This window comes from Rhinoderma darwinii, chromosome 7 (genome assembly GCF_050947455.1).
Source record: "Rhinoderma darwinii isolate aRhiDar2 chromosome 7, aRhiDar2.hap1, whole genome shotgun sequence".
NCBI lineage: Eukaryota > Metazoa > Chordata > Amphibia > Anura > Rhinodermatidae > Rhinoderma > Rhinoderma darwinii.
The window spans coordinates 93,486,655-93,630,833 of NC_134693.1; the positions used below are offsets into that span (position 1 = coordinate 93,486,655).

A 144,179-nucleotide genomic window follows, 5' to 3' on the forward strand; every position below is an offset into this window, starting at 1 on the left:
CAGTAGCTAGTAAAAAAACAAACACCTATTATGATGACTAACACTGATCGACATTACAAACCTAGTTTCAACTAAAAACAAATCCAACAATTCTTTCAGAAAAATAACTAAAGTGAAGAATATTTACACAAGCAAAATTAGTGAAAGGCAGAAGGGGGGAAGTAACGCTGCATAATACAGATTTATATGCCAATCAGGATCTGTATAAAAAAAGAATGGCTTGCCACCTAAACGTCAGTCCCTAGTTTTTAAGCTCTTTTTACATGGATTGGTGGAGACTGTGTTTTATAATTGGACGGCCTCCAACACTGAGCTAGAGTTGCAGATATGGATGAGAGATACAGCTGGCATTTTAGTGACAGAAGGAGTCTAAAAATAGCTATCTATGCCTTTGTGCTTAGCTGCACATGCATAAAGCCATGCCCTCACCATGTGCATGTGACAAGAGCTTAGACCGCTTCTGTTGGTTTTGCTCAGCATATGACCATTGGTGATTACATATCATTTACCAGGACAGTAGTTTACACCTAGAGCACTGAACATTAACCCCCTAACGCACACTGACGTAAGTACAAGTCATGGTGCAGGGGTAGAAATATGGAGCGCGCTGACGCTCCATACGCTGCTAGTGTCAGCTATGTATTACTGCTGACACCCAGCACGAACAGCGATCGCGCTGGTCCTGCCCGTTTAACCCCACAAATGCTGTGGTCCATCGTGACCGCAGCATCGGTGGAGTTATAGAGAGGGACAGCACTCTCTGACAGCTCATCCTCGCCCCCACAACGCGATTGTGGGGTGCCAATTGTTGTCATCGCAGCCCAGGGGCCTAATGAAGGCCACCAGGACTGCCTTCACACTGCCTCTGCCAGGGCTTAACAGAAGCCGGTAAAAAGGACTATACACTGCAATACATTAGTATTGCAGTTTATAGTAATTTTAATACATTTGTATTGCAGTGTGTATAGTCATTTTTAGATTAGTATTGCAGTGTATATTACCGGCGATCGCTGGCTCAAGACCCCAGGGGGACAAATAGATTGTGTAAAAAAAGTTAAATAAATTTCAGTAGTGACTTTTTTTTGAATTTTTTTTTTTATAAATTTCCAAATTTTCCCATTTTTCTCTCTGAAGTAACCTAGAAAAAAAAAATGGTATCGCTGCATCCATAAAATTCCGAACTATTACAATATAGATTTAATTCTCATGGTGAACGCCATGAAAATAACTAAATAAAAACGCCAGGATCGCTGCATTTTGGTCAAGTTAGCGATGAAAAAAAATGTAATAAAAAGTGATCAAAAAGTCGTATATACTAAAAAATGGTACCAACAAAAACCATAGCTCGTGGCACAAAAAATAAGCCCTCACACCGCTCGACGAATAAATGTTAAAAGTTATTCAGAATATGGAAAAATAAAAATTGTCAACCTAACATTTATCAGACAAGAGACCGAGAACTAAAAATGGTTCACAATGAGGGTATGTTCACACACACTAATTACGGACGTAATTCGGGCGTTTTTGCCCCGAATTACGTCCGAAAAATGCGCCTCGATAGCGTTGACAAACATCTGCCCATTGAAAGCAATGGGCTGACGTTTGTCTGTTCACACGAGGCGTATATTTACGTGCCGCTGTCAAAAGACGGCGCGTAAATATACGCCCACGTCAAAGAAGTGACCTGTCACTTCTTGGGGCGTAATTGGAGCAGTTATTCATTGACTCCAATGAAAAGCAGCGGCAATTATGTCCGTAATGGACGTAGCGTTCAGGCGCCTGCACATGCCGTTACGGCTGAAATTACGGGGATGTTTTCAAGAGAAAACATCCCCGTAATTTCAGCCGTTACGGACGCTGCCGTGTGAACATACCCTTACACAAAGATATCGAGCAAGATGACAACTTCAGATTTAGGTAATGTGAATAGTTTCATGGCTTAGGTTTCAAACAGCTTAAATTTAAAGGGGTATTCCCATCATTGACATTTATGTCAGATTCACATGATATGCCATACATAGCGATGATGTGAATACCCCTTTAATACGTACTCTATATCAAGTACATATAAAATAATTATATCTCCGATGAGGCCCAGCAAACAAAGCCCTAACCCCTTATTCAGTTCTTAGCCAAAGATGAACAGAAGATGTCACTGTAATTCTATCGATTTTAGCCAGACTTGTTTCAGGAGCTTAACCCCTTCCCGACATTTGACGTATGGGTACGCCATGGAAAGCTAGTGCTTCCCGCAATTTGCCGTATCCATATGCCAAATGCTTGGCACCAGCTCAGAAGCTGAGCCGGTGCCATCATCGCCGGATGTCAGCGGTATCTTACAGCTGACATCCGGCTGTAATGGCGGGGACCGAAATTCTCTTCGATCCCCGCCATTAACCCCTTCAATGCAGTGTTCAAACGCGATGGCTACATTTAAGGTGTTTGCAGCTCATCGGAACCCCAGCAATGAAATTGCCGGGGTTCTGGTGGCTGCAATGGCAACCGGAGGCCTAATACTGGCCTCCCAGTCTGCCTAGCACGGAAGCTGATCAAGATCCAACCAGCGGCGGAGCATAATAGGCTTCCATAGCCGCCGGCAAGATGGCGCCGGCTCAGGAGCTGATCCGGAGTCATCAGCGGTGGAAGTCAGCTGTATGTTACAGCTGACATCCACATGTAACGACAGGAAACGGAGCTAGCTCCGATCCCTGCCATTAACCCCTTCGATGCAGCAATCAAAAGCTGATCGCCAGCCCTGACAGGCAATCAGGACGTAGGTAGTGCAATGTATTCGAAAAAAATTAATCTGACAGTTGGACCTTCAAGTCCCCTAGTGGGACTTAAGAAAAAGTGAAAAAAATAAAAGTTTCAAAACAATAAAAGTTTCAAGTAATAAAATAAAACACAATCGCCCTTTTTCTCTTATCAAGTCTATTATTGAAAAAAATAAAAATAAACCATATGTATTTGGTATCGCCGCAACCGTAACGACCTGAGGTATAAAAATATTATATTATTTATTGCACGCGGTGAACAGCGTAAAAAAAAAAACTATACCAGAGTTAGTTTTTTGGTCACTTTGCCCTACAAATATTGGAATAAAAAGTGATCAAAAAGTCGCACGTATCCAAAAATGGTACCTATAAAACTATAGCTCGTCTCGCAAAAAACAAGCCCTAATACAGCTTCGGCGACAAAAAAGTTAAAAAGTTACTGTTCTCACAACTTGGCGACAGAAAAAATACATTCTTTTTACAAAAGTAATTTTATTATGCAAAAAGTTGTAAAACATGAAAAAATGCTATAAAATATGTATCGCCGGAATCGTACTGACCCGCAGAATAAAGTTAACATGTAATTTATAACGCGTGGTGAACACTGTATAAAAGAATTAAAAAAAACTGTCAGAATTGAGTTTTTTGTTTACTTGGCCTCCCAAAAAATAGGATAAAAGGTGATCAAAAAGTCGCATCTACCCCAAAATGGTACCAATAACTACAGCTCGTCCCGCAAAAAAAAGCCCTCATACCACTACGTCTATGAAAATATAAAATTAGTTATGGCTCCAATAAGTAAGGAAATAAAAAATATGCAGTTGTGCAGGTCCGAGGGGAACATTTCTTCTGTTTCAAGAGGCGATTTATCAAGGCCTAAAATTAGGGAACCAGGAAGGGGAGGGCCCAAATATATCTGCTGGAAGCGAGGGTGTCCGTATTATACCAGGATAACACTTCCCAGCAAAATTCCCCAAACTGCAAAGGTGCGGAGTGTGGACCAAAAGGCGGATAAAGGACTCATATCAGTGCGACATCGGCCTGTGCAGGAATGATTGCTTCACAGCGTAACACACATCTATGGATAATTATTTTTTTTTTACCCATTATTCTTCCACCTGACCATGCCCCTGATGTACTCTGCCCAGCTTACATGTACCCCCACATTATAAATGGAAACACCAGCAATAATCAAACAAATCTACTACCGAGGAAAATCCGCTTTCCAAAAGCCAAATGGCGCTCCCTCTGCTCTGAACCCTACAGTATGCCCAAACAGCAGTTTCCTTCCACATATATGGCATAGTCATACCCGGAAGAACCCTTTTAACAATTTTTGGGGTGTGCGTCTCCAGTGGCATAAGCTTGGCATGACATTTTTGCCACTGAAATGGCATATCTAGGGAAAAAAAATACACATTTTTAATTTGCACCATCCGAGCGCATTCATTTATGGAAAAGACCTCACTACACCCCATAATAAATGCTTTGAGGGGTGTAGTTTCCAAATGGGGTCACTTCTCAGGGGTTTATTTTTATTATTTCACACCTGAACCTCTGCAATTGTGAACCAATACTTTGGAAATCGCCAAATTAGGCCTCAATTTCGCAAGGTACGCTTTCACTCCTGAGCCTGGTCGAATGTCGAGGCAAAAGATTAGGGCCACATGTAGGGTGTTTCTAAAACCGGGAAACACCGCATAATAATTAGAGAGCTGTCTCGTTATGGTGGCACAAGCTGGGCACCACATACTGGCATATCTATGGAAAAAAAATCCCATTTTCACTCTGCAACATCAAGTGCACGCTAATTTCTACAAAACACCTGCAGGGTTAACATGCTTACTACATACACCCGTAGGTAAATACATTGAGGGGTGTAGTTTCCAAAATGGGGTAACTTCTGGGGGGGTTTCCACTGTTTTGGTCCCACAGGTGGCCAGAAACCAATCCAGCAAAATCTGCACTCCAAATGGCGCTCCTTCCCTTCTGAGCCCTGCCGTGTGTCCAAACAGCAGTTTATGACCACATATGGGGTATTGCCGTACTCGGGAGAAATTGCTTTACAAATGTTGGGATCTTTTTTTTTCCTTTGTTTGTTGAGAAAATTTTGCACTAAAGCTACGTATTATTGAAGAAAAAGGATTTTTATTTTCACTGCCCAATTCTAATAAATTCTATGAAACATCTGTGGGGTCAAAATGCTTACTACACCACTAGATTAATTCCTCAAGGGGTGTAGTTTCCTAAATGGTGTCACTTTTTGGGCGTTTTCATTGTTTTGTCCCCTCAGGGGCTTTGCAAATGCGACATGGCCTCCGCAAACCATTCCTGCTGAATTTGATCTCCAAAAGCCAAATAGCGCTCTTTCCCTTCTAAGCCCTGCCGTGTGTCCAAACAGCCATTTATTACCACATGTGGGGTATTGTTTTACTCGGGAGAAATTGCTTAACAAGTTTTGCGGTGCTTTTCTCCTTCACTCCTTGTGGAAATGAGAAAAAAATTTGCTAAACCTCCATTTTCTTTGAAAAAAATGTCGATTTTAATTTTCAGGGCCTAATTCCAATAATTTCTGCAAAAAACATGTGGGGTCAAAACGCTCACTATACACCTAGATAATTTCCTCAATGGGTGTAGTTTCCAAAATTGGGTCATTTGTGGGGGGTTTCCACTGTTTTATCCCCTCAGGGGCTTTGTAAATGTGACATGGCCTCCGCAAATTCCTGCTAAATGTGAACTCCAAAAGCCAAATAGCGCTCCATCCCTTCTAAGCCCTGCCGTGTGTCCAAACAGCCGTTTATTACCACATGTGGGGTATTGTTTTACTCGGGAGAAATTGCTTTACAAATTTTGCTGTGCTTTTTCTCCTTTAGTCCTTGTGGAAATGAGAAAAAAAATCGCCTACTTCCAATAATTTCTGTAAAAGACCTGTGCGGTCAAAATGCTCACCATACCCCTAAATAATTTCCTTGAGGTGTGTAGTTTCCCAAATGGGGTCACTTTTGTGGGATTTCCACTGTTTTGGCACCACAATAGCCCTTCAAACCTGACATGGTGCCTAAAATATATTCTAATAAAAATAAGGCTTCAAAATCCACTAGGTGCTCCTTTGCTTCTGAGGCCGGTGCTTCAGTCCAGTAGCACGCTACGGCCACATGGGATATTTCCTAAAACTGCAGAACCTGGGCAATAAATATGGAGTTGCAATTCTCGGGTAAAACATTGTGTTATAAAAAAAATTGGATTCAAAATTTATTTCTGCAAAAAAAATATGACATTTGTAAATTTCACCTCTACTTTGCTTTAATTCCTGTGAAACATCTAAAAGGGTTAAGAATTTTCTAAATGCTGTTTTTAATACTTTGAGGGGTGACGTTTTTAAAATGGGGTGACTTTTTGGGGGTTTCTAATATATAAGGCCCTCAAAGCCACTTGACAACTGAACTGGCCCCTGTAAAAATAGCGTTTTGAAATTTTCTTGAAAATGTGAAAAATTGCTGCTAAAATTCAAAGCCTTGTACTGTCCTAAGAAAATAAAAGGATGTTCAAAAAACTATGCCAATCTAAAGTAGACATATGGGGGATGTTAGCAACAATTTTGTGGGTTATAACTGCCTGTCTTACAAGCGGATACATTTAAATTGAGAAAAATGCACATTTTTGCAATTTTTCGCTAAATTTTGGTGTTTTTCACAATTAAATACTGAACATATTGAGCAAATTTTGCGAGTGACATAATGTTCGATGTGTCCAGAGAAAATCAGAATCGCTTGGATAGGTAAAAGCATACCGAAGTGATTACCACATAAAGTGAAACAGGTCAGATTTGAAAAATGAGGCTGTCAGGAAGGTCAAAAGTGGCCAAAGAGGGAAGGATTTGAAAGGCTACATACACCTTTGAATGCTTTCGTTTATTAAAATGTATGTATGTGTTTTGTGATTTTAGGCACATTAATGGACTTAATTTTTTTGTATATTTTATTACAATACAGCTTCTATGTATACACAGAAGCTGTATTATTCTCGCTTAGCCGATTCAGTCAGTTCAGCTGAACGGACAGCTCGGCTGAGAGCAGATGATACAGCTTCTGTGTATACAGGAAAGCGGGTTCTGACAAACGGGACCTGCTTTCAGCCGAGGAGTCAGTTCAGCTGAACTTACGGAATTGACTGGGAGAGAATGATACAACTTCTATGTATATAGGATACATAGATGCTGTATTGTAAAAAGTCTACATTTTTAATAAAGTCATTCAAACAAGCGCTTAAGCTTCGTTCACATCTGCGTTGTGGCATCCTTTTAGTGGATCCGTTGAAATAAAAAACAAAAAAAAGGACAGTGACGGATCCCAGACTGAGGCTGCGTTTATATCTGTGTCAGGGCTCCGTTCGACGGAACGTAGCCCTAACTGACAAACGGAAACCATAGGTTTCCGTTTCCATCACCATTGATTCTTTTCTTTACGTTTGTCATCAGTAATACTCCGTTTGTAACAAATCAGTTTTTTATCTTTGCATCTTTCTTCCTTTCATTTTTACTCTGCGTATGTGCAGAAAAAAGATGGATCCATTAAACGTAATGCATAACTGATACAAAAGGGGTGTCATATCAGTTTGTATCCACCATCTATTGACTTACGTTACAAAAAAACGGAATGTCCTAACTGAAAACTGATGCAAAAACAAAACCCATTGAAATCAATGGGTTTTTTGACTGAAACATTTGCTTCCGTTCTTGTGGTCCTGACGGATCCGCTTGAACTGAAGAACGCAGATGTGAACGAAGCCTAAAAAGATCAAAAACACATTGATTAAATAAAATATATCATTAAAAATGGCTGCCATAGCCTTTAAAAAAACTAAAAACAAAACCTTTCCTATTTATCTAAAGGTTTCAAGTAATTTAATTGGCTTCCTATGTAATTGGCTCGGGGCTGCAGAATATGTTGCTGCTATATAAGCAAAAAAAGATAAAAGTCAGTATACCCATGCACATGTCCCATAAAGAGTTGTATTGAAGGTATCAGATTACGAGTACAGAGAGGTAACACCCATTCATGAAATGTCTATACACACGTATTATACATAAATTTTTCCCCACCACTTGAATATATTTACAAGAAAAATAAACATGCCACAATTTATTGCACATATTATTAAATAGTTTAAAAAAAAAGTATTTTTAAAATAAGTCAAGACATCTTGTAATCACTTCATTTTCTACTTTATTACCTCAAATTAACAAACACATTAAAGCTGAAAAAAGTCTATATTTACACAGGAAGTACAAAAAACCCCCAAAAAAGTTGCGTATCCCCACCCCCCAAAATTAGATTTTTTCTTTGCATTTTTAAAATGATAAAGTAAATCAAAATTACCACAAATAAAAAAGAAAATGCAAATATATAGTAAATAAATTAGGAAACCAAACATTGTTAAATATTGAAAGAGTTTAGAGGGCGTGTAGGAGTACTAGTTACATGGCACCATCTGGTGGCACAGGTTGATTATCCAGGACACAGTGAGAAATAGGAGCTTTAACATTCGGTATTTCACCATCCGGGACCATCCTCAACCCTTACTAAATATTGGGTGTACCTTCACAGTCTTCATCAGGAAACTCAAAAAGCAGCTATCTTAGTCTTTCATCACTGCAGAAGGGCAGGGGGGAGGTGCGGAATTATGTGCATTTTTTTCTCAGAAGAATTAGACCACAAGCCACTAGCAGCCACAGTGGGAGATACCCAATAAACCTACTACTAAAATACAATTAACCTATAAATAAAACTGCAATGAACAGCTGGGCTCACCCAACATTTAGGCAAACTCAACCTTTTCCAGAATCTGCATGGTTCTTTGGAGCAGGTGCATACTAAAAGCAAGCTAGGCCTCCACTGCGGATCAGTATGGGAAATTAGGCAGCGATCTTGCCCCTCACCAGTCCTGAATATTCAGAGACCTTTAACGACCGTAAGGCCCATGATCTCTTCCACTGGTAAATCAGAGGAAACTAGAAGGGGGAAAAAGAGCCCAACCCAGGCTCCCATACCTAGGAAAGGATTCAGCTCCGTAACGGTGTAAAGTTTTTACTCAGCTCGCCAACTCTTCATCTTTAAAGGTCACAAGAAATCAAATGTACAGCTAAAATTTTACATTTAGAAAAATGAAAAGTTTTTTTTTTGGGGGGGTCTGGTGGTTTGGGGAGGTAAGCTAAAAAATAAAAAGAATATATACAGTATATATCTATGTGTAGTGTTCAGTTTAGAAGAAGCCAGAAGAACTTCTGCTGTTCTGGACTGCCAGTATTTCTGGAAGGAACAGGGAGAGCCAAATCCCTCCCTGACATCAGTTTTTATGTCTGCACTGGAACCAGCATCTTCAGCATGGCGCTCTTCATTGGCAGAAAATAAAAGTTTAAAAAAAATTTAATTTTGTCGTCTTTAAAACAAAATGAAATACAGTGAAGACACTGAAAAGAAGAAAGAAAAACAGTGTTAATATTACATTACACCATCCCTTATGTTCTCATCCCTATGATGCTGATAGTTTAGTTCATTAGACCCACGGTCAGGCCTGGACTTGTGGCTGGTAATGCGGACGTCTGATTGAGGCCTGAGGTCCTTTCCACATGAATAAGACTGTGCCATATATTAAGAGCCAAGGACAGGATGGGATCCTGTCCTTTGTGCTTGGGAAGGCCTTTTCCAAAGACAGCTCTGGGAAGGGCTTTCAAGATCCGATCCAATCCCATCCTTGGCTTTAAATACTGTACATACGGCTCATGCACAGAGCTGTATTACGGCCATGTAAACATAGCCTAAAATTCTGAGAAGCATAACAGTAAGAGGCCAGTTACATATCTCTAGTTGTGAAGAATACACAGCAAAATCCACTTAAAAGCACATGCATACTATGTATGTGATGCAATCAAAATAATAAATACTGCATTAGGACTTCTACATCCTCTGTTGTATAGAGGCGTAATACTGCACCCATAGACTTCTATGGGACCCTACTGTATCTCCGTTTGCCTTTAGATTTCATACATGTTATGCACCATCAAATACCGTATCACAGAGCAATTCTACCCTCAATTTTGTGTAGAAGGAAAGGGATTACCACTATTCAGAACCACTAAACAGCACCCAGAGCATTTGTCCCTCTTTTTATTTATTTTTTAAAGGTCCCCAACCATGCTACAATTAAGAAGCTGCAGGGCTGATAATTCTGGACCTAATTGTAGGTTGAATGTTATTTGGATAGTGACACATGCTTTGGCATTTAAGCTGTTTACCAAAACATATTGAATTTACATTTATATCTTCAATATGGGCTTAAAGTGCAGACTCTCCGCTTTAATTTGAGGGTATTCACATCCTAATTTGAGGAAGGGTTTAGGAATTATAGCTCTTTAATATGTAGCGGCCTCTGTTTCAAGGGACCAAAGGTAATTGGACAATTATTTCAAAAGCTATTTAATGGGCTGCGTGGGCTATTCCCTCGTTAATCCATCATCAATTAGGCAGATAAAAGGTCTGGAGTTGATTCCAGGTGTCGCATTTGCATTCGGAAGCCGTTGCTGTGAACCCACAATATGAGGTTAAAGGACGAGTGTTGGGAAAAAAAATTTTTTAGATCAATTTGCTTTTAGTGTTTTATTTTAAAAATGTTTTATTTATTTGTGTGTTTGTGTTTTACTATTTTTATTTTTTCACTTTTTCTTGTCCATGGGGGCTGCCATTTTTTTTCCATCTCTGTATGTGTCGATTAACGACACATACAGACATGGAATATGGCACATACAGTCCGATAGTGAATGCGAACGGGGCCCGTTCCATCCACTATGCTGTACGCCGTCTGTGTGGGAACGGCGCACGCGCCGCTCCCACACAGTCCAAATTGAAGGTCTTCGGCCGAGCGACGTCCGGCGCCATTTTCTTGTGGACCGGAAGCCGCGGCCGGACAGTAAGAGTACTACTTCCGGACTTGTGCACTTGGAGCGGAGGGAGCAGAAGGACCGGAGGGAGCGGCGGCGGCAGGAGCAGGTAAGTTAGGTCTGTGTATGTACGTGTTTTACTGTGTATTTACTACTGTATGTTAACCTACTACACTGTGTGTTAGCTCAAAAAATGGCGACACACAGTGTAGGAGGTTTGACCGTTCAATCCCCTCCTTTCTCCTGCCACTAGCCAGGATAAAGGAGGGGGGATTCTGAGAGCTCACTAGAGCGAGTGAGTATTCTCAAACTTTGCAGCATAAAGCAATGTGGTTGCTTTACCACATGCCAGTGCTGCAATTTTGGGAATTGCTCCATCTAGTGACCAGCACTGGGAAATGTTATAAATTATAATCTAATTTATATTTCCTGACTCGTGAAAAAATTAAAAAAAAATTAGAACAATGTTTAATCACTTATACACTAACTGTTTTAACTAAAAAAAAAAAAAAAAAAAAAAATAAATTTTTTTTTTCTAGCGACACATTCCCTTTAAAGGAGCTCTCAATGCAAGTGAAACAGACCAACGTTAGGCTGAAAAAAAAGAAGAAATCCATCATAGAGATCGCACAAATGTTAGGAGTGGCCAAGTAAACAGTTTGGTACATTCTGGAAAAAAAAAAAAACAGTGCACTGGTGATCTCGTGAACTCCAAAAGGCCTAGATGTCCACGGAAGACAACAGTGGTGGATGATAGCAAAATTCTTTCCATGGTGAAGAAAAATTCCTTTACAACATCTTACTAAGTGACGAACACCCTCCTGGAAGTAGGTTTATCAGTATCTAAGTCTATCATAAAGAGAAGACTTCATGAGAGCAAATACAGAGAGTTCACCACAAGGTGCAAACCATGAATCAGCCTCAAAAATAGAAAGGCCAGAATAGACTTTGCAAACAACATCTAATGAAGCCAGCCCAGTTCTGGAACAGCATTCTTTGGACAGATTAAACGAATATCAACCTGTACCAGAATGATGGAAGGAAGTAAGTATGGAGAAGGATTGGAACGACTCATGATCCAAATCACACCACATCCTCTGTAAAACATGGTGGTGGCAGTGTGATGGCATGGGCATGCATGGCTGCCAAAGGCACTGAGTAAATAATGTTTATTGATGATGTGACTGAAGACAGAAGCAGCCGGATGAATTCTGAAGTGTTCTGTGATATGCTTTCTGCTCAGATTCAACGAAATGCCGCACGGTTGATTGGACGTCGCTTCACAGTACAGATGGAAAATGACCCAAAACATACTGCAAAAGGAACCCAGGATTTTTTTTAAGGCAAAGAAGTGGAATATTCTGCAATGGCCAAGTCAATCACCAGATCTCAACCCGATCGAGCATTTCACTTGCTTAACCCCTTCCCGCTCCTTGACGTACTATTACGTCATGGCAGCTGTATCGTTCGCGCTCCATGCCGTAATAGTATGTCTCGGGAGTAACGGCCGTTTCGGCCGTCCTCCCGACACATACAGGAGCTGTGACGCTGCTGTCTTGTTCAGCAGCTGTCACAGCTCCTACAGCGGGGACCGATCGCTGTGTCCCCGCTGATTAACCCCTTAAAAGCCGCGTTCTATAGAGATCGCGGCTTTTTAGGGGTTAAGCTGCCATCGCCGGCCTGCTACACGATAGCGGCCGGCGATGGTGACTATGGCAACCGGACACCAAACAATGGCGTCCGGCTATGCCATAGACGGAAGCCTAGTGGGTCCTGACAACGTCAGGACCCACTATGCTTGCTGTCAGTGAGTAGCTGACAGTTCTAATACACTGCACTACGCATGTAGTGCAGTGTATTAGAATAGCGATCAGAGCCTCCTGCCCTCATGTCCCCTAGTGGGACAAAGTAATAAAGTGAAAAAAAAGTTAAAAAAAGATGTGTAAAAATTAGAAAATAAAAGATTTAAAAGTAATAAAAGTAAAAATCCCACCTTTTCCCTTATCAGTCCTTTATTATTAATAAAAATATATAAACAAACAAATAAACTATACATAATTGGTATCGCCGCGTCCGTAACGGCCTGAACTACAAAACTATTTCATTATTTATCCCGCACGGTGAACGCCGTAAAATAAAATAATAATAAACCGAACCACAATCACAATTCTTTGGTCACTTCACCTCCCAAAAAATGGAATAAAAAGAGATCAAAAAGTCGCATGTACCTAAAAATGGTACTGATCGAAACTACAGTTCGTTACGCAAAAAATAAGTCCTCGCACGGCTTTATTGATTGAAAAATAAAAACGTTATGGCTCTTAGAATAAGGTAACACAAAAAGTGAATGATTGTTTACAAAACGTATTTTATTGTGCAAACGCCAGAAGACATAAAAAAAACTATAAACATCTGGTATCGCCGTAATCGTATCGCCCCGCAGAATAAAGTGAATATGTCATTTATAGCGCACGGTGAACGCTGTGAAAAAAAAAACGAAAAAAAAAACAATAGTAGAATTGCTGTTTTTTAGTCACCACGCCACCTAAAAATAGAATAAAAACTGATCAAAAAACCGCATGCATCCCAAGAAAACTACAATGGATTCCTCAAGGGGTCTAGTTTCCAAATTGGGGTCACTTTTGGGGGGTTCCCAATGTTTTGGCACCACAAGACCTCTTCAAACCGGACATGGTGCCTAATAAAAAAAGAGGCCTCAAAATCCACTGGGTGCTCCTTTGCTTCGGAGGCCGGTGCTTCAGTCCATTACCGCCCAAGGGCCACATGTGGGATATTTCTCTAAACTGCAGAATCTGGGCAATACGTATTAAGTTGCGTTTCTGTGATAAATCCTTTTGTGTTATAAAAAAAATGGTATAAAGAGGATTTTCTGACAAAAAAAAAATGTAAATTTCACCTCTACTTTGCTCTAAATTTTTGTGAAACACCTAAAGGGTTCATAAACTTTCTACATGCTGTTGTGAATACTTTGAGGGGTCTAGTTTCTAAAATGGGGTATTTGATAGGGGTTTCTAATATATGGGCCCCTCAAAGCAACTTCAGAACTGAACTGGAACCTAAAAAAATAAATAAATGAGGCAATACTTCGCTTCTTACATTATACTGATAATGAGCCGTGCCCACCCCGAGATTACCCCAGTTTTGACCGTTTGTATAAACGGAGACCCCTATTAGACCGTTCCAGTGCCCGGTTTTCCCAAGCATACACCCCCGAGAAGTGTATTTCTATTGATGAGTCCCTGGTACATTTTAAAGGGAGGGTTCAATTCCGCGAGTACCTGCCGGGTAAGAGGGCAAGGTCTGGCGTGAAGATGTATAAGCTGTGAGAGTGCATCAGGGTATACCTACAGGTTTAGGATATATGAAGGAAAGGCCACCCCCAAACCAGACTGCATCCTGGACTACAATAGGTACATGGGAGTGATGGACTTGTAAGATCAAGCCCTGAAGCCCTACAGCGCCATGCGGTGTGGTATAAGAAGCTGGCCGGGAACATCATATAGATGGCTTTGTACAATGCGTACGTGCTACGTCGATGTGCAGGCCAGACGGGAACTTTCCTGGAATTTCAAGAGGTGATTATCAAGAACCTAATCTTTAGGGACCAAGAAGGGGGGGCACCCAGTACTTCTGGAAGCGAGCCCACACGCATCGTACCAGGGCAACACTTTCCAGGGGAAGTTCCCCAAACTGGCAAGAAGGGAAAAAGTCAAAAGAGGTGCAAAGTCTGCTATAAGAGGGGGATAAGGGAGGACACAATATATCAATGTGACACGTGTCCCGAATAACCAGAGCTCTGTATGAAAGTGTTTTAAAATTTATCATACATCCCTTGGTTTATAATTTACCCCAATTTTACTTACCCTGATGCACTCCGCACAGCTTATCCCCCCTCGTCTTTCCCCTCTGGGCCCTGCTGTGTGTCCAGGCAGCTGATAACAGCCACATGTAGGGTATTGCCATACCCGGGAGAACCCACATTACAGTTTATGGGGTGTAGGTCTCCGGTCAAAATGGTCACTACACCTCTAGATGAATGCCTTAAGGGTGTAGTTTTTAAAACGGGGTCACTTCTTGCGGGTTTCAACTGTACTGGTACCTCAGGGGCTTCTGCATACATGACTTCGCACTAGAAAATCCCGAGTAGGCCAAATGGTGGTCCTTTCCTTCTGAGCCCTCCCATGGGCCCAAACGGCAGCTTATCACAACAAATGGGGTATTGCGGCACTCAGAACAAATTGCGCAACAGAATGGGGTATTTTGTTTCTTGTGAAAATAAGAAATTTTCAGCCAAAACTACATATTATTTGACAAAAATAATTTTGTTTTCATTCCCAGCCCAATTCAAATAAGTTCTGTGAAGAAACTATGGGGTCTAAATGGTCACATTACCCATAAATGAATTCCTTGAGGGGTGTAGTTTCCAAAATGGGGTCACTTCTGGTGGGTTTCCATTGCTTTGATACCTCTGGGGCTCTGCAAATGCGACATGGCACACGAAAACCAAACCAGCAAAATCTGTACTCCAAAGAACACACAGCGCTCCTTCCCTTCTGAGGCCTCCCATGGGCCCAAACGGCAGTTTATTGCCACAAATGGGGTATTGATGCACTCAGGAGAAATTGGGCAACAAAATTGAGTATTTTGTTCCCTGTGAAAATAAGAAATTTTGGTAAAAAATTACATCTTATTGGAAAAAATGTCATTTTTTTTAATGTCACAGCCCAATTGAAATAGGTGCTGTGAAAAAACTGTGCGGTCAAAATGCTAACAACCACCATAAATGAATTCCTTGAGGGGTGTAGTTTCCAAAATGGGGTAACTTTTGGTGGGTTTCCATTGCTTTGATACCTCTGAGGCTCTGCAAATGCGACATGGCACCCGAAAACCAATCCAACAAAATCTGGACTCCAACAAACATATAGCGCTCCTTTCCTTCTGAGCCCTCCCATGGGCCCAAACGGCAGTTTATCACCACAAATGGGGTACTGCCACACTAAGGACAAATTGGGCAACAAAATGGGGTATTTTGTTCCCTGTGAAAATAAGAAATTTTGATCACAAATGACATTTTATTGGAAAAAATGACATTTTTTTCATTTCAGAGCCCAATTCAAATACGTGCTGTGAAAAAAATGTGCGGTCAAAATGGTAACAACAACCATAAATGAATTCCTTGAGGGGTGTAGTTTACAAAATGGGGTCACTATTGGGGGATTCCTACTGTTTTGACACCTCAACACCTCTTCAAACCTGGCATGCTGCCTAAAATATATTCTAATAAAAAACTCAAAATGCACTAGGTGCTTCTTTGCTTCTAGGGCTTGTCTTTTAGTCCACGAGCGCAGTAGGGCCACATGTGGGACATTTCTAAAAACGGCAGAATCTGGAAAATACATATTTAGTAGTGTTTCTCTGGTAAAACCTTCTGTGTTACAGAAAAAAAAATGAATAAAATTGAAATTCAGCAAGAAAAATGAAATTTGCAAATGTCACCTCCACTTTGCTTTAAAGGAACAGTGTCATCACAAATAATTTTTTTATATGTTAAAGATGTTAGTGCTTTAATAAAAACGTTTATTTTCATTTGTGTGTTTGTGTTTTACTGTTTCTTATTTTTACACTTTTTCTTCCCTATGGGGGCTGCCATTTTTTGTTCCATTTCTGTGTGTGTCGATTAACGACACACACAGACATGGAATACGGCAGCCACAGTCCCATAGGGACTGTGAACGGCTCCCGTCCCATTGACTGCCGTGTACGGTGTCTGTGTGGGAACTGCGCATGCGCCGCTCCCACACAGTCCTATTCGAAATTGGCGCCGTCCGGCGCCATTTTCCTGTGGACCGGAAGTCGCGGCCGGACAGTAATATTACTACTTCCGGTCGCGGCTTCCGGACTTGTGCACACGGAACAGCGGCAGCAAAGGGAGCGGACGGGCCGGAGGGAGCCGCGGCGGCAGGAGCAGGTAAGAGATTTCAATGTATGTTAGTGTTTGTGTGTGTTTACTACTGTATGTAAACCTACTACACTGTGGGTTACCTCAAAAAATGGCGACACACAGTGTAGGAGGTTAAACCTTTCAAACCCCTCGTTTATCCCGGCACTAGCCAGGATAAAGGAGGGGGGGATGCTGAGAGCTCACTAGAGCGAGGGCTTTTAACCCAATGTTGCAATGCTGCAATTTTGGGAACAGCTCCATCTAGTGACCAAAAATGGGTAGTATTATAAATTAGAAATAATTTATAATATTACATGGACTCGTGCAAAAAAATAAAAAAAATTTGAACAATGTTTAATCACCCACACACTAAATGTTTAATTTTTAAAAAAAAAAACATGTTTTTCTGGCAACACATTCCCTTTAATTCCTGTGAAATGCCTGAAGGGTTAAAAAACTTTCTAACTGCTGTTTTGAATACTTTGAGGGGTCTAGTTTTTAAAATGGGGTGTTTTATCAGGGTTTCTAATACATAGGCCCCACAAAGCCACTTCAGAACTCAAGAGGTACCTTAAAAAAAAAGGCTTTTGAAATTTTCTTAAAAATATGAGAAATTGCTGTTTATGTTCTAAGCCTTGTAACGTCCAAGAAAAATAAAAGAATGTTCAAAAAACGATGCCAATCTAAAGTAGACATATGGGAAATGTGAACTAGTAACTATTTTGGGTGGTATAACCGTCTGTTTTACAAGCAGATGCATTTAAATTCTGAAAAATTCAATTTTTTCAACATTTTCTCTAAATTTTGCAATTTTTCACCAATAAACACTGAATATATCGACCAAATTTTACCACGAACATGAAGCCCAATGTGTCACGAGAAAACAATCTCAGAATCGCTTGGGTAGGTTTAAGCATTCCGACGTTATTACCACATAAAGTGAAATATGTCAGATTTGAAAAATGGGCTCTGAGCCTTAAGGCCAAAACTAGGCTGCGTCCTTAAGGGGTTAAGAAAAAACTTAAAGAGGCTCTGTCACCAGATTCTCAAATCCCTATCTCCTATTGCATGTGCGGCGCTGCAATGTAGAGAACAGTAACGTTTTTTAAAAAAAAACAACTTTCATTTTTGGCCAAGTTATGAGTTATTTTATATATATATATATATATATATATATATATATATATATATATGCAAATGGGCTTTGAAATGGACAACTGGGTGTGTTTTTATTCGTATGTCCAACTGGGCGTGTATTGTGTTTTTATCTGGGCGTGTTTACTTGTGGGCGTTGTGAATAGAAGTGTATGATGCTGACGAATCAGTGACCAAATCAGCATCATGCACTCCTCTCCATTCATTTACACAGCACATAGTGTTCTTACTAGAACGATGTGCAGCCACATACACAAGTGTCCTGATAATGAATACACATGACCTCCAGCCTGGACGTCATGTGTATTCAGAATTTTGACACTTCTGAATCTTTTCTGTGAGATTCCAGCAAGCCGCGCGTAATCTCGCGAGATTACGAGGTAAACGAGATTTCGTTTACCAGGCTGTCACTGTGCAAATAATTCTGGACCTAACTGTATATTACATTAGTAAATATCCTAAGTGTAACCCTTATATATTTCCTTTGTCAGGGAAGCTACGGCGAAACACGCGGCGGTGTTGTGTGGGTCTGGTACTTTCTTGGTTGCGTCACCTGTTCCAGCCTTGCATTTTGTATGTACTTCATCAGGGGCAACTATATGTGTTTACTTGCTATGCTGTTATTTGTAATTATGAAGCATGTCATTTATCTATCATCTAGATTGTGTGTGTTTACCCTGATGTACTCCTGTTGGGACGTATTATAATATAATATATGGATTTACTGCATTATAACAAGCCTTCTTGTAGGACCTCGACACAGTCTGTACTCATATCCCACTTACAGCATCTCTTTATCTTGTTGAAAAGGTTGTACTTTTTATTGCATTTCTATACATGCTTGTTTATTTGTAATGATATTTTTCAATAAAATTCTTCTTTAATTTTCATGCAAAAAAAATAATAAAATAGTTTGTCCTTAATAGGCTTTTTATTACATTAGTAAGCCTTTCCCAAATAAAGAGTGAACACATGGCGCAGTAGCCGCACGCTGCCAAAACCACGCTCACATGGGTGACAAATGGGCGAGCGAATTTTCCAGTAAAACCGTGTTGTTAGCGGCAAAATCATGCAGCCATGTGCCACCGCATGTGGGAGGTGGTTTCGGCCACCACACCGTGTGTTCTCACCCTAAATGTTTTCCTGCAAGGAACTTGAAGATAAATAGGAAACATAATTTATGGCCGTGTAAATGCACAAAGCGTGAGACGGACGTTAAATCTTCTAGACCAAAGTTGGATAGGTTTTCGTTACACCTGTAGGTATCACTCCTGAATTTATCTTTTTTTTTTATCATTTCCCTCAGTAATTTTGTAAAAGATTAAAAATTAAAAGGATCTCACCTAAGCAAACATTGGTCCAGTGACAACTTTCATTTTCCAAGATGATCAAACGGTACGCTGGCCTAAAAAAAAAATTACACCAATCACCAAGAAGCTTCACACGATGCGCAAGAATTCATTAATACGTTTTCAACCGAACTTACAAAAATCTAATTAAGACCGGTTTCAAAAGGGGCGTAATTCAGGGGCTTTTATGCGGCCCTATTACGGACGCAACACCCTGCGGTTTATAATAACCTGAGTTAGAACACCATAGAAGACTATAATGCTCTAACACTGACTCTTATAAACCATGGGAGGTCCGGGTGTTACGTCTAGAATACGGGGGGCAGAAAAGCATCCGTATAACGCCTGGCTTAAAACTGCCTAATTCTGCAAACGAAGATGGACAATGACATTGCTTGACTGCTGCCAGGTTTGAGCTCAACAGCCAAGGTATGTCTGACAGGCAGTGCATCCTGAGCAACTGGACTAACAACCACAGACCATTTCGGTTACAAGGCAGCACATCAATAGTAATCACTCAGTTTGATTATTTAGCCCTTCAGCTCAAGGCAGACTAAAATGAAAGAGCAGCTTGGAGGTCTAGAATAATTTCAACTACACCTTGCTCTTCTCAGATACAATGCTTATTACTGCTGTATGTATGTATGTATGTATGTATGTATGTTTCACAGGAGAGACCTCTCCTGATACAGCACTGAAGATGAAGCAGCACTTCCAGTTGAAAAATGTAATAATTTATTCACCAAAGGTTCACAGCAACATTTCATTGAGAGGGTGAAACTTTGGTGAATAAATGTATTACTTTGTTTTCAACTGGAAGTGCTGCTTCATCATTTTCAGTGCTGTATCTATCAGGAGAGTTTGCTCCTGTGAAGCTTACACAATCCTGCTCTCCTATCTGTGTGTGCAGTGTATGGAAGACATGAAAGCCATTATGCTCCGCCCACTAGCTCAGAGACAATTAGAGAAAGAGCCTGCAGAGGGGAAAACTGCTAAATAATGCAGAACACAAGTCATATAATGGCCAGAAATAGTGTTATTCCTCATGCACACACACATGGCAGCTTATTCTGAAAAAACACCTGATAAGTTAGTTACGCTTTGAAGTAAAATCCACTCTGTTAAAAGGGTCTACACTATAATGATATGGGCACCCAGAGGCTGGAATCGGAACGTAATGAAACCTCCCTATATATGCCATGTTTGGATTCTGCCCCTATGAAGCATTTATGGGGTTTGCAGGAGGAAAAAGTGTAAAGCTGGGGAGCAGTCCAAGAACACTTACTATGCTTGTCAGGATGGGTTATCCTGTGTAGAGGAGTGCACATTACAGAATTGGCACCTTCGTTGTTTATCCAGGCATAGCAACCCCATTTACATGACATGCCCCTACCGATTACACATGGATAGCCTTATCCTAAGGCAGTGTGTCACGCATATCATTTTAGTTTCATTAATTCGATTTAAGTATCTCGATGATATGTGTTTGGTCTTTCTTTTGAAAAAAAAAATTTGGCCTATTTTATATTTGTAAAACCTTTCCTGGGGCGGCCATATTGTAGAGACACAGTTCTTTCATGTATAGGTCAGTACAGCATGTTGTGTTCGCTTTATGGCAACTAGGAGTCTCAAATGACTGTAAAAATATGAGAGTTTCTCTGCCAATTTCTCAACCTCCAGGAAGGGATGTAGTACAGCCCCTCCCCCAGAGACCAGGGGAGCTGCGTACAGAGCCTTCTCGGTGTATAGTGCTACTATCCTGTCTTATCTAGACCTCCAGCAGTACGATAGCTGTCATTATTGCCCTCCCTCTAATGATAATGGGACGATTCTCCTCATTCTGTGCCTGTATATACAGCAAAGATGACAAGTGAGCTCCAGAGAAAAGGAAATATCCGCTAATTATGATCGTTCTAGTGGCCAGTGTGAATACTGCAATACTTCAAGATTATTATTTTTTATGTGGATAGCCAGAAACCCCCCCCCCCCCACAAAAAAAAATAGAAAAATATATAAATCAATTATGTTATTTTCTGACAATACATTTTCTTTAAATATTGAGGTTCGCCATTTCTTGACATCGGCGTTACATGAGAATAGCTTCACCTGTGATGCTGAAATCCGTGACACTTCTTGTCGACCGGTGAGATCCGAGGAAGAGACATTTGCTGGGGCTCCCCGATGTAACCTCATGCTGACCTTGCGTTCTCTGTCTACCCGTGAAATTGCCCGAGGAGAGGTATTACCTGGAACATGAAGAGGCAAACTAAAGTGTATTTATGTTAGGTCAGAACACGGCTTTAGAATTCAATAGTCAAACGTACCCCCTTCATATCAAGAGAAGTCTCTTTGTCACAATTAACAAATACACCTGGTACACAGTAGTAATGAGGCCAGGTGTATGTGTTTAACTCTGCATCAACAGCTTGCAATGTTGCCAAATCATTAAAGGGGTAATTTCGGTTGCAAGTTACCCCCGATCCGTAGGGAACTTGCTGATCGGTGGGTGTCCAACAGCTGGGACCCCCACCATTTTACGAGACAGTGTTCAGCTATTTCCGGCGCTGCCATAAAGAAGGAATGGAGTGGCAGTGCTCATGACCGAACTACCACTCTGTTCAAACGAGTAGGGGTCCCCGCTGTCGGACACCCACCGATCAGCAAGTTAACCTCTACCCTATGGATAGGGGGTAACTTGTTGTAACCAGAATACACCCTTTGAGTTTGCTATGGAGAATCAGGGTTGCATTGTGGTACTGCTCCAACACCATCACTAGAACATTGCTCTAGAGTGCTAGAAGAAATCTAAGTCTGACATTGGTTCTGTCTTGAAGACCCAAGCGTATTTCTAAGATTTTTATTTTGTTTAGTTCAAAATACAAGTCTGTCTTTAGGTAGCACATTGGAACCGCTATAGTTTTTCTCTCAGTCTGCATTGTATAACCTCAGAAGTTTTGCGCCAAGACCCCCATACTTACTAGAACAAAGGGGTAGAAATACTCGGCTGAGCACTATGGCCCTTCTGCTTAAATTGTCTTTTTTCCAGCTCCCCTTGGAGAGAGGTGTACGGGCTCGCAGAAAGTCTGTAGCCCATACATGGTTAATCCCGCCTCTCCAATAAGTGCCAAAAAAAAATAGACCATCAGCGCTGAAGTATCACAGCTTCTGCCCTTCATTGTAGCAATTTATGGGGCTCCTGGCACGCGACTCCCACTGACCCTTTTGTTTTTAGAATAGTGACCCTTTATGCATGTGCTCTCCCAAAAAAACTCCTCTTCACAGCTTTCCATAGATAATAGAATATAACTAGACCCATAACAAAATACTTCTTTTGTTGGCAATCTCGAACAGAGTATTTCTTCATAGAGGTGACAAAGGGTTCACCCAGTAATAGGGACATGAACTGCTTTCACCAAGCACAGTCACATCTGGATCCCTCAGCTATTCAGATTCCAAGGTAAAACAATATTGTGGGGATTAGTCAGTCTCCGGGAAAAAGTGGCGTTTTATAAGGATTAATATATAACGCAGAGTAGTGTAAGTAGCAAGTACTTACCACTCTGCTGAATCCTTGAGGCTGGTGTGGAGGCTACAGGTTCTGCACCATTCCTTAACCGATTAGGAGCTGCACCTGCAGGAGGGCCAGGGGGCAGTGCTCGAGTAGTAGAACCTCTAAGTTGTCCCATTCTCTCTTCTCGATCATGTTCTCTTCTTTCTCTGTCCATATCTTCTGGATTCCGAGCTGCACCCTACAATTAAACACACCTAAATCAGTTTTTTTAAACAGCAAACCAAATATTTATTTTTTGTGTGCCAGTTTCTTGGTGTGGTTCTCCTCTTTATCAGGATCAAATCTGTGAACCCGGCTATAGTGCTTTAATAAGCAAATGTGGAAGATTGGTCTGGGGGCCAGAAAAACTCTAACATTACATTCCACATGTGAATTATTGAATGTTCTAATAAAATAGTTTGAAACATTATTAATAGTCCTGGTAAGCGTTAAAGGGGTTATCTTCTTTTTTCTTGGGGGCTGCAAATGAAGTACTTAAAGAGGCTCTGTCACCAGATTTTGCAACCCCTATCTGCTATTGCAGCAGATAGGCGCTGCAATGTAGATTACAGTAACGTTTTTATTTTTAAAAAACGAGCATTTTTGGCCAAGTTATGACCATTTTTGTAATTATGCAAATGAGGCTTGCAAAAGTCCAAGTGGGTGTGTTTAAAAGTAAAAGTCCAAGTGGGCGTGTATTAGGTGCGTACATCGGGGCGTTTTTAATACTTTTACTAGCTGGGCGCTGTGAAGAGAAGTAACATCCTCTTCTCTTCAGAACGCCCAGCTTCTGACAGTGCAGATCTGTGACGTCACTCACAGGTCCTGCATCGTGACGGCCACATCGGCAGCAGAGGCTACAGTTGATTCTGCAGCAGCATCAGCGTTTGCAGGTAAGATCGACTTACCTGCAAACGCTGATGCTGCTGCAGAATCAGCTGTAGCCTCTGGTGCCGATGTGGCCGTCACGATGCAGGACCTGTGAGTGACGTCACAGATCTGCACTGTCACAAGCTGGGCGTTCTGAAGAGAAGAGGATGTTACTTCTCATCAGAGCGCCCAGCTAGTAAAAGTATTAAAAACGCCCCGATGTACGCACCTAATACACACCCACTTGGACTTTTACTTTTAAACACACCCACTTGGACTTTTGCAAGCCTCATTTGCAGAACTACAAAAATGGTCATAACTTGGCCAAAAATGCTCGTTTTTTTAAAATAAAAACGTTACTGTAATCTACATTGCAGCGCCTATCTGCTGCAATAGCAGATAGGGGTTGCAAAATCTGGTGACAGAGCCTCTTTAAGTTTCCTTGCCCCCGGCAATCCAGCGCTGTCGCGGCAGTCCCGATGCTTGTTTACATATATGTAGAATGTGATTGCTGAGGGCTCAGCGCAGCTCAGGGGCCATATGCTGTATTTATGATTCGTCACCACAGAACCCCATTGAGCTCTGATAGGCTGCAGTGGTTACACGCTGCGTACATGTAAATAGGAGTGACCATGCTGGATCGCCGCTGGCAAGGATAGGTAAGTATTGCTTTTTTGTTTATTTCAATTGCAGCCCTTAAAAAAATAAAAATTAATTTTCACTTCCCGAATAACCCCTTTTACAAAAAAAAATTATGGAGAACAAACTCTAAGAACTGACTATACATTACAGAAAAAAAAATAGGGATTCGTTAATCTAATCAGCATTAAGAAAACTGACAAAAACATGGATCCGATGGTATTAAACCAACAGCTCTATTAAAAACTCACAAATTTGAGCATGTTCCAGTCGAACACGTAGTCGTATGAAAATCCTTGTCGATGGAAGAGGTTACGGAAAAGTTGCCTCAGGTATGAATAGTCAGGTTTGTCATCAAATCGTAGGGAACGGCAGAAATTCAGATAAGTCGAGAATTCCGCTGTAAGAGAATAGAATACACACATGGTCTCAATAACCCTTTAATAATTCACATGTCCCTGCCTTCTATTATGTACAAACAACCCACTGAAAGATTTTTGTTCCTGTGTTTACGAAGTCGATGCATACAAATACATAGGACCTATACTGAATTGCATAGATATTTTCTGTTCAGGCATATAGCTTCATTCAGAATCTGATGAATGTATAGGACCCTATAGAAGTCGAGTGCTGTACCCCTTCTTCTGACTCAGGTCGTCAGAAATATCCCATTTCACTGTATGGGAATCTCGTGGCATGGGGTCCGTGCCATGTTAAAAGATATTTTAAAATGAAACTTCCCTTTAATGTGCTTTATCATTTGTTAGTGGTGCCACTAAACACCTCAATACATTAGATAACAGCTGGTAAGCAAACAAAAAAAACAAACGTTTATATAGAGGGGGGTCTCCCTTTAAGAAGGCTCATTTTAGCCAGAGTGGAAAGTGGCTACAACTCAAATGTGCAATCTTCATCTGTAGGAATGTGATCACCCATCCATTATAGTAATGGGAATGTAATCACAAAAGGAGCCAGAAGGGGGCATTTAAAACTACAGAGTCTTATTGCTCTGTACACAGTTAACTCAACGTATGCAGTCCGAGAACTGCTAACCAAGGAAACCGCTCAATGTAAGCAACACTTTTACTACCCTTTGTCTAAAACTAGTTTATGTTATAAATCAATACGGATAAACTGCCTTCTTCATCAATTTCTCAATAGAACTGCATTAGCGAATATCAATTTAAAAGGGGTTGTCCTCTTAAGCAAATGAATGTTATTTTTTTTTGTATAATTTAAGAGTTCTGCAGTTATCTATTTCCTGTAATACTTCCTCATGGTTTTCAAGATCTCTGCTTGTTTTTATTTAGTACACTTCTGGTTTACTTCCAGTGGATACAATTTTGTCCATTGACCTAGGATGGGATCGTTAAGAGAAAACACTCTGATACATATAACGTAACGAGCCGTGCACCTGTGTGTCCATCACATGACCACATACATAATTTTATCTATTGGAAGAAAACAATGAATGTTCCTAGTGAACAACAAGCGGAGATCTTGAAACCATGAGGAATAAAGAATATATTGTATATTCTTTTATAGATTGTATAACTATAACTAATATACATTGTATAACTTTTCAGTACACAAAAAAATTATATTAATTTGCGGAAACTGGACAACCCCTTTAAAGGAAGGGTGTCGCGAAAACATTTTTTTTTAGATCAATTGGCTTTTAGGCCCCATGCACACGAACGTGTTTTTGCGGCCGCAATTCCACGGGAGAATTGCGGCCCCATTCTTTTCTATGGGGCCATGCACACGACCGTAGTTTTTGCAGTCCTTGCACGGCCCGGGAACCCGGACCGCAGAAAGAACCGGCATGCCTTATTACGGCCCTGTTCTGCGGTCCGGGCTCATTGAAAACAATGGCGGCGGCCATGTGCATGTCCCGCGATTTGCGGGCGGCCTGCGGCTGACAGTCCGCAGCCGGCCGACCCGAAAATCACGGCCGTGCACACTGCTACGGTCGTGTGCATGAGGCCTTAGTGTTTTATTTTAAAAAAAAATATTTATTTGTGTTTCACTTCTTTTTTTTTTTTAAACTTTTTCTTCTCTATGGGGGCTGCCATTTTTTTTTCATCTCTGTATGTGTCGATTAATGACACATACAGACATGGAATACGGCACATACATCCCCATAGAGAATGCGAACGGGAGCCGCTCCCACACAGTCCAAATGGAAGGTCTCCGACCGAGCGACATCCGGCGCCATTTTCTTGTGGACCGGAAGCCGTGGCTGGACAGTAAGAGGACTACTTCCGGTCGCGGCTTCCGGACATGTATTCTGAAGCAAGCACTAGGAGCGGAGGGAGCAGACGGAGCGTACGGACCGGAGGGAGCGGCGGCGGCAGGTAAGTTATGTTTGTGTTTTAGTGTGTAAGCCTTTAGTAAGCCTACTACACTGTGTATTCGCTCAAAAAATGGCGGCACACAGTGTAGGAGGCTTGAACATTCAATCCCCTCCTTTCTCCTGGCACTAGCCAGGATAAGGGAGGGGGGATTCTGTGAGCTCACTAGAGCGTGTGTTTACACCAAATTTGCAGCATAAAGCAATGTGGTTGCTTTACCACATGCCAATGCTGCAATTTTGGGAATTGCTCCCTCTAGTGACCAGCACAGGGAAATGTTATAAATTAGAATCTAATTTATAATATTTCCTGACACATTCCCTTTAACCCCTTTAGGACGCAGCCTGTTTTGGCCTTGTGGCACAGCTGATTATTTCAAATCTGATGTGTTACTTTATGTGGTAATAACTCTGGAATGCTTTTACCTATCCAAGCGGTTCTGAGATTGTTTTCTCGTGACATATTGTAGTTTATGATAGTGGAAAAATTTGGTCGATAAATTCAATATTTATTCGTGAAAAACACCAAAATTGAGAGAAAATTTGCAAAAATGTGCATTTTTCTAAATTTAAATGTATCTGCTTGTAAAACAGAATAATAGTAATAGTAACAAAATAGTAACACCACACAAAATATTAACTAGTTACCATTTCCCATATGTGTACTTTATATTTGCATCGTTTTTTGAACATACTTTTATTTTTCTAGGACGTTACAAGGCTTCGAACTTTAGCTGCAATTTCTCCCATTTTCAAGAAAAATTGAAAAGTTTTACAGGGACCAGTTTAGTTCTGAAGTGGTTTTGAGGGCCATATATTAGAATCCCCCAATAAATCACCCCATTTTAAAAACTGCACCCCTCAAAGTATTTAAAACAGCAGTCAGAAAGCTTCTTAACCCTTTAGGTGTTTCACAGGAAATAAAGCAAAGTAGAGGGGAAATTTACAAATTTCTCTTTTTTTTGCCGAAACTCATATGTAATAAAAAAAATTATGTAACACAGAAGGTTTTACCAGAGAAATACAACTCAATATTTATTGCCCAGGTCCTGCAGTTTTTAGGAATATCCCACATGTGGCCCTAGTGCCCTAATGGACCGAAACACCGGCCTTAGAAGCAAAGGAGCACCTAGTGGATTTTGGAGCCTGCTTATTTTTAGATTATATTTTAGGCACCATGTCAGGTTTGAAGAGGCCTTGCGGTGCCAAAACAGTGGAAACTCCCCTAAAGTGACCCCATTTTGGAAACTAGACCCCCTCAAGGAATTTATCTAGTGGTATAGTTAGCACTTTGACCCCACAGGTATTTTGCTATATTTATTGGAGTTAGTCTGTGAAAATGAAAATCAACTTTTTTTCTGAGAAAAACAGAAATTTTTAATATTTACAGAGAAGAAAATGCATCGCAACATTTGTAAAGCATCTTCTCCCGATTACGGAAATACCCCATATGTGGTAATAAACTGTTTGGACCCACGGCAGCGCTCAGAAGGGAGGGAGCGCCATTTGGATTTTGGAGCGCAGATTTTGCTGGATTGGTTTTTAGTGCCATGTCGCGATTGCAACGCCCTGGAGGGAACAAAACCGTGGAAACACCCCAAAAGTGACCCCATTTGGAAAATTATACCCCTCAAGGAATTTTTCTAGTGTTATAGTATGCATTTATACCACACAGGTTTTTTGCAGAATTTAGTAGAATTAGGCCATGAAAATGAATATAAACATTTTTGTCCACTAAAATGTTGAATTTTTTCATTTTCACAAGGGATAAAGGAGAAAAAGTCGCCCTAAATTTGTAACGCAATCTCTCCCGAGTATGACAATACCCCACATGTGGTAATAATGTATTTTTTGAATAGAAATTTATTAACCTTTGCAGGACTGATCCTTTTTTGCTTTTCCATTTTAGTTTTTCACTCTCCGCCTTCCAAACGCCATAACTTTTTTATTTTTCCATGAATTGAGCGGTGTGAGGGCTTATTTTTGGCAGGACGAGCTGTAGTTTTTATTGGTATCATTTTTTGGTACATGCAACTTTTTGATCACTTTTTATTACATTTTTATTACATTTTATTTAGAGCTTTGGTGACAAAAAACAGTGATTTTGGCGGTTTAAATTCTTTATTTCTTACGGCGTTCATAATGCTCTATAAATGACAATTTTACTTTATTCTGTGGGTCGGTACAATTATCGCGATACCATATGGATATAGTTTTTTATGTTTTGCAGCGTTTGCTCAATAAAATCACTTCTTTATAAAATAATTTATATTCTGTGTCACCATATTCTGAGAGCCGTAACTTTTATTTTTCAGTCAAAAAAATCGGTGTAAGGGCTTGTTTTTTGCAGGACGGGTTGTAGTTTTTATTGGTACTATTTTCAGGTACATGCGACTTTTTGATCACTTTTTATTCTATATTTTGGGAGGGGTGGTTACCAAAAAATAGTGATTCTGGCATTGTTTTATAAAATAAATAAAATATATATATATATATATATATATTACACTTTTGTAAAAAAAAATTATTAACTTTTTTTTAAACTTTATTCTTTACTTTTTACACTTTTTTTTTACCTGCAGCTCTGATCGCTGCTAGAATACATTACACTACCTAAGCAGTGTAACGTATTCCAACTGTCAGTGTGACGTCCTCATAGGCTTCCGTACATGCCAGACCCGGAGGCCGTTGTCTGGCCCCGGGGTGCCATCACAAGCATCAGCAGCCACCACAATTGCATGGGGGCTGCTGATGTGCTACAAACCCCCTACATGCGGAGATCGCAATCGAGCCCTGCCTGTAACGTGTTAATTGCCAAAATCAGAGGCAATGAGCCACTGATTGGCAACAGTGGAGTGTCAGCTGTCAGGGACAGCTGACCTCCCGGTTCCCAATGCACACTGTCACCGACACGGTCATCGACAGTGTGCATCGCGAACGGCAGTGACGTCCTGTCACTCTGACAGGAAGTCTATCAGGAGGCTGGTCCTGATAGGCTTCCGTACATGGCAGACACGGAGTCCATTACTTGGCCTCCAATCGCCATGCTAGCCATCTGCAAACCTCACGATTTCATTGTGAGGTCTGCCGATGTGCTAGAAACCCCTGAATGCGCCGATTGCAATCGATCACCGCAATTAAGGGGTTAATTGCCAAAATCAGCGGAAATAAGCCGCTGATCGGCATACAGTGGAGTGTCAGCTGTCAGGGACAGCTGGCCTCTTGGTTCCTGGTGCACACTGTCGCCACGGAGTAACTGTACGTCCCTGTGCGCTAAGACACTGGCCACATGGACGTACAGTTGCGTCGTAGTGCGCCTAAGGGTTAAGGAATAAACTGGACACCCAGATAAACATAACCTTTAGGAAATAAAATGTTTATATTTCATTTTTTCCAGTTAATATATAAGAAACATTAATATGAAACACTTACAGGGATAGCCTTTGCAGAGGACCTCAATAGGAGTTGACATTTTCTTCTCACTAATCCGTTCATATTTCTGCCGTTTGGTTGCAGCTTTCAATCCCTGCCAGGGCAGCGACCCCAGGTTAAAGTACATAAGAACATATCCCAAACTCTCCAAGTCATCCCGACGACTTTGTTCTACATGGGGAAAAAAACAAACTTTTATAAATAGCTTATTTACAGACATACTAGCTGGTTGTTCTGAAGAGAACAGCTCACAATCTGCAGCTTTTATTTCCCTTCATAGGGGTCTCACACCAGGTTATCTGTATTATTATTGGTTTCCGAGATTAGAGAAAAATAAAAAAATAAAATAGGTATTTTGGTTTTTCCAGAAACAGCACCAATCTGGTATCCAGTCACCACTCATGGACAAGAGTGGCACGGACTCTGGGTAAAAAAAAGCAAACACTTTGTTCTCGACCTGGACAACCCCTTTAAGTGGTTCTAATTCACAGTTAGCATTATGGAACATTATGCTTAACCCCTTAATGACCAGTCTATTTTAGACCTTAATGACCAAGCTATTTTTTACGTTTTTCCATCGTCGCATTCAGAGAGCTATAACGTTTTTATTTTGCGTCGACATAGCTGTATAAGGTCTTGTTTTTTGCGGGACAAGTTGTATTTTTTAATAGCACCATTTTGAGGTACATATTTATTGATTAACTTTTATTAACTTTTATAGAAAAAAAATCTGACATTTCGCCACACTTTTTTTGCGTCCTAAATCTACGCCGTTTACCGTGTGGTATAAATAACACAATAACTTTATACAGCGGGTTGTTACGATTGCAACGATACCAAATTTGTATAGATTTTGTATGTTTTACTACTTTTACACAGTAAAACAGCTTTTTTTCATAATTATTTGTTTATGTGTCTCCATATTTGAAGAGCCGTAACGTTTTTATTTTTTCGCCGATACGGTTGTATGAGGGTTTTTTTTTGCAAAAAGACTTGAAGTTTTTATTGGTACCATTTTGGAGTAGATGCGAATTTTTGATCACTTTTTAATCACGTTTTTTTAAAGTCAGGATTCACAGAAAACAGCACTTTTTCCGTCGTTTTTTAATTTAATTTTTTACGGTGTTCACCATGCGGGTTAAGTAATGTAATAGCTTTATAGTCTAGGTCGTTATGGACGCGACGATATCAAATATGTGTAACTTTTTTACTTTATTTTGGTTTAATACTAAAGTGGGTTTTTCATTTTTTTAAATTAACTTTATTAAACTTTTTTTTTACTAGTCCCACTAGGGGACTTTAATATGCGATTCTCCGATCGCTATTATAATACGCTGCAATACTTTTGTATTGCAGTGAATTACTGCCTGTCCGTTTAACACGGACAAGCATCTGCTAGGTCATGCCTGCGGCATGATCTAGCAGGCATTCGCTACAAGCAGACCTGGGCGCCTTTATTAGACCCCCGGGTGCCATCGCAGACACAGACACTCGGCGATCTTATTGCCGGGTGTCAGTGGGATGAGAGGGAGCTCCTTCCCTCTCTCCAAAATCACTCAGATATGGTGCACGCTATTGAGCACCGCATCTGAAGGGTTAAACGGGTGAGATCGATACTAATATCGATCTCACCCGGTCGAGTAGGGACGCTGAGAGCAGGGAGATTGGACAGCTCCCTGCTCGGTTTACTTTATTCTGATGCAGTGCCGTGAAAAGGCATATGCATCAGAATAAAGCCCATTAGTGGCCGCCGTGAAAAGGCGTATTGGCGGTCACTAACGGGTTAACACATAGCCCATTGTATCCAATGAGAGGTTCTCATTTAATGCCACTTCCTGCTTCACAGCTGAAGTCAATTTCCTATCCTCACATATCAGAGTATTCAAACTTCACCACTACTTCAATTGCCGGTAGGATTAATTTAATATATATTTTCTATATTCAATGGAAGCCTAATAAAAATTCTCCAGCCACATGTCCAGGAGTGGAATTTCAAGTCAGAAACTGCAGCAAATTTATCATAGTGGACACGCAGTATCACAAATTTGGCGCATTTTGCGAGACACTTTTCTCTTCCTTACACGACTTCTTGACTGGCGTACTTTACATCAGTATTTTGTGCAAAAAACAGGTGCATGCGATTAATAAATCTGCCACAATTTACAACTCCTCTGAGACATTTCCTTTTCTATACTTTATTTTTTATTTAAACAGTCTATAAACAGTGCAAAAAAATGTCTAACACATATCTGGCACACAGCATAAATGCAACTTTTTGCAACTCAGGCTCATGTGTAGTAAATATACCCCATTGTGACAGGCTTTTATTTCTAGTCAAACTATACAATCACCTACCTATGCCCAGATGAGTATTTATGGATGCATATCTAGCAGTCCCAGTAAGGTTCTTGTTTTCTCTGTAAGGTATATGTTGATGCGTCCGAGCATCACGATATTTCTTGGCTAGGCCGAAATCAATGATATACACCAAATTTCCCTTCTTCCCAAGCCCCATCAGAAAGTTGTCTGGCTTGACATCCCGATGAATAAAGTTCTTGGAATGAATATACTCAATGCGACTTATCTGTAATATAGAAGTTGATACTTAATTATGTAAGCACTAAACCATATAAACGTGCTGCATGTGCACCCACATATGCAAATTTGTTCTTGGGGCTGTGGGAGAGGGACCTTTTCCTGTCGGATCTTGAGTCATCAATGGACCGGGTCATATTTTGGGCCCGGTACATTGATGACATTTTCATGATCTGGCAGGGTACACAGGGAAAATTCGATCAGTTTATGTCCCAACTGAATGCTAATGATTACAACATCAAATTGACATATAAGGCCTCATGCACACGACCGTAGCCGTGTGCACGGTCGTGATTTTCGGGTCGGCCGGCTGCGGACTGTCAGCCGCAGGCCGCCCGCAAATCGCGGGACATGCACATGGCCGCCACCATTGTTTTCAATGAGCCCGGACCGCAGAACAGGGCCGTAATGAGACATGCCCGTTCTTTCTGCGGTCCGGGCTCCCGGGCCGTGCAAGGACCGCAAAAACTACGGTCGTGTGCATGGCCCCATAGAAAAGAACGGGGTCGCAATTCTCCAGTGGATTTTCGGGGGAATTGCGGCCAAAAAAACACGATCGTGTGCATGGGGCCTAAGATGGATAAGTATCACGTTGAGTTTCTTGATATTAATGGTCAAATGTGAAACCAATGGTAATGTTAAAACTGGTCTAATTAGAAAGGAAACCGCGGTAAACCCGTTCTTATATGCGACTTCAGCACACCCGAGAAACTATATCTGCGATACCAACAGGACAATTCCTGCGGATAAAATGGATTTGCTCAACTGAGGAAGATTATTGTAAACAAGCCAATGATTTGGAGGCTCGTTTTCTACAGCATGGATATAGTAGACGATGTATAAAAAAAGGCTAGGAAAAGAGCTCAAGAAACAGAGAGAAGAAGACTTCTACAACCTGTGGGTAGAAAGGCACAAACTAACCAGCTAAGATTCAACACACCATATAATTCTAGATGGGAGCAGATGTAGGATTGTACGGAAAGAAGTTGGCCAATACTTAAAGCTGACTCAATATTCAACAAAATCTTAGCATATAAACCCCCCCCCTCCCCCCCAATAGCACATAGAATGGCTAGGCATTTAAAAGATAATTTGGTTCAGACTCTATATACTAGTACCCAACCGAGAATAATTTTTGGGTCTAAAAGGACCGATAATGGGATGCTCTCCTTGTGGATGGTGTATCTCATGCCCAAATATTGAGCAATCTGATGAGTTCTCGAACTCCGAGGGAACAAGATAACTCAAGATCGTGTGGCCCATTACGTGTACAACACGATGCGTGATTTATTTTCCAAAATTGTTATTGTTTTACGAAGATAAAAATAGCAAATACAACGTGTGTTGTCATAAGGCCCGAATAACACAGTTCAAGACAACAATGCCCATGTGGGCAGCAAACATTATGCATGTTAAACAGTGTAGAAGGACCACGAAGGGTCATCGAGTTCAATCAGTAAGCATATGGAAAGTGTACATTGCATAACAAAAAGTTACAATTACAGGACACTGTTGCAATGTAACCAAAAATCAAAGAATTAAGGAGAGAGAAAAACAGAAGAGCGAGACAGTAGGTAAAGTCTGCACCCTAGTAATAGGGGAAGTTGAGAGAAGAGGGGAGGGTAAGAGTGGAAGGTACAACCCAAAAGTCATCCTACTGTAACAAACAGTAGGAACCCCATATTAGAGGTGAATCATGGAAGATAGGGTCATTGTTGGATGAGTGTAGGAAATCCAGGGAAGCCATGTTTTTTCAAAGCGAGTTGCCGTGTCATTCAGAACACCAGAAAGGTATTAGTTGACCATATAGCTGTCCAGTATTGACTTGACAGAAGAAAATGTCAGAGTGGGGGATTTCCACGCTTGAGCTATGGTCTGCTTCACCGCAAGGAGGATGAAGGTGAAAAGTTTGAAATGTAGGCCCGCAAGACCTGGTGGTCGAAAATGCAATAGTGCTGTCCAAGGGTCCCGACCCATCGGAGTATATAAGAGGAAGCATGCTAGGTTAAAGATTCTTACCCAAAAGCGAACGGCCCTGGGGCAGGTCCACCAGGTATGCAACATGTCACCTATGTCAGAATAACCACGGAAATAAGAAACAGGGTACCCCGGGACAGCATGTGCAATCCGACCAGGGACAAGGTACCAGCGAGAGAGGACTTTATAGTCCGATTCCATAGTCGTGATATTGGTAAAAACAATGAGAACCTCATCTCAGGAAAAGCGCCAATCAGCTAAGTCACGTTTTTTGTTGGAGATCTGTTTCCCACTGAGGAATGTATGGACGTTTAGAAGGGGTTAAGCAGTTTTCAAATTTTTCATGTAAAAGTGAGATTAGACCTGAACAGTGTGGGGAGTTAACACAGATTTGTTCAAATTGTGTACATTTTGTAAATGAGGAGTCCCGCTGATTTAACGAGGAGACCCAATGTGAGAGTTGTAAGTAACAAAACTTTTGAGAGAGGGGGGGTGTCATACTTACCTACTAGGGTCGCGAAAGTGTACACCCCCGAAAGTGAGTGTAAGTTATGAACTTGGAGAAAGCCCTCCTCTCTCCTCCAATTGAAAGCAGACGAGGAAATAGGGGGTTATACCAAAGATACATTAACGGGAGATGCAAAGAAGGAAGGCCACTGGAGAACTTAATTGAATCCCATATTGCTAAGGAATGTTCCATCGACAATCTGGGTGATGGGGGTCGGAGGCGCGGGGGGATCCAGAGGTACGTAGTGGCAGGTATGGGGTGATAGTGTGGCAGTTCTAGAAAAAGCCACTTTGGCGGATCTATAACATTGTGCAGTGGGGCCAGTTGAGCAATGGTGGCCGACTGGTAATATTTAAATAAATTGGGAGCTGCTAGACCACCATCACACTTCAGGCCATGAAGTGTGAAGCGGGAAACTCTGTTTTTTTTTTATCCAGCTAAATAAACTAATGTAGTTTTCGTTGAAAATTGTGTAGTATGTAAGGTGGAATGGCTACAGGTAGTGTTCTAAATACAAAATTTCAGGTAGGATGGTCATCTTTATAGTATTTATCCGACCGAACCAGGAGACTGGTTAGGTGCGCTACTTTTCCAGGAGTGCAGTTTGGGATCGAATAAGCGGGGGTGGGGGGTGGGTAATTAGCGGCAAAGAGTGACTTGTGGGTAGGAGTGACCAGAGAAAGGGTGGACGCTATTGGGACACAGTTTCTTCTAGTAGTGAGATGTTGTGGGCGAGGGATTTAGATTTATTGATGGTCAACCCCGAGATAGCATCAAATTCGTCCAAGGTCTTGAATAAGTTGGGAAGGGTGGGGAGAGGCTGGGTCAAGGTAAGTGGAACGTTATCTGCAAATAGGCAAAGCTTATGGATCAAGCCTGCCACCTCGATTACTTTAATGCGGACATTGGACCGAATAAGCTTTGCTAAGGGTTCTATATAGGGAAAGACGGCAACCCTGTCGAGTTCCACATCTAATGGGGAACAGATTGGATTCATAGCCCGCATAAGGGGCTGTGGCCGAGGGGGTGGGGGGGGGGGGAGTAGTAGAGGGCCGAAACCCAGGAAATAAAGTTAGGCCTGAAACTCTATTAGTTCAAGATGTAGGACATGTATTCCGAGGAGAGTCAAATGCTTTTTGTATGTCTAGCGAGAGGAACATGCGGTTAAGATTTCTGGATCAAGCAAGATGGGCTAAGTGCACTATTCTGCGGATATTAGCACCAGTGTTTCTGCCATGAACAAAGCCTGTTTGGTCTCTATGGATTAGTTAATTCAGGAATCGATTGATGCGGGAGGCCAATACATTCGCTAGGAGTTTAGTGTCGATGTTCAAGAGTGAGATGGGGTGATAGTTTATGACTAGCAGAGAGTCCTTATTGGGTTTCGGGATCATGACAATCTTAGCTTGAAGGGAGAAGGGGTGGAAACCCCTTGGTCAGGCCTCATGCACACGACCGTAAAAACTCCCGTTATTACGGGTCGTAATTACGACCCGTAATAACGGGCTCATAGACTTTTATTGGCGACGGGTGCCTTCCAGTTTTCTCACGGGAAGGTGCCCGTGCCGTTGAAAAAGATAGAACATGTCCTATTTCAGGCCGTAATAACGGCACGGACGGTCCATAGAAGTCTATGGAGCTCTCGTAATGACGGGTGGCTACATGTGTGCACCCGTCATTACGGCAGCGTTGCTAAGCGACGTCAGTAAATAGTCACTGTCCAGGGAGCTGAAAGAGTTAACTGATCGGCAGTAACTCTTTCAGCACCCTGGACAGTGACTACCGATCAGTATAAACCTGTAAAAAATAAAAATAAAAGACGTTCATACTTACCGAGAACTTCCTGCTTCCTCGAGTCCGGTCTCCCGCCCGTTGCCTTGGTGACGCGTCCCTCTCGACATCCGGCCCGACGTCCTGGATGACGTTTCAGGCCATGTGACCGCTGCAGCCAATCACAGGTCAATCACAGGCTGCAGCGGTCACATGGACTGCCGCGTCATCCAGGGATGTCGGGCTGGATGTGAAGAGAGGGACGCGTCACCAAGACAACGGCCGGGTAAGTATGAATTTCTTTAACTTTTATTACAGAAAGGGCTGTCCCTTCTCTCTATCCTGCACTGATAGAGAGAAGGGGCTGCCGATTAGTGCAGTGCTATTTTGCCGCCAAAAACGTGCCCGTAAATACGGGTGGAATACGGGTGACACCGGACCCATATTTACGGGCACGGGTTCGTAAATACTGGTGCAAAACGGGTGGAATACGTGTGACACCGGACCCGTATTTACGCCAGTATTTACGGGTGGGAAAAAATACGGTCGTGTGCATGAGGCCTCAGGGAGTTAAAAAGAGTCGCTAGGTGAGGGCTAAGGATATATGACTGTTTCTTGTAATATAGGGGGGTAAATCCATCTGGGCCTGGTGCTTTTGAGGACTTCAATTTTTTTTATTGCTAAACTGACTTCTAGCGAGGACAGGTCTTCCACTAGGTTCGACAGGTGTGTATCAGTCACTGAGGAAAACTATAATCCGTCAAAGTTGGTTCGCGTTTGCAAAATTAAAGTGGCTAGGTTGAGAATATAGAGCAGAAAACACGGAGCCAAACATACATGTTATTTTCCTAGGATCTGCTGTAATAGTGCCTGAGGGGGTGCGTAGTTTGATAGAGGAAAACTGCTGACAAGGAGATTTAAGTTGGTTAGCTAGGAGAGAGCCGGGTTTGTTGCACCGAGAGTAAAATCTCTGTTTAGTCCATCTGAGCAGTTTCTCCGCCTGGTTAGTTAGTAATAGGTTAAGTTCTAATTTAACATCTTGTACTTTAGCAGCAGAAGAGTGGTTAGTTCGCTAATCTTTTTAGTAGTTTCCCCCTTTATGAAGGAAGGAAGTGAGATGAGACTGCCTCTCGGAGTAGGCTTATGTGCCTCCCAAAGGGAAACAGGAGATGTGACTGATTCCACATTTGGATGGAAGTATTCCTCCACCGCCATTCTGATCTTTGCAAACGAGTCTTTGATAGTGAGTAGGGAGTCATTTAGGCACCATGAATAGGAGGCCCCACGAGGGACCAGCGAGATGGAAAGTGGGCAGTGGTCAGACCAGGATACACTAAGTATGGAGGCAGAGGAGACCATAGGGAGCGTGGATTGATTGCCAAAAAGATGGTCAAGGCGACAGAAGGGAGAATGGGGGTTTGAGTAAGATGTATAATCCTTAACTGTAGAGTTATATTCTCTCCATATATCTATTAAGCCATAAAGGTGTAGCAAGTTTAAAAAAAGGTTTGGAGAGGGGGGATTGAGGCATGGTTTCAGGTGGAGAGCGATCCATGGTCGGGTGTGTAACAAGTTTAGTCTCCCACGATCAGGAGGAGGCCCGGTTTATGTGTAGCAATTACCTTGAATAGATGCAAGAAGCAATTTTGATATAGATTAGGAGCAGAATATGAGACAATGGTCACCTCCACATCAAAAAGAGTGCCACAAAGTAATAGATAGCTGGCAGTAGGGTCTGCAATTTCCTTGGAGCGTATAAATGGAAGGTTTTTCCTGAACGCCACAATCACCCCCTTGCGTTTGTCAGGTGCAGGGCCGGCCTTAGGCTACAGGGTGCCCCATGCAGAATTAACCCTTGGTGCCCCCCACGCCATTTATCATTGTTATGTATTGTCGGAATTTGGTGGTTTTGTTTGTGCATTTGTCATGCCGAAAAACGTCATCAATGGTATAGAGCACCGTTAGTTCATACGATGCGTTTTGTTTAAAAATGTGTCGCGTAAAAAAAGCAGCGTCAAGTCAATTCTTTGGCACGTAAAACGCGCCGAAAATGCGGCAAACGCGCACTTAATTTCTATAGTCAATGGGAGTTCTGATTGAGCGGCAAGAAAACACGTAGAAGGCGTGCAAAAAACACGATGAATACGCGTCAAAAGCGGCAGTAGTTTAAAAAGAACTTTACAAAAACACTAGTGTATACATTCTCAGTTTGTGCACAGAGCGGCTGCACTGGTGACATCACGTCGACAGTACATCACCGCTGCAGCTGCTGTATACAAAGAGTGAACAGGAGGTGACGGGAGCCCCCCAACGCAGGAATGTTTGGGAGGAGAAAGGTAAGTAGAAGTTATTTTTTATTTTAACTTCTCCTCTACTGCTTCAGCAGAATTTACTTTTTAACCCCTTTAACGTAATGTGCACAGGGTCTAAAAAGGCAACAAATGGTAAATGTGCACTATGGAGCAACTGAACAATGTGCCCATCTGCCATTTATTAAGACTGTCGTACAGTGCCCCCTTAGTGCCCATTTTCCACTTATTTCCACTTTAGTGTCCTTATGTTCAGTGCCCCCTTGATGCATATTTGCCATGTACTTCCCCTTTAGCACCCTTTGTCACAGAAGAACAATAAATGGGCAATAAATGGCAATCAAAGGGGCACTGAACAGGACACTAAAGGGGCAATAAGTGGCAAATGGGCACCAAGGTGGCACTGAATCCTCTGCCAATTTGCCATTTTTAGACCCTCATCAGTGCCCCCATACAACCAAAGCCCACAGTCTGACTGACCTGCACTGTGCCCACTGATGCTGCTGGAGCGGAGCCCTGGGGAAATAGTCAGACGAGGAATGCATGGTAAGATAATCTCCTCCCTGTCTTGCATCCTGAGTGATGTCACCAAGGACGTAAGACGAGGAGGGGGGAGCAGTAGTCGCGGCGCGGGGAAGCCAGTAGTGAGTGACACCTGACCCGCTGGAGCTCCGAGCAGTAGCCGCAGAACGGGAGAAATTCACCCACTGGCGTCCCCCTTACAGCATGTTGCCCGGCGCGACTGCACGTCGCGCGTAGCTTAGGCCGGCCATGGTCAGGTGCACAGGCTTTATGAAAAACTGGGAAGTGGGGACTAAAATGTAGGGCTGGAGGAGGTAGAGAACATACTTTCCTGTAGAGAGACAATGTCCGCTTTGCAGGATTTGTAATAATGAAATGCTTTGGGTCTCATTAGGAGAATTAAAACCCTGTACATTATGTGATATTACCTTAAGTTGTGGAACAGCTATTTACGATGGGCGTAAATTAGAATGCTAAAGACAGTTGACTGTTGGACATGGGAGACAGGTTTAGGGAAGAGAGAGCGATAAAGAGAATAAGAGATACGAAAGACAGAATAGAAGAAAGAAGGTGATTGCAGGAATGCAATCAAGAATGTCATAGACCATTCCATACGGAATACAATTGAGAGTCACTATCACCCAGACAAATAGATGCTGGAGTAAGACATTCTAGTGTGCGAAGATAAATGAAATTGAAAATGTGGAACGAGGGGAGGGGAGTAGTAAAGGCCGGTGAAGGAGAAAAAGAGGAGAACAACAGGGATGACAAGTGGAGTATTATCGGGTACCATACCAATTTATATGGACCGATTATTTAAGAGTGTGTAGTAGCAACAGCGTATATGATGAAAGAAAGGAGATAGAGGGAATATATTATTCTGAGTGCGCGGAATAAGGTGGAACGTAGACAAAAAAACAGAGCATGTAACCAGGTAAAAATACCAACTTGATTAAGCGAGATAGGATAGAACCTGCAAAAAGAGCGATACTAGAAGGCAAAGCGACATGATACAAGAGTCTCACAGTCAGCCATAGAGCCTTCAACTCTCTTCAATCTAGAAAAAAAGGGATCAAAGGATACTTAAATCAGTCCTGGAAGTCAGGTTGGATCCTTGCTAGCAATGACAGCAGTTTGCCTTGGATGTGTGGAATCCCGTGTAGCCACTTTGGTCCATTCCGGCTGCATAGCGATCATGTTCCTACGTGATTGCGATGTCGGCAAGTCATGCTGAGAGGCAGGCTGTAGTAGGCCAACTGAGAACAGGGTGAACTTGAAGTCATCAGGTGTCGAAATGGCATGAGCTTTGCCATCATGGGAGAAATGTAGCTTAAAAGGATATCCCCAGCGATGTTTTATGTTGTCGGACTGTAAGGTTTCCAGTTAGAGTTTCATGGCTCTCCTCTTTTGTATAGTGGTAGGAGAAAGATCAGCAAAAACTTGGTATGAATGTCCCTGGAAGGACTAGGAGGATTTCATCCCGGCCTTCTGCATAATCACTTCCTTGGTCGCAAAATTGATCAGCTTGAGAACAATGTCTCTGGGTCTGCCATCGAGGAGTTCAGGTCCTAGCGATTGGTGGATTCTATCCATTTCTAAGCGGTCAATAGGAATGGCTGGGACAAGCTGCTGGAACGGTGCCGTGATGGAGGATTTCAGATCCTCAACGGATTTGGGGATTCGACTGATATGGAGATTACCCCATCTGGCTGTTCTCCAAATCCTCAATGTGCAGAAGAGCTGCATCTAGGTCCAATCGGAGGTAGTCAATCTTATCGCCATGAGAAGTCAGGACTTCCACTGCATTGTCCAAGGTCGCTCGTACGATTACCAAGTTCTCCGGTTTCCCATGTTAGGTCTGCGGTGAGGCATGAAGCAGTGGCGTTCAACTCCGGTCTAATTTTTTAAGTAGAGCAGCGTCCCTTGTGTCTGTCGCCTGTTCTGGAGTATGTGAGGGCTCACTACCGTGTAAGTCCTCAGATTGTTCAGCAGAGTTGAAGAGGTGGTCGCTGTCAGCAGGGGACATAGCAGGCTGCACGGCTTCTAGCTCGTCTTGGCTTGACGGGGTTATGAGCTGGGAGTTCCGTTTTGTTTTTGGTTTAGCTTCCTCACCATCACGCTCCCTGTGCCTGTACCTGGTGCCCTCTATTAGCGCTGGCTCTGCGCTTCCCAGATCAAGGCATGGATTTCCGGTCCGGCAGGAGTGTGGCCCGCGCAATTCCGGTCGAAATCTAGGCCGGGGATCCGGCGTTTCAGGTAGGCCCGGATAGTGAATGTCCTCAGAACCGGACAAAACCGGTATCAAAGTTTACCCCTACGTAGCGGGGATCTTGTGGAGAGAGATAGAGGCAGAGTGAAGGCAGTCCAGGGGGCCTTCATTAGGCCCCAGGGCTGCGATGACAACCATAGCCACCCCCCGATCTCATTGAGGGGGGGTTAAGATGTCTGAGGGGGCCGCCCCCTCTTTTCAATGCCCCAGATTCTGTGGTCGCGATTGACTGCAGCATTTGAGGGGTTAAACAGCCAGGAACAGCGCGATTGATGTACCTGGCAGTTAGTCCTGGGTGTCGGCTGTAAAACAGAGCAGACACCCACAGCATATGGAGTGTGCTCAGCGTGTAAGCAAGCTCCATATAACCCCCCCCCCCCCGCCCCCACTCGCACTCGACGTGCCAGACACGTCGGTTTGTGGGAAGGGGTTAATACTTTTTGATTGACGTTCTGTCTATAGTAATTTGTTTGAAATGTATTACTTCTTGTTATATGTATATATGTGTGAACATAAATACGCATGTATATATTTTATCTCTTATTTTTATACACTTTATATATTTATTATTTTTTCACTCTTTGGGTGTAATTGTGGTGTATTTTTGGATTGTGATACACTATATATTTTCTTAATTTTTGTTGTAACTGGAGTTGCAAAACTTGCACATAGTTTTAACAGTACATACACTATTACACTTATCACATATTGCATTTTATTCACATATACACCATGATACATGATAAAAAAAAAACTAATGTTTGAATAAAATTCCTCTGTATATTTATTTTTATTAATATTATTTGTCATTTAGTAATACGCACAGTAATATGCACATATTTGTTATTTAGGACTACGCCCAGTAGTATTTTTACTACGATGATCACTTTTTGTGCACATGTAATTTTACCAATATACACTTTGCAATATCAAATATATTAATATAACAAATGTGTGACAAATACATTGAAGAGTCTTACTGCTTCTAAATGCTACAGGGAGATACGACTATATGTATTCATATTAGACTTCTATTAGAAAGGGAGTGTAATACTATGTCTTGAGAGGTAATCTCTATGCGATTTCAACTATACCAGTATAATATGGCATTTATGTGTAGCTATGATTAAGAACCCAAAATGTTTGAAACGCGTAAGCGTGGTCCTGGGAATATCATTTTAATTGTCCTGTTTTTTTAATATGACCTAAATAAAACCACATTTTTTTTACAAGAGTGCTAGACATACCGCTGTTCACTGCCTTATATACCTGCTGTCGACTCAGGACTTCTTCCAGGATATCTTCGAGCACCAACATTATTTACAACGTGGTCTGAACAAACTTATGGAGTAACCTAGTGGAAACGTGGTCAGCGAACCTTTGTATATTTTTTCTATTTATGTGGTTAACAGATCTGGTTGGACACGTTTTGTCTCACTCATGTGTCTATGTTCCGGGTCCTGTGCGCATGCTCAGGCGTCCATGGTAACCCTGAATGCCTCAGTATATCTATGTGAACGTGATGAGTCATGATGCAAGTATGCATCTGAATGTTATCACGTGGTGCTTGATGCTTTTCATAGGGACGAACACCATGCGGAAATGAAGCATGATGCCGCTATTGGATTGACGTAATTAAACTGAGACACATGGAGTGAAACTTACATAATTCATCAATGGCCCCATAAACAGCGAGTAGTTTCTGTAGGACGCCACCCACAGACGAAGGCACTTGCCGAAATGCGCGTCGGGGTAGGATGCCATTCCAGGGAATCAGATATGACTGGTTAGTAGTGGTGAAGTTATTATGAGGGGATTGTGAGGAGTTCTTCATCAAGTTCTGCATTTAGCACTTCATATGAGGTAATATATTGCCCATTTGAATGGGAGTTGAGTAAGTTCCAATTATACTGGTATTTTTTATATGCCCACAGGCTACCCACTAATATACTAGCCTTTCTTTCTCTACGGATACTACCTATACATATACCTGAGCAGTTATCGTATCAACAGCAAAGGGGAGACATTTCCTCAACCTGTTGCAGGAAAATTTTATGGGCCAGTTTGTGGAAGACCCGACTAGAGGTGAAGCTCTGTTGGATCTGGTCATTTCTAATAATGCAGATCTTGTTGGGAATGTCAATGTTCGTGAAAACCTTGGTAACCGTGATCACAATATAGTTACATTTTACCTATACTGTAAAAAACAAACGCAGGCTGGGAGGGCAAAAACATTTAATTTTAAGAAAGCCAATTTCCCCAGGATGAGGGCTGCAATTCAGGATGTAGACTGGGAAGAACTAATGTCAAATAATGGGACAAATGATAAATGGGAGATTTTCAAATCTACTTTTGGTAATTATAGTGCAAAATGTATTCCTATAGGTAACCAGTATAAACGACTAAAATTAAATCCCACATGGCTTACACCTTCTGTGAAAGGGGAAATACATGACAAAAAAAGGGCATTTAAAAAATACAAATCTGAGGGTACATCTGTAGCCTTTGTAAAATATAAAGAGCTTAATAAAATCTGTAAAAATGTAATAAAATTAGCAAAAATACAAAATGAAAGGCAGGTGGCCAAGGATAGTAAAACAAATCCCAAAAAATTCTTCAAGTAAATAAATGCTAAAAAGCCAAGGTCTGAACATGTAGGACCCCTAGATAGTGGTAATGGGGAGTTGGTCACAGGGGATCAAGAGAAGGCAGAGTTACTAAATGGGTTCTTTAGCTCTGTATATACAACAGAAGAAAGAGCAGCTAATGTAGCCGGTGCCAGTGCTGTTAATATATCAGTTGATATACTGAATTGGATGAATGTAGATATGGTACAAGCTAAATTAAATAAAATAAATGTGCACAAGGCCCCGGGACCAGATGGGTTACACCCTAGAATTCTTAAAGAGGCTCTGTCACCAGATTTTCAAACCCCTATCTCGTATTGCAGCAGATCGGCGCTGCAATGTAGATTACAGTAAAGTTTTTTTTTTTCAAACACGAGAATTTTTGGCCAAGTTATGAGTATTTTTATATTTATGCAAATGAGCCTTTATTAAAGAGGCTCTGTCACCAGATTTTGCAACCCCTATCTGTTATTGTAGATTACAGTAACGTTTTTATTTTTAAAAAACGAGCATTTTTGGCCAAGTTATGACCATTTTTGTATTTATGCAAATGAGGATTGCAAAAGTACAACTGGGCGTGTTTAAAAGTAAAAGTACAACTGGGCATGTATTATGTGCGTACATCGGGGCGTTTTTACTACTTTTACTAGCTGGGCGTTCTGACGAGAAGTATCATCCACTTCTCTTCAGAACGCCCAGCTTCTGGCAGTGCAGACACACAGCGTGTTCTCGAGAGATCACGCTGTGACGTCACTCACAGGTCCTGCATCGTGTCAGACGAGCGAGGACACATCGGCACCAGAGGCTACAGTTGATTCTGCAGCAGCATCAGCGTTTGCAGGTAAGTAGCTACATCGACTTACCTGCAAATGCCAATGCTGCAGCAGGATCAAATGTAGCCCCTGGTGCCGATGTGTCCTCGCTCGTCTGACACGATGCAGGACCTGTGAGTGACGACACAGCGTGATCTCTCGAGAACACGCTGTCTGCACTGCCAGAAGCTGGGCGTTCTGAAGAGAAGTGGATGATACTTCTCGTCAGAACGCCCAGCTAGTAAAAGTAGTAAAAACGCCCCGATGTACGCACATAATACACGCCCAGTTGTACTTTTAAACACGCCCAGTTGTACTTTTGCAAACCTCATTTGCATAAATACAAAAATGGTCATAACTTGGCCAAAAATGCTCGTTTTTTAAAAATAAAAACGTTACTGTAATCTACATTGCAGCGCCTATCTGCTGCAATAGCAGATAGGGGTTGCAAAATCTGGTGACAGAGCCTCTTTAAGTGCAACTGGGCGTGTTTAAAGTGTTTAAAAGTAAAAGTCCAAGTGGGCGTGTATTGTGTGTGTACATCTGGGCGTTTTTACTTGTTTTACTAGCTGGGCGTTGTGAATAGAAGTGTATGATGCTGACGAATCAGCATCATCCACTTCTCTTCGTTAACACCCAGCTTCTGGCAGTGCACAGACACACAGCGTGTTCTCGAGAGATCACGCTGTGACGTCACTTCCTGCATCGTGTCGGACGAGCGAGGACACATCGGCACCAGGCGATAGAGGCTACATCGACTTACCTGCAAACGCCGATGCTGCTGCAGAATCAACTGTAGCCTCTGTCGCCTGGTACTTAAGGCTCATTTGCATAAATATAAAAATGGTCATAACTTGGCCAAAAATGCTCGTTTTTAAAAAAAAACGAAACGTTACTGTAATCTACATTGCAGCGCCGATCTGCTGCAATACGAGATAGGGGTTTGAAAATCTGGTGACAGAGCCTCTTTAAAGAGCTTAGTTCAGTTATTTCTGTCCCCCTTTTCATAATATTCAGAGAATCTCTAGTGACTGGAATAGTGGCAAGGGACTGGCGCAGGGCAAATGTGGTGCCTATTTTCAAAAAGGGCTCTAGGTCTTCCCGGTGTAATTATAGACCAGTAAGCTTAACATCCATCGTGGGGAAAATGTTTCAAGGGCTATTGAGGGACTATATACAAGATTATGTGACAAAAAATAGTATTATAAGTGACAGCCAGCACGGTTTCACTAAGGACAGAAGTTGTCAAACTAACCTGATCTGTTTTTATGAAGAGGTGAGCAGAAGCCTAAACAGAGGGGCCGCTGTGGATATAGTGTTTTTGGACTTTGCAAAAGCATTTGACACTGTCCCCCATAGACGCCTAATGGGTAAATTAAGGACTATAGGTTTAGAAAATAGTTTGTAATTGGATTGAGAATTGGCTCAAGGACCGTATCCAGAGAGTTGTGGTCAATGATTCCTACTCTGAATGGTCCCCGGTAATAAGTGGTGTACCCCAGGGTTCAGTGCTGGGACCACTATTATTCAACTTATTTATTAATAATATAGAGGATGGGATTAATAGCACTATTTCTATTTTTGCAGATGACACCAAGCTATGTAATATAGTTCAGTCTATGGAAGATGTTCGTGAATTGCAAGCCGATTTAAACAAACTAAGTGTTTGGGCATCCAGTTGGCAGATTAAGTTTAATGTAATGTAGATAAATGTAAAGTTATGCATCTGGGTACCAACAACCTGCATGCATCATATGTCCTAGGGGGAGCTACACTGGCGGATTCACTTGTTGAGAAGGATCTGGGTGTACTTGTAAATCAAACTAAATAACTGCATGCAGTGTCAATCAGCTGCTTCAAAGGCCAGCAGGATATTGTCGTGTATTAAAAGAGGCATGGACTCGCGGGGCAGGGATGTAATATTGCCACTTTACAAAGCATTAGTGAGGCCTCATCTAGAATATGCAGTCCAGTTCTGGGCTCCAGTTCATAGAAAGGATGCCCTGAAGTTGGAAAAAATACAAAGAAGAGCAACGAAGCTAATTAGGGGCATGGAGAATCTAAGTTATGAGGAAAGATTAAAAGAATTAAACCTATTTAGCCTTGAAAAAAGACGACTAAGGGGGGACATGATTAATTTATATAAATATATTAATGGCACATACAAAAAATATGGTGAAATCCTGTTCCATGTAAAACCCCCTCAAAAAACAAGGGGGCACTCCCTACATCTGGAGAAAAAAAGGTTCAACCTGCAGAGGAGACAAGCCTTCTTTACTTTAAGAACTGTGAATCTATGGAATAGCCTACCGCAGGAGCTGGTCACAGCAGTGACAGTAGATGGCTTTAAAAAAGGGTTAGATAATTCCCTAGAACAAAAAAGTATTAGCTCCTATGTGTAGAAATTTTTCCCTTCCCTTTTCCCGTCCCTTGGTTGAACTTGATGGACATGTGTCTTTTTTCAGCCGTACTAACTATGTAACTATGATATATGCATTGACAATAGATAGCTCTGTATAGTGTTGATACATGATATACCTGGCGTGGTGATCTTATCTGTTCATCAGTGTGGATTCATATATATATATATATATATATATATATATATATATATATATATTTATTTTTTTCTTTTTATTGAGCTTATAGACTGTCCTGTACCGGTTTCCATATATTATGTTTGATTACAGCTCTGATATATTGGGATTATTTATAGTGTCTAAATAATGGAATCAAAGGCAGTGATTATAAGTTAGCATATAAATGTGGCATGTAAACAAAAATTTTGTATTAACGTGCAAGATGTCATTAAGAATGGTCTATCATAGGGTTACTTCTATTTGGGTTGTAAAGACTTTGTGCTTCATGTTTATTTGCGGTTACTGCATATTTTCTACCTTATAATATTAAGTAGCTATTATTTTTATGACTCAAATTTTTCCAGGCAAATGATAGTGGCAGTCGTATGTGAATTACCTTTCCCTGCAGAGATGTCACTTGGCGGCACATATTACTAAGCTCCTCTCATTGTTTTTAATTGTAATTTTTACAATATTTATCACAGAGTATGCTTAAAAAAGAACAATAATAATTTGAGAAACTTATACATGGTAACCCACTATTTTATCATCTTCTAGTTCCCTGCAGGGAGGTGGTCAATGTAAAATTATTTAAGGGTACATCAGAAAGAAACAAGTGTTATAACAATATAGGGACCGACTATTAATATGCTATAGAAGGACTATTTCAGACTGTATTCAAGCTGTTTTCTAGGGAGATACCGACATAAGACATATCCCGTGAAAAGAAGATGCAATACTGATGACATACTAAATAATGTAATATTAATCAAATACGGATGCACCTCTTAATAAATTTGACCAATTTCACTCCAGCGAAGTCTGGATTTAAACTGGCATATGGTCCCACTGTTCATATGGCATATCAAGTCTGATGAGGGCCAAGCAGTTAACGGCTTTTCGGATTACGTGCTCTGGACAAGAAAAGCTAGGCACATAAAGCCCAATATTTAAGCATAAAAAGGTTTCAATATGCCCCTCTGACAATCAGAAACAACAGTCTTCACTCAGATTTATGACATATTGTAAATTTCCTCTAAGATGTAAACGATGCTTCCCTTTTCTCAATGGGGAGGCAAGGAATGACACCTTCGGTGTTGCAGGCACAGCAGGGGTGTGAGGTGGATACTGGAATCAAAATAGTCTCCTTTGTGACTTTTGGAAGTGCTCAATGTTCTTGGGGAAAGGGTTACCTCAATGGCCAAAATTAGTAATATTACCCGGAATACAGTTAAAACCTTGCTAGAGGTAGCAATATGAATTACATAAGGAATATTAACTGCCCATATAGTGTGGCAGGTCAAACATAAAAACCTTTTATTAAACAAAATGGAAAGTCTAAAATTTAAAAGCATAAAGTTGTTCTAAAGCATGGAGCATTGAAACTCATCCATCACGAAGGCTCATATTTACCATCTGATCTGCCAGGAGTAGCACGGTCTTCAGGCTGAACTTGCGGGAACAAAAATTAAAAAGGTCTTCTAGACTAGGGCCAAGTAATTCCATCACCATCACATTGTAATCTCCCTCTGCTCCACACCACTTGATTGAAGGAATTCCCACTGTCAGACAAGACGTTAATGTAAGCAGATTGGCAGCTCAGCAGCTGATGGCAAAGTCATGACGTAGATTTCAGCAGTAGTTTTATATAGCTACGGTCAGTCGACGGGAAGTTGTACACTGGGATAATGAGTTACCAAATTATTCAGAATTGCAACTTGCAGCTAACAAAATAAGAGCAAAGCAGGATGCCACGGCAACTAGTTTTGGGATGCAGGCTACAGTTTTGTAACCTCATCCCATAGTAACATAGCTAGTTTAAAAAATGGTTGCCTTCATTGTTTTAGGTCACACAGTACTCTGATAGTCCTTACCTCCCCCTTGCATCATCTTGTAAAATTTACTCTCAATATGCAACTGAGGGTGCTTTGTCTTCACACATTCCAGCTTAATGGCGACCTCCTCGCCAGTGGCAATATTTGCACCTGTGGAAACATGATACAAAACAAACGTCTCACAAAACGAGTTTGCACAAATATCAGACAATAATACAAATGACCAAGTTTAACTTTCTCTCATACAAATCAAAAATTTACCTTCATGGAGAATTCCTTTAATTGTACACACAAGTGGCATCAGAATTATAAAAAATTATTTTTCATAGTTCAAAGATTTGAGCACATGCTCCAACTCCCTTTAGGCCAGGTAAATGGCACAAAGAAAAAATTAGAAGTGGACGGGCCGCATTACTTTAAAACTTTATACAGTACAAAATGATCGGTAATCAATTAGTTATTTGAACTACTATAAATACTACATTACAATAATAATACTACTACATTACTATAATACCGCTAGGTTTAAACTTACTGTAAATTTGCGAGCTTACTCCACGTGCTTAGTTGAACAATCCAATTTTCCAGTTTAAAGGAGTTTTCCCATGAGGGACATTTATGACCTATCCACAGGATAGGTCATAAATGTCAGATAAATGCGGATCCCAACTCTGGGACCCGCAACTCTCTAGAATGGAGTCCCCTAAACCCCGCCTTAGCTTTTTGTGCTCATGCCGACTCCCAGCCACTTCCTGATTACATGGTCGGGAGTTACAGAAACATAAAAACTCGCTGAGCTACGCTGTTTTCCGTAACTCCCATAGTAGTGAATGGAATTTACGGAAGCAACGTAGCAAGAGAGCTACGCTGTTTCCGCAACTATTTAGTTCTATACGAGTTATGGAAACAACGTAGCTCAAAAAGTTACGGTGTTTCCGTAACTGACCATGTAATCAGTAAGTGGCTGGGAGGCAGCATTTTCCAACCATGTAATCAGTGAGTGGCCAGGAAGCAGAGTGAGCACAAAAAGCTAGAACGGGGTTTAAGGGACCTCGTTCTAGAGATAGGTGCGAGTCCCATAGGTGCGAGTCCCATAGGTGGGATCAGCATCTATCTGACATTTAAGACATATCCTTTGGATATGTCCTAAATGTCTCTGATGGTAAAACCCCCTTTAAGAGTACATAAATGCAGTCTGGCTGCTCAGTTGCCAGCATTTGGCAGACAAAAGAATGTCAAGATTGGGCTGCCCCCTGAAGATAGCGCCACACTGCCCCCTGAAGACAGCACCACCCCAGCCAGAGTATAGACTGGGTATTCCGCTCCTAGAGAGAGAACCCCTGACGTCACGGTCCATATATGGACAGTGACATCAGAGGCTACTCCTGGAGTGGAATCCCCTGCCAGAGGGTCGACAACAGGGATTTTGCTCCAGGAGTAGCCCCCAACGTCACTGCCCATATATTGACAGTGACGTCAAGGGCTTCCCCGGGCACAGCGCTTAAAGTAGCGCTGTGCCAAGGGAGTCCTCGGTGAGCGGAGGAGCTCCATCAGCTTCTCCTTTCTGAACGAATGCTGAAGCAGGGAGCTAAAAGTTCCTTGCTTCAGCATTGGGTTCAACTGTATCTGCATCCTAACGACACAGATACAGTTGACAGCGGGACATAACCCCGGCCGCCCGGGACACCGCACGGAATCCAGGACAGTTGGGTGGTATGCCTCAGGGGGGAATGTAGCGCTATCTAAGAGGTGTGTGTGTGTTGATATCTACAGGGGGCGGAGGTTGCACTACCTACAGGGGGCTGTGTGGCCATTGCTCACCTATCACCAATGGACTGGGCTCCTTCATGAAGTCATGATGGAGCGTCGGCGCATTCCTTCATCGGCCTGCTCTCTCCTCTCACGAGGGAGGTATGGTGCCCCGCTGGCCGCAGACGCGACCCCTGCTTTCGGCCTTGTTCACACAATGCAGATTTTGCAGTTTTTTTAAGCCAAAACCAGAATTGGATTCAGTAGGAGTAGACCTAGAAGACCTTCATTTATATATTTATTTTTAGGTAAATAATGTAATGCAAAATCTACAGCAAGCCTGCACTGTGTGAACAAGGCCTTAACGTGTGTGGACAGATATAGAATTTGGGTAATAATGCAGTATCCAAATGGCCTGCCCATATTCACCTATACACTGCTGACCTCACCATTGCACTATTAACCAAAGAAATTACAAATAATTTAACAAATACCAAATCTAAATGCTCTCAGCTTGTCTTGCTGTACAGATTGAAAGCAAATGGTGGAAAGCAAAGCCTTTAACCCCTTAATGCATTATCACGTACATGTACGTGATAAGCGTTAATGGGAAGTATGGAGCGCACTCCAAACTGAACGGGTGTCAGCTTTGTGTTACAGCTGACATCCGGGACTAACGGCCAGGAACAGCAATCGAACTGTTGCTGGTCGTTTAACCACTCAAATGCTGCGGTCAATCGCGACCCCAGAATCTGAGGTGTTGAAAAGAGGGGGGTAGCGCCATACGAAAGCTCATCGGGCCGCCCGCGACAAGATCGCAGGGTGCCGATGATTGTCATGGCAGCCCAGGAGCCTAATGAAGGCCCCCAGGACTGCCTTCACTCTGCCTCTGTTAAACCCTGCAAAAATGACAATATACTGCAATGCATTAGTATTGCAGTGTATTGTACCAGCAATCTAACAATCGCTGGTTCAAGTTCCCTAGGGGGGCTAATAAAAGGTGTTTAAAAAAAAAACTAAAAAAAATCCCTTTACCCATCTTGCCTTTAAAGTAATGTGAAAAATACAAATAATAAAACAAAATTAGTTCTGTTGCGTCAGTAAAAGTCTGAACCAATACAATATACCATTATTTAACTTGTGCGATGTGCGCCGTAAAAAAAACACGTAGCGTAAATACTGTACTGCGTTTTTTTAAAATCTGCAGCATGTCAATTGTATTTGCATAATCGCTGCTTTTCTCCATTGAATTCAATTGGGAGGTAAAACTCAACAAATAACAGATGTTGTCATTTTTGCAGCGTAAAAGCTGCGATTCCGCTGCAAAAATCACAACTCAGAAAAAAAATAAAAAAATATTATACATAGCCAGAATTATGTGCGTCTTCATCCAGGCCAGCTCCCCTGGGATGACGTTTCATCCCATGTGACAGGACAGCGGCACAGGGCAATGATCGGAAACGCTCGCTCACCAAAGCATTGACACTTGTAAAAGGGCCTTAACAATACAACTATTTATTACGTAGTTTAGGTTTTGAGGTCTATGAACTACAATGCTACTAAAACCAGAGGGCCAAGTAGTCATTTGGCAAAGAGAATAATACTTAAAAAACACTGCCCTGACATCACAAAATGGAAAAGGGGTTGGTGGATGTATTGTACCCCCCACCCCTTTCTATTAAGCCAGACCATTTTTGCTTAAAACCAATATCTTGATGGGAAAATATTGTGTAGATTGTTTTTTTGTTTGTTTTTTATTCATATGAAGATATTAGGCAAAGTATATTAAATGTACACATACAATAATATACATCTAGAGATAGAGATATACACAAAGTAATTTTAGATAAACCCATAACATTTGTAATCTGGTCGGGCTTTCTGTACAGGTGACATTTGGTGACTTCATACAATTTTTATTCTTCAAATAAACAAGCAGTCAAACAGCTAGTTGCTGAGTCACTTGGCTATAACTGCATAAACTACTAGCTAAGCAAGTAGCTGTGGATGAATCAGAAAAAGTCCTTGGAAAATTACTAACTACTAATCTATTACCAAACTCCTAAAACTAAATGTCAAGAGTAATCTGGTAACTTCCATCATCACAATGCAAGAAACAAAAATATGTTATCATTCCAATGGAAATCTATAACAAAACTCAAATAGGACAAATCTATAAGCAAATAAGCAGAAGTTCCTATGCCTAGATTTCGTACAAGCCTTTGGCGATACTGCTTTGCATGTCTAATCAGAGATAAACCAGAAGCCTCTTGGCATAGCCAAGCAGATGGGAGTAGACACAGCAGGAGTTTACTACAGCAGAGGATGGGGCGGGGACAGTCCTAGTCAGGTCTCCATCCTTCTCTGCTCTTTCCATGGGCAGCACGGTTACTTAAAGAGACTCTGTCACCAGATTATAAGTGCCCTATCTCCTACATAATCGGATTGGCGCTGTAAATGTAGAGAACAGCAGTGGTTTTTATTTTGAAAAACGATAATTTTTGAGCAAGTTATGAGCTAGTTTAGATTTATGCTAATGACTCTCAATGGACAACTGGGTGTGTTTTTACTTTTTACCAACTGGGTGTTGTACAGAGGAGTGTATGACGCTGACCAATCAGCGTCATACACTTCTCATTGTTCCAGCCCAGCATGATCTACAGCACAGTGTGATTGTGCAGTGAAAGAAGTAAACACGCCCAGTTGCTAAAAACACAATACACTCCCAGTTGTCCATTAGAAAGGCTCATTTGCATAAATATAAAATTGCTCATAACTTAGCCAAAAAATGATCGTTTTTAAAAAAAACAAAAAAACTTTACTGTTATCTACATTGCAGAGCTGATCACATGCAATAGGAGATAGGGATTTGATAATCTGGTGACAGAGCCTCTTTAACCCATTGCTAAGCACAAGCCTCACACATCTGAAATGGAAGATGGCTTTATGAGCAGCTACATAGCCCCCACAAGCACCCCTTACACTGCAACGGTCTCCCCTTTCCTCTCCCTCTAAATGGCAAGAAACTTCCTGTTTTCTCTTTGCTGCAAGCAAATCAGCAACTGAACGGACGGATCACAAGCTCTGGGACATAATAGGGATCGCCTTCCTCTTACGGTCAGGCTATGCATGAGTGATAGCAGTAACATGTACCATACAGTCAGGAGCGTAACTAGGAAAGACTGGGCCCCATAGCAAAGTCTTGACTGACCCCCTCCCCTGGGTGCCACACAACCCCTCTTGTAGATTGTGCCTCCCTGTAGATTCCGACACACAGGGCCCACCCTGTAGATAGCACCATACAGACCCAACCCCTCCCCCCTCCAAAAACAAACAAAAAAACAGCCTGCAGCCTATGGTTTGTCCCACAAAAGACATGAATCCCGTATCCACAGGATAGGGTATACATGTGTGATCGTTGGGACCCCTTCGGTCCCCCGAAGTTCCCCATGAGAAACCTCGGACTACAGCGGTCTGTGTCCGGCAGCTCAATAAAAATAAAAGGAGTGCCGGTCACGCATGCGCACAAGCGCGACCGGCGCTCCATTAATTTCTACGGAGCTGCCAAACACAGACGCCGGAAGACTTTCGGTCCCCCTTTCTCCTTATCCCTGGGCCTCCCAGCAATAACACATGTATCCACTATCCTGTGGCTAGGGGATACATGTGTTTTGTAGGAACAACCCCTTTAATGGCAGAGAGGAGAGATACCTCCCTGCTCTGCCGTAGTGTTCAGTGGTGTCGCACTGTAGCAACTATAGCGGCTGCTGGTGGAACCTCCGGTCATGGGTGGGATGGGCCTGTGCCGGCGGGCGGCATGGGCCCCCGTAATAGCCGCTACGGCTACAGCGGTAGTTACATCACTGCATACAGCATATACGTGTTCAGGCAGCTGTCTATTAAGTATTTGTTAAGCAGCCTTTAACAGAGGATCTGGCGATAATCTAATGTACCGTATAGGGATATCCCTATTGTTAGGCCCCATGCACACGGCCGTGCCCGTAATCACGGCCCGGACGGCCGCCGATTGCCACCGGCATTGTCGGTCCGTGCTCCCATACAAAGTACGGGAGCACGACACGCAAAATGCAAAAGAACGGACATGTTCCATAATTTTCAGAACATTTCTACGGCACGTACACTCATCTGTAGCGATACGGAAAGGTGTCCGCGTTCAATGAAAGTGAATGGGTCCGTTTTTGCAGACCGCAATTGGGGTCCGCAAAAACGCGGGTTTATTACGGTCGTGTGCATCGGGCCCGACTCTGGGCCCCATGCTCACGACAGTATTTTTCATCAGTAATTACTGAAGGTAATTACGGACCCATTCATTTCTATTGGCCACGGACACTTTTCAGTATGTTTACTGATGGGTGTCCATGCTAAAAAAAATTTAGAACCGGTCCTATACTTGTCAGTAATTACAGCAAGGACTCTCCCATAAGTCTATGGGAGCTTCCATAAATACGGACAGTATACGGATGTGCATCGGTATACCGTCTGTATTTACGGAAGTGTTGCTATGCAACATGCTGATGACATTTGCATCCTTCCTTTTTTTCCACAGACCCGTATATACGGATGGAATACGGATGCAATACGGACCGTATTTACAGACACCCGGATGCCTACGGATCCGTATTTACGGACAGTATTTCTGGATAGATGAAAATACTGTCGTGTGCATGAGGCCTTAGATCAGGCATGTTGGATTTCAACATGCCCTATCCTATCTTGTATTGGGAAAGAAGTCGCTGTCAGAAGTGTCTGGCAGCAGCTCATCTGCCTCTTCCCTATTGAATAAACATGCATGCTCGGTAGAGTGTGTATCTTTACGGGAAGGTCCCGATCCGAACAAGCCCTCAGCCAACAGCTATTATGCGTGTATGGCGGCTCTAATAATTTCCGATACAGGTCCGCTTGAAATAAGATAGTTTGTTTTGCACAATGCCTTTACATCTGTGCCTAACCTTACAAAAGTAAGGTTATGTACACATAGCATTTTTGGTTTGGCGTACATATCTATTGGGTCCCATTTACCCCACATATGCCAAATTATTGACCTACACTCGGGGGTATGAAGCAGCACAGGTCTTTTCAGCTGTACTGAAAAGCGTAAAGTCCTGGCCAAAAGTTTTGGTTTTCACAAAGTTTGAAGCTTCAGTTTTTATAGTGGCAATTTGCATGAACTCTAGATTGTTATGAAGAGTGATCAGATAAATTGCAATTAATTGAAAAGTCATTCCTTGCCATGAAAAAGAAATTAAAAAAAACAAATTTCCACTGCATTTCAGCCCTGCCACAAAATGACCTGCTAACATCATTTCAGTGATCTTCTTAGCTCAAGAGAAAGGGTTAATGAGGATAAGGCAGCTGATATGCTGATATAATTAGAAGATCTTTAAAAGGGGGATGGGTTTAATTTAACCCCTTAGTGACCAGCCTATTTTAGGCCCAAATAACCAAGCTATCTTTTTCGTTTTTCTATAGTCGCATTTAGAAAGCTATAACTTTATTTTTCCATCTACATAGCTGTATGAGAACTTGTTTTTTTGCGGGATTAGTTGTACTTTTTAAATGGCACCATTTTAGGGTACGTATCTTTTTTTGATTAACATTCATTAACTTTTTTTTGGGGGGAGAATACAAAAGACCACTGAAATTCCGACAGTGTTCTATGCGTTTTAAATTCACGCCGTTTACTGTGCGGCGTAAACACGTTACCTTTATTCTATGGGTCGGTACGGTTAAGACGATACCACATATGTATAGGTTTTACGACTTTTGCACAATAAAAAAACTCTTTTGAACTGAAATTATTTGTTTTTGCATCGTCGCATTCCAAGAGCCGTAATTTTTTTATTTTTCCGTCAATGTAGAAATATGACGGCTTGTTTTTTGAGGGACATAGTATTGATTGGTACTGATTTGGGGTACATGGGACTTATAAATTAACTTTTATTCTGACTTTTTTGCGGGGCAATGGAAAAAGACAGCAATTTCGCCATTGGTTTTTGCGTTTTTTTTACAGTGTTCATCTTGTGGTTTAAATTACATATTAAACTTTGTATGGGTCGTTACGGACGCAGCTATACCATATATGTGTACTTTTATCTTTTACACTAACTAAATAAAACCACTTATGGGAAACATTTATTATTTTTACGGTCGTTTTTATTCATTTTTATTTCACATTACTTATTTTTTTAGTCCCACTAGGGGACTTCACGATGCGATCTTTAGATCGCTGCTATAATGCTTTGGTATACTTTGTATTATTGCCTGTCAGTGTAAATCTGGCACGTCCTAATAGGCATATGCCTAGGGCAGACCTTTAGGGCTTTTATAGGGCCCCCGGCTGCCATGACTTCGACCTCAGCCATTGGAGCTGGAGCTTGGCTGTCAGACAGCCCAGCTCCAGCCTGCACGGGACACCCGTGCAGGACTTAGACTGGGCCGCCATAAAAAGGTGACGACCTAGTCTAAGGCCCCTTAGTGACCGCAGTGAAAAGGCGTATTGGTGGTCACTAAGGGATTAAATCATTATCTTCTTCTGTTAACCATGGTTACTTCCAAGGAAACAAGTGAAGTCATCATTGATTTGCATCAAAAGGGCTTTACAGGCAGACATTGCTGCTTGTAAGATTGTCCCTAAATCAACCATTTATCGGATCATCAAGAACTTCAGGGAGAGAGATTCAATTGCTGTGAAGAAAGCTTCAGGATGCCCAAGAAAGCCCAGCAAGTGCCAGGAACATCTTGTAAAGGGGATTCAATATGCGATCGGTTCAACACCAGTGTAGAGCATGCTCAGGAATGGCAGCAGGCCAGTGTCAGTGCATCTGCAGGCACAGTGAGGCGAAGGCTTTAGGAGGCTGGCCTCGTGTCAAGTAAGCCACTTCTCTCCAAGAAAATCATCAAGGACAGACTGACATTCTGCAGGAAGTACATGGATTGGACTGTGGTAAAGTTATTTTCTCTGATTAAGCCCCCTTCAGACTGTTTGTGACATCTAGAAGAATGATTGTCCGGAGAAGAAAAGGTGAGCGCTACCATGAGTCCTGGTCATACCAACAATAAAGCAACCGGAGACCATACATGCATGGGGTTGCTTTTCATGCAAGGGAGTGGGCTCAATTTAGTCTAATAACACTTCCACGAATAAAAAAAATGGTATCTAAACATCCTCCAAGAGCAACTTCTCCCAACGATCCAGGAGCAATTTGGTGATGAAGAATGCTTTTTTCCAGCATGATGGAGCACCATCTCACAAAGGCAAAAGTGCTAACTAAGTGGCTCGGTGAGCACATTGAAATTTTGAGTCCATGGCCAAGAAACTCTGCAGATCTCAAGCCAATTGGGAACCTGTGGTCAATCCTCAAAAAGCAGGTGGACAAACAAAGCACACAGAAATTGTCAATTTTCCTAAGCACTGATTAGGAAAGAATGGGTTGCCATCAGTCAGGATTTGGCCCAGAAGCGGATATCCAGCGTGTCAGGGCGAATTACAGAAGTCTTGAAAAAGAAGGGCCAACACTGTAAATATTGAGTCTGCATAAACTTGATGTATTTGTCAATAAAAGTTTAAAAACTTATGAAATGCTTAGAGTTGTACTTCAGAAACAGACTAAAATATGAAATCCGAAATTTGTGTCAGTCTCAAAACATTTGGCCACTATGCTTTTTCAGCACAGAGGCACCTCACAAAGAAACGCATATGACCATTTTCTTTGCTGCGTAAACAAGCAGATCAGTCAATGAACGAGCGTTGGCTCATTTATTGGCTGATCCTTGACATGTTTACACAGGGCAACGATCCGGAATTAGGGTATGTTCACACGGCGGGGGTCCGTAACGGCTGAAATTACGGGGATGTTTCAGCCTGAAAACATCCCCGTAATTTCAGCCGTACCGGCATGTGCAGGCGCTTGAACGCCGCGTCAATTACGGCCGTAATTGGCGCTGCTATTCATTGGAGTGAATGAAGAACGGCTCCAATTACGGCCAAAGAAGTGACAGGTCACTTCTTTGACGCGGGCGTCTAGTTACGCGCCGTCATTTGACAGCGGCGCGTAAATATACGCCTCGTGTGAACAGACAAACGTCTGCCCATTGCTTTCAATGGGCAGATGTTTGTCAGCGCTATTGAGGCGCTATTTTCAGACGTAATTCGGGGCAAAAACGCCCGAATTACGTCCGTAAATAGGCCGTGTGAACATACCCTAAGAGTTCATGTAAAAGGGTTTGCCCATCAGGGCCTCTCCCTGTTCCCCGCTGACTCCCGACCACTTTCTGATTACATAGTCAATCACTTCTATGGGAGTTACAAAAACATTTTACTGTTAAACCATGTAATCAGGAAGTGGCCTGGGAGGCAGCAGGAACCAAGAAGGGTACAATAGGGGTCAAGGGGGCCCCGTTCTAGAGATCGGTGCGGGTCCCAGAGGTGAGACTTGCATCTGACATTTATGGTATATCCTGTGGATATGCCATCAATTTCTCTGATGGGCAAACCCCTTGAAGGCTCTATTACACCTTTTATATGAATGCTTGTTAACAATCATTGTCCTGTGTAAAAAGGGCAATGATCAGCCAATAAATGAGCAAACGTTCGTTCATCAGCTGATCTGCTGGTTTACTACAGTGAATACTCATAAAAATATATGGCACATATAGTCCTATATATAATAAGATATCTAATCACAATTTTACAGATGACAGATTTATTTGTGAAATGTAAAGGCAAAATTGGTCAGTTAAAAGCTAAAGTTAAATATGATGGCCTTATTAAGTAAGTATCAACTTAATGTGGCATGATGCCATATAGCCTCATCCACATGAATGCAATATATACTTCACATTTTTTTAACACAAACAGGAGCTGGATACACACGCGGGAAAACACTTCAAGACCAGACCAAAGCTTGGCAGATTTAAAGAAATAAAGGAATACATTTTATTTCTATTTTAACCTAACCTAATATAATGTCTTTTTATTTTTGGAACGGCTACTTACTTCGAATTAGCAGTCACGTAACCATATCCAGAGCAAATTTTTAATTTCCTGTGACGTTCCGTGCCTTTACTCAGCCAGCACTTCTGGCTGAAAAGAGGCACAGCGCGTTAACTACGTTCACAGGCAGTGGGCCGGGCGGATGTTTCATGGGCTCTTTAGAGCCCAACCTCTGGTCCCACTACCTGACATGCCGTGCCACTTTTCAGAAGGAAGTGCTGGCTGAGTTAACCCAGTGGATTAACACTGTTGCTCAGTGGTCCCAAGTTCTGTTTTAGGATGAAAGTAAATTTTGCATTTAATTTGGAAATCAAGGTCCCAGAATCTGGAGGAAGAGTGGAGATGCACTCAAGCCAAGTTGCTTACGGTCCGTTGTGAAGTTTCCACAGTCAGTGATGGTTTGGGGAGCCATGTCATCTGCTGGGGTTGGTCCACTATGTTATATCAAGTTCAGAAACAACGCAGCCGCCTACAAGGAAATTTTAGAGCACTTCATGCTTCCCTCTGCTGACAAGCTTTATGGAGATGCTGATTTCATTTTCCAGCAGGACTTGGCACCTGCCCACACTGCCAAAAGTACCAATACCTGGTTTAATAACTACAGTATCACTGCGCTTGATTAGCCAGCAAACTCGCCGGACCTAAACCCCATAGAGAATCTATGTTGTATTGTGAAGAGGAAGATGACACCAGACCCAACAATGCAGACGAGCTGAAGGCCGCTATCAAAGCAACCTGGACTTCCATAACACCTCAGCAGTGCCATAGGCTGATCGCCTCCATGCCACGCAGCATTGATGCAGTAATTCATGCAAAAGGAGCCCGACCAAGTATTGAGGGCATATACTGTACATACTTTTCAGTAGGTTAACATATCGGTATTAAAAAATAATTTTTGACCTTGGGCTTATACAGTATAATATTCTAGGAGACTCAATTTTGGGTTTTCATAAACGGTTAGCCATAATCATCATTAGAAGAAAAAACGCTGGAAATAGATCACTCTGCGTGAAATGAATCTATATAATTTATGAGGTTACACTTTGTGAATTGAATTATTGAAATAAATTAACTTTTTGATGGTATTCTAATTCATTGAGAAGGACCTATATATATATATATATATATATATATATATATATATATATATATATATATATATATATATATATATATATATAGGTTTATATATACACGGTGATAATGGGGGTAATACACAGGGATGATCGGGGTTATATACGGGTTGAAAACAGGGATGATGGAGTTATATCATCCCTGTATATACCCGCCATCATCCCGATGTATTAGCCCTAACATCCTTGTATATAACCCCATCTTCCCTGTGTATTAGCCCCATAAACCCTGTATATAACCCCCCCCCCCCATCATCCCTGTATATAACCCCCCCATCATCCTTGTATATAAACCCCCTATCATCCCTGTATGATTATTGCTGGGTGTTAGTGCAAGGAGCTGGGTGACTAATTAGAGCAGGGAATGACCTGTGAACATAGAGGGGTGTGGCAGAATGCAAATAGCCGAGATGCTGTGGAGGAAGGGGGGGTCTAAGCTGTCTCCTCAGATGCAGCAAGGGATCATGGGTATGGTGGGTTGCAAAACAGGAACAGAAGCAAGCCATGTAAACAGGCAGAAAGAGAACCAGTGACGACGGAGATCAAACCGAAACTGGTTAGAACGTTAGTAGGGGTTTTAGGGAAGGCAAACCAATGCTTGGGAACACTTTTTAGAAAATATTTTTTTCCTAACCAATCCCTTTAAAGATCCTAATACTGAATGGTCACTTTAAGAACGACAGAGAAAGAGTAACTTGGAAATTCAAGCTGATAACATTCCAGTGATTGACACAAGGACTCAATCGAACACCTTGATTTATGAGCCAATACATGGACACACGTCACATCCCCCATCAGACTGACTCCAGATCCCTTAACTCCTAAGACATCACCCCTATAACCTCGGTTTTATTGCCCGGGCTTATTTAATGACGTATCACCTCATGTACAAGTTGTCTTTGTATAATATCTTAGGCTTCGTTCATGAATTCAGTCAGTGCTTCCCGTCAGGAGAACCCATGAACGGAATCCAAACTGAAACCATAGGTTTCCGTCTGCATCACCATTGATTTCAATGGTGACAGATCCAGTGCAAACGGTTTCCGTTTGCTACCGTTGTGTAAGGGTTCCGACGTTTTGACAGAATGAATAGCACAGTCGACTACAGTATTTATTCCGTCAAAACGACGAAACCCTTACACAACGGTGACAAACGGAAACCATTTGCACCGGATCAGTCACCATTGAAATCAATGGTGATGCAAATGTAAACCTCTGGTTTCAGTTTCAGTTCGGATTTCGTTCATGGGTTCCCCTGACTGAAAGCTCAGACAGAACCCATGAACAAAGTCCCGACGGAGATGTGAACGAAGCCTAAAATGTTGTGCTTTTTTCTAAGTCATTCATTTGTAAACTTGCCTGAAGAAGCCTGTGTGCTCAAAGCTTGCATATATAATTTCTCGTTAGCCAATAAAGGTATCATACCTACAATATTTTTGTATTTTTTGACACAAATATTTAACATTTCATAAATAAAAAACTGAAATGGATCTCAGCAGAGGAGTCCAGGTACAGCATTGTGAAGAAAGGGACAAATACCTGAAATACTGCAGTCAAATTATGCAAACCGCTTAGAACAGACTAGACTATTTACAAAAGACTACATCCTCAGGTTTAACAAAACCGGCAGAAAGACAGTCTGGGTGGTGCTCTGTTAAGGTTATTTCTAAAAAAAACATAATGAACGGTTTATACTTAGGCAAGCAGGGTATGCAGTTACATAGGAAGGGATGAGCCAAGTACCTGATTATGTTAGGTCTGAGCTGTCTTTACATTTCTTGTCCCTGTTCAGCAGCCAATACCTTAAAGAGGCTCTGTCACCAGATTTTGCAACCCCTATCTGCTATTGCAGCAGATAGGCGCTGCAATGTAGATTACAGTAACGTTTTTATTAAAAAAAAACGAGCATTTTTGGCCAAGTTATGACCATTATAGTAGTTATGCAAATGAGGCTTGCAAAAGTCCAAGTGGGTGTGTTTAAAAGTAAAAGTCCAAGTGGGCGTGTATTATGTGCGTACATCGGGGCGTTTTTAATACTTTCACTAGCTGGGCGCTCTGATGAGAAGTAACATCCTCTTCTCTTCAGAACGCCCAGCTTGTGACAGTGCAGATCTGTGACGTCACTCACAGGTCCTGCATCGTGACGGCCACATCGGCACCAGAGGCTACAGTTGATTCTGCAGCAGCATCAGCGTTTGCAGGTAAGATCGACTTACCTGCAAACGCTGATGCTGCTGCAGAATCAACTGTAGCCTCTGGTGCCGATGTGGCCGTCACGATGCAGGACCTGTGAGTGACGTTACAGATCTGCACTGTCACAAGCTGGGCGTTCTGAAGAGAAGAGGATGTTACTTCTCATCAGAGCGCCCAGCTAGTGAAAGTATTAAAAACGCCCCGATGTACGCACATAATACACGCCCACTTGGACTTTTACTTTTAAACACACCCACTTGGACTTTTGCAAGCCTCATTTGCATAACTACAAAAATGGTCATAACTTGGCCAAAAATGCTCGTTTTTTTTTAATAAAAACGTTACTGTAATCTACATTGCAGCGCCTATCTGCTGCAATAGCAGATAGGGGTTGCAAAATCTGGTGACAGAGCCTCTTTAAGTCCAATGTCTGAACATGGAGTAATTCCAAAGGATCTCCCTTAACCCTCATGACTGTCCTTTGAGGAGGTGGGGGCAGAACAGTGCCTGTGTTTTCAGACCCGCGAATGGAAGTCAGTCAGCATATGTTCCCTGAAGTACACCCAGAAATAGAAACACTGACCCTGGTGGGCTGAGCCATAACAACATCCGTGCATGTAATACAGGTCAGCGTGTTACAGATCTCACCCTAAGACTAGACAGACATGAGATATCGTACGGTAAGTGCTGCTCATTTTTACCATTTAGATACAAAGTTGTGGTAATTACCAGTTATCTCAAAGTAGACCTACCAGAAATAATAATGAAGACTGGCCACATGTGTGAGCACCTTACGGGCCATTTACATAGGCCAATAATTGGGCGAACAAGCATTTGTACAAACGCTTGTTGCCAATCATTGCTATGTGTAAACAAGGCAAAAATCTGTTGATGAATCGGCAAACGCTCCTTCATTGGCTAATTTCATCTTTTTTGCTGCCCTAAACGTCATCGTTGTCAGCAGCACATCTCCCCATGTAAGCAGGGGATGCATAGTGCCGACATTTTGTTAACCGTAAGAGGACCAACGATTAAGGATCGTTCGTCCCCAGTTACCCTGGCCCGTGTAAAGAGCCTTTAAACGAGCGCCGATTGATCTGTAATTAACAGCGCTAGTTGTTTCCTCCTATGCAAGCTCGAAACATCCAAATGTGCAGGTTTATTTTCAATAGGGAGAACAAATGATGGCGCATGTCGGATTTCAGTTGAAATTTGATGAATCAGGGAAAAATAAAAATATATGCAATTAAAGGTAATTTCCCACCCACTTTAAATATCGTTCTGTTTCAAGTCTTCATTTTAGCATAATTAAAGAGTACATGCCAGGTTACCTAAATAGATGTCTCCAAAGGAGCCGCTTCCGATCTTCCTGCCCAGTCTGTACTTGTTTCCCACTCGAAGCTCCATCTTTAAACCTATAATAAAGCAGAAAAAAACATTACACTTTATGCTCTTTTCCCTCTTGCAGTAGATACAATGGAGATATAAATTTAACAGCATTATTCTACATTTTAAGATTAAAACTAAACCTGATAATGTAAGAAACGAACAAGTGAAAGCTTTTTTTAAACACTGCGCTGAGAAATCCAGCAAGTGCCCAGAAATACAGCACAATAGACAAGGCATTCCATACAGGCATATCCCAGAAGTTAAAAAAAAAAAAAATAGCAGTATTTGATCTTGGGAGGCTAAAGGTAGTATAGCACACCAAACAGCAATTGTTGTTTCATTTTATTTCACATTGGAATATTTAAAATGAGAGCACCCGAAAAGGGTAGCTAACTTCATTGCCACAAGCGGACAGGCTATCAACTGTACTGTATGTGTGCCAGCGAGGTCTGTCTCGTCCGGACTGCAGCCAAACACTGCGGACACTTGTCCTGCATCGCTGTCTCAGCTCTCGGCATCCCCCACATTGCTCTGGACCTTATTCACACAGTGCTGCATGTCAATTGCACGGTAGCACAGCACTAACGTGCTATTTTTATTGTGGTTTCAGTGCCATACACATGTCACACTGTTTATTTGGCCTTCAGGGTATGCGAGTCTGGGGGTCACTCACACATACCCAATTGGAACTTTTATTACATATTGTCTATTTTAATCAAATAAATAAATTATATATTACAAGACCACATACTTTCCTTCTCCCTTTCCACAATTATACATCCTTACCTAGGTGATGCACACCAAATGTGGTCTCTCTTTCACATATTTTTGTTAATTAATTTGTGTATTTATTTAATAAAATATTATATTTACTTTATTTTTTCACTGTTTTTTTTTACACTACCGGGGGCTACCCTATTTTCTTCCATCTGTGTGTGTGTGTCTCTTAGGCCGGATTCACATGAGCTTGTGCGTTTTGCCCGCACAAAACACGCAGCGTTTTGCGTGCGCAAAAGGCACTTGACAGCTCCGTGTGTCAGCCTTGTATGATGCGCGGCTGCGTGCTTTTCGCGCAGCCGCCATCATTATGACACTCCGTTTGGATGTTTGTATTCAGAAAAGCACGTGGTGCTTTTGTTTCCATTCATCCTTTCCACAGCTGTTGCGCGAATCACGCTCATCCCACGGAAGTGCTTCCGTGTGGTGAGCGTGATTTTCACGCACCCATTGACTTCAACGGGTGCGTGATGCGCGAAATACGCCCCGAAGAACGGACATGTCGTGACTTTTTCGCAGTGGACTCACGCTGCGGAAAAATCACGCAACTGTCTGCACTGCCCCATAGACTAATATAGGTCCGTGCGACGCGCGTGAAAATCACGCGCGTTGCACGGACGTATATCCCGTTCGTCTGAATAAGCCCCCAATGACACATACACAGATGGAATATGGCAGCTACAGGGCATAGGACATAACGTACGGGAGCCATTCGTTACATTCTCTGCCGTCTAGCTCTGTACTGCAGATGCGCAGTTCAAAGCGACCCAATGGTCTTGTTTTTTGTGACACGTCTTGTAGTTTTTATTGGTACCATTTTGGAGAAGATGTGACTTTTTGATCACTTTTTACCAAATTTTTTTAATGTCAGGATTAACAGAAAACAGCAATTCTTCCATAGTTTTTTTATTTTATTTTTTACGGCGTTCACCGTGCGGGTTAAATAATGTAATCGATTTATAGTCGGGGTCGTTACGGACGCGTTGATACCAAATATGTGCAACTTTTTTACTTTATTGTGGGTTTTTTTTTAATAGTAAAGCAGTTTGTAAGGGGAAAAAGTGGGTTTTTCATTTTTTTTTTCCACATTTTTTTAAATTAACTTTATTCAACGTTTTTTTACTTTTGTACTAGTCCCACTAGGGGACTTCACTATGCGATCCTCATTATAATACACTGCAATACTTCTGTATTGCAGCGTATTATTGCCTGTCCGTTTAAAACGGACAGGCATCTGCTAGGTCATGCCTGCGGCATGACCTAGCAGGCATTCATTACAGGCAGACCTGGGGGCCTTTATTAGACCCCCGGCTGCCATCGGAGACACTGACACTCTGCGATCGTATCGCCGGGTGTCGGTGGGATGAGAGGGAGCTCCCTCCCTCTCTCCAAAACCACTCAGATGCGGTGCTCGCTATTGAGCACCGCATCTGAGGGGTTAAACGGGTGAGATCGATACTTATATCGATCTCACACGGCAGAGATTTCCAGCAAGGGAAACGAAATCTCGTTTACCTCCGTAATCTCGCGAGATTACGCGTGGCTTGCTGGAATCTCACAGAAAAGATTCAGAAGTGTCAGGATTCTGAATACACATGACGTCCAGGCTGGATTTCATGTGTATTCATTATCAGGACACTTGATTAACGTTAATCTCTGTGTATGTGGCTGCACATCGCTGCTGTGTAAATGAATGGAGAGGAGTGTATGACGCTGACTGGTCACGGATTGGTCAGCGTCATACACGTAAACACGCCCAGTTAAAAACACAATACACGCCCAGTTGGACATAACGGAAAAAAAGCCCAATTGTCTATTTCAAAGCTCATTTGCATATATATATATATATATATATATATATATATATAAAATAGCTCATAACTTGGCCAAAAATGAACGTTTTTAAAAAAACAAAACGTTACTGTTATCTACATTGCAGCGCCGATCACTGCAATAGGAGATAGGGATTTGAGAATCTGGTGACAGAGCCTCATTAATTAGCTTGAAAGTGGGAGGGGGCTCCCGCTGTCACCCATCGACGACACGCAAAAGTGATTGTGGACTGCCAACAGATTGCCACAGCAGCCGCCTGACAAAGCCCCCCCAGGCATAAAAATTGCTAAATGCCAAAGGCACGGCCTAATAGATCGCCTGTCAGTTTTATACTGACAGGAAATAATGATTTGGTATACCAAAGCATTATATAACCGATCAAAAGATCGCATTGTGACGTAGGGGACTAAATAAATAGTTAAAAGATTAATAAAGTTTATTAGAAATAAGAAGAAGTGGGTTTTCTACAAGTGTAGAAAAAAAAAAACAACCCACACAAATATATAAGTAACACGTTATGATGGGACGCAGGATGGACGACTTAAAAATTTTTTAAAAAAGTTTTAATTTCTATTTTTCCTTCACCCCCCAAAAAAGAATACATATCAATAAGTCCTACGTACCCCAAAGTGGTACCAATGGAAACTACATCTGGTCCCGCAGAAAACAAGCCTACATATGGCTACACGGATTGAAGAATAAAAGCAATTATGGCTTTTGGAATGTGTTAAAAAACGGTGGCCATTCTTGCTTGAAGTGGCAAATGTATGCCCAATCATGCCATACGCCGATAACTGCCCAAAAAAAAAAATGCAGCCTAACAGTCTGCTGCTGGCCATTGTAAACGATTGTCCGCGTATAAATTGCCCATGTCAGCCGACTTTTATCTTAACCTGTTAACGCCGAAGGACGGATATATCCGTCCTCTGCAGCTGCTAAGTCGCGCAGGACGGCGGATATATCCGTCCTGTGATCGCGCGGGTACTGACAGTGTACACACGCGATCAGTGGCAGGAGCACGGCTGTTATACACAGCCTGGCTCCTGCTGCAACTGACGGAATCGAAGCGTGATCCGATTCCGGCAGTTTAACCCATTAAATGCTGCGGTCAATAGCGACATCTAATGTGTTTGACAGAGGGAGGGCGCTCCCTCTGTCACACCATCGGCGCCCCCGCAAAGAAATCGCAGGTCGCTGTCGGGTTTCCATGGCAGCCGGGGGCATGGCCTAATAGATTGCCTGTCAGTTTTACACTGACAGGCAATAATGCTTTGGTATACTAAGTATACCAAAGCATTATATATGCGATCAGCAGATCGCATAGTTAAGACCCCTGGTGGGACTAAAAAAATATAAAAAAATGTAAAGCGGTTAAATAAAGTTTGTGAAAAAAAAAATAATAATTTACAGTCAAAATCAAATAAAAACGACCAAAAAGTGGTTTTATTTAGTAAAAGTGCCAAAACAAATAACACATACATGGTATCCCCGCGATCGTAACAACTTGAACAATAAAATGAACACATTAAACCGCCGGATGAACGGCGTCCAAAAAAAACCAAACGCAAAAACCAACTGCAAAATTCTTTTTTCTCCCGTTCCCCCAATAAAAAATTAAAGAAAAGTTAACCTATAAGTCCTATGTACCCCAAAATAGTACTAATGAAAACATTGGCCCGCAAAAATCAAGCCCACATTGACGGAAAAATAAAGAAATTACGTCTCTTGGAATGCGGCGATGCAAAAACAAGTACGTTTTTTCTAAAAGGGTTTTTATTGTGCAAACCTAGGAAAACATATAAAACCTTTACATATTTGATATCCCCGTAATCGTGCCGACCCATAGAATAAAGTTACCATGTTATTTAAACTGCGTAAATTTATAACGTGAAAATCAATGCTGGAACAGCTGCTTATTTTTAATTCTCTCCTAAAATAAAGTTAATAAAAGTTAATCGATATATTATAAGCATCTAAAAATGGTACAAATACAACTCGTCTCGCAAAAAACAAGCCCTTATACGGCTATGTCGACTGAATTGAAAAAAAAACAAACAAAAGTTACGACTCTTGGAATGCGACCGTGAAAAAACAAAAAATAATCCTTGGTCATTAACGCGCAAAATGGCCTGTCATTAAGGGGTTAAAGAGGCTCTGTCACCAAATTATAAATGCCCTATCTCCTACATAATCTGATCGGCGCTGTAATGTAGATAACAATGGTTTTTATTTTGAAAAACATTTTTGACCAAGTTATAAACAATTTTAGATTTATGCTAATTCGTTTCTTAATAGACAACTGGGTGTGTTTTTACTTTTTACCAAGTGGGCGTTGTACAGAGGAGTGTATGTCGCTGATCAATCAGTGACCAATCAGCGTCATACACTTCTCATTGTTCCAGCCCATTGTTACAGTGTGATTGCGCAGTGATAGAAGATTGGGCTGGAACAATGAGAAGTGTATGTCACTGATTGGTCATACAAAATAAAAACCACGGTTATCTGCATTATAGTGCCGGTCTCCTTATGTAGGAGAAAGGGCATTTATAGTCATTTGTTCATTCCAGACTACTGTGGTGCAAAATACTCATATTGGTTTAAAAGGTGGCATAAGTCAAATTCAATTTCTTCCCCTCACGTCTACGCTACGGTCCTTTATCCATAAGCTCATTGCTTGTTCAAGAACTTACTTTAAACATCTTAGAAGGACCTGATAAATGTACATTTTATAACCTTATATGCTTTAAGCTAAATAGTTTTATGCACAGGAAGTGCAACCAAAGATGTAATGTCAGCACAGACAAGCCAGTCGGTCGTGAGAGTGGTAAATAAAAAAAAATATCTTGCATGACATCAATGCTAAACAAGATTGGCGTCACTGTAGACAAAGGAAAGATCAGTTGTTGATTTATCAAAAGTGACATTGCCATCTGTCAAACCGAAAATATTTTTTTTTCCTTTCTGCAGAGGAACTATATCAAGCTGGACATCACAAATTACAAAAACAGATCAATAGGATGGGTAGTAAGAGTGAATAAGGGGAAAAAGAATCAAAAAAGTTTATAAAAACATGAATATAACTCTTTTCAAACATTTTTATTTCTCGTTGCTTTTATAGCGCGATCAAATTCTGCAGAGCTGTACAGTTCACATGCCCTTTAGAACTCAATCTAAATATTCTGATCTTAAACATATACACTAGGGCCAGTGTCATAGAAAGCCAATAATCTAGAAGTTTATTTTTTGGAGTGTTTGAGGAAACTGAAGTACCCAGAGAAACACACAAAAAAAACCTGGGGAACCCATTAAACTCCACGGCAGTATTTTGCATCAGTATTTGTTAGTCAAAACAACAAGTGGGTCTAAAAAACAAAAGAGGTAAAATCTCATACTTTTTGTTCCACTCCTGGTTTTGGGTTTCAAATACTAATGCAACATATTGACCAAAATACTGCCGTGTGAAAGAAGTCTAAGGCCTCATTCACACGGCAGGGTTTCCCGGCCGGGTGCCGGCCGTTCATAAATCGGCCGGCACCCGGCTGCATTAGGAATAATAGACCCCTAATGGGGCTATTCACACGACCGCCCGTCAAAAAATAGGACATGCTCTATTTTTGCCCAGGTACCCGGCCGCCACGGCGATGTGTCCCGAGTGACGGCCGGGTTTTCCGGCTCTTGCGCTCTATCTCCTCGTCACAGCGCAGAGTGCATGTGAGGAGGAGGAGTTGATGCCATTCTGACGAATGGCATCGCTGTACACGGTGTGGCAGGGCCAGGGTGTACAGCAGGTGGAAGGGAGCGCTGCGCTGGCTCCCTTCTCCTGCTTGTTTTAAAAGCGCCCTGGCCCGGCGATACCTTTGATGGCGCCGCTAGCAGCTGCTGCTGCTACTACTACTGAAGCGACGCCACTATAGCAGAGCGGGGAGGTATCTCCCCGCTCTGCTATGTGCTAGCCGCACTTTAGCTCCTTGAAGGAGCGGAATCCCCGTGTGTTCGGGGATTCCGCTCCTGGACAGAGCGCTTGATGTCTCTGTCCATATCTGGGCAGTGACATCAGGGGAAACTCCTGAAGCGGAATCCCCGAACACATGGGGATTCCCCTTCAGGAGTTGCCGCTGATGTCACTGTCCGGATCTGCCCGGCCCGGCACGGATGCATAACTTTATGCAAACCGGCCGGGCAGAATGGCCGATTTTACCGGCCGGCACTCGGGCTCGGACGCGACCCGGTCGTGTGAATCCCGCCTAATGCTATGGCTTAACTAATGCTGATCAAACTGCAACCTAAGGCCATGTTGACAGTGGCGTAACCACCACAGTGGCAGCCGTAGCGGCAGCTACAGGGCCCGCGGTAGCCACGTTACAATATGTGCCAGGCCTGGCGTCACGGGCCCCCTCAAGGCTAGTAGCATCACTAACACTAGACATCCGGGGGGGTGGGGGGGTGGTGGATGCCTGGTGATACCCACGGCACTGTCACATTTGAACACGACAGCGATGCTGGGACCTGGATCAGGTGGTAGGAGCACTCAGGCCGGAAGAGGATGGAGGGCGGTTCTAAAGGGAACGACGCAAGACCGTCCTACTTCGAGCAGAGGACAGTCAATTTTGAGGCAGATTTTGACCTGCCGGCAGAACACTTCTCGCATTTTTCGCAGCGTTTTTCGGCCATTGGGCCATGGGCAGAAAAATACAGCGATAACGCATTTTCTGCCTGACATTGATGTCAATGGGAGGTCAGAGACAGAAACGCCCGAAGGGCATTATGCTTTTTCCCCGCGAGCGGTTTACCGATTGCAGGAAAAATCGCCTCCCATTGAAATCAATGGAAGGCGCTTTCGGACGTTTTTTTGACACATTTTCCGACATGGTTTCCGCGTCAAAAAACTCAGTGTTAACTCCCCATAACACACACTGAAGCCTGCCTGGCCCTGACCTCTTCCACGATATAGAACTTCAAAACATTACATTAAAGGGGTCCTCTGGGCATTTTATATTGATGGCCCATCCTTAGGATAGACCATCAATATCAGATCATTGGGGTCCGTGATTGATGGAACCATAGCGTTCGCCGCCGTGGACTTTTCCCAGTTAACAAGCACAACACCATACACACACGGGGCGACTGTGCCCAGGATTGGCTTCAACTGTACGGGACTGATCCCAGGCACAGCTGCTACCAATGTGTACGGCGTTGTGCCTGGTAAACACTGAAGCGGCCAAGGCGACAAATACTTCTGCCCCTTCAAAAATGCTGATCGGCGGGTGTGACGGGAGTTGGACCCCCACCGATCTAATATAGATTACCTATCCTAAAGATAGACCATCAATAAGAAATGTCCAGAGGACCCCTTTAAAGAGGCTCTGTCACCAGATTTTCAAACCCCTATCTCGTATTGCAGCAGATCGGCGCTGCAATGTAGATTACAGTAACATTTGTTTTTTTTCAAAAACGAGCATTTTTGGCCAAGTTATGACCATTTTTATATTTATGCAAATGAGCCTTTCTTAAATACAACTGGGCGTGTTTAAAGTTATGTACAAGTGGGCGTGTATTGTGTGTACACATCTGGGCGTTTTTACTTCTTTTACTAGCTGGGCATTGTGAATAGAAGTGTATGATGCTGACGAATCAGCATCATCCACTTCTCTTCGTTAACACCCAGTCTCTGGCAGCACAGACACACAGCGTGTTCTCCAGAGATCACGCTGTGACGTCACTTCCTGCCTCAGGTCCTGCATCATGTCGGACGAGCGAGGACTCATCGGCACCAGGCGACAGAGGCTACAGTTGATTCTGCAGCAGCATCGGCGTTTGCAGGTAAGTCTAAAATAGCAAAAAGGACGTGTATAAAGATGATTAAAAAAAAAGAAACCTGCATTGTCTATGGAAAAAACATAGCAAAAAATCACTACCCGAGAAACGCAACTCAATATCTATTGCCCAGATTCTGCAGTTTTTAGAAATATCCCACATGTGGCCCTAGTGCCCTAATGTACAGAAACACGGGCCTCAGAAGCAAAAGAGCACCTACAGGATTTTAGGGTCTAATTTTTTTTAGATTACATTTTAGGCACCATGTCAGGTTTGAAGACGTCTTGAGGTGCCAAAACAGTGGAAACTCCATAAAAGTGACCCCATTTTGTAAACTACACCCCTGAAGGAATTTATCTAGAGGTATAGTTAGCCATTTGACCCCACAGCTATTTTGCTATATTTATTGGAGTTAGTCTGTGAAAATGAAAATCTACTTTTTCTGAAAAAAACATAGAAATTTGTAATATTTACAAGGAATAAAGAAGAAAATGCACCCCAACATTTGTAAAGCATCTCCTCCAGATTACAGAAATACCCCATATGTGGTAATAAACTGCTGTTTGGACCCACAGCAGTGTTCAGATGGGAAGGAGCACCTTTTGGATTTCGGAGTGCAGATTTTGCTGGATTGATTTTCAGTGCCAAGTCGTGTTTGCAACGCCCTGGAGGGACCAAAACAGTGGAAACACCCCAAAAGTTACCCCATTTGGGAAACTACACCCCTCAAGGAATTTTTCTAGGGTTATAGTAAGCATTTATACCACACAGGTCTTTTGCAGAATTTAGTAGAATTAGGCCGTGAAAATGAATATAAACATTTTTGTCCACTAAAATGTTGAATTTTTTCATTTTCACAAGCGATAAAGGAGGAAAAAGTCACCCTAAATTTGTACCGCAATCTCTCCCGCATATGACAATAACCCACATGTGGTAATAATTATTTTTTTTAATAGAAATTAATTAACCTTTGCAGGACTGATCCTTTCTTGCTTTTCCATTTTAGTTTTTCACTCCCCACCTTGCAAACGCCATAACTTTTTTAATTTTCCATCAATAGAGGGTGTGAGGGCTTATTTTTTTGCGGGAAGAGTTGTAGTTTCTATTGACACCATTTAAAGTACCATATAATGTACTTGGCAACCGAAAATAAAATTCTTTGCGGGGTGAAATTGGAAAAAAAACTGATTCCACCACTGCTTTTTGGGTTTTATTTTTACCCCTTTCACCGTGCGGTAAAAATGACAACTTAACTTTATTCTGCAGGTCAATACGATTACGGTGATCCCAAATGTATGTATATATATATATATATATATATATATATATATATATATATATATATTTTATATTTTACTACTTTTACAAAGAAAAAACTATTTGTTAAAAAAAAATAATTGTTTTGCATCAACACATTCTGAGAGCCATAACTTTTATGTTTTTTATTGGTACCATTTTTTGGTACATACAACTTTGATCACTTTTTATTACATTTTATTTAGAACTTTGGTGACCAAAAAACAGTGATTTTGGAGTTTTCAATTATTTCTTACAGCGTTCATTATGCGCTAAAAATTAGTTTTATTTTATTCTGCAGGCCCACACGATTACGGCAATACCATATGTACATAGTTTTTTTATGTTTTGCAGCCTTTGCACAATAAAATCACGTATTTATAAAATGTATTACGGTATTTTTTGTGTCACCATATTCTGAGAGCCGTAACTTTTATTTTTCAGTCAAAAAAGCTGTGTAAGGGCTTGTTTTTTGCGGGACAGGTTGTCGTTTTTATTGGTACTATTTTGGGGTGCATGCAACTTTTTATTTTATATTTTGGGAGGGGTGGTGACCAAAAAAATTGTGATTCTGGCATTGTTTTTAGTTTGGTGTTTTTTTGCGGCTTTCACAGTGTGGGAAAAACATTATAGTTTTATAGATTGGTCGTTACGAACGCGGTGATACCAAATATTTGTACTGTTTAACGGTTTAATTTTTTTCCTATAATAAGAGACTTCTTATAGGGAAAACAAATCTTATTTTTACACTTTTGTAAAACATTTTTATTAACTTTTTTCACTTTCTTTTTTTACGTGCAGCTCTGATAGGTAGTGTAATGTATTCCAACTGTCAGTGTGACGTCAGTCACTCTGACAAGAAGTCTACGAGGTCCGGTTGGTCCTCATAGGCTTCCATACATGGCAGACACGGAGGCCGTTGTCTGGCCTCCGGGTGCCATCACAAGAATCAGCAGCCCCCACAATTGCACGGGGGCTGCCGATGTGCTACAAACCCCCTAAATGCGGCGATCGCAATCGAGCGCCGCATTTAACGGGTTAATTGACAAAATCAGCAGCGATGAGCCGCTGATCAGCAACAGTGGAGTGTCAGCTGTTGGGGACTGCCGACCTCCCGGTTCCCGATGCACACCGTCACTGACAGGAAGCTGGTCCTGATAGGCTTCGTACATGGCAGCCACGCAAGCCATTATTTGCCCTTCGGTCGCCATGCTAGCCATCTGCAAACCTCACGATTTCATTGTGAGATCTCCCAATGTGCTAGATACCCCTAAAATGCGGCAATTGAAATTAATCGCCACATTTAAGGGGTTAATTGCCAAAATCAGCGGAAATGAGCCACTGATCGGCAACAGCTGGCCTCACGGTTCCCGGTGCACACGGTCGCCAACAGTGTGCACCGGGAACCGCGCAGTAACTGTACGTTCTGGTGCGCTAAGACACTGGCAACCCGGACGTACAAGCAAAACTTTGATCGCTCTGCAACTCCTGCCTGCTGATGCTGATCATTCAACATTCTCAGTCTTCTCATGAAGGGCCTCGACTTTGCCCCATCAGGGACAAAGTGCCTCCTCACAAACCATCGCAGCCGGCCCACCGGGAGAACTAGCACCGTGTTCGGAGTCCATGACGATCCTACCTGATGGATAATTACTTTTACACTTCTCACTATTCACTCTACCGTTATGGTAGGATTGTCCTTCCTCCATTTGACTTGGAATTATATTATCTTGTTGCCCACACTAATCTCTGGTATCCTCTACAATGCCGTCTCCCCAACATAGAGACTGACTCTTATATTGGGCTATGTATCCTTTTCAGAATTCGGCTAAGCACTCGCTTTATGTGGATTGTTCCTCTCCATGTAAGAGTTATATAGCTTTGTTTTGAAACTATTATTCGGTACTCACTTTTCTGTATGTTTTTTATGCCATGTCCCTCAGACCTACCGCAATCGATAGTTAGATTGTGTGTATGTAATGTGTAATTCCCTTTATCCTTCTCCCTTTCAAACACTCACGAGCTCCTTGTCTTTGCCTCTTGCTAGCATTGCGTGTATGGCCTGCTGTGTTACTGTCTATGATACTGTTCGTTTCTAGTACATACCTGTAACTGCAGCATATCTGCCTCATACTTTCTGTATGCTATGTGCTTTCCCTTTCCCCAATGTATAGAGTATAAGCTTCCCACTTATTATTAGCTTCTGTTGTCCAGCCTGCCAGACACGTTTTGCTTCGCCACTTGGTAGTACTGTATAAGTCTGGCCAGCTGTATTAACGTCCGTGCTGTTATTCTCCTCTAGTTTACTCCAGCTACTGCCATGTATCATGTACTCATTGTATATATTATGCTCTCTCCCTTACCTAATGTACAGAATGTGATCTTCCAATTCATTATCTGTCTAGTGCTCTAATGTCTGGCCTGCCAGACACGTTTTGCTTTGCCGGTTGGTAGCACTGTGTGTTTGGCCCGTTATATTATGGTCAATGATATTGTTCATCTCTAGTTTACGTTTACTGCTGATAATAATTATTATACCCCTTCCCTTCTCTTAACACCTCTGTTACACTTTATAGTTCACCTCAACCATAATGTTACCGCACCTTTGTGCCCAGGTGCCGGTGACCCCCGCATTCACAAGTAGTCTTCGCCATACTATCTAAACTTTTCTTGCCACTCCAGGCACACCTAGTTCCTCGTTTTCTACAGGTTTGTTTTTTCTCTCTCCCTTCCGCCGCTTTCCTTCCCGTCTCCTCTCCTCCCACTGTCGGTCAGGGATGAATATCAATACTGTTAGGCCCTTGATATGGCTCCACCTATCTAGAAAATAATTTCTCAATGTCCAAGGCTTTAACTCCCCACAAACGCTCAAAGGCCTTCCACTTCTACAAAACTAGTCACGCCGACAACATTTGCCTTCAGGAAACTATATTTTCTGCTACCTCTAGGTACCATACTTAAGCTCGCAATTGCCCATCTTCCATGGTGCTTACGCTCATAAGAGAAGAGGAGTAGTTATTGCCTTTAGGAAAAATCTCCCTTTCATCTATACCAAGGAAATTATTGATCCCACTGGTTGCTATGTGATATTAGTAGGTTCGCTATATGATGATGTTGATGTAACTTTGGTAGGTTATTATTGCCCCAATGATTTCCAGACATGCTTTTTATCCCTTATTTAAGCTCATAGAAGCTCATCGCCAGGGTCTCTTACTGGTCATGGGTGACTCAAATCTAATAATTAACCCCTCTTTAGATAAATCCCAGGCTCCAAGTGCACCTACACCCGATACACCCTCTTCTGATTTCAAAGACATGCTACATCTCCACGACCTCCATATCTGGCGTGAACTCAATCCCTCAACGAAAGATTTCACCTTTTATTCCTGCCCTCACTCCTTCATTAGCTGCATTGACCACATATTCACATCCCAAAGATCATTACCACTTTGCTCTAAAGCGAAGATTTTAAAGGGAAGGTGTCACGAAAAAAAATAATTTATATATTTTTTTTGCTTTTAGTATGTTATTAAAATAATTTTTTTAGTGTTTTACTTCTCTATGGGGGCTGCCATTTTTTTTCATCTCTGTCGATTAACGACACAGAGAGATGGAATACGGCACATACATTCCCATAGTAAATGCGAACGGGAGCCGTTCCATTCACTATAGCGTACGCCTTCTGTGTGGGAACGGCGCATGCGCCGCTCCCACACAGTCCAAAAGGAAGGTCTTCGGCTGAGCGGCATCCTCCTGGGCGCGATTTTCATGTGGACCGGAAGCCGCGGCCGGACAGTAAGAGGACTACTTCCGGTCACAGCTTCCGTCCATATGTTCGGAAGCAAGGACTAGGAGCGGAAGGAAGCGGAGGCAGTGGCAGGAGCAGGTAAGTTATGCTTGTGTATGTTCGTGTTATACTGTGCGATTACACTGTATCTAGTCCTCCTACACTGTGCATTCGCTCCAAAAATGGCAGCACACAGTGTAGGAGGTTTGAACATTCAATCCCCTCCTTTCTCCTGGCACTAGCCAGGATAAAGGAGAAGGGATTGTTTGAGGATGCTAGAGCGAGTGTGTCTTCTCCAATTTTGCAGCATAAAGCAATGAGGTTGCTTTACCACATGCCCATGCTGCAATTTTGGGAATTGCTCCCTCTAGTGACCAGCACCTGGAAATGTTATAAATTGGAATCTAAATTTATATTTCCTGACTTGTGAAAAAAGAAAAAAAAAAATTAGAACAATGTGTAATCATTTATATACTAACAGTTTAACAAAAAAAAAATATATTTTTCTAGCGACACATTCCATTTTAACACACCCTGGTCTGACCACAACCCTGTAGAGGTTTCACTTTCTTCTCTGGTCCCGCGGGGGCTCTCTTTTAATTGACACCTAAATGACTCCCTTTTGTCTTCTAAAGACACCTCTGAACTGGTTGAAGTAGCTGTGAAAGAATACTTTGAGCTTAAAGAGGCTCTGTCACCAGATTTTGCAACCCCTATCTGCTATTGCAGCAGATCGGCGCTGCAATGGAGATTACAGTAACGTTTTTATTTTTAAAAAACGAGCATTTTTGGCCAAGTTATGACCATTTTCGTATTTATGCAAATGAGGCTTGCAAAAGTACAACTGGGCGTGTTGAAAAGTAAAAGTACAACTGGGCGTGTATTATGTGTGTACATCGGGGCGTGTTTACTACTTTTACTAGCTGGGCGTTGTGTATAGAAGTGTCATCCACTTCTCTTCAGAACGCCCAGCTTCTGGCAGTGCAGACACAGCCGTGTTCTCCAGAGATCACGCTGTGTCGTCACTCACAGGTCCTGCATCGTGTCGGCACCAGAGGCTACAGATTATTCTGCAGCAGCATCGGCGTTTGCAGGTAAGTCGATGTAGCTACTTACCTGCAAATGCTGATGCTGCTGCAGAATCAACTGTAGCCTCTGGTGCCGACACGATGCAGGACCTGTGAGTGACGTCACAGTGCTGCACTGCCAGAAGCTGGGCGTTGTGAAGAGAAGTGGATGACACTTCTATACACAACGCCCAGCTAGTAATAGTAGTAAAAACGCCCCGATGTACGCACATAATACACGCCCAGTTGTACTTTTACTTTTCAACACGCCCAGTTGTACTTTTGCAAGCCTCATTTGCATAAATACGAAAATGGTCATAACTTGGCCAAAAATGCTCGTTTTTAAAAAATAAAAACGTTACTGTAATCTACATTGCAGCGCCGATCTGCTGCAATAGCAGATAGGGGCTGCAAAATCTGGTGACAGAGCCTCTTTAATGAAGAGTCCACATCCTCCCCAATTATATTGTGGGAAGCTCATAAAGCCACACTATGCTTAGGGTCAAATAAAAAGAAAACTAGAGAACGGAAAATTGCAGATTTATATAAAACCTTAGAATAACGAGAACAAGTATGGAAACCGAACCCCTCGCACACCAACAAAAATTCTATGGACGCTACTAAATTAGAATTGAATCTTCTCTTCACAGAGCAGGTTGAAAGAAAACTTAGATGGTCTAAACAACATTATTATTCTCAAAGCAACAAACCAGGTAAACTCCTGGCTCCTCAATTGAGGGTTCCTTTCTCACAAAAAGAGCCTATTAGGTTGAAAACCAACACTAACAGCTGATCCTAGTAAAATTACCTCTCGATTTCAAAACTTCCTCTCCAACTTGTATTCCTCTCCTCCACCATTTGACTCCTTGACGGCGAAACACCTATTTGCCAACCTGACCTTTCCGGAGATCTCGCCTTCCAACATTGACGCCTTGGCCGAGATATCTGAATCAGAGGTTCAGGAAGCCATCAAGAACTTGAAACCCTCCAAATCTCCTGGTCCAGATGGTTTCTCCCCATTATATTACAAAAAAAAACTTTCCAACTTATTAACTCCATATTTAACCCAACTCTTTAATGCTCTTAGCTCTGGCACTACCCCTCTTCCACCCACCCTTCACGCCCATATAGCAATGATTTCCAAACCCAAATAGACTCCCTCCATATTGCCAACGACAGGCTATAAATACCGACATTAAACTCCTGGCCAAGTAATTAGCGACCCGGATTAACCACTTCCTTGATGTGACTTTTCATGGGGACCAGGCTGGCTTTGTCCCGGGCAGAAAGACTAGTGACTGCACCAAACGAGTTATATCCTTGATCCATATGGCTCCTAAAAGAAATGTGGCATCGATGCTCCTCTCGCTTGATATACAAAAGGTCCTACGTGGATTTCGCCTTGGGGAAGTGGGGTTTCCAATGCCACTTTATGTCCTTGGTGCATGCCCTCCATTCTACCCCTACAGCCAAAGTTTGTTATGCTGGTTATCATTCAGATCCTTTCAATATCGAACGAGGCACGAGACAGGGATGCTCTCTCTCTCCCATCTTATTCATCCTGGCTCTTGAGTCCCGCACAATGATGATTTGCCAAAATCCAAATATTAGGGGGATTGGAGCTAGCGGGCATGCACCATAAATTATCCCTTTTTGCCGATGATACTCTCTCAACCCAATAGTTCCCTTCCCAACCTACTGAACACTATCCGATTTTGCCTCAATCTCTGGCCTCACTATAAATCCCTCAAAATCTGTAGCATTAAATATTAATCTTCCCTCTGAAGCCATGCATTCCCTTCGTAGTCACTTCCCCTTTCAATGGGCCAAATCACTGGAATAGCTGGGCATTCACCTCACCCCCTCCTACGACCAGCTATATTATGCCAATTACCCTTCCCTTATCCGTAATATTACCTCCTCTCTGGCATATTGGCAGTCTACATAACTTTCCTGGATTGGATGCATACATGCGGATAAAGTGACTATCCTTCCCAAACTTTTATATCTGTTCCAATCCCTGCCAATCAAGGTCCCACCACACATTAAGTCTCCTTCAAAATCGTATTTTTTCATTTATTTGGCGTGGCATGCGTCCTAGGATATCCAGGTCCACCCTATACTCATAAACAGGATGGGGGTTTAAGTGTTCCAAATATTTCTAAGTATTACCAAGCAGCAATGATAGCACCCTTGACTAGATTACATATGATCGCGAACATGCCTCTATGGGTGTACCTGGATATTTCGGAGGTATCGCCCACCCCCATCCAATCCTTGCCATGGATGCCCCCCTACGCTCTACCCTTCTTACCCCCTCCCTCACATATTTTATCTGTTTGGGACAATATCAAATATTCTAGCAGATTAATCTCTCCCCACCTACCCCTCAACACCTTATGGCATAACCCCCTGTTCTCCACAGGAGCAGATAATTATCAGACCTTTAAATGGTGGTGGTATGGTATACTTCGGGTTCACCGCCTTCTCACCCACCCATTCTCGGATTCTCTCATTCTGTGATCTTCAGACCTCTAAACAGGTTCCAAGTGGCGAGTTGTTTCGATATCTAAACTCAAGAACTGGATTAATTCTCTCCTCAGCAACAAAGCTGAATCTGATTCTTATTCTCAGTTCGAGAGAATCTGTGAAACATGTCCAACCTCTAGGTGTGTAATATCCATATTATACAAAATCGCTCCTCTGTAATCCAACCCCAACTACTCATACAGATGTTAATAGATGGCAACGGGATTTGGGGACAAGGATTGAACCATCAGATTGGCGTGTTATTTGGTGCACAGTTTCACATTGCTTCACGAACGCGACTATTATGGACTCTGCCTATAAAGTCATGATGCTATTGTACTTAGTCCCTAGCCGAATTGCGCATGCATTTCCTACTTATTCTGCCTTCTGCTTCCATGGTTGCCCCTCACCCGTCAACATGCTCCACATATGGTGGTCCCGTCCTAAGCTCACTAGATTCTGGAGCAGAGTATTTGGCCTCAACTAGAACCTATTTGGTATAATTATTCGCAAGGACCCCAAGTGAGCGCTCCTTCATCTCAAACCCCCCGAGATTACTCATGCACAATTTCAGCTACTTTCTTTTTGCTGCCAAAATGACTATTGCCCACTCCTGGTAAAAACGCTCTGTTACTTTTGTGGATGTAGATCAAGAATGGAACAAATATTTATTAATTAAAAGCTCACCAGCATTTTACGCGACAAGATTATTAGGTTTGAGAAACTTTGGCAGCCCTGGATCAGTTACACCTACCCTCATGATTACTGAATTGTAATCTTTTTCTAAACCTCTGACCGACCTGTCCCTATACCCCTTCCAGTCCCCCCCCCCCTTTTTTTTAATATTTTTTATTTTTTCTCCTTTTATTACTTATAATTATTATTTGTCTTGCTGAGACTGTGATACCCGTTCTAATTCCTTGCTGTATCATATGAGGTTTGTTCATTATTAATCTTTTGCGTAAAAGGTTTGCATTTATCTATTTTTATTGTAAAAACTCAATAAAACTTGTTGAAATAAAAAAAAAATGTAAGTCATCTTACCAACATCCTGAAGTGAATAGGGACAAATTGACTAAAGGAGATGGAGTTAGGGCGCATGTCGGGGCCATTTAGTTCCATCCCCATACCGGGTTTGGTCGTATCTCCACTGGGGGCTGTCACTAAAAAGGAGGCGAACAAATTCCGTTTGATTCATCACTTGTCTTATCCGAAGGGCGCTTCGGTTAATGACGGGATAGATCGTGACCTTTGCTCAGTTATATATACGTCATTTGATACGGTGGTTCACTGGATGCGTTAATGGCGAAGACGGACGTTGTGGTCGTTTTTAGACTGTTACCAGTGCACGCGGATAGTCAACGGTTGTTGGGATGTTTGGGGGGGGGGGGGGGAGGGTTACGTTGATCGCTGCCTCCCTATGGGCTGTTCCATGTCCTGTGCATATTTTGAGGCGTTTAGTTTTTGGAATGGGTGGTCAAATTGGTCGCGGGGGTGGATTCAATCATACATTATTTAGAGGACTTCTTGTTCGTTGGGCCGGGGCGGTCGAAGGTTTCCACAAATTTGTTGCACGCGGTATACAGTGTGGCGCGCGACTTTGGGGTTCCGATGGCTCCTGACAAGATGGTGGGTCCAACGACTACCATTGAGTTTCTGGGCATTACTAAGGAATGCCGACTCCCGGTTGACAAGTTACTTGCATTGCGACCAGAAGTGGCCAGGGCCTGTCTTACTGCAGTCCCTTCTGGGGAAACTGAACATTGCGTGTCGCATAATGCCGATGGGCAGGGTTTTTTGTCGTCGTATTGCTGTAGCTACGGTGGGCCTCACCATTTTCTATGGCTGATGGAGGAGCTTAAGGCGGATTTGGGAGCATGGGGGATTTTCTTGAGCGCTATAAGGGTCGTTCCTATCTGATCGGTTCTGTGGTTGATAACGTTGATGTGAACTTATTCACGGATGCATAGGGTTTCGGGGCGGTCATGGGCAGTGGTGTAACGGGTCTTGGCCGGTTAAGTGGGTGGAATCGGGACTCACAAGGAATTTGGCCCTGTTCGAGCAGTTTCCCATCATGGTGGCAGTAAACATTTGCGGCGACAGGCATTTCCGCTTCTTCCCCTCCAGTGGTGCGCCTACAACGTCATCTAGTGTTGGTGTGTTTGGATTTGAATGCTTGGGTTGTGGCGGTACATGAGCCGGGTGTGGATAATTCTATAGCTGACGCTCTGTCGTTTACAGTGGGATCGGTTCCGGTTGTTGGTGCCAGATGCGGAGCAAGTGGGTATCGTTTGTCCGGGCCATCTGTGGAAATTCGCGTTCGAGCGGCGGGAGCATTGATTAGGCGTTCGTTGGCAGACAGCACATGGACGGCGCATACGGCTAACTGGAGGCATTGGGAGGAGTGGTTGGAATCTTTGGGTGATGTTGGGTCAGAGGACGACAGATTGGTAGCTCTGCTTTTCCTTTTAGGCCATGCGACAGAACCAAAATGGTACGTCGCCCGAGTTAATCGCCTGATGGCAGTGCTCGCTTTTGGTTTTAAATTGCGGAGTTTGAAGGACGTGGCAAAAGAGTACTTAGTGGGTCAGGCGTTAAGAGGTTTTCGCAAGGGATCAACGGAAAGAGACACTAGGCGCCTGGTATCATTTCAAATGCTAGTAAAATTGGGTGGCTGGGTCGGTTTAATTTGCAGTTCTCCTCATGAGTCTCATTTATTTCGCCTTGCTTTTTCTTTAGCGTTTTTCGGGGTCCTCCGGATTGGGGGAACTGGTTTCACCCAGCTCTCGGCACCCCGGGGGGCTTTTACGGGAAGATGTTGATTTGTTTGAGGACAGGGTTGAGTTCAGACGTTGTTGTTCAAAAACGTATCAATTTGGCAAGGGTAAGCGGGTGGTCATTTTTGCGGTTGCCCTGTGCGTTAAGGGCCCTTGGCGAGGCTGCTGGAGATCAACGGGCACCCCTGTTATGTCATATAGATGGTTAATTTGTCAAAATGAAAGTTCACGTCTGTTTTTAAAAAAATGACAGGTGGTTGGGGGCATTCACACGGATAACTTTTCATCTCATTCATTTAGACGGAAGCAAGTAGGTGGGCGTGCGACGTATTTGTTGTTGGGAATCTGTGCAGTTCCGTTCGTACGTGCGTCCTCACCTGTTATCGAATATGTAAGTTGTAGAATGCTGTAATTTCGATGTATGGTGTTGTAGGAGTGTTTGTATGTGGGTGTTTTCTCCTAATGATTGGTTTGTTTGTGATCTTGTTTTCTAGGTACCAGACCTGGCCTTATTTGGATCCTGGGGCACTTATGTATATTGGGGTGCTCGCAGGGCTGATGTTAGGCCAAATGGCAGGCAGCTGGGGATCCCACGTGACACCGCGGCTATACCTTGTCCTCCATGTTGGGGGCAACGATCTGGGGGCCCACCCAGAGAGTTAGTTCGGGATATTAAGCACGATCTGTTGCACCTCGGGATATCAATCACGATCTGTTGCACCTGTGGTTGTTATACACGAGCTTGATCACTGTGTGGTCAGATATTGTGCCTAGGAAGTCCCAGCGCTTGGCACGGTCAGTGGAACGGATTAACAAAGCCAGAGACAAAGTTAACATGGCGTTGTCTGCATTTATTGCTCGGAATGTTGGAATGTGTTCGGCCTTTTGACTTGGAAGCTGGAGTTGGAGCACTTTGGAGTGCAGATGGCGTACCCCTGAATGATGTGGGAACAGATTTGTGGTGCTTGGGATTGCATTGAGAGGGCTGTTTTGATGTGGCGGGACTCTCAGGCTTAATGGGTTCAAGGCCTGTTCGCTATGGCTGGGGAGTCCTTGGAGTTAGTAAAAATTATGTGGGGAGGTGGAACGCATTGTGGGTATGTAACGTCCTACACCCGAGTTATAAAGATGGAAGGACACAGCCTGGCTGGATAGTGTGGATTCCTTAGGCCAGATTCACACGAGCGTGTTCAGTCCGTGATATACAGTCCACAGGTCGGCCTCATTTCCCAGACTAAGCACACTGCAGGGAGCTTGGCTCCTAGCATCATCGTTATCTATGACGCTAGGAGTCCCTACCTCTCCACGGAACGAATGTACCATACTGAAAACATGTTTTCAGTATGTGACAGTTTTCCCGCAGCGAGGCAGCGACTTCTAGCGTCATAGATAACGATGATGATAAGAGCCCAGCTCCCTGCAGTGTGCTCAGTCCAGGAAATGCGGCCGACCTGCGGACCGTATATCACGGACTGAACGTGCTCGTGTGAATCCGGCCTTAGAGTGTTGTCCCTTAGGAGATGTAGCAGTTACCTTACAGCATCGGCCAGGTGTATTGGTGCCTTTGAGCATATATACACTACCGTTCAAAAGTTTGGGGTCACCCAGACAATTTTGTGTTTTCCATGAAAACTCACACTTATATTTATCAAAATGAGTTGCAAAATGACTAGAAAATATAGTCAAGACATTGACAAGGTTAGAAATAATGATTTTTATTTCAAATAATAACTTTCTCCTTCAAACTTTGCTTTTGTGAAAGAATGCTCCATTTGCAGCAATTACAGCATTGCAGACCTTTGGCATTATAGCTGTTAATTTGCTGAGGTAATCGGGAGAAATTTCACCCCATGCTTCCACAAGCCCCTCCCACAAGTTGGATTGGCTTGATGGGCACTTCTTGCGTACCATACGGTCAAGCTGCTCCCACAATAGCTCTATGGGGTTGAGATCTGGTGACTGCGCTGGCCACTCCATTACAGATAGAATACCAGCTGCCTGCTTCTTCCCTAAATAGTTCTTGCATAATTTGGAGGTGTGCTTTGGGTCATTGTCCTGTTGTAGAATGAAATTGGCTCCAATCAAGCACTGTCCACAGGGTATGGCATGGCGTTGCAAAATGGAGTGATAGCCTTCCTTATTCAAAATCCCTTTTACCTTGTACAAATCTCCCACTTTACCAGCACCAAAGCAACCCCAGACCATCACATTACCTCCACCATGCTTGACAGATGGCGTCAGGCACTCTTCCAGCATCTTTTCAGTTGTTCTGCATCTCACAAATGTTCTTCTGTGTGATCCAAACACCACAAACTTCGATTAGTCTGTCCATAACACTTTTTTCCAATCTTCCTCTGTCCAATGTCTGTGTGCTTTTTGCCCATATTAATATTTTCCTTTTATTAGCCAGTCTCAGATATGGCTTATTCTTTGCCACTCTGCCCTGAAGGCCAGCATCCCGGAGTCGCCTCTTCACTGTAGACGTTGACACTGGCGTTTTGCGGGTACTATTTAATGAAGCTGCCAGAGGAGGACCTGTGAGGCATCTATTTCTCAAACTAGAGACTCTAATGTACTTGTCTTGTTGCTCAGTTGTGCAGCAGGGCCTCCCACTTCTCTTTGTACTCTGGTTAGAGCCTGTTTGTGCTGTCCTCTGAAGGGAGTAGTACACACCGTTGTAGGAAATCTTCAGTTTCTTGGCAATTTCTCGCATGGAATAGCCTTCATTTCTAAGAACAAGAATAGACTGTCGAGTTTCACATGAAAGCTCTCTTTTTCTAGCCATTTTGAGAGTTTAATCGAACCCACAAATGTAATGCTCCAGATTCTCAACTAGCTCAAAGGAAGGTCAGTTTTATAGCTCCTCTAAACAGCAAAACTGTTTACAGCGGTGCTAACATAATTGCACAAGGGTTTTCAAATCATCCATTAGCCTTCTAACACAGTTAGCAAACACAATGTACCATTAGAACACTGGAGTGATGGTTGCTGGAAATGGGCCTCTATACACCTATGTAGATATTGCATTAAAAACCAGACGTTTGCAGCTAGAATAGTCATTTAGCACATTAACAATGTATAGAGTGTATTTCTGATTAATTTAATGTTATCTTCATTGAAAAAAACTGTGCTTTTCTTGCTCAAATAAGGAAATTTCTAAGTGACCCCAAACTTTTGAACGGTAGTGTGTATATATATATATATATATATATATATATATATATATATAGCGCAACAGAAAGCAGCAGCACTCACTAGAAACAAATGTATAGGTGCCAAGCAAGTCGTCCAGATCCAAGGACAAAGCAGTATATAGAAGTAGAAATCTTGCAGCACTCCAAAATGTGAAAAATAAGTGGTTTATTCAGCCAACAAACTGCGACGTTTCTGTCCAACAATAGGACCTTTATCAAGCATACTTGGATATATATCTCCAAGGACATTTAGTCTGTGTGTCAATGTTTGTTTGTCAGTGGTGTCTGGTGTTGGGTATGTTAAGCGCTATAATGCATATTGAATTGTTTTTCAATATTATTAATTGTTTATTATATTCGTGTATTATTGTTTAGTAAATAAATATGATTATTTATTTATTGTTAATTTGTTTAACTAACGTTTTCATTTATTTCTTAATAAAAATGGCTGCGGTGGCCAATTTATCCAAACCCTCGGTGTCGAGTCTTCTTGATAGGAAAGTGTGGGTTATGACTGTTTAAAGGACCAGTGTCACGAAAAAATAATTTTTTAGATCAATTTGACTTTAGTGTGTTATTAAACATTTTTTCATTTATTTGTGTGTTTGTGTTTTACTTTTTTTTATTTTTCCACTTTTTCTTCCCTATGGGGGCTGCCATTTTTTTTTCCATTTCTGTATGTGTCGATTAACAACACATACAGACATGGAATATGGCACATACAGTCCCATAGTGAAAGCGACCGGGGCCCGTTCCATCCACTATGCTGTATGCCGTCTGTGTGGGAACGGCGCATGCGCCGCTCCCACACAGTCCAAGTTGAACTGTGCGACGTCCGGCGCCATATTCCTGTGGACCGGAAGTCGCGGCCGGACAGTAAGATTACTACTTCCGGTCGCGGCTTCCGGACTTGTGCACTTGGAGCGGCGGTAGCGGACGGACCGGAGGGAGCGGCGGCGGCAGGAGCAGGTAAGTTATTTCTATGTATGTTCGTGTTTTAGTGTGTGTTTACTACTGTATGTTAACCTACTACACTGTGTGTTAGCTCAAAAAATGGCGACACACAGTGTAGGAGGTTTGACTGTTCAATCCCCTCGTTTCTCCCGGCACTAGCCAGGATAAAGGAGGGGGGATTCTGAAAGCTCAGTAGAGCGAGTGAGTTTTCTCAAATTTTGCAGCATAAAGCAATGTGGTTGCTTTACCACATGCAATGCTGCAATTTTGGGAATTGCTCCATCTAGTGACCAGCGCTGGGAAATATTATAAATTAGAATCTAATTTATAATATTTCCTGACTCGTGAAAAAATTAGAACAATGTTTAATCACTTATACACTAATTGTTTAACTAAAAAAAAAAAAAAAAATTTTTTTTCTAGCGACACTTTCCCTTTAACAAATATTAGGCAAGTGTAATTTACATACACATACAGTAATTTACATGACTTAACCCAAGTCATGTAAATGCTGTGGAACTTCCACACAGAATTCCGTTGTGGAAATTCCGCAGCGTTTACGAATGTGGGAACCAGGTCAAACACAGGTAATTCTGCAGGTAAAGTCTGTACTTAATACTACTGTTTATATAGTGTGTTTTTAGGTGCGGTTTTTACATTTTGATGGGGAAAAAGGCTTTTATGCTGCAAATTTTGTGTTTAAAAAAAAAAAAAAAAAAAAAAAAAGAACCCTGGTCAGAAGCGTTCCAGTCTCTGAATTGTAAGTTCAATTGACATGCTTCAGGATTTTTAAATACGCACCGCAGGTCATTTTACATGCAGAAAAATTTTACCTGGTGCTTGCAGTCTGCAGCACAGCCAGCCATCTTAAGAGACCAAACCTACACACTTCTTGTTCCTTATCTGTTCTGATCAGTCACAACGGAAAATGTTGATCTGCTACATAACAGATTCAAATATGATGCCGACACAGTTAATTCATCAGATATAACTGAACATGCATATTTATTTTCTCCATGATCTGTCAGGTCAGATTTGTGCAGCAAGATCAGACACTGGCAGTGTCCGCATATCAAGCAACTCACTTTTCAAGTCACTTATGTGACTGAAACAGTAGAAAATATGCACGCTAGTTCGGTACCTTAATTTCTGTCAGCTAATATATGGCTTCCTTTCACAAACAAAGCTCAGGCCTTCAGCCCAAGTGAACACAGCAGGGAAAACGACATCCTCTGCTGCGGTCTTCATTATTTCTGGCACACAAGCACACCAGGAATAAATTAGCATTTCTTATATTATATACTATCTAGTGCAAATGCACTTCAATTTTTTTCTTCTCTCCTTCATGAACAGTTGAGTAACAGGAAGCTCTTCCGCTGTTGCTAGGCCTGCCCCTTGTGTGACCAGATAATGTTACGCATATTCTTTTCTCACAGTAGAACAGGTACATGAGTTACAACAAGTTAATAAAAGTCATATTTAGGACAGGATATAAAAGCCCAAAACCTTAGAGGATTCACCCACCAGGCTCTGCGTACTGGCCTCAGACAGGATATACGTGTTTAGAGGGAAAAAAAGAGTTTCCACAATTAATCTATAATCACAGTTGACTTTTAGGGAGAAGTTAAGTTCTAGGGTAACACTGATCTAAAGAGGTCAGCTGCAGGCTTTGTTGGCCATTTCTCTACTTTTTTCATTAGATTTCCTGTTGTGTAATTCTGACATCAAGTTTATGCTAAGCGGAAGCGTGTCTGCTTTGAAATGTATATAATATGCAGTTTCTTTTGAAAGCCTGACACAGGAGTAGATCTGAAAGTGTATAAAGAGGAAAGACTTCTATTTCTCCTCTACATCCCCTACTGTACGGTGTTAGGCTGGAATCGCACATGGCGTTTTTGGGGCATTTTTTTTTAGCGTAGTCAGGTGGATTTTTGGGGCATTACCAAGAACAGACAAGGATACAAAAGGCCAAAATGTGAGATTTAGGAAAAAATTTAAAAAAACATAGGCCTAGAGTATCTCATTAGCTTTTGTTGTCCTATGTTCAAAGCGTCTCTTCATATAAGCCAATATACACTACATAGTCCCTTTTATTAGAGACACCTGCACTTTCATGATTAGAGCATCCCTGGATGAAAATTAGACACGTGATCAAGTGATCAAGTTTTCCGTGTATCAGTTTCAGTGTGAATCCACATTAGAATGGGAAAATTTTATGATCTGACCAACTTCGAACGAGGCATGGTCATCAGTGCTAGACTAGCTGGGGCCAATTTTTAAAAACTGTAAACTTTGTGTGCAATGGTTTCGAGAGTATACAGAGAATGGTGTAATGGAGGAAAAACATCCAGCGAAAAGTGGATCCTGTGGACATCAACAACTAACTTGTTGCTGAAAGAGGTCAGAGTAGGATTTCAAGAATCGTTCCGATGAACAGGCGGTCCACAGTAAAGCAAATTGCAGCAGAATACAACGTTTGTGCTCCAATTAACGCGTCCGCACGAACAAATCTTGTTTTCTTAGAATGGAAGGGCTATAAAAGTATACGACCAGTTGGAGTGCCATTGCTGTCTGAGGGCCTGTTCACATCAGCATTTGGTTCCGTTTGGGGTTTCCATTCAATCTTTCCGTCAGAGCAACAGGTGAACGGAAAGCCAAACAGAAATTATAGCTTCAACTACGCTATTGTTCCAGGAAAAAATGGAAACTTTACGGAACCAAACGGAAGCATTACCATTGAAACCAATGGTAATGCAAACGGAAGCTATAGTTTCCATTTGGCTTTCGGTTCAGCTGTTTCTCTGACGGAATAGACGAACGGAAACCCCAAACAGAACTCGACACCAATGTGAACAGTCCCTAAGGCAGACAGGGAGGCACAAATCCAGTGGGCAAAAGAGCGCAAAAATTGGATCAGCGAGCAGTGGAACAACCATCACCTGGTCAAATGAATCCAGATTATTGTGGGACCATGCTGATGGGTCAGAATTTGTCGCAAGCTGCATGAATAGATAAACCCCTCCTGTCAGGTGTCAACTGTTCAGGCTGGTGGAGATGTGGCCCTGTCGTGTGAATGAGGCATAAGGCTTTGACAGACACAAACTCCGTTGTCTCCGTTGTGCAAGGGTTCTGTCGTTTTGACAGAATAGTGTAGTCGACTACGCTATTGATTCCATCAAAAACCTATGGTTTCAGTTTGTGTCTGTCAGGGCTCTGTTCTGACGGAATGCTGCGGCCGAACGGAGCCCTAGCGCAGATGTGAACAAAGCCTTAGCCGTAGCTGTTGGTTGTGCAATTGTCACATACAATACAACACCATGAGCACTCTGAATTAACCTTCATAGTAAATAGAGAAAACTAAACGATAAGCAGGTTTAGAACCTAACAGTTGCTTTTAGAACCTAAGAACAAAAAATAAAAATATCCTAATGGTTTGTGTCAAAAGGACAACATGAAACTAGCTAGTACAAACGCACCATAGGCCAAAGACTGTGTATGTCACATCTAACCCATGAGCCAAAGCAAGAAAGGCAATTTTAGAATATAGACTTCTCTCAACAGCGTAAAAAACTGATATCTTTGTTAGGCCCTCTCGAAGCTTGAAAAATGTAGTAAAAAAAAATATATTTTACGAGCCGAGTTTACGCAGCTACAATTAACACAGCGCCAGGTTCAATCCTGATGAGTTACACTAGGACCTATGCAGTATACCTATGACGAGCAGCATAGGACATGACCGTTGGCCATGAACGGATTGCCTTCTGGTTTGTGGTCGGCTTGAATGTTCCGTAGGCCCCATGCACACGACAGGAAAAATAGTCCGTAATTGGGGTCCGCGATTACGCACCCATTCACTTCTATTGTCCACAGCCACCTAGAAAGCCACCGCAAAAGATAGGACACGGGCCGAAAATGTGGGTGGCTGTCTGCGACCATCTGTGCCTGCAATCATGAGCAGCTATTACAGGCACGGCCGTGTGCGTGAGGCCTGAATGAGGACAGCCTTAGGCGGGATTCACACGACCGGGTCGTTCCCGAGCCCTAGTGTCAGCCGGTAAAATCGGCCATTTTGCCCGGCCGGTTTGCATTAAGTTTTGCATCCGTGCCGGGCCGGGCAGATCCGGACAGTGACATCAGCGGCAACTCCTGAAGGGGAATCCCCATGTGTTCGGGGATTCCGCTTCAGGAGTTTCCCCTGATGTCACTGCCCAGATATGGACAGAGACATCAAGCGCTCTGTCCAGGAGCGGAATCCCCGAAAACACAGGGATTCCGCTCCTTCAAGGAGCTAAAGTGTGGCTAGCACATATCAGAGCGGGGAGATAGCTCCCCGCTCTGCTATAGTGGCGTCGCTACATTAGTAGCAGCCGCAGCAGAGGCTGCTAGCGGCGCCATCGAAGGTGTCGCCGGGCCAGGGTGCTTTTCAAGCAGGGGAAGGGAGCCAGCGCAGCGCTCCCTTCCACCTGCTGTACACCCCAGCCCTGCCACACAGTGTACAGCGATGCCATTCGTCAGAATGGAATCAACTCCTCCTCCTCACATGCACTCTGCGCTGTGAGGAGATAGAGCGCAAGCTCCGGAAAACCCGGCCATCACTCGGGACACATCCCGGTGATGGCCGTGTATTACCCGGCCCCATAGACTTCTATGGGAGCCGGGCGGCAGGGTACCCGGGCGAAGATAGAGCATGTCCTATTTTTTGACGGCCGGTTTTCCCGGCCGTTAAAAATAGGTCGTGAGAATAGCCCCATTAGGGGTCTATTATTCCTAATGCAGCCGGGTGCCGGCCGATTTATGAACAGCCGGCACCCGGCTGGGAAACCCTGCCGTGTGAATGAGGCCTAAGTAATAGTATTTTAATTCAAGACAACTTGTATGCAGCATCCACGTATTAGTACAAGTGTTGACAGCTCATGCTTTCTAGTGGTAAGGCACCATGCACACAACCGTGACCATAATCACCACTATAAAGTATGGGAGTACGGTCTGTAAAATAAAAAAAATAGGATGTCCTATTTTTTATGGAAGGTTTCTACGACACGGACAATATACGGGAAGGTGTCCCTCTGCCATAGAAATTAACGGGTCCGTAGTTACGGTCCGCAATTATGGACGATTTTTACAGTCGTGTGCATGGGGCCTAAGAGTCACTTTTTAGGTTTGTTTATTTCCGGACTTCATATACTTACACTTTTTTTTTTTTTTTTTTGGATAGTCCGATTAATAGCTTTTAGCATTGTGCCACAGGCTGCAGTAAAAGGTTAAGAATGCACAACAAGTTCTTCACCCTCCATAAACAAAAGCTCTGTCAACCAGACACCATGGGAGCAAGTAAACATATCACGAACACAGTAGGGAGCAGCTGACCCGGAGATTTTACCATTGTGATTGCGAATCAGAGGTAGAAATTAACAAAACAAATGTATAACACCTACTGATGTAGAGACAGAATAAGGTCATAGGCAACATTCTATAATAAACATCCCATAGGGGTTTTACATCATCACAGATTTATGGCATATTATTATAATAAAATATCCGAACAGTGGGCATCCTACCAATCCTCAGAATAGGGGACTGGCAATTCTCCAATAAAGGCAATAGGAGATAGAGAAGTAGCCCAGCACGCCCACTTCTCTGCTGGGAACAGGGGGTCTGAGCATCTCTGATCTCAAGGTTGGTGGAGGTCTCAGTGATCAGACCCCAAAAGTATCGACACTTCTTATAGGGGTAGGAGAGCCATCACTACATGTACGATCAGCCAACTATACGGCACAAGATCTAGCGATCTAATAATTCACACCGCATTCAGCAAGACCATTTGAAAAGATTATGCCAAACGTATTTACAGATGTTTGCAACTATATGCCTATACATTTTCATACGTCTGACACTGTTCCATTAAAAATGTATATCCATGTATCTCTGTTAAAACGTATGCACAAATTTCTGCAACTAATCTGCCACATATGATAATACCCTAATGGTGGACATATTTGTTTCTTCCCCGGTACAGACAAAACCAAGTAAACAAAATGTTTTTTTGTTTTTTTTTATAATCCACTTGACAAAGAAACCGCAAGAGATTATATTTATAATCATATTTGTAAATTTTTTTTTAAAGGAGGAAATATTCTTTAGGAGTAACTAAGTCACATGATCACAATTAGCCATTTATTGAAGACACGCAGAAAACTATACATCTCTATTATTTGAAGGAAACATGTAGACTGGATTATCACTTTCACAGAAATGACAACTTTACCGAAATGCAACCCAACTCAGACAATACATAAAAGGGGCAAAAAATTATTATCACCGTCTTATACCCGACACTTCTCAATCAACCTGCCAAGATTTTTAGAGTAACGGATGGAGGTTTATATACAGTAGTACATAAAGCGGTGAAAAGTAGAGTTTTAGCCAGGGAAGACAAAACGACAACAAGTCTTCAAGAATTTCCGTGGATGTAAAATTCTTGCATGGACTGAAGATATTAAGTAGAATTGTAGGTTATATTTTTATTATACAGATATCTTGAAAGATATTGGCTTAGTAAAACCACAACAAAAAATGCATTGTGCAAACATTCATTATAATTTTCATGAGAAAATTCTAAAGGTCACATTCAGACATAGAAAGTCGGCAAATCAGCAAGAAATCCAAAACATAGAGAATGCTGAGGTATGGAAAACCTGCTGACTTTTTCCAGCTGCGTGCGACTTGCATTACATTGTACTTTTTACACGTGTGAACATGACATTATTCAAAAGCCCAAAAAGTTCAAGGAATCCTGTCTATGATCTATATGGAACCTATGATGCAACGTATCTATATAACCTATGATGGTTGCCTTTAAACGTGAAATGGTTATATACAATTTCCTAATATTATACTCTGGAGCATCAAGCATAGGCTGATACATAAAACACTTCACTGATGGACTGCAAAATGAGATCCTGAGAACTTGATTTCCCTGCAGCTCCTCCGCTTTATCATCTGATCGATCCTGATCATAAGGGCAGAGATTCCAATAGAGGTAAATTAGGAAGCGCTGGTTAGAGCTTGTTAAATAATAGCAATGATAACCAAGCAAGAGTAAAAGCTTCAATGGAATTATACTATCCAAAGAAACATTGAGGAGATCACACAGGCTCACAACCATCATATAAAAATCAGCCAATAACAACATTTTTATGAATTAAAAAAATGGAAAAACTCCAGCAAAATATTGAGTTTAACATTGAAATTTTGCATTAGGGATTCAGGGCTGCTGCTTAGCAACACAGGCCACGGCATGTGGGTGACATCCAAATCTCCATGCTCTCCACTTAAAGCGCTAGCAACCATGTAGTGATATATATTGCTGCACTTCCACTCCAATAGCAAGATCACTGCCGCTCCCCAGAACTGGAGCAAGCATAATGTGGTTCTGGATGGGGTCAGGATGCAGATCCAACAGTGGACTGGATGTCAAACTGCCAGCGTTTATTCACCTTCAATGCCTTTAAGACATTTAAGAAAATTTTATTGATCGGGTTCATGAGCCTAGACCCCACCAAATGCAAAAATTAAAGGGCTACAGCAGTCTGAGGAGCGTCAAACAACCTCGGCAGCCCATTCATTCCAGTCAGCAGAAGGGCCTCAGGTCATGACACCCCCCCATATCATATTGCTGGAATCAATGTCATAATGCCTAAATGTGCACATTACTGTACCTTTAATGTATTTTGCTATCAAGATGTTATGGTCATATATTGTTTTCTATGTTAAAACTAGTACAAATGACATTTTCTATATCTGTCAAACGTATAGATACGGACACATACCCACAAAGGAATAACTGGTTGGCCATACACGCATTTTTCATAGAATATGCCCAAAACATCCTTTTGTTATACTAGTCGATTGGATAAAATCCACTGAAATCAAATCATTAAAAAAAAAGTGTGTGACAATCTGACGAGTGATTTACCGCAAGGTACATATAACATACTGGTTGTGGATATTAAAAGGGGCTGTCCGAGATTTAATGACTTTGTGTTAATGCTTGTAATTTATAAATGTAAATGCATTTGTAATATACTTACATTTTCCAAAGTGGCCCCGTTTCCAGATCCTGCCGTGGGGTACTTGACAGTTGACGTCACTCTCTGCACTGGCCGCTTTGTTGATCTTGAATTAATTTCCGGGTATACGACACGTCACTTGTGACGTGGTGTATATCAGCTTGTTCTGTTGTAACGCGCATGCGCGGCCCCTGCTGTTATCTCGAGAACAGGGACCGCGAGAACAGCAGTGACAGCGCATGCGCGTTACAGGCTGTGAAGCAGAACAAGCCGATATACCCCACGTGACAAGTGACATGTCGTATACCCGGCAAAGAATTCAAGATCAATAAAGCGGCCAGAGCCAGTGCAGAGTTAAGTACCCCACGGCAGGATCTGGAAACAGGGCCACTTTGGAAAATATAAGTATATTACAAATGTATTTACATTTATAAAATTACAAGCATTAACACAAAGTCATTAAATCTCGGACAACCCCTTTAAGTACACGAAGCATAACAAATTTGAATACGATCATATTGTTTATGGGACACTTAACTGGAAAATGCGGATTTCAATTATATCGTAGCTCTCAGGTAATGCAGACACACAACAACAAACAGAAACCAACACGTCACTCCAGTCACAGAACATACTAATACAATTTGTAGACCGGGATGGGGTGACACGGATTGAATGACCCTGGCCAATATCTTCAGTTCTGAAAATTGTATATACTACTTTATGTATCTATTTACAAACCGATTCTCATAGCAAGTCACAATAATTCACATATACTACAGATATTTTGTAAACATCTCAAATCCAACTTATGCAAATAACATTTGCCATAACGAAAACACCATTACCCATGATACATTGTAACATACGTTCCCATAAACAGCACGTATGTACTGCCTACACATACGTATGCATAGCTGGGGCATTCCTTATACCACAAATGATTCATGCCAGGACCAGGAGGCATCAGTGTGAATAACACTTGATTATGTAATGTTCAGCCTCCCTAATAAGTCCCTGCATGGAAATGTGTGATGCTGCCCACAATGAACAGCCCACAATGAACATCACCAACGTATTATCTGTATTTTCTGTCCAGCAGAGAACAAAGGGGGTGGGCTCTGCATTTTTTTTCCCAGGCCTTTACCCCACCCTTTGAATACAAAACAGATTGAATGATGTATTGCACTGAAAATATTGGGGTGGGGGCACCCGTATACTATCAAATGCCCTTCAGACCTAGATTCCCTGCGTTTTCTAATGAGCTATGGACCTACTGCAGACACTAGTAATTCACCACACATGGAAATTCTCTTTTCTTCTAAGAATAAAATAAATGTCTCCATTAAATCTACAGAAAATAGATGCATGTACGAGCGGCCAGGCGGAGCAGTCCCCTAGTATCATAAAATAATAGATGCTCCCCCCACCCACTTATTCAGAAATTAAGATCTGCGACTTTCTATATGAAGAACACCCCAAAAAAACAACTATGATAGTCTGCAGTCTATGCTGTATTACACCCATCCCCCAGCTGTCCAAAGAAAAACTCTAGGGGCATTACGTTTCCCCCTTCATTTCACCCTTCTAAACTCAGACACCCCCCTCAATAATGATATGTGTGTGTGGCTGAGGGTCCCCTCTGTCTGCTCCTGGGGGTGACACCTCTGCCAGGCGCTTGAGGGGGGAGGATGACGAGGGATTGTGGGGAGCTCCGCTTACCTGCTGTGCCTGCGTCTAGCTGTTCTGCCTCTCTCCTTCCCCCTTCAGTCTGTGAGCTGTCTCTACTATGTGTTACTCTCATTGAATCCGACTGCCTAACCCAAGTGCTGATGTCATCCTTGTGAAACTTAAAGAGACAACACCCCTTTTGTTTAATAGATGATAGTCCATCTCACACGGAGGTCCTAAATAAATAGGACAGCACAAACATGGATTTTGTATCACCTATGTGTATGTAAAGGAATAATATTATATATATATATATATATATATATATATATATATACACACACAGAGACATGGCATTCATATACACACATTGTATTGTTCTAATAAAGATAAACATTTATATATTTAATAATGCTGCTACAATTTATTTTATATTATATCATTATATTTACCATTCCAATAATAACATTATAACATTTCTAATTTATGTTTTAAAAAGCATTTCCTCTTAAAATAAAAAAAAACAAATAAAACAAACACTACAGGATACAAGTTCTTGTATTTCTTTGTTACCTGTTTGTGACTCAACTTTCCCAGACTTCTGAAGGGAAAAATCTTAGGCCCCATTCACACGAACGTGTTTTTGCGGCCGCAATTCCCCCGAAAATCCACGGGAGAATTGCGACCCCATTCATTTCTATGGGGCCATGCACACGACCGTAGTTTTTACGGTCCGTGCATGGCCCGGGAGCCCGCACCGCAGAAAGAACGGACCTTCCTTATTACGGCCGTGTTCTGCAGTCCGGGCTCATTGAAAATAATAGCCGCGGCCATGTGCATGTCCCACGATTTGCGGGCGGCTCGCGGCTGACAGCCCGCAGCCGGCTGACCCGAAAATCACGGCCGTGCACATGGCTACGGTCGTGTGCATGAGGCCTTACTGAGCAAAATGAGTATAATGATTCTTCATGTTTCTGTGAAAGCTGGATGACGCCCCTAAGGCTGGGTTCCCACGTAGCGTAAATTTTGTAGAATTACCGCAACAGAATTCTGTGATGACATTCTGCAGTATTTACAGTAGCAGCAAAGTAAATGAGATTTAGAAAAAACACAGTGAAAACGTTCTTAAATTGACCTGTGGTGCAGATTTTATATCTGTATCATGTCAATTTATGCTACGTTTTTGTTGCTTTTCTGTTGCAGGTTCTCCCCATTGAATTCAATGGGGCTGTAAATCCGCAACAAATAGCCAAGTGTTGCGACTTTAGCCGCAAAGAACGCAAGTCAGAAAAAAGAAAAGCTTATACTTAACCACCCTGTCATTGTCATAACAACGCTTTCTTCTGTTCTTATTCCTGGCCGACGCCTGGGGTGCCGTTTCATGCCATGTGACTGCTGTAGCCAATCACAGGCTGCAGCGGTCACATGGGCTGCAGCTTTATCCCGGGAGCCTGGACTGTCTCCATGACTATGAATGGACTAAGTATGAACTTTTTTTTTTTTCTGCCGCTGCTTTCCTTAGTGGAAATTCTGCCGGAAAAACTGCACCACAATGTGTTAGGGTATGTGCACACGAGAAGTGCCTTTTACGTCTGAAAAGACAGACTGTTTTCAGCTTTGTCGTTTCAGACGTAAATGGTCCTCCTCGCATTATGCGAGGCGTCTGTGACGCTCGTAAATCTTGAGCTGCTCTTCATTGACTTCAATGAAGAACGGCTCAAATTACGTTGCAAAAAAGTGTCTTGCACTTCTTTGCCGAGGCAGTGAATATACGCGTCGTCGTTTGACAGCTGTCAAACGACGATGCGTAAATGACAGGTCGTCTGCACAGTACGTCGGCAAACCCATTCAAATGAATGGGCAGATGTTTGCCGACGTATTGTAGCCCTATTTTCAGACGTAAAACGAGGCATAATATGCCTCGTTTACGCCTGAAAATAGGTCGTGTGAACACAGACTTATAGTTTTTAGGACAGAATGTGATGCAGGATCTAGGTCGAATACGCTGTGAAGTTTTACGCAGTGTGTCTGACCCGTGGGAACCCAGCCTTAGGAAGCTCTAAAAGGTGGGAATCACACACATAATTTTGCTGCATTTTTTGTGGCTTTTTGATTTGTGGTTTTCACAGCGTTTTTTTGTTGGTTAAGACAGATGTTATTTCAAAGTTTATACTCAAATATAATAAATGCTACATACTCAGCATATTGGTTTGTGGTGTTTTGGGGGTCTGTGGCAGTTTTTTTTAAAAAATGCAGCATTCTCTGGAAGTGAAGTTTTTTCCGGCACTTTCACAATGGGCTTCAAAAACACCAGAAAAAAACTTGCAATTTTACAAGCGTTTAAAAAAGCAGAAATAATATGTATGTGAAGGAGGCCTGAGGCTGAATTCACACTTTCAGATTTGATGCAGTTTTTGGTGCAGTTTTTACAGGGCCATTTTAACACATTGGCGGGCCCAGTGCAAAGATGTCATGAGCGGGCCCCACTCCCCCAGCAAGAGGTAAAATAATGCCCCAATAGTATCCCTACACCGTATAATGCCTCCATAGTGCCCTCCACACAGTATAATGCCCTTGGGCTACATGCACACGTTGTGTATTTTGCTGTGGAAAATACGCAGCAAAACCATAGGAAATCGCAACAAATTCGCAGAAAAAAAAATGCACCTGAAGGTGAGTTTTGTTATGCATTTTTTGGTGCAATTTTTACGTTTTGCTGCGTAATTCGCTGCATTTTCATGCTGCCAGTTTTGCTGCCTATTTCTCCAGAACTAGGAGATAGAATTTGCAAGCGGAATCGCGGGATAAATTTACATGCCGCGGTTTCGAATATACGCTCCGCGGGACAATTTGCATCCCGAAAAATACTGCAGTGTGGACATGAGATTCCCTGGAATCTCATTGCCTATGCTGGTACTATATTACGCTGCAGTTTTTCCGCATGCAAATGTGCGAGGCAAAACCGCACGTAATACGCATCGTGTTCATTGAGCCTCATAGTTCTCTCACACAGTATCATGCCCCCATAGGGCCTCCTGGACAGTCTATTACCCCCATAGTATTTCCCCACATAGTATAATGCTCCTGTGCCTCCCCACACAGTATTATGCCCAATAGTGCCTCCACAGAAACAGTATAATGCTCCCATAGAGCTCCCACACACAGTATAATGCCCCCATTGTGCCCCCTCACACAGTATCATGCCCTCATAGTGCTTCCACACAGTTTAATGCCCCCATAGTGCTGTCCACACAAAGTAGATAATGCCCCTACACAGTATAATGCCCCCATAGTGCTCCCCCACACAGTATCACACCTCCATAGTGCCTTCAAACTCAGTATAATGCCTCTATAGTGCCCCCACACAGTGCCCCCTTACACAGTATATAATGCCCACATAGTACTCTCCACACAGTATAATGCCCCCATTCTCCCCCCACAAAGTATATTGTGCCCCAATAGTGCCCCCTACACAGTATAATGCCCCCATAGTGCCTCCCACTCACAGTATACACCGCATTCCAAATTATTATGCAGATGTTATTTTTCGCTGATTTTCCTAAATAGTCGATGCAAATGACAGTCCGTTTAATCTTCAAGCCATCAACCGTTGGAGTATAATGCGAATTTTATTGAACAAATCTCCTAATGATAACAGGTTTTTTTTTAGAAGTAAAAAACTCAAAATGCACTGTTTCAAATTATTATGCACAACAGTGATCAAAACATTTTAAAGGTTGTAAAAAGAACTAAAATGGTAATTTGTTGAATTTGCAGCATCAGGAGGTCAGATTTACAGAAATCAAAAGCTCTTTCAATCAAAAAAAACTTAACAGTCCAAGTTACATGTTAACATAGGACCCCTTCTTTGATATCACCTTCACAATTCTTGCATCCATTGAATTTGTGAGTATTTGGACAGTTTCTGCTTGAATATCTTTGCAGGATGTCAGAATAGCCTCGCAGAGCTTCTGTTTTGATGTGAACTGCCTCCCACCCTCATAGATATTTTGCTTGAGGATGCTCCAAAGGTTCTCAATAGGGTTGAGGTCAGGGGAACATGGGGGCCACACCATGAGTTTCTCTCCTTTTATGCACATAGCAGCCAATAACAGAGGTATTCTTTGCAGCATGAGATGGTGCATTGTCATGCATGAAGATAATGTTGCTACGGAAGGCACGGTTCTTCTTTTTGTACCACGGAAGAAAGTGGTCAGTCATAAACTCTACGTACTTTGCAGAGGTCATTTTTACACCGTCAGGGACACTAAAGGGGCCTACCAGCTCTCTCCCCATGATTCCAGCCCAAAACATGACTCCGCCACCTCCTTGCTGACGTCGCAGCCTTGTTGGGACATGGTGGCCATTCACCAACCATCCACTACAACATCCATCTGGACCATCCAGGGTTGCACGGCACTCATCAGTAAACAACACGGTTTGAAAATTAGTCTTCATGTATTTCTGAGCCCACTGCAACCGTTTCTGCTTATGAGCATTGTTTAGAAGTGGCCGAATAATAGCTTTATGCACACTTGCAAACCTCTGGAGGATCCTACACCTTGACGTTCGCGGGACTCCAGAGGCAGCAGCAGCGGCTTCAAATACCTGTTTGCTGCTTTGCAATGGCATTTTAGCAGCTGCTCTCCTAATCCTATTAATTTGTCTGCCAGAAACCTTCCCCATTATGCCTTTATCTGAACGAACCCGTCTGTGCTCTGAATCGGCCACAAATCTTTTCACAGTACGATGATCACGCTTACGTTTTCTTGAAATATCCAATGTTTTCATACCTTGTCCAAGGTATTGCACTATTTCACGCTTTTCGGCAGCAGAGAGATCCTTTTTCTTTCCCATATTGCTTGAAACCTGTGGCCTGCTTAATAATGTGGAATGTCCTTCTTAAGTAGTTTTCCTTTGATTGGGCACACCTGGAAAACTAATTATCACAGGTGTCTGAGATTAATTACAATGATCCAAAGAGCCCTAAGACACAATACCATCCATGAGTTTAATTGAAAACTAATAATTAAATGTTTATGACACTTAAATCCAATGTGCATAATAATTTGAAACACGGTGTAATGCCCCCATAATGCCTCCCAAAACAGTATAATGCAATCATAGTGCCCCTCACACATAGTATATAATGTCCCTATAGTGACATCACACAGTTTAATGCCCCCATATTGCCTCCCACACACACACAATATAATGTCCTCATAGTGCTTCCGACACACAGTAGATAATGCCCCCCAGACAATTTAATGATCCCATAGGGCCCCTACACAGTCACTCCTGAGGAGGAGGCCTTTGCAGGATAGGGGAGTTGCGAGGGTCTTAACATATCAGGGGTACAAGCCCCGAGACACATATTTACCCCCGAATTTATATATATTTTTTAAATATATCGGAGATAGCATATCTATAAGGCTGGGTTCACACAGAGTTTTTTGACAAGTTTTTTTATGCGGAAACCACGTCGCAAAACTCGCCAAAAACCATCTGAAAATGCCTCCCATTGTTTTCAATGGGAGGCAGGGGTAGTTTTCTCCCACGAGCGGTAAAACCGGCTCGCGAAAGAAAGAAGGGACATGCCCTATCTTCACGCGATTACGCCTCTGACCTCCCATTGACATCAATGGGGGGCAAAGAAAGCCTATTTCGCGGCATTTTATGCCCGCGGCACTCAATGGCCGTGGGCGAAAAACGCAGCGAAAATCGGCATGCAGGCAGAGGAAAATCTGCCTCAAACTTCCAAACGGAATTTTGAGGCAGATTTTCCACCTGCAAAAAACTCTGTGTGAACCCAGCCTAAGACTAAGCCCTTATTCACACAATAGGGTTTCCCGGCCGATTTATGAACGGCCGTCACCCGGCTGCATTAGGAACAATAGACGCCTAATGGGGCTATTCACACGACCGATTTATACTGATACATATACACTGAATATATGTAGTACAGTATAACCACGGTATCACAAACCTACGTTATACCTCCACCCACATACCTAAACATATATATGAATACAGTTGCGTTACAATACAATACACGCTCACTATTTCTGTCCCACTCCCTCCTAATATAACTTTCCCTATGGGTTAATAATCAGGTAAAATGGTCAACAGTGGTAAGGGTTTTCAGCAAGGGGTAACTTCAGGGACAGCAAGAGTTAACTTCAGGGACTTTGGGACAGCAAGGGTTAACTGGGACTGAATGAGGGGGTATCAAGAAGGGTCTGGGGGACCAGGGGTATGGGTATGTGCAGGTAGGGGTACAGGTAATGTGGGGGCTGCAGGAAAGAGTTACTGGGGTGGTCGCTCATTGTCCAGGGGATATGGGAGTGTGCAGGTAGGGGTACAGGAAAGGGTTACTGGGGAGGTATTAGCTCGTTGTATTGGGGGAGCAGATACTTAGCGCTCGTTGTCCAGGGGATCAGTGGTGGAGTGATGAGCAGGAGACCAGGAGGGAAGAGGAGACAAGGAGGAAAGGGGAGTCTCTTAGTGGAGCCGGGGAGCAGGAACAAGAGAGCGACTGTACAGGTGCAGGGCTATTTAAACCCCCACCGGTACGTGCGCGCCTGAGCCAGGTGCATGCACAATAGTGCCGCTCGCGCAGCGCTCACATGTGCCCCCGCCGACACGCTCACCCCGGAGCCAGGTGCAGGCGCAATAGTGCCGTTCGCGCCCGGCTTACATGTGTCGGCGCAGTGATATGACGTCACCGGCCAGCTCATGAGCGTGCGGGGGGGGGGGTAGTAAGTCCAATCAGTGGTGGATGTATCCCCAATTACCTCTCCACTCCCCCCACACCCCCCCACCCCCCGCCGAGCGTGGAGACAGGAGAACAAAAGTAATATCTCCTGTCTCACATCCTCGTCATTAATTTAGGACAGTGACTAATTGTCACTGTCCTGTTATGTGTATATTCCCATGGTCAGGTCTGTGCTTCTACAGACCTGACTCATGGGACATTAAGACACCCACACATCATATACATATATATATATATATATATATATATACACCCCCCCTCCATCTCCTCTAAAGGGGGACACACACTTCCCTTTACAATCTGTGGAAGTGTTTGTTCTGTATCACCCCCTCAACCCTGTTACTGATAATGGTCGTAGATGGAAGGAAGTATACTATTGGACCTAGATGCGCGACATCAGCTATCTCCTCAAGGACACCTTCCTGCCAGTCCCCCAAGTCTGGAGTCTAGTGTCGAAAGAAAAGAGACCTCACAGTCCATAGAATGAAGTTGAAATGAAATCTCCTAGTCCATAGAACGAAGCCTCAAGGTCCGTAGAACGAGGTTGAAACGAAACCTTCACAGTCCGTAGAACGGAGTCTCAAAGTCCATAGAACGAGGTTGAAAGTCCATAGAAACTCAAAGTCTTTCCTTGATCTTCTTCTTTCTTGGATCTTGATCTTTTTTATGCATCATTTCCTCTTTAGCGGCGTCAGTAAGTCTTTTTAGTGGCCGATCCCATTGTAGCATGCTGACCCGTGTAAGGCTACTTGTGTAATCACACGGTCAGCCTTGGAATGGCTTAGCCCGCGTTTCGACAAACTTTGTACGCAATCCGGTATCTTTCCAAATCTTTTCAGTATCTTGATTGAAGACGAAACAATGTCTCTATCATGGCAGGTCAACATCCACAAGGAGGAGATGATGTCTTAGCACCCAGGAAACTACTGTGGGCTGGAGCATCGCCTTCCATTTCCCCTCTGACATTCAATCCATCATATTGACCATACCAGTTCTCAGGTTGAGGTGGCAAATACCTACAAGGCTGTGTGAATAAATTACCTGTCCCTAAGGGTTCCTACACACTACCCAATCATACAATCAAAGTGAAAAATAACCAAACATACAAAAATATTCCCCCACAAACCATAGGTATATGTACATATAGAGATTCATGCTCAAACAGCATCTCTCACTACTCCTCCATAAACACGCGAGAGGTACACATGTAAATGGGGTGACTACAGGCTGTAAATATATGCCCGCCTACACGTACATACTCACTCGCTGAGGGACGGGCACGTCCTCACAGACTATGCCTATGTTGCGGACACATATCTACACCTAGAATGTCTATATGTACACCTTGAAAGTTTTTATACGACACATTGATTCAGATTTACACTTTACAAATATATATATACAGTGAAGGAAATAAGTATTTGATCCCTTGCTGATTTTGTAAGTTTGCCCACTGTCAAAGACATGAACAGTCTAGAATTGTTAGGCTAGGTTAATTTTACCAGTGAGAGATAGATTATATAAAAAAAAAACAGAAAATCACATAGTCAAAATTATATATATTTATTTGCATTGGGCACAGAGAAATAAGTATTTGATCCCCTATCAACCATTAAGAGTTCAGCCTCCTCCAGACCAGTTACACGCTCCAAATCAACTTGGTGCCTGCATTAAAGACAGCTGTCTTAAATGGTCACCTGTATAAAAGAATCCTGTCCACAGACTCAATTAATCAGTCTGACTCTAACCTCTACAACATGGGCAAGACCAAAGAGCTTTCTAAGGATGTCAGGGACCAGATCATAGACCTGCACAAGGCTGGAATGGGCTACAAAACCATAAGTAAGACGCTGGGTGAGAAGGAGACAACTGTTGGTGCAATAGTAAGAAAATAGAAGACATACAAAATTACTGTCAATCGACATCGATCTGGGGCTCCATGCAAAATCTCACCTCGTGGGGTATCCTTGATCCTTAGGAAGGTGAGAGCTCAGCCGAAAACTACACGGGGGGAACTTGTTAATGATCTCAAGACAGCTGGGACCACAGTCACCAAGAAAACCATTGGTAACACATTACGCCGTAATGGATTAAAATCCTGCAGTGCCCGCAAGGTCCCCCTGCTCAAGAAGGCACATGTACAGGCCCGTCTGAAGTTTGCAAATGAACATCTGGATGATTCTGAGAGTGATTGGGAGAAGGTGCTGTGGTCAGATGAGACTAAAATTGAGCTCTTTGGCATTAACTCAACTCGCCGTGTTTGGAGGAAGAGAAATGCTGCCTATGACCCAAAGAACACCATCCCCACTGTCAAGCATGGAGGTGGAAAAATTATGTTTTGGGGATGTTTCTCTGCTAAGAGTACAGGACTACTTCACTGCATCAATGGGAGAATAGATGGAGCCATGTACCGTCAAATCCTGAGTGACAACCTCCTTCCCTCCACCAGGACATTAAAAATGGCTCGTGGCTGGGTCTTCCAGCACGACAATGACCCGAAAAATACAGCCAAGGCAACAAAGGAGTGGCTCAAAAAGAAGCACATTAAGGTCATGGAGTGGCCTAGCCAGTCTCCAGACCTTAATCCCATCGAAAACTTATGGAGGGAGCTGAAGATCCGAGTTGCCAAGCGACAGCCTCGAAATCGTAATGATTTACAGATGATCTGCAAAGAGGAGTGGGCCAAAATTCCATCTAACATGTGTGCAAACCTCATCATCAACTACAAAAAACGTCTGACTGCTGTGCTTGCCAACAAGGGTTTTGCCACCAAGTATAAAGTCTTGTTTGCCAAAGGGATCAAATACTTATTTCTCTGTGCACAATGCAAATAAATATATATAATTGTGACAATGTGATTTTCTGTTGTTTTTTTTCTATATAATCCATCTCTCACTGGTAAAATTAAGCTAGCCTAAAAATTCTAGACTGTTCATGTCTTTGACAGTGGGCAAACTTACAAAATCAGCAGGGGATCAAATACTTATTTCCTTCACTGTATATATATATATATACACACAGACACAGTAAACAATTCCGGGTCGCAGGACTGTATCATTATGTCCTTAGACCCCGTCTACGAATGTATTCATGGCTTTCGGCTTTACCTCATTGTATTTGGCCAACCAGTCCTTTCATTTGTCGCTACACGCAGAACAGTCAAACGTACATAATCGCCACAAGAATGAGAAGTATTATCACTCTGTGGATTAGCAAGTTAAAGAAGGAAGTGGCCTTGGGACTATATCCGAACAAACTCTCCCACCAAGACACTTCTGCGTCCGCCTCAAGGTTGTTCACAATTCCTGTGATCTTTTTAGTGTCATGTTCCAACTGAATAGTGGCTTGGTGTTAGGAACCTTTCAGTTTCTCCATGACATCCTCTTCCTCATTGAAGTCTAGCAGGAGATTTCTTAGTTCGATGCCAAACCCAAGAGGAATCGTCTGGAGTCTCATAGGGGTGTCTGGACTTTTGATCCGCCACATCGATGCCTAATACAGGATTAAGGGTACAGTATGCTCCTGGGAGGAGTATGCCTTTTTCGGTGGAGTTAGTTGCGTAGATAGTATATGAAACGTTCTGTATTTGATACCAGCACCAATATCCTTGACCCATGTATTTTAAGTTTGAAGAGGGTATTGGGTTGGCCTTCATTTCACAGGACCCCTTGGTATCCCAACACTGGTGTCTAAGCACCCGGTCGTAATTACCTTGGCAGAGGATAGCATCCTCCTTCTTCCAACATCCATCTGTGTCAAACAGATATGGATGGCTGCCCTCATAGGTTAGGATATTCGACGGGAGCTGTGGATGAAGCACCATGTTCTGCATGACAACACCCAGGTTTGTGCCACTATATCCCAGTCTTACAGTGCCCGATACGGGTGCAAAGGATGAGGCGGTACACGTTAGATTCCGACACCCATGCCACTGAACTACCCACCAGTTGGTATGATTCATTGCAAACGAAGATATCAGAGGTCTTACCCTTTGTCGGAGGTTAAATGGGTAGTGGCCGCTATGCAGTGAACACACAATATGTTTCAAGTTGCCTGAGAGTTCCCCCTGAATCTGTGTACATGTCAGAGCGAGTTGTGTTCTATTTTGCTCCTCCAGGTGTAAAGGATCTGCCAGACACAGCTTCTGTGTCGACGCCCGTGGGTAATCAGTCTGCACCTGCTCCTAGGTCTGATAGAGTGACTCGATCTGCTACCACTCAGGCTGGTAGGCTCAGGAGTGGGAGAACCTATCACAGCCTGGCCAGACGGTTCTAGCTCACGCCCTCGGTCTATTTATACCCTCATTTCCTGCTTGTCTTTGCCTGTGATTCTTTCCTGTTTCCTGGCTCTGCTGCTCCTGCTATTATTATTGACCTTGCTTCATTTTGACCCTGGCTTTACTGACTACGCTCCTGCTCTGCGTTTGGTACCTCGTACACTCCTGGTTTGACTCGGCTTGTTCACTACTCTTGTTGCTCACGGTCTTGCCATGGGCAACTGCCCGATTTCCCTTAGCTTCTGTGTACCCTTGTCTGTTTCTCTGTCGTACACATATTGAGCGTAGGGACCGTCGCCCAGTTGGACGCCGTTGCCTAGGACGGGCCGTGCAAGTAGGCAGGGACTGAGTGGCGGGTAGATTAGGGCTCACCTGTCTGTCTCCCTACCCCGTCATTACACCAGGAGACCAACAACTAACCTTCTAAACTTCTCTTGTAGAGCAGAAGATAGAGAGGTAGTGGCATCTATGTGCGCATAGTGCAAACCCTCAAGGACATGGTTTACATCAAGCTGGGTCTTAAAACCTTCGCTGGCATGTCTCCCCAGATTCCCAAGTTTACTCCTCAGGATTTCCAGATCCATAGTGTTCATAGCTCCTACTCCCAACGCACCTCCTCCTCGGCCCATGGCTACCAGATCCCTTAGTTTCTTGTTACTCCAGTGTTTATTTTCCTTTCTTACCTCTTGTCCCGCCTCTACCCATCCTCTTATCATGTCAATTTGGTTCCTCACGTACTCCTCACATCTATGATCCCAGTGATCTACCCTGAAATCACCTACCGAAACTCTCCATGTGTATAGCACAAATTTGGTATCGGTGATAATTCTCCAGGGAGATGATAACAGAGGAGTAATGGGATCGGGTAATCTATGGGTAGGGACATTACTAAAGTCAGAATGAAGTTTAACTGGCTGGAGACCTTCTGACTCATAAGGAATTCGTACCACCGTCACACATACCTGACCTCTTCCTTTAAAGGTATACCATTGATCACTGTCCCCAGCCTGTAATACTAGGTTCCGAATGGGTTTAATTTTGGAAAGATAGACCCACTGTGTAAATGTCCAGCACCCTTCGTCGACTGCCTCACAAAACGGCCATTTAAAGGAGCCATCTATATTGATGTTGAAGTTAATATCCCTGCCTCTGGGGTCCTTCCAATCGGAGGATACGTATCTATTCCGGTATTCCTCAGTCATAGGGGCCCCATCCATACATCAATTATTGGGGCGTCCACCCCATTACATACTATATCCCATCTCCAGGGGTTAGTATCGGACATAACCATCTGTGTATCCGGTTACCAGTGGGCATAGGTGACAAAATAATGTCCTGTCACCTCCGGTACAAAGCCATCTTTCATTATAGTAATCATGAAAGATCGTATGGATGGGGATCCCTCTACCTGAGTATACCTATGATCTTTAGCATCAGTCCGTACTCCTAAAATTGTGGCTCTGTACAAGCCTTTCAGTTTTACCTGACCGTCCTGATCATTCCATAGTACTTGCCCAGAGTTACTGCAGTTTAGTTTCAACATCATTACACTGGTCTGTAAATAGTCCGTGGAAACATGTCCATGTGCATATTTTGGTTTCCTATTCATGACCATATAAGAATCCCTTACAGTATGCATACAGTATGCCTTCAGGGTGCCTATTACAGGTATGGGTCTGTCAAAATATGTCCTTACTCTCAGGTTATCCTGACTACTAGTACTAAGGAAGATGGCTTTAAGAATATACCACCCACTATACTCTGCCCCAGTGAAATCTTAAGGACTCAGAACTCCTTCCCTAGTGCACAACACCTTTGTTGTTTTAGCCATCGCATTCCTGTAAGGATGCAGATGTGGATTCTTTGATACCCATCTTAGGGATTTAGTGGGCGTCATGTCTAAGTCCCGATAATGTCTATATTCCTTGAGGCATAGAGCATGTAAGTCATGTTGTATGGCAGAGACGTTCTCCACCGGAGTATAGTGTTGAACTACACCATTGGTAAAACCCTCTCTCTGGAACCCATACAAATACCACTGCCCTGGCTCAAATGTAAGGTTGTTGTATGGTTCCAGCACTCTACCTTCCAAACATTCTACTGCAAGAAGACTTGGTAACCCAAGTAATCTGCCATCTGTATCTAATGTGGGTTCAAGACTATCCCCAGAAGAACCAGTATCCGCCAAAATCATGCTTACCACTAGCATCACAAACTGGAGACATACCCTTTTCATGGGGTAACTACCCCTCACAATACTTGGTTCAGCGATGTTCCTTTGTCCTGAGATCTGCTAAGGGATAATGTGTTTAACATACACTACTGTTCAAAAGTTTAGGGTCACTTAGAAATTTCCTTATTTTTGAAAGAAAAGCACAGTTTTTTCAATGAAGATAACATTAAATTAATCAGAAATACACACTATACATTGTTAATGTGGTAAATGACTATTCTAGCTGCAAACGTCTGGTTTTTAATGCAATATCTACATAGGTGTATAGAAGCCCATTTCCAGCAACCATCACTCCAGTGTTCTAATGGTACATTGTGTTTGCTAACTGTGTTAGAAGGCTAATGGATGATTAGAAAACACTTGAAAACCCTTGTGCAATTATGTTAGCACCGCTGTAAACAGTTTTGCTGTTTAGAGGAGCTATAAAACTGACCTTCCTTTGAGCCAGTTGAGAATCTGGAGCATTACATTTGTGGGTTCGATTAAACTCTCAAAATGGCTAGAAAAAGAGAGCTTTCATGTGAAACTCGACAGTCTATTCTTGTTCTTAGAAATGAAGGCTATTCCATGCGAGAAATTGCCAAGAAACTGAAGATTTCCTACAACGGTGTGTACTACTCCCTTCAGAGGACAGCACAAACAGGCTCTAACCAGAGTACAAAGAGAAGTGGGAGGCCCCGCTGCACAACTGAGCAACAAGACAAGTACATTAGAGTCTCTAGTTTGAGAAATAGACGCCTCACAGGTCCTCAACTGGCAGCTTCATTAAATATCCGCAAAACGCCAGTGTCAACGTCTACAGTGAAGAGGTGACTCCGGGATGCTGGCCTTCAGGGCAGAGTGGCAAAGAAAAATCTATATCTGAGACTGGCTAATAAAAGGAAAAGATTAATATGGGCAAAAGCACACAGACATTGGACAGAGGAAGATTGGAAAAAAGTGTTACGGCCAGACGAATCGAAGTTTGAGGTGTTTGGATCACACAGACGAAAATTTGTGAGACGCAGAACAACGGAAAAGATGCTGGAAGAGTGCCTGACGGCATCTGTCAAGCATGGTGGAGGTAATGTGATGGTCTGGGGTTGCTTTGGTGCTGGTAAAGTGGGAGATTTGTACAAGGTAAAAGGGATTTTGAATAAGGAAGGCTATCACTCCATTTTGCAACACCTGTTAAGGATCTGCCAGGCACAGCTTCTGTATCCACGCCCATAAGTAATCAGTCTGCACCTGCTTCTATGTCTGGGAGACTGACTCCATCTTCCACCACTCAGGATGGCAGGCTTAGGAGTGGGAGAGCCTATCATAGCCTGGCCAGACGGAGCTAGCTCCCGCCCTCTGTCTATTTATACCTGCCTTTCCTGTTTCTCCTTGCTTGTGATTCTTCTCATTTGGTTTCCTGGCCCTGCTGCAGCTTCTTGATCTATTTGACCCTGCTTCATATTGACCCTGGCTTACTGACTACTCTCCTGCTCTGTGTTTGGGTACCTCGTACACTCCTGGTTTGACTCGGCTTGTTCACTACTCTCCTGCTCTGCGTTTGGTACCTCGTACACTCCTGGTTTGACTCGGCTCGTTCACCACTCTTGTTGCTCTCGGTGTTGCTGTTGGCAACTGCCCCTTTTCCCTTGCTTCTGTGTACCCTTGTCTGTTTGTCTTTCGTGCACATATTGAGCGTAGGGACTGTCGCCCAGTTGTACCCCGTCGCCTAGGGCGGGTCGTTGCAAGTAGGCAGGGACTGAGTGGCGGGTAGATTAGGGCCCACTTGTCTGTTTCCTTACCCCCGTCATTACAACACCATGCCATACCCTGTGGACAGCGCTTGATTGGAGCCAATTTCATCCTACAACAGGACAATGACCCAAAGCACACCTCCAAATTATGCAATAACTATTTAAGGAAGAAGCAGGCAGCTGGTATTCTATCTGTAATGGAGTGGCCAGCGCAGTCACCAGATCTCAACCCCATAGAGCTGTTGTGGGAGCAGCTTGACCGTATGATATGCAAGAAGTGCCCATCAAGCCAATCCAACTTGTGGGAGGGCCTTCTGGAAGCATGGGGTGAAATTTCTCCCGATTACCTAAGAAAATTAACAGCTTGATTGCTGAAGGTCTGCAATGCTGTAATTGCTGCAAATGGAGCATTCTTTGACGAAAGCAAGGTTTGAAGGAGAAAATTATTATTTCAAATAAAAATCATTATTTCTAACCTTGTCCATGTCTTGACTATATTTTCTAGTCATTTTGCAACTCATTTGATAAATATAAGTGTGAGTTTTCATGGAAAACACAAAATTGTCTGGGTGACCCCAAACTTTTGAACGGTAGTGTACCTTCACTAATCAGCTTCAAATGTATATGTAGTGTTTTTATTATCCACCTTCGACCTACCAACCCCCCCCTCACCCAACTCAGATATACTATTGAGATGGGGAAGCTTCGGTGGCTTTTGCTTGGTCGAAGTGGATCCAATAGACTGTTTGTCGTCTATTTGACATTTTCTTGGATGTTTTCGGCCTCTGTACTTTTAGCATGGTCTCACCCATTACTTCCAGGACCTGGTAGGGTCCTTCCCAGTTTGCATGCCAGGGACCAGCCCTGCGGAACACCTTTACCATTACCAAATCACCTACAGAGGGTAAGGGAGTCTCCCCCTGTATATATGGTCTGTGCCTCCGGATTGCTGCGTGAGGCAGCAATTCCTTCAGGTTCTGCTGAACCTGTTGGAGATACACACCCCTGGCAATGGCATCCTTCATTGGTTCAGATATCTGAGGCTTGTTTGGAAAACAGAGCGGCATCTTGCGACCCGTTTATGATTTCAAATGGGGTGATACCTGTTGAAGATGCCTCTGTGGCTCGGATACCCATAAGCACAGCTGGGAGGGAGGTCACCTTTTTCCAGCAGTGCTTTAGAAAGCCGGGTTTTGATGGTGCGGTTCATTCGCTCCACTATACCTGTGGACTGTGGATGGTAAGGCACATGAAATCTTTGCTTTATGTCCAATAGTCCACAAAGTGCTTTCATTACCTTACCAGTGAAGTGAGTCCCCCGGTCCGATTCTATCACTCTGGGCACTCCCCATCTTGATAGAACCTGCTCCCAAAGAACTCGAGCAGTAGTGGCTGCTGTATCATTTGGTGTTGGGATGGCTTCCACCCATTTGGAGAAAACATCCACAACCACCAGTGCATAGCGACAATTACGGCTACCTGCCGGTAATGGTCCTATTATCCCGACCAGGGTGTCCTAACAGCTGATGGTTGAGCCTCGTCAGTTCTGCTTGCAGATGCTGCGGGACTACTGGTAGGGGAAGTGTGTTAGTACTTGTGCCATAGCGCAGGATACCCTGTTTGATTGTCCAAGGATCCTGTGGTGCAGTGATGTGTGTCATTAGAAGAGGATATTTGGATTGTTCCTCCTCAAATGACACAGGACCATCCTTAAGGTTACTACTGCACACTGCAATTTGATATACGGGAACACCTTCAGTGCCTGGTTCTCGGAGGACCCCAGACACTGCAGCCAATTTGGTGGATTCATCTGCCTTGTTGTTTCCCAGGGCCAAGGGATCATCCCCTTTCTGGTGTGTTGGGATTTTTAGGATAGCTCCATGCCATTTCATGCCCCATTCCCACAATTCTTTCAGGACAGTGGCATGGGCTAGTGGTTTGTTCTGGCTATCCACAAACCCTCGTCTCTTCCAGGTTTCCAGAGGAAGTGTGAGGGATCGGACCACATATGAGCTGTCGCTATAGATGGTTTGATTCCCTGGGGGTTTAAGGAGAAGGGCTTCTCGTACAGCCTCCAGTAGCCCGTTGTGCTGACAGGTGACCTGGCAGCCGGACAAGACTCTGGGTACCCGTGGTCTCATCCAGAACAGAAAACCCTGTCACATAAGTACCATCCAGATCAAAGCAAGAGCCATCAACAAAGATGATTCTGTCATCTGGATGTGTATGCGTCCTGAATAGTTGTGAGGCAGTGGTCAATGTGGGTTGACCACAGTCATGTTCAGTTCCGGTCGTATTTAACAGCTGGGAAAGAACATACTTTGTCTTGTGACTCACTGTCAGATTTCGTCCACTCAGGTCCATTATCCACCTACCAAATCTCTGTTGAGAGACCCCAGGGAATGTGTCCCTGAGTTGGAGGACCAATGGAGAGTGCGGAGTCTGTATAGTGAGGGGCCTGAAGCCTACAATATGCTCAGTCGTCTTGACCGCATAATGTATGGCTGCCAGTTGTTTGGCACACTCATCAAAGTCTCTCTCAACAGGTGAGAGAAGCCTGGAGAAGTATCCTAGAGGCCTGTTCTCAGATCCTACCAGTTGTAGCAGTACTGCCAAAATAGACTCTGTACCAGCAGGGGCCTGAATGGCCATTTTCCTCTCAGGGTGAGGAGTGGCCAGGACTGGGGCAGAAGAGAGGTCTCTCTTCAGAGTAGAAAAGGCCTCCTCCTGTGTCTCAGACCAGTCCCTCAGGGAAGGTTCTTCCCCTCTGAGAAGTTCATATAAGGGTTTTGCTTTAGCAGCAAATTCCTCATGAAATTTGCTAATCCTAGGAACTTGCATAAGTCCTGTAGAGTGCCTGGTCTGGGTAATTTCACCATGGCTTCCACACGGGCCGCCATGATGCCTTTGGCTCCATGAGAGATCTGGACACCAAGGAAGGTCACTTCTGTCCTAGCAAGGTTTATGTTATGGCAGGAAGAAGGGGAAGGGGATAAGTGAGCCCTAATCTACCCACCGCCCTGTCCCTGCCTATTTGCAACGACCCGCCCTAGGCGACGGGGTACAACTTGGCGGCGGTCCCTACGCTGACTAAGTGCAAGGGAATACAAACAGGGAACAAGCAAGGGAAGGGGCAGTGGCCCACTGAACACCGTGAGGAACCCAGAGTGGTCAGCGAGCAGTCAGAATCTGGATGTCACGAAGTATACGAATGCAGAGCAAGGAGCAGGAAGCAAGCCGGGGTCAGAGCGAAGCAGGATAAGCGGCAGCTGTAGCAAGGCTGAAGCAAGGCAGTAGCAGGCTGGAGCAAGGCTGTAGCAGAGCCAGGAAACCAGGAAGAATCACAAGCAATGAGGAAGAGAAAACGGCAGGTATAAATGGACAGGGGGCGGAGCTAACTCCGACTGACCAGGCCGCGATAGGCTCTCCCACTCCTGAGCCTGCCACCCTGATTGGTGGGAGCCGGAGTCAGTCTAAGAGGTCCGGCCTCAGGTGTCGATTGATTAATCCTGGGAGTATCCACAGACGTAGTGCCTGGCAGATCCTTTACAGTACCCCCCCTTTTATGAGGGGCCACCGGACCCTTACTAAGAGGACCTGGTTTAGTGGGGAAGAGAAGGTGGAACCTCCTGACCAATACCCTAGTGTGAACATCTCGAGCAGGTACCCAAGTCCTCTCCTCCGGCCCGTATCCTCTCCAATGGACCAGGTACTGGAGGGAGCCCTGGATCATCCTACTGTCCACAATCTTGGCCACCTCGAATTCCACCCCCTCAGGGGTGAGAATGGGAACAGGAGGTTTCCTTGAGGGGGACCAGGACGGGGAGCAGCGTTTAAGGAGGGAGGCATGAAAGACGTCGTGTATGCGAAAGGATGGGGGCAGCTCTAGATGGAAGGATACAGGGTTGAGGCATTCAATGACCTTATAAGGCCCAATAAATCGGGGAGCAAACTTCCTGGACGGGACCTTAAGGTGCAAGTTCCTAGACGACAACCACACCAAATCCCCAACGACAAACCGGGGGTTAGCAGAACGTCTTCTATCAGCCTGAATTTTTTGTACGCTCTGGGACGCCTCTAGGTTCTTCTGAACCTGGGCCCAGACTGTGCACAGTTCCCGATGAACGACCTCTACCTCGGGATTATTGGAACTACCAGGAGAAACGGAGGAGAACCGTGGATTAAACCCGAAATTACAGAAAAACGGGGAGACCCCTGACGAGTTACTGACCCGGTTATTCAGGGAAAATTCGGCGAGGGGAATGAATGAGACCCAATCGAATTGACAGTCAGAGATGAAACACCTTAAATATTGTTCCAGGGATTGATTAGTCCTCTCCGTTTGGCCATTAGTTTCGGGATGGAAGGCGGAGGAGAAGGACAGATCAATCTCCAACTTTTTACAAAAGGCTCTCCAAAATAATGAAACAAATTGTACCCCTCGGTCAGATTCGATATTGACTGGGACCCCATGGAGACGCAGAATGTGTTTAACAAACAAAGAAGCTAACGTCTTGGCGTTAGGTAGTTTCTTAAGGGGCACAAAGTGGCACATCTTGCTGAAGCGGTCTACTACCACCCACACCACCGACTTGCCTTGAGATGGAGGCAAATCGGTGATAAAATCCATGGAGATATGGGTCCAAGGTCTCTGGGGAATGGGCAAAGAACGTAGTAAGCCCGCAGGTCGGGACCTGGGGGGTCTTAGACCTAGCACAAACCTCACAAGCGGCGACGTAAGCCCTAACGTCTTTAGGCAACCCAGGCCACCAATAGTTTCTGGTAATGAGGTGTTTGGTACCCAAGATGCCAGGATGACCAGATAGTGCGGAGTCATGGTTTTCCCTAAGTACCCTTAGCCGGTATTGCAGGGGGACAAACAACTTGTCCACAGGGAGGTTCCCGGGAGCTGAACCTTGATCAGCCGCAATATCAGAGACTAAATACGAATCAGTGGCAGAAACGATTATACCAGGGGGTAAAATACAAGCAGGATCCTTCTCCGAAGGAGGATTGGCCATGAAACTACGTGACAGGGCATCAGCCTTAATATTTTTGGACCCAGCCCTATAGGTAACCAAAAAGTTAAATCTGGTAAAAAATAGCACCCATCGAGCTTGTCTCGGATTAAGCCTCCGGGCAGATTCTAGGAAAACCAGATTCTTGTGGTCAGTAAGGACCGTTACCTGGTGTCTGGCCCCCTCCAGGAAGTGACGCCACTCTTCAAAAGCCCATTTAATGGCTAACAGTTCGCGGTTGCCAATATCATAGTTACTCTCCGTGGGCGAAAACTTCCTGGAGAAGTAAGCACAGGGGCGGAGATGGGTGAGGGACCTGGTACCCTGGGACAAGACAGCCCCACTCCCACCTCGGACGCGTCAACCTCCATGATAAATGGCTCCCATTGGTTGGGCTGAACCAGAACTGGGGCTGAGATAAAGGACTTCTTGAGGGTCTCAAAAGCCTGGACGGCCTCAGGAGGCCAGTGGAGGATATCAGCACCCTTGCGAGTGAGGTCCGTAAGAGGCTTAGCGACGACCGAGAAGTTGGCAATAAATCTCCTGTAATAATTAGCGAACCCCAAAAAACACTGTAGCGCCTTCAGGGAGGCAGGTTGGACCCATTCCGCCACAGCCTGAACCTTGGCAGGGTCCATGCGGAATTCATGAGGAGTGAGGATTTGACCCAAAAATGGTATCTCCTGTACCCCAAACACACATTTTTCGGTTTTCGCAAACAGATTATTTTCCCGGAGGACCTGGAGCACCTTCCTGACATGCTCCACGTGGGAGGACCAATCCTTGGAAAACACCAGTATGTCATCAAGGTACACTACAAGAAAAATTCCCAGGTAATCTCTCAGAATTTCATTAATAAAATTCTGGAAGACAGCAGGAGCATTACACAACCCAAAGGAAATGACCAGGTATTCGAAATGACCCTCGCGCGTGTTGAACGCAGTCTTCCACTCATCCCCCTCTTTGATGCGGATAAGGTTATACGCCCCCCGTAGATCAAACTTAGAGAACCATTGGGCCCCCTGAACCTGATAAAATGATCCGGAATCAAAGGAAGGGGATACTGGTTCCTTACGGTAACCTTATTCAAGTTACGATAGTCAATGCACGGCCTAAGACCACCATCCTTCTTCCCCACGAAGAAGAAGCCAGCACCTACAGGAGAAGTAGAGGGGCGAATGAAACCCTTGGCCAGGCATTCTAGGATATATTCCCTCATGGCTTCACGTTCAGGACATGAAAGATTAAATATCCTACACTTAGGAAGCTTAGCACCTGGTACCAAATCGATAGCGCAATCGTAATCTCTATGAGGGGGCAACACCTCGGAGGCCTTCTTAGAGAAAACATCAGCGAAGTCCTGAACAAACTCAGGTAGCGTGTTTACCTCCTCACGGGGAGAAATAGAGTTAACCGAAAGACATGACGTCAGGCATTCACTACCCCATTTGGTGAGATCCCCAGTATTCCAATCAAACGTGGGATTATGCAACTGTAACCAGGGAAGACCTAATACCAGATCGGACGATAATCCCTGCATCAACAGTACAGAGCACTGCTCCAAATGCATGGAGCCAACAAGGAGTTCAAAAACAGGAGTATGCTGAGTAAAATAACCATTAGCAAGAGGAGTGGAGTCGATACCCACTACCGGGACAGGATTAGGCAAATCAATAAAAGGCATCTTTAGAGACATAGCAAATTCCACAGACATGATATTAGCAGATGAGCCTGAATCCACGAAGGCACTGCCGGTGGCAGACCGACCACTAAACGAGACCTGAAAGGGAAGCAAAATTTTATTGCGTTTCATATTAACTGGAAATACCTGTGCGCCCAAGTGACCTCCCCGATGATCACTTAGGCGCGGAAGTTTTCCGGCTGCTTGTCTCGGATTATTCTTGCGCCTGGGACAGGTGTTCAGTTGGTGCTTGTCATCCTCACAATAGAAGCAGAGACCATTCTTGCTGCTGAACTCTCTACGTTGTCGGGGGGACACGGAGGCCCCGAGTTGCATAGGTACCTCCGAGTCTTCCGTGGAAGAGCGAGGAGACGGGACCTCGGGGGGGATCGCAGGGAAGTCAGAGGGGAAAACACTGGAACGTTCAAGCTTTCGTTACCTGAGACGTCGGTCAAGTCGTACTGCTAAGGCCATAACCTGGTCTAGGGAGTCAGAAGAGGGGTAGCTAACAAGCAGATCCTTCAGGGCGTTAGATAAGCCTAACCTAAACTGGCACCTTAGGGCAGGGTCATTCCACCGAGAAGCTACGCACCACTTTCTAAAGTCCGAACAGTATTCCTCAACAGGTCTCCTACCCTGACGTAAGGTCACCAGCTGGCTCTCGGCCAAGGCAGTCCTGTCAGTCTCGTCGTAAATGAGTCAGAGGGCAGAGAAAAAACGATCAACGGAGGAAAGTTCAGGGGCGTCAGGAGCCAAGGAGAAGGCCCACTCTTGGGGCCCTTCCTGGAGTCGGGATATAATGATTCCCACCCGCTGGTTCTCGGAACCTGAGGAGTGAGGTTTTAGACGGAAGTAAAGTCTGCAACTCTCCCGAAAGGAGAGAAAAGTCTTACGGTCCCCTGAGAACCGGTCAGGTAACTTGAGGTCAGGTTCTAGAGGTGAGGCGAGGGGTAGTACTATGGCAGCGTCAGGCTGGTTGACCCTCTGAGCCAGGGCCTGGACCTGTAGGGAGAGGCCCTGCATCTGCTGGGTCAGGGTCTCAAGGGGGTCCATGATAGAGTAGGAGAAAGGGTAGACTAGGTAACGGCTTGTGATTATGTTATGGCAGGAAGAAGGGGAAGGGGATAAGTGAGCCCTAATCTACCCACCCCTGCCTACTTGCAACGACCCGCCCTAGGCGACGGGGTACAACTTGGCGGCGGTCCCTATGCTGACTAAGTGCAAGGGAATACAAACAGGGAACAAGCAAGGGAAGGGGCAGTGGCCCACTGAACACCGTGAGGAACCCAGAGTGGTCAGCGAGCAGTCAGAATCTGGATGTCACGAAGTATACGAATGCAGAGCAAGGAGCAGGAAGCAAGCCGGGGTCAGAGCGAAGCAGGATAAGCGGCAGCTGTAGCAAGGCTGAAGCAAGGCAGTAGCAGGCTGGAGCAAGGCTGTAGCAGAGCCAGGAAACCAGGAAGAATCACAAGCAATGAGGAAGAGAAAACGGCAGGTATAAATGGACAGGGGGCGGAGCTAACTCCGACTGACCAGGCCGCGATAGGCTCTCCCACTCCTGAGCCTGCCACCCTGATTGGTGGGAGCCGGAGTCAGTCTAAGAGGTCCGGCCTCAGGTTTCGATTGATTAATCCTGGGAGTATCCACAGACGTAGTGCCTGGCAGATCCTTTACAGTTTGCCTTGTGAGGGCTCAGTTTTAGCCCCGCCCGGGCCAGGAGTCTCAACAGTTCCCTCAACAGAGTCAAGTGTTCTTCCATGGGTTCTGTATGAATGAGCAAGTCGTCTACATATTGCAAACTAAAATAGGAAATAAAAGGAGACACGGCGCCACATAGTGCAAAGTAAAAGCAGGATAGGGCAGAGGAGCAATCTTGTTTAAGAAAACGCTCACCCTGGCCCAAGGACACAAAGGTAGTGGTGGTAGTGAAGCTGCTGCTGCCAAGTCCAAATCACAACAAATGGGGTTTGTTGTCCCGAGAATATTTGTAAAAAATAAAAATAGGACCATCGGCGCTGCACGAAGAGACAGAAAGTTGGACGACTTAGATGACCATCATGGCAATATTTACTGGAAGGGCTACGCGTTTCGACACCGAACTGGTGTCTTCATCAGGCCAATACAGACTGTGCAGAAACATCATACATTTATATACATACTGGGAAGGAGAAAAGAACCGCCAAAAACACATCAGGTCAAAGGTCAGGGGTCAAACACAATACAAAATTAACACATGACAAAGAAAGGACAATAGTGATAGCTAAAAGTATGGTGTGATAACACCACATCAGACATAAAGATTCACATTTTAATAAATAAAAACTAGAACAATAATGACATTGACCGAAAAGCACAGTACGGCTCACCTTGCCGACTTTATATGAGGCGAAACATTAATGAATCATTACCTAAGTGGTCCCAGTGGTAACCACAGCGGTAAATAGTTGATACTTAACCAAATTGAGCATGGGTTATTGATAAAAGATGCACTAAAATCGCTAGATTTTAGTGCCGCCGGAGTGGCGTCCCCGGTTGCCTAGCAACCCAGACAGCACTAGAGCCGGAAGTACGTACTAGTCGTCCAACTTTCTGTCTACATATTGCAGCAGACATCCTGGCCGTGAGAACACACTCAGTACGGCCGCCAATGCCTGGTGAAAATATGTAGGGCTACTATGGAACCCCTGGGGGAGTACACAAAACATGTACTGCTTGTTCCCTACCGTGAAGGCAAACTTGTACCTACAACCGTCAGTTATCTCAATAGTGGTAAGAACTTCCGAATTCTTTTACCTATCCAAGCGATTCTGAGAATGTTTTCTCGTGACACATTGGACTTTATGTTACTGTTAAAATTTGCTTGGTACATTTAGTATTTAATTGTGAAAAACAGCAAAATCTAGTGAAAAATTGCAAAAATTTAAATTTTTCTAAATTTAAATGTATCTGCTTGTAAGTTAGGCAGTTATTCCACACAAAATTGTTGCTAATTAACATCCCCCATATGTCTACTTTAGATTGGCATAATTTTTTGAACATACATTTATTTTTCTAGGACGTTACAAGGCTTAGAAATTTAGCAGCAATTTCTCACATTTTCAAGAAAATTTCAAAAGCCTATTTTTACAGGAACCAGTTCAGATGTGAAGTGGCTTTTAGGGCCTTACATATTAGAAACCCCCAATAAGTCACCCCATTTTAAAAACGTCACCCCTCACCTTTAGGGTATGTGCACACGATAACTGCAATTACGTCTGAAATTACAGAGCTGTTTTCAGGAGAAAACAGCTCCTGAATTTCAGACGTAATTGCATGTACTCACGTTTTGCGGGGCATCTATTACAGACGTAATTTGGAGCTGTTCTTAATTGGAGTCAATGAAAAACGGCTCCAATTACGTCCCAAGTAGTGTCCTGCACTTCTTTTGACAAGGCTGTAATTTTACGCGCCGTCTTTTGACAGCGACGCGTAAAATGACGGGTCGTCGGCACAGCGTAAAGCCCATTGAAAGTAATGGGCAGATGTTTGCCGACGTATTGGAGCCGTTTTTTCAGACGTAATTCGAGGCGTAAAACTCCTCCATTACGTCTGAAAATAGGTTGTGTGAACCCAGCCTTAGACGTTTCACAGGAATTAAACCAAAGTAGAGGTAAAATTTACAAATTTAACTTTTTGTTTTTTGCAGAAATTCATTTTTAATCCATTTTTTTTCTAACACAAACTTTTACCAAAGAATATTTATTGCCCAGGTTCTGCAGTTTTAGGAAATATCCCACATGTGGCCCCAGTGTGACACTGGACTGAAGAACAGGCCTCAGAAGCAAAGGAGCACCTAGTGGATTTTAGGCCTCCTTTTTATTAGAAAATATTTTAGGCACCATGTCAGGTTTGAAGGTCTCTTGCCAGGGCCGCCATCAGGGGGGTATTAGGGGTACTACTGTAGGGGGCCCGGCCAAACTTAATTGAAAGGGGGGCCCTGCAACTGGCGCGACTTGCCTTTGGTAAAAAAAAACAGGCCCCTGCAATGGGGCCTGTTCTTTTCACCAAAACAATGTCGTGAGCTGCGGGCCCCCCTCTCGTATAACACCGACATGAGCTGCGGGCCCCCCTCTCGTAAAACACCGCCCGCTTGCACGAAGGTCCGCAGGCGCGCGCCCGCGCGCGAACGACCGGGCGTGCCGGCGCGCAACCTGCTCGTGCCTGCACCACAAGAACATCCCCGGCGCACAGACTACTTACCTGCTGGCCCGCCTCCTCCTTCTCCGCCTCCTCCTTCTCCGCCTCCTCCTTCTCCACCTCCGCCTCCCTCAAGAGCGTAGCTACGTATGGAGAGGGGGAGGAGTCCAGTTGTTGCGCGGCGGCAGGAGTTCGTCGATCAATTTTCTGGAGCCTGGAGGTGAAGGACGACATCTGGACCGAAGACATCGCCTGACGAGGACTGGAGTGGGAGCAGCTCTTCTGACACAGTGAGTAAAATGTCTGATTATGTATGGCCCTGTTCACACAGAGTATTTTGCAGGCAGAAAAAAAATCTGCCTCAAAATTCCTTAGAGAATTTTGAGGCAGATTTTGACCTGCCCACACTATCTTGCCGCGTTTTTTTGCTGCGTTTTTTGCCTGCGGCGATTGAGGACAACAGACAAAAAACGCAGCGAAAAATGCATTTTCTGCCTCCCATTGATTTCGATGGGAGGTCAGAGGCGGAACAGCGGAAAGAATGGACGTGCTGCTTTTTCTTTTTTCCGCGACTGGCTCCCATTGATTTCAGATTAAATCAATGGGAGGCGGTTTTGGAAGTTTTTTGGTGCTGATTCTGATGCAGTGTCCGAGTCAATATCAAGGCCCAAAAACTCTGTGAACTGGGCCTTATTGTTAGGGCTTATTCAGACGAACGTGTAATACGTCCGTGTAACGTGTGTGATTTTCACTTGCCTCGCACGGACCTATGTTGCTCTACGGGGCCGTGCAGACTGTCAGTGATTTTCACGCGCCTCGCACGGACCTATGTTGCTCTACGGGGCCGTGCATACTGTCAGTGATTTTCACTCGCCTCGCACGGACCTATGTTGCTCTACGGGGCCATGCAGACTGTCCGTGATTTTCACGCACCTCGCACGGACCTATGTTACTCTACTGGGCCGTGCAGACTGTCAGTGATGACGCTGGGATGACGCTGTAGACCATGTGACTGCTGCAGCAGTCACATGGGATGAAACGTCATGACAGGAGGCCGAGCTGCGCTAAGAATAGAGGATCGCGTCACCAGGACTACGGTCGGGGCAAGTCTAAACTTTTTTATAAATTTAAAAAAGTGCCTTTTTTTTTTTCTCATTTGTGATTTTTGCGGCAGAACCGCAGCATTTCCGCAACAGAGGAGCGGCGATTCCACAGAATAAATGGACATGCTGCAGCTTTTTTTTTGCAGCGTGTGGATGAGATTTGTTCAAATCTCATCCACTCTGCTGCGACTGTAATACGCTGCGGATTTTCCACAATAAAATGTGTTGCATAAAATCCGCAGTGTTAATGCCTAGTGTGTTCCTACCCTAAGGCCGGATTTACACAAGCGTGTGCTTTTTGCGCGGGCAAAAATGTGGCGTTTTGCGCATGCAAAAGGTCCATAACAGCTCCATGTGGCAGCAGCGTATGATGCGCGGCTGAGTGATTTTCGCGCAGCCGCCATCATTATGACACTCTGTTTGTAGCACATGGTGCTTTTCTGTTTTCATTCATAGTTTATACTGCTGCGGAAGTGCTGGGCGTGATTTTCACGCACCCATTGACTTCAATGGATGCGTGATGCTCGAACAATGCACAAATATCGGACATGTCGTGAGTTTTACGCAGCGGACACACGCAGCGTGAAACTCACGGACAGTGTGCATGGCCCAATAGAGTAACATAGGTCCGTGCGAGGCGTGTGAAAATCACGCACGTTGCACGGATGTATTACACGTTCGTCTGAATAAGCCCTAACAATAAGGCCCAGTTCACAGAGTTTTTGGGCCTTGATATTGACTCGGACACTGCGTCAGAATCAGCACCAAACAACTTCCAAAACCGCCTCCCATTGATTTAATCTGAAATCAATGGGAGCCAGTCGCGGAAAAAAGAAAAACCAGCCCGTCCTTCCTTGCCGCAGTTCTGCCTCTGACCTCCCATCGAAATCAATGGGAGGCAGAAAATGCATTTTTCCCTGCGTTTTTTGTCTGCTGTCCTCAATCGCCGTGGGCAAAAAACGCGGCAAGATAGTGTGGGCAGGTCAAAATCTGCCTCAAAATTCGGTGCGCGGTTCCAGGCGGTCGCGGGTGCGCATGCGTGGGAGTTTGCGGGTGCGTGCGATCGGTCGCACGGGCGGCGGTGTTTCACGGCCCCCATGACGACCCCCATGCTACCCAGGGCCGCCATCAGGGGGGGTATTATGGGTACTGATGTGAGAGGCCCGGCCAAACCTAATTGAAAGGGGGGCCCGCAGCTCACGACATTCTTTTGGTGAAAAAAACGGGCCCCATTGCAGAGGCCTGTTTTTTTTCTACCAAAGGCAAGTCGCGGCAGTTTGCCGGGCCCCCCTTTCAATTAGGTTTGGCCGGGCCTCTCACATCAGTACCCCTAATACCCCCCCTGATGGCGGCCCTGGGTACCATGATATAGTGCTGGACGGAGTACCGTTAACAGGGGGTGCCACGGTAGGGGGGCCCAAAAAATTTAGCTGTAGGGGGCCCTGAAATTCCTGATGGCGGCCCTGTCTCTTGTGGTGCCAAAACAGTGGAAATCCCCCAAAAGTGACCCCATTTGGGAAACTACACCCCTCAAGGAAATTAAATATTGCAGAAATTATTGGAAGTAGGCTTAGCTAATTTTTTCTAATTTCCACAGGGACTAAAGGAGAGAAAGCACCACAACATTTGTAAAGCAATGTCTCCCGAGTAAAACAATACCCCACATATGGTCACAAATGGCTGTTTGGACACACGGCAGGGTCTAGAAGGGAAAAAGCGCCATTTGGCTTTTGGAGCTCAAATGTAGCAGGAGTGGTTTGCGGAGGCCATGTCGCATTTGCAAAGCCCCTCAGGGACCAAAACAGTGAAAACGCCAAAAAAGTGACTTAATTTAGGAAACTACACCCCTTGAGGAATTCATCTAGGGCTGTAGTGAACATTTTGACCCCACAGGTGTTTCATAGATTTTATTAGAATTGGGCAGAAAAAATTTAAACAATCCTTTTTCTTCAATAAGACGTAGCTTTAGCTCAAAATTTTTCATTTTCTCAACAAATAAAGGAAAAAAGAACCTCAACATTTTTAAAGCAACTTCTCTGGAGTTCGGAAATACACCATATGTGGTCATAAACTGCTGTTTGGGCACACGGCAAGGATCAGAAGAGAAGGAGCACCATTTGGCTTTTGGAGCACAGATTTTGCTGGATTGGTTTCCTGACACCATGTCGCTTTTGCAAAGCCCCTAAGGTACCAGTACAGTGGAAACTACCCAAAAGGGACCCCATTTGGGATACTACACCCCTTGAGGAATTAATCTAGGGGTATAGTGAGCATTTTAACCCCACAGGTGTTTCATAGACTTTATTTGAATTGGGCAGTGAAATAAAAATGCAATTTTTTTTCCAATAAGACGTAGCATTAGCGCAAAATTTTCATTTTCTCAGAATATAAAGAACAAAAAGCACTCCAACATTCATAAAGCAATTTCTCCTTAGATACACCAATATGTGGTGCCACCATGAAAAGACAGCGATCTAATTATTATTCTGTGATTCCCGGTTTTAGAATCACCCTACATGGGGCACTAATCTTTTGCCTGGACATTCGAAGGGCTCATGAGTGAAAGAGTACCATGTGAAATTGAGGCCTAATTTGGCGACTTACAAAGTATTGGTTCACAATTGCAGAGGCTCTGATATGAAATAATAAGAAGTGACCCCATTTTGGAAACTACACCCCTCAAGGCATTTATTAAGAGGTGTAGTGAGCATTTTCACCCCACAGGTCTTTTCCATAAATGAATGCGCTGTGGAGGGTGGAAAGTAAAAATTTAAATTTTTCCCCAGAAATGCCAATTCAGTGGCAAATATGCCACTGAGACACCCCCTCAAAAATTGTTAAATGGGTTCTCCCGGGTATGGCGGTGCCATATATGTGGAAGTAAACTGCTGTTTGTGCACACTGTAGGGCTCAGAAGGGAGGAGGCGACATTTGGCTTTTGAAGCGTAGATTTTCTTGGTAGTAATTTTGTTTGTAGTTTTACTGGTATTTCAGTTTATAATGTGGGGGCATATATAAGCTTGGCAAAGTACATAAGGGGCATAGTTAGGTGGTATAATAATGGGGTAAACAATAAAATAATCCATAGATGTGTGTTACGCTTTCTGCACAGGCCAGTGTCGCACTGATAAAATGTGTCCTTTCTTATCCCCCTTTTGGTCCACACTCTGCACCTTTGCAGTTTGGGGAATCAATTGCTGGGAAAGTGTTGTCAAGGTATAATACGGGCACCCTCACTTCCAGCAGATACCCCTTCCTGGTTCTCTAATTTTAGGGCCCCGATAAATCGTCTCTTGAAACAGACGGAATGTTCCCCTCGGCCTGCACAACCGCATATTTTTATTTCCTGATATATTGGAGCCTTAACTAATTTTATTTTTTTATAGATGTAGTGGTATGAGGGCTGTTTTTTTTGCGGGATGAGCTGTAGTTATTATTGGTACCATTTTGGGGTACATGCGACTTTTTGATCACTTTTATCCTATTTTTTAGGAGGCAAGATGACCAAAAAACAGCAATTCTGGCATCGTTTTTTTTAGTTTTTTTTTATACAGCGTTCACCATGCGTTATAAACTACATGTTAACTTTATTCTGCGGGTCAGTCTGATTCCGGAAATACCTAATTTATAGCACTTTTTTTATGTTTTACAGCTTTTAGCACAATTCTTTTGTAAAAAGAATATATTTTTTCTGTCGCCATGTTGTGAGAATCTTTTAAATTTTTTCGTCAATGGAGCTGTATAAGGGCTTGTTTTTTTCGAGACGAGCTATAGTTTTTATAGGTACCATTTTTGGATATATGCAACTTTTTGATCACGTTTTATTTCAATTTTTGTAAGGTGACCAAAAAACAACAATTTTGGCATTATTTTTTACGTTTTTTTTACGCCGTTCACCACAAGGAATAAATAAAAATAATATTTTTATCGTTTAGGCCGTCACAGTCGCGGCGATACCAAATATGTATGGTTTATTTATTTTTTTCAATAATAAAGGACTTGATAAGGGAAAAAGGGCGATTGTGTTTTGTTTTATTTTATTACTTGAAACTTTTATGATATTTTTTAAAACTTTTTTTCAGGCCTCATGCACACGAACGTATTTTTGTCCTCCCGTAAATACTGGCGTAAATACGGGTCCTTGGTCACACGTATTCGACCCGTATTCCACCCGTATTTACGGGCACGTTTTCGCTGCAAAATTGCACTGCACTAATCGGCAGCCCTTCTCTCTATCAGTGCAGGATAGAGAGAAGGGACAGCCCTTTTCCACAGTAAAAGTAAAAGAAATTCATACTTACCCGTCCGTTGTCTTGGTGACGTGTCCCTCTCTTGACATCTAGTCCGACCTCCCTGGATGACGCGGCAGTCCATGTGACCGCTGCAGCCAGTGATTGGTCTGTGATTGGCTGCAGCGATCACATGGGATGAAACGTCATCCTGGGAGGCCGGACTGGAGGAAGAAGAAGAAGAAGAAGAGTTCTGGGTAAGTTAACTTTTAATACTATTAACTCCACTGGTAGTCACTGTCCCGGGTGCTGAGAGTTACTGCCGATCAGTTAACTCTTTGAGTATCCTGGACAGTGACTATCCCCTGACGTCGCCTAGCAACGCTCCCGTAATTACGGGTGCACACACGTAGCCACCCGTAATTACGGGAGCCCCATAGACTTCTATGGGCTTGCCCGTGCCGTTATTATGGCCTGAAATAGGACATGTTCTATATTTTTCAACGGCACAGGCACCTTTCCGTAAGCATATGGGAAGGTACCCGTGGCCAATAGAAGTCTATGGGCCCGTAAGTACGGGCCGTAATTACGGCTCTTAATTACGGGCGTTTTTACGTTCGTGTGCATGAGGCCTCACTTTTTTGACACTTTTTTTGACACTTTTATTGACACTTTTCTTTAGGCCTCATGCACACGAACATATTTTTTCCTCCCGTAAATACTGGCGAAAATACGGGTCCATTGTCATACGTATTCCACCAGTATTCCACCTGTATTTATGGACCCGTGCCCGTAAATACGGTCCCGTTGTCACCCATATTCCACCCGTATTTACGGACCTGTAAAAAAAAGGTGAGGGCTGGAAATTATGTCAAAATCATGTTGTAATGTCGGGGTAAGGAGACAGACAGGTGAGCCCTATTCTACCCGCCACTCAGTCCCTGCCTACTTGCATGACCCGTCCTAGGCGATGGCGTACAACTGGGCGACGGTCCCTACGCTCAATAAGTGCATGACAGACAAACAGACGAGGGTACACAGAAGCTAAGGGAAATGGGGCCGTTGCCCACGGCAACACCGTGAACAACAAGAGTAGTGAACGAGAGGAGTCAAACCAGGAGTGTACGAGGTACCAAACGCAGAGCAGGAGACTAGTCAGTAAAGCCAGGGTCAAATTGAAGCAGAGGTCAATAGTACAAGCAGGAACAGCAGAGCCAGGAATCAGACAGAATCACAGGCAAAGGAAAAGCAGGAAATGAAGGTATAAATAGACAGAGGGCGGGAGCTAGCTCCGTCTGGCCAGGCTGTGATAGGTTCTCCCACAACTCAGCCTGGCAGCCTGAGTGGTAGCCGATCGAGTCACTCTATCAGACCTAGGAGCAGATGCAGACTGATTAATCACGGGCATCGACACAGAAGCTGTGTCTGGTAAATTCTTTACACATGTCCAAACCCCTTAAAAGAGTCACATGATCCCTAAAACTCCTTTTTAGGTGCCATTTGTGCATTGTGAGAGCTGCCTGCGATTCTTGTGCTGAGGAAGTTTGGGATATTTATTTTGGGCATTTATTTCGCAGCAAGGATGTCAGACACTCGTGTGAATGATGCTCTGCTGTACTGTCTTGTCTCGCGTCGATTTGGACAGCGACCTATGCAGGACGAGGAACCGTTGAGGAAGAAGAGGAAGTATTGGGTTCACCCCATTGTCTCCCAAAGGCCCAGGAAGGGACATTTCCATACCCTATACGATGACCTGCGGAAGAACCCAGAGAATTTTCACAACTTCTGCCGCATGTCAATCTCCAGCTTTGACCATCTGTTGTCGGACCTCCATCCCGGAATCACCTTACAGGACACCAACATGCGACGGTGCATCTCTATAGAGGAAAGACTCATAGTCACCCACAGGTAAAACACATAATGTCCCCTGTGCCCATTTCTGCCATGCCCTGCATAACCGTAGTTGTCCCCTGTGTGAAACTGATGTCCTGTTACCCTGTACCAGCAGTACTAAATTTTTTGATCGCTTTCTTGACAGATTCCTGGCAACCGGCAACTCATTTGCATCACTGCATTTTGAGTTTTTGCTGGGTTGCTCAACAATTTCGCAGATCATCCGTCTGACCTGCCAAGTCATCTGGGAGCATCTGAGAGCGTCGGTGATGCCACAGCCCAAGGCAGAAGATTGGCTATGGATTGCTGAGGGCTTCTACCAATCTGCACAGTTTCCCAACTGTGTGGGAGCGCTGGATGGGAAACATATTCATGTGAAGAAGCCGCCTCACTCTGGGTCCCTTTATTACAATTACAAACAGTTTTTCTTGGTGGTGCTGTTGGCCTTGGCTGACAGCGACTACCGATTTGTGATTGTTGATATAAGGGCCTATGGGAGCTCCTCGGATGCTGGCATCTTCAGGTCTTCCCGAATGGGTGAACGTCTTCTTTACAACCAGCTTGCCATTCCTGAACCAAGACAACTACCTGAATCTTCCGGTCCACCAGCGCCATTCGTCATCATGGTAGATTAAGGTTTTGGCCTATCACGTCATGTGTTGCGGCCATTCCCCCGCCGTGATCTTGATAACCGGAGGCGCATTTTTAATTACCGGCTCACCCGTGCGAGACGGTATGTGGAATATGCCTTTGGGATCCTGAGCAACAAATGGCGTTTATTCCAGAGCCCCCTTCAATTGGATCCCCAGAATTTGATGCTGGTTATCCAAGCCAGCGTCATTCTGCACAATATTTGCGGGATTCACGAGTCAACACTAGACATTGACCTGGACGATGTACTTGCAAATTCTTGCGTGAATGTGGACAACACCTTGCATGGAAGACCCGGAGCAGCAGGACTGTTGACGCGGGAATTCTTGGCAGACTATTTTGTGTCCTCTGCTGGGGCGGTCCCTTGGCAGATAGATGCAATCCATGGCGCAAATTAGTTGGATATGGAAAGTTATCAGTTTTTAATTGGTTCCGGACTGTTTATTTTAGTTAGTTTATCCTGGTTGGAGTTATTAGTTAGGGACTTGCAAGCCAATGATGACCCTTGACGTGGGTTGTGAGCTTATGTATTTCTGCCGCAATACCATTGTATCTTATGTAAGTTAATGGTAAAAAGAATTGTGTGCAAAAATACATACCAATACCTCATTACAATTATGATATGTTCACTTTTTCAATAAATATAAATGCAAACAAATTGACAATGTTACTTTTGGTTGTTGGTTAAAAATCACACACGTGCACAATTTTTTTAAAAAACAATCCAGACCAATATGAAGTGTAATGTGGCAATCTACATACAATGTTCGTTCCCATACATGTGAAAGGTATTGTACCTAATAAGCATAAAAAAAGACAACGCAAAGTATTTTGGTACAACAATTTTTTTAGTAATTTGTGGTGTTATAGGTAATATCATCAAAAGTAGGTTATTAAAAGGTCAGTTCATAACTCCTTCTGACATATCCATCAAAGGACGTCCACTGTCTGACAAATGTTTAATTGGCCCTTTCCTTACCAAGGTGCGACATGTGTTGATTAAGAATTTGTCACCAGGGCCTGTATCTAGCCTTATATAGCATTCTCACCCAGGGTTAGAAGTAATTGCCCACACATCCTGACCAAACATCTAAAGCTATGCAAATGGATGCCTGTGGTGTGTCTGCCCTGTGGACCAGGAGAAACATGTGACAATGGCCTATATTCAAAGAAAGTATGATACATCAAGGCAAACCCCATCATAATTGATATTTGTAGTGACCAACATAGCTATTTATGATCAGGGGAAATAGCCCCCATATATATGTCAAATTCATATCCCTACACCCAGAGGAACTACCTGGAATTGGCTGTTGGCTAAAAACATGGGCCTATTACAGTGGTGTTTGATATGCCCTGGTTGGTAAATGTCTGCACAGGTGAATGCAGGTAATATTATATTTCTAGTGGATTACTGCAAGAACACATGACCACTTTTATGTTTCTCTATAGAAATACAACTGGGTAATGGGAGGAGTACGCTTCATTATCATATGAACAGCCTCCTCTCAGTGACATCACCAGCTAGTGGACCCGGGCCGAAAAAATGGGTTTAAAATGCCAGGAGAAGTGAGGGTCTGTGTCAGTCGTTGGGGATCCATATCTCGGTTGGAGCGACTGCCCATATTTTCAGCTGTCCCCACAGCCAGGATATCACTGCTGTACCTCGGTAAGGTTTTGTTCTGTTTCTTTTATCCCTTTTATTTTCATAAACTGTTTGTATATTTTTCATCTTTTAAGCTGACAACTATTTTTGTATTGCACTGCAGTGTTGTGTATTATATTTGAAATATTAATAAGTCTCTTCCTTGTAGTCTTACAGAACTCAATCTTTCCGAGGAACGTTACCTGTATTTTGTGTTCCATTTAGATAATCTGTTATTGTAACTGGTGTAAGGGAACATAGAGATGTAGGCCCCTATTGCCTAGATCATACCTTCCAACTTTCAAGTATCACAAAGAGGGACAATTTTTTTTCTTTCAAGCCACGCCTCTAATCCCACCCAATCCCCGCCCATACACACCCGATTCAGCTCACACAGTATCATGCTCCCATAGTGCCTCCCACACAGTATAATACCAAATAGCTACCCCTACACAGTATAATGCCCTCTAGCTGCCAACATACAGTATAATGCCCCATAGCTGCCCCATACAGCTTTAAGCCCCCCTACAGCATAATGCCTCAATAGCCTCCCCATACAGTATAATGACCCCATAGCTGCTTCATACAGTATAATGCCCCCCTAGCTGCCCTTATACAGTATAATACCCCCAAAGCTGCCCCTAGTGCCAGTGCACATATATAAAGTGCCAGTGCCCTCTCGATAGTGCCACAGTGCCCATGTAGATAGTGCCCCTATATAGTGCCACAGTTTCCATGTTGATAGTGCCACCCCCCTGTAGATAGTGCTACCCCCACCCTGTAGACAACGCCATTGAGACTCCCTCTAGAAGCGGAATCCCCAGCCAGAGCATAGGCTGGGGATTCCGCTCCTAGAGGGAAGCCCTGATGTTACTGTCCATATATGGACAGTGACGTCAGTGGATACTCCTTGAGCGAATACCCGTTGCCAACTCTGGCCGGGGATTCCGCTCCAGGAGGAGCCACTGACGTCAATGTCCAGATCATCGGCAACGGGGATTCCGCTCAAGGAGTAGCCACTAATTCTGAAGCAGGAAACTATCAGCTCCCTGCTTCAGAATTAGTTCAGAGCGGAGGGAGCTCCTCCGCTCGCCGAAGACTCCCCGGCATCGTTGCCAACATCCACTTCAGAAATTTCTGGACAACTGAGCAAAAAATCACGGACAGACCAAAAGTTTTATGGACACATTACAAAATCAAGAGTAAGGCCCCATGCACACGACCGTAGATTTCGTCCGTAATTATGGACCCATTCATTTCTATGGCCGTAGAAACCTTCCGTAAAAAATAGGACATGTCCTATTTTTTTATTTTATGGGCCATGGTCCTATACTTTATAATGGGAGCACGGTCTGCAAATACGAATGACTGTCCGCAGACGTCCGTGGCCGGCCGTGCCCGTAATCACAGATTGTAATTACGGGCACGGTCGTGTGCATGGGGCCAATAGAAGTCTAATAGAAGTCTATGGGCCCGTAATTATGGGCGTTTTTATGTTTGTGTGCATGAAGTCTTAGTCCCACTAGGGGACTTGAAGGTCCAACTGTCAGATTTTTTTTCTAATACATTGCACTACCTATGTAGTGCAATGTAATAGATCTGTCAGTCATTCACTGACAGCAAGCCGATTAGGCTTCGCCTCTGGGTGGGGCCTAATTGGCTTCCGTAGTGGCAGAGCAGGAGGCGATTGTTAGGTCTCCTGTTGCCATAGTAGCAGTCGGCAGCCGTGCGATTGCAGGGCATAGAGTGCCCATCTGCTAACAACCACAAAGATGCCGCAATCGCGGCATCTAAGTTGTTAATGGTAGCTCTGGTTCCTGCCATTACAGATGGATGCCCTGAGCTGGCGCCTTCCTGCCGGCGGCTACTGAAGCCTTTTAGGCCCGGCCTCCGGGTGGGGGCTGAAAGTTTTCCGTACTAGGCAGACCGGGAGGCCACTATTAGGCTTCCGGTTGCAATTGCAGCCACCAACACCCCGGCGATTTCATTGCTGGGGTGTCGATGAGCTGCAAACACCTTAAAGGCAGCGATCGCTTTTGACCGCTGCATTTAAGGGGTTAATGGCAGGGATCGAAGCTAACTTCGGTCCCCGCCATTACAGCAGGGTGTCAGCTGTACGATACAGCTGACATCCGGGGATGATCGCACAGACTCAGCTTCTGAGCCGGTGCCATCCATTTGTCGTAAGTATACGACATTTTGCGGGAAGCACTGGCTTTCTATAATGTATATTTACGACAAATTTCGGGAAGGTGTTAAGCGATACAAGTATTATTGCAACACACCATACAGTATTAGTATTAGCACAAAATTATTTGTGCTTCATTTGTGCCATCTATGCCTTATCTGTGCCTATTTTGTGTCATATTTGTATGCTTTAATTCTACCCTACTACCAGTGGCATAGCTATAGGGGTCGCAGCGGTCGCAATTGCGACCGGGCCCCGAAGCCAGGGGCCACACTACATCAATAAAAAGTTACTGTAGTAACTGGGGCCGCGGGCCCCTGTTACTATAGTAACTACAGTACTTACCTTCCTGCTTCCGGAGCGCAGCAGAGGTCCTGACGTCACAGCGCTGTGCTCAGCGCATGAGGTCACAACGCTATGTGCCGCGCACAGCATCCTGATCCTGGATAGAGTCAGGACCTCCGCTGCGGCTGAAGAGGACGGTAAGTTTAATATCCGGTAGGTTTAGATACAGGGCCCCAGCAGACAGTAATCATATTCTGTATAAAATTACTGTCTGCTGGACCCTGTATCTAAGCCTAGCATGACAGACAGTATCACAAATGGGCCCTGTATCTAAGCCTACCACATGTGTTACTAATCGTTTTTTTGTGTTTGTGTTCTCTTACAAGTTCGGTCGTTGGACTGCGTCGGATTCGAGGACTACTTCGATGACGGACTTTTTTATTATCAATAAAATGGATAATGAGGGTTGTGTGGGAGTTTTTTATTTCAATAAAATATTTTTTATATGTCTTTTGTTTTTTGTTTAAACTTTATTACCGCCTTAATAATTGCCGCCGGCAACATCCATTACTAAGGCGGGACATAGTGTTAGCCGGTGCAGAGGCTTAGCCTAACCCCCATTATTACCCCGCTACCCACCGCCACCAGGGGTGCTGGGAAGAGTCGGGTACGATCCAGTACCTGACCATCTGTAGTGATAGCCGGGTAACGGGGCGGCCGCAGGCTGGTATTAACAGGCTGGCACAGGCCAGAAACAGTGGCCCCTCCCCCCTGGTAATGATAACCTGCTGCTGCTTTATTGTATCTGACTGGTTATGAAAAATGGGGGGGACCCCACGTAATTTAAAAAAATAAATAATTGGAAAGAACGATGTGGGGTCTCCCCCAAATTTCATAACCAGCCAGATACAACAACAGCAGCCTAGCATTACCAGGGTGGGGAGGGCCACTGTTTTTGGCCTTCTCCAGCCTAATAATACCAGCCTGTGGCCACCCCGGTGCCCGTCCATCACTACAGATGGACGGGTACTGGTTCGTTACCGGCTCTTCCCAGTACTCCTAATGGTGGTGGGTACTAGGGTAAAAATGGGGGTTAGTGCTAGCGTCTGCAGCTACTAACATTAAGCCCCGCCTTCGTTATGGACATTGTCAATCAGCCAGCGGCCATTACTAAGGCGGTAATAATAAAGTTTAAAAAAATACAAGGACATAGAAAAAATATTTTATTGAAATATATAAAAAAAACACAACCCTCATTAACCATTTTATTGATAATAAAAAAAACGCGGTCATTGATGTAGTCCTCGAATCCGACTTAGTCCATCAACCGAAACTGTAAAATAACACAAACACACAAAAATAATTAGTAACACATAAAAAAGCAAAACAATTCTTATACTTACATTTCCTGGGTCCATCGCTGGAACCGCAATGTCAGCGAGCTGGGCCCTATATCTAATCCTATCATGTTTGATACTGTCTGTTGAGCTACTGTATCTAATCCTATCATGTGTGATACTGTCTGTTGAGCTACTGTATCTAATCCTATCATGTGTGATACTGTCTGCTGAGCCACTGTATCTAATCCTATCCATAGTTTATAGGGTCATAGTGCTATAGATATGCTGTCTCCTATACACACACACACACACACACACACACACACACACACACATTTATATATATATTCAGGAGCACAGTGTATAGTACTATTATATTTAGGGGCGCAGTGTATAGTACTATTATATTCAAGAGTACATTGTATAGTACTATTATATTCAGGGGTACAGTGTATAGTACTATTATATTCAGGAGTTCAGTGTATAGTACTATTATATTCAGGGGCGCAGTGTATAGTACTATTATATTCAGGAACACAGTGTATAGCACTATTATATTCAGGGGCGCAGTGTATGGTACTATTATATTCAGGGGCACAGTGTATGGTACTATTATATTCAGGAGTACAGTGTATAGTACTATTATATTCATTGTGTGATAATACTATATTTAGGGGCATAGAGTGTGGCATCATGAGAATTTTATCTACGTTTACAGGTGCGGAAATGTTGGAAAAGTGAGGAGCCGAAGACATCTGAGCTGTGAACTGCAGAAATGGGCCGTGCCCGAGAGAAGTCATCATAGACAGTGGCGTAGCTATAGGGGTCGCAGCGGTCGCAACTGCGACTGGGCCCCGTAGCTAGGGGGCCCGCAGGCCCCCCTCACCACACTAGCGCTGCAATGATTTCTCTGCATTGCTGGTCCCTGCTGGGGTACAAAAGAGACCCGGTGACAGCTCGACTGTCAGAGAGTCATAGCATGGAGGGGGAACAAGAGGGTGGTGTAAGATGGGTGGATTCATCTATCAATCATTTTCCGAGACCCAGCCCCGCCCACTGTGCTGTCCACCCAATCAGCTCACTTCTTGCTGTTTGCCTCTTCCTTGTGACCTGTGCAGAGGGAAAGGAATGGCTACAGTAAGAAGATCGTGTGCATGTCTGCTCCTCCCCGGCAGTACGAGCCGCAGTGTCCACTGTTACAGAGCTCAGGAATCCTGACTACTGCTGCTCTCTGACCCCTACACCAGATGTAAGTAGAAACTATTAACCCCTTCACCAGTGGCGTAACTACCGCTACGGCTGCTACGGGGCCCGCGGCATGAGGGGGCCCGTGTCGCCCGCCGGCACGGGCCCCCACCATGGCCACAGGCTCCGCTAGCAGCCGCTATGGCTGCTACAGCGGGACGCCACTACGGCACTTACTACGGCAGAGCAGGGAGGTATCTCCCCGCTTTGCCATTAAACAAAAGACATGTATCCCCTTTCCACAGGACAGGGGATACATGTGTGATCGCTGGCAGCGATAAGGAGAACGGGGGACTGAAAGTCCCCTGAAGTTCTCCATCACAAACCTCAGACTTCCGGGTTCTGTGTCGGCTTCTCCGTAGAAATGAATGGAGCGCCGGTCGCGCTTGTGCGCATGCGTGACCAGCGCTCCTTTCATTTTTATTGAGCTGCCGACACAGACGCCGGAAGTCAGAGGTTAGTCATGGAGAACTTCAGGGGACTTTCAGTCCCCCGTTCTCCCTATCAATGCCAGCGATCACACATGTATCCCCTATGCATGTTATTTGTAGGACACAACAACACTGTAGGTCGCATTTTTTTTTTTGGGGGGGGGGACGGGACGCTGTATGGCGTTCCCTGCAGGGGGGGCGCTGTATGGCGTTCCCTGCAGGGGGGGGCGCTGTATGGCGTTCCCTGCAGGGGGGGGGGCGCTGTATGGCGTTCCCTGCAAGGGGGGGCGCTGTATGGCGTTATCTACAGGGGGGACTGTATGGCGTTATCTACAGGGGGGACTGTGTGGCGTTATCTACAGGGGGGACTGTGTGGCATTATCTACAGGGGGGACTGTGTGGCGTTATCTACAGGGGGGACTGTATGGCGTTCCCTGCAGGGGGGGCTGTATGGCGTTCTCTACAGGGGGGGCTGTATGGCGTTCTCTACAGGGGGGCTGTATGGTGTTCTCTACAGTGGGGGCTGTATGGCGTTATGCCATACAGCCCCCTCTGTAGAGAACGCCACACAGTCCCTCCTGTAGATAACGCCACACAGTCCCCCCTGTAGATAACGTCACATAGTCCCCCCTGTAGATAACGCCACACAGTCCCCCCTGTAGATAACGCCACACAGTCCCAACTGTAGAGAACGCCACACAGTCCCCCCTGTAGATAACGCCACACAGTCCCCCCTGTAGATAATGCCACACAGTCCCCCCTGTAGATAACGCCACACAGTCCCCCCTGTAGATAACGCCACACTGTCCCCCCTGTAGAGAATGCCACACAGTCCCCCCTGTAGATAACGCCACACAGTCCCCCCTGTAGATAACGCCACACAGTCCCCTCTGTAGATAACGCCACACAGTCCCCCCTGTAGATAACGCCACACAGTCCCCCCTGTAGATAACACCACACAGTCCCCCCTGTAGATAAAGCCATACAGTCCCCCCTGTAGATAACGCCATACAGTCCCCCCGTAGATAACGCCATACAGTCCCCCCTGTAGATAACGCCATACAGTCCCCCCTGTAGATAACGCCATAAAGTCCCCCCTGTAGATAACGCCACACAGTCCCCCCTGTAGATAACGCCATACAGTCCCCACTGTAGATAACGCCATACAGTCCCCCTCTGTAGATATCTACAAAGGGGGCTGTATGGCGTTATCTACAGGGGGGGGCTGTATGGCGTTATCTACAGGGGGGCTGTATGGCGTTATCTACAGGGGACTGTATGGCGTTATCTACAGGGGGGGCTGTAAAAAAGGCACTATCTACAAGGGGGGGGGGTTGTGTGACTCCCAGGGGAGGGGGGCCCCAGTTAAAAGTTTGCTATGGGGCCCAGTCTTTCCTAGTTACGCCCCTGCCCTTCACTGTGTGTCATGCTGAGCTGTCACACCTCAGGGCTGACCATCTATCTATCTATCTATCTATCTATCTATCTATCTATCTATCTATCTATCTATCTATCTATCTATCTATCTATCTATCTATCTATCTCATATCTATCCATCTTTATCTACTTATCTCCATTTATCAATATCTATCTATTTATATCATATCTATTTTCTATCTATATATATATATAGTTCAAATAGATGCAAAAAAACACAGCACTCAATGTAGACTGGAAATCAGGCCATGTGCACGTTACCATAGTAAGGATGAATCAACTCCTTGGAATAAAATAGCAGGAATAAAGAGCAAGTTACGGCACCAGGACTTCAATGTTGGGGAGATGTTGGTTTATTCACCACCAGGTGGAAAGAATGAGCGACGTTTCGGTTCACACCTGAACCTTTCTCAAGCTAATTACAACAGTGCATAGTGCCACATATAAATAGGGATACAAAGAATGTACATTCAACAGTGCAATTAATAATATATATGTAAAAAAATCCATTAATATACAACATATAGTTATACACAAGTAGACATATACCAATATGTGTGTCCAATAAATGTGTTTAAGAAACAACATCTCATAATATATGAAAAATAATACAGGGAAAATAAGGTAATGTTATAATTACCCTAATCAAAAGCACCAGCTCATAATGAAGGGGGAGGAGCAGAGGGAATGTTCCAACGCAATTATAGTGGAAAAGAAGTAATATTATATCATAAAACTTACAGTGTCAGCTCTCGGTGATGCATGGAATAAACCATGGCGTCCCGCGGTCGATAATGCGCATGCGCAAAATGGCGAACTGCCGGAAATGCGTCCTCTGGAACGCATATCTGAAACGCAGTATAGCCGCGCATGCGCAGACAGTGAACTCTGTCCCGACGTATGTTTACATCAATATGGAAAAGAACTCAAAAGAGTATATAACCAACAATCTATCGTTTTTTATATATAGATAGCCCATATTGGATATATATATATGGGGGATATATTTAAATGTCTATAACAAAAAAAGACTCATTTATATAGTCTAAAGGGAATGGCCACGGATCACAACATAAATGGTGAGAACGGCTATACCTAAAAATAGGTGGCCGTATCTCACAGAGACAACATAGTCTCAACCACCCACTCATGTCTTTTTGAATTAAGGACCATGTTGTCTCTGTGAGATACGGCCACCTATTTATAGGTATAGCCGTTCTCTCCATTTATGTTGTGATCCGTGGCCATTCCCTTTAGACTATATAAATGAGTATTTTTTTGTTATAGACATTTAAATATATCCCCCATATATATATATCCAATATGGGCTATCTATATATAAAAAACGATAGATTGTTGGTTATATACTCTTTTGAGTTCTTTTCCATATTGATGTAAACATACGTCGGGACAGAGTTCACTGTCTGCGCACGCGCGGCTATACTGCGTTTCAGATATGCGTTCCACAGGACGCATTTCCGGCAGTTCGCCATTTTGCGCATGCGCATTATCGACCGCGGGACGCCATGGTTTATTCCATGCATCACCGAGAGCTGACACTGTAAGTTTTATGATATAATATTACTTCTTTTCCACTATAATTGCGTTGGAACATTCCCTCTGCTCCGCCCCCTTCATTATGAGCTGGTGCTTTTGATTAGGGTAATTATAACCTTACCTTATTTTCCCTGTATTATTTTTCATATATTATGAGATGTTGTTTCTTAAACACATTTATTGGACACACATATTGGTATATGTCTACTTGTGTATAACTATATGTTGTATATTAATGGATTTTTTTACATATATATTATTAATTGCACTGTTGAATGTACATTCTTTGTATCCCTATTTATATGTGGCACTATGCACTGTTGTAATTAGCTTGAGAAAGGTTCAGGTGTGAACCGAAACGTCGCTCATTCTTTCCACCTGGTGGTGAATAAACCAACATCTCCCCAACATTGAAGTCCTGGTGCCGTTACTTGCTCTTTATTCCTGATATATATATATATATATATATATATATATATATATATATATATATAAAAATAAACACACACATACATACACTGGCGTATCTATAGGGGTCGCAGCGGTCGCAATTGCGGTCGGACCCCGAAGCCAGGGGGGCCCACAGCCCCCCGCACCACATCAATAAAAAGTAACTATAGTAACTCGGGCCGCGGGCCCCTGTTACTATAGTAACAGACTGTACTTACCTTCCTGGTTCCGGATCGCAGCGGAGGTCTTGACGTCAAGTGCTGTGCGCAGCGCATAACGTCACAGCGCTATGCGCCGCGCACAACATCGAGAGGACAGAACTACCGCCGCGGCTGAGGAGGAAGGTAAGATTAGTTGCCCTGACTGGCGGGGTCTGACTCCCGGGACCCGCCAATCAGTTGTTGTGAAGGGGCCGCAGCACTCGTACGAGAGCTGCTCCCCTTCATTCCGGTCAAAATGTGAATCGGTGTCGGCGATTCACAGTGTGAGCGAGTAGTGAAATGAAGGGGAAGCAGCTCTCGTACGAGTGCTGCGGCCCCTTCACAACAGCTGATTGGCGGGTCCCGGGAGACGGACCCCGGACACATCAGCTATTGATGGCCTATCCTGAGGATAGGCCATCAATGTTTAGGGACTGCACAACCCCTTTAAGCCTACGATGTAGCAGGCTTAGAGGGCCCATGAGACAGGATCACAGATTGTGTGATCCTGTCTGCTGGGCCCTGTATCTAAGCCAATCACATGGTAGGCTTAGATACATGGCCCATG

General features: G+C 43.5%; 1 protein-coding gene across 2 annotated transcripts; it reads right to left on the minus strand.

Moving 5' to 3' along the window:
* Window positions 1–7,976: 7,976 nt before the first annotated feature.
* On the minus strand, window positions 7,977–99,206 carry CSNK1E (casein kinase 1 epsilon). 2 transcript variants are annotated; one of them, XM_075833694.1, is made up of 11 exons: window positions 99,120–99,206; window positions 65,243–65,326; window positions 49,863–49,973; window positions 49,402–49,550; window positions 32,376–32,604; window positions 30,021–30,191; window positions 24,487–24,635; window positions 22,733–22,925; window positions 21,283–21,422; window positions 19,171–19,232; window positions 7,977–9,243 (listed from the first exon to the last, which is right to left on the minus strand). In XM_075833694.1, the coding sequence occupies exons 1-10, from the start codon at window positions 99,199–99,201 to the stop codon at window positions 19,200–19,202; spliced, it is 1,341 nt and encodes a 446-aa protein (XP_075689809.1). In that variant the 5' UTR covers window positions 99,202–99,206; the 3' UTR covers window positions 7,977–9,243; window positions 19,171–19,199. The 2 variants fall into 2 exon arrangements, with proteins under 2 accessions (XP_075689809.1, XP_075689810.1); XM_075833695.1 differs by lacking the exon at window positions 99,120–99,206 and adding an exon at window positions 97,158–97,231.
* Between the last annotated feature and the right edge of the window lie 44,973 nt (window positions 99,207–144,179).

What these genes read in the sequence shown, in the direction of transcription:
- CSNK1E (XM_075833694.1), bottom strand. Translation starts at nt 99,201, where the DNA reads ATGAGAGTAACACATAGTAGAGACAGCTCACAGACTGAAGGGGGAAGG. An exon ending in TACTCCTGGCAGATCAGATG is followed by an intron (nt 32,605 to 49,401) that starts GTAAATATGAGC and finishes TCTATATTACAG; the next exon opens with ATAAGTCGCATTGAGTATAT. An exon ending in CCTCTGCAAAGGCTATCCCT is followed by an intron (nt 24,636 to 30,020) that starts GTAAGTGTTTCA and finishes ATTCTCTTACAG; the next exon opens with CGGAATTCTCGACTTATCTG.